The 121,832-nt window shown below is 38.6% G+C and overlaps 2 protein-coding genes and 1 long non-coding RNA gene across 5 annotated transcripts; 2 read left to right on the top strand and 1 right to left on the bottom strand.

Annotated features, from left to right (window-relative positions):
* Positions 1-309: 309 nt before the first annotated feature.
* On the bottom strand, positions 310-32,771 carry ABCD3 (ATP binding cassette subfamily D member 3). Of its 3 annotated transcripts, none has more exons than XM_059822034.1 (23): positions 32,656-32,771; positions 18,500-18,536; positions 16,044-16,142; positions 14,354-14,442; positions 13,489-13,558; positions 11,252-11,349; positions 10,466-10,589; positions 9,451-9,507; positions 8,093-8,235; positions 7,662-7,731; positions 7,138-7,207; positions 6,914-7,011; positions 6,744-6,835; positions 6,103-6,191; positions 5,955-6,027; positions 4,865-4,928; positions 4,383-4,460; positions 4,224-4,289; positions 4,032-4,121; positions 3,699-3,818; positions 3,159-3,263; positions 1,758-1,814; positions 310-1,004 (listed from the first exon to the last, which is right to left on the bottom strand). In XM_059822034.1, exons 1-23 carry the CDS (start codon positions 32,769-32,771, stop codon positions 927-929), a joined length of 1,983 nt encoding a protein of 660 aa, XP_059678017.1. In that variant the 3' UTR covers positions 310-926. The 3 variants fall into 3 exon arrangements, with proteins under 3 accessions (XP_059678017.1, XP_059678018.1, XP_059678015.1); XM_059822035.1 differs by having other exon boundaries at positions 5,955-6,021; positions 6,097-6,191; XM_059822032.1 differs by having other exon boundaries at positions 16,044-16,145.
* A 164-nt stretch (positions 32,772-32,935) lies between these two features.
* Positions 32,936-52,365, top strand: LOC132317634 (uncharacterized). Its single transcript, XR_009484126.1, has 3 exons — positions 32,936-32,961; positions 33,370-33,431; positions 51,098-52,365. It is a non-coding gene; the product is annotated as an uncharacterized LOC132317634 (long non-coding RNA).
* An 11,383-nt stretch (positions 52,366-63,748) lies between these two features.
* On the top strand, positions 63,749-114,231 carry ARHGAP29 (Rho GTPase activating protein 29). Its single transcript, XM_059821790.1, has 23 exons — positions 63,749-64,010; positions 86,159-86,302; positions 95,164-95,260; positions 95,611-95,683; positions 99,570-99,630; positions 100,109-100,246; positions 100,523-100,587; positions 101,086-101,196; positions 101,327-101,407; positions 101,706-101,894; positions 102,134-102,271; positions 103,583-103,773; positions 105,583-105,749; positions 106,296-106,424; positions 106,590-106,688; positions 108,210-108,373; positions 108,619-108,807; positions 108,952-109,089; positions 110,692-110,924; positions 111,631-111,937; positions 112,104-112,212; positions 112,574-112,693; positions 113,214-114,231. The coding sequence occupies exons 1-23, from the start codon at positions 63,749-63,751 to the stop codon at positions 114,113-114,115; spliced, it is 4,107 nt and encodes a 1,368-aa protein (XP_059677773.1). The 3' UTR covers positions 114,116-114,231.
* Positions 114,232-121,832: the final 7,601 nt, after the last annotated feature.

Raw genomic sequence — 121,832 nt, forward strand, 5'->3', positions numbered from 1 at the left:
TAACCCCTACTGATTTCAAGAGATGAATGACTGGACCCACATTCTTTTCTCTGTTTCTACTTGTGGGAGCCATTCGCTTCTTCAGAGCTAGAAACATTCAGAAGATTGTTTGATACAAGGAACATCACTTTTCCCTTTTTTTTTTCTGGTCAGTCCTTTCCTCTCTCAACCTCCTCTCAACTCTTCATTACCATAGTACTTCTCTAACAGAAAAAGGGCAGCTGGGGTGGGGGATAGATGAAGTTCTTGCTAAATTGGGAAAGAATGGGATTGCTGAGCATCAGAGATAATTGTATGAAGAGCCAGCTGTTAAAGAGAATCCAAAATCCAAAGAACAAGTTTAGTTTTTTTAGCAGAAGGAATTAGTTCTGTCTTTTAGGTTCAGTCCATCCTTTATCAGCAAGGTCATATTGGCTACATCACAAGGCTTGGTCAAGGAAAAGGCTCTTTAATTTAACAGGGCACAGATCTGAAGATGGGAGAATGTCCTGCACCGTGTGAGAAAACTCAGATATGCATAGAACAGAGCAAAAATCCAAGACTGCTTTGCAGGAACAAGAGAGGTAGCAACCCTAATTTTAACAGGGCTTTTCACTGAAGGGAAAAAAAGGTCTACAAAAGTCAAATCAGCTGATTTCAAATGGTTTGCATCCCAGGATGAATCAGGTTACACTGATTTAAGCCCAATTTAATTTAGGCAGGTTTTTAAACCACAAGAATAAGGACATTCTTAGTACATATCAATAATTAAACCAACATATACACAATTAGCAATATCCTACATAATAGTAAACGCTTAACAGCTTGTTTTGGGTTATCCTACTTGATTTGTTTAAAAAACAAGCTGAGCAGTTTTATTGTACGATGTCTGCCATTCTACACACTTCCTGTAATCATCAGTCTCTGTAGCAGTTCAGTTCATGACTTTAAGATCCAAATTCAACTGTGTCTTCAGTTATTTTCTTAAATTCATAGTTTCCTCTGCCATCCATATGCAAGTAAAACTGAAATAAAAGAACATATGTCATCAACCATCTAAAAATTACCAGGTCTATAAATGCCTAAATAAATTCTATTTTTAATTAGTTCTAATGCAAAATCTTAAACTCAGCTAGCCAGAGTGTAAGCTTCTCCCACCTCACATTTCATTAAATTCAATTGCCTCTAGAAAAAGAGTTGAACTGGTTTTGTTCGTATCATCCATCAGTCTGCTAATGGTCACACCTAGACTTAACACTGCGATCTTGGGTTTCGTGACAATATACTTAAGGCACACATTCATCCCTATGTATTAATTCAGTATTTCTCCCACACATACAGTCTGTTTGCATGAAAAGTAATAACAATAGTAAAATCTTAGTTTGGAAGAAAAGAAGTCCATGTATTACAGATGAACTTTTTTTATGTGTAGCTATATTAGGCATCTTGAAAGCAAAAACTCCATGCTGTTTACTGGATTCTGGTTCAAGGGTTTTTTTGAGGTTAAGAGAGAAGACTTAAGCATCTAGTGAGCCTTTCATATTTTTGAGGCTATTTTTACAGACAGAATTAAGGATTTTTGGTTACTTTTCCCTTCGTAACTAGAAGCATAAGAATATTTCAAATAGTGCAACTGGATTACAAAAGTAAAACTTTTTAAAAAAACAGAACATGCCCTATGACAACATCTTGAATTGTAAAGTCAATTTATATAAAAGTCAAACAACAAAACCTCTACCACCTACAGATATCCTTAGCAAAAGGCAAAGGCTACATACATCATGGTGTTTCCAGAGTGACTTTCTGTGGGAGACAGTGAAAAGAGTGATGCCAACCTACATGAAGAAAATACACACAATAAAGCAGTTAATTTTTCTCATGGGTTAGGTGCTGCTTATTTTTCAGCCTGATACAGCTAAAGTGCCTAAATTAATAAACACACTTCCAGAGTCTATTTTGCAGTTAAAAAAAAGCAGGAGTGATTTATCTTTTTTAATTGATTTCGCCACTCTTTTGCTCCTAATGATTTGGCCAAACACAGAATGAACTGGGCAAAGGAGGTAAGGTAGGAGGCAGGTAAATCAACAAACCTGGTGATTAAGAAGTAGTCTACTTTAACAGCAAAAAATGCCAAAATCACAAAAGCTATTGATGAATTATAAACTTAAAGTGACAATTTAAAAGGTGAATAATCTACCTCTGTTTCCTTGCAACTCAATTAATTATGCATGCCTAACAGCAGGGCCAATTAAAGGACAAAATGGCTCTGATGATAAAACAGGGTAACATTTTTTCTTTCTGCAAGGACAGTTTAACCAGGAATTCTACTTTTCAGTAACATGCATTAGCCACTTGGCAACAGTAACTCTAAAACAGAAGTACAAATGAACATTCAAATTAACAGAATAACAAGTATATGCAAAACAGACTTAGAAAATTGTCAGGGTATTGATATCAATGTTGTAAAATTAGTTCAAGAAGTAATGTGCATTCCTCTGCAGAATCTTCATCTAGTGTCAGTTTACTACCACAGAAGGCTCCTCAAGTTCCCACTTTATGTTTCAAGCACATATTTCAATGGATGCACAGCTTTGCCCCATTACCATTCTGAGAACGCTGGTACTCAATAACTAATGTTATTTCAAGACCATTCCTTCCCAGGCTAAGGGTGTGAAATTGAATCTTATCGATATTTTACTTGGCACTGTGTAGAATCCAAAAAGGTGAGTATAAAAGGCAAAGGAAAAATAAAATCTGTATGTAATATCATCATGTTTTCCTAGAGTGCTTGGCTTTTCATATCTCAAAATAAAACAAAATGTTAACTTCCAGCCTTTCACTTCTGTTGCCCTGGCCAAAAGAAGCCTCTCGAACAGCAAAAAAGTATAAGACTTTAGATTATTTGATCTTCACTCAACATTCTAAGAATTTATCTGGAAAAGTAAGGTTACGTACCAGTTAGTAAGAGTTCTCTGATATTCAGAGACCACATGTACATCTAAACTATCTTAAGACTATAAAACAATTACTGAATTCTAGTGTGCATAAAGGGTCCTTGTATGCCCTTCTAAGCTTTTATTTTTTGTAATCTGCACTAGGCATAAGGAAGAGTGCATCTTGTATCATTGTAACTTTCCTGTTAACATACAGAGGTATAATTCTAGAAACAAAGAGCTTACCTTTCGGCAGTGGCTGTAAATGTAGCCTTCTACATCAACGCTAACAGCACTGGTGCATTCATCCAGAATTGCAAACTGAGGCTTATGATAAAATAACCTTGCCATCTGCAATGCAAAACAAAAAGCTACTGTGGATACAGAACTAAAACCAATAATGCAGTGTTAGAAGTTAAACTCAGAATTAGTGTCCAAAAATTTATTGTGGCAAGGGAATTTCTTTTAAGTTGGCACCCAATGAAGCCTGAAAATCCAAGAGCTATAATATATTTCCTTTTTTTAAAAAAACAAACCATTATTTTAGAACTTCTGTTTATACAATCAAAGCATAAGGTGTGGTAAAAGGTCAACACTTCCTATTAAATTTTGAGTACAATAGGCACTATTTTAAGTTGCTTTCTCAGTATTCAGGTATTACACATTTTGGGAGTTTCTTCTTTAAGTAAAATATTAATATTTAGTTTAAAAAAATTGCTTACAATTCAGATTACATTTTCAACCTATGTCCTGTATTTGTTAAGTATTTATGCTTTTGAGACATACTGCCATTCTCTGTTTTTCTCCCCCGCTGAGTACATCCATCCAATCCTGAACACTATCCCAGCCTCCTTCACGTTCCAAGATTTGACCCAGCTGGACATTATCCAAGTACTCTTTCAGCACCTTTTATTGAAACAGGAATTACAAACAGAGCTTAAGTGAACTTAAAGAAATTATTGTAAAAGGTTATAGAGGGTTATACTATTATACTGGTATACTATCAACCCTAATAAATATTAAAAACAAACTAAATGCAGTGGTTTTTAACAGCAATTTCAGTATTTTTAAATCTGAAGCATTACTAATCTTAAGTGAGAATGAACTAATTGTCATTACCTGGTCAGAAATGCCTTTCTTTCTCTGATCTTCTAAAGTATCTGGATATATAACTTGATCTCTGAGTGTTCCGAGAGTCATATATGGTCTCTGAGATACAGTTAGAAACAAAAAGGTATGTCAAATCTTTCTAAACATAGTCAAAGCAGGAAGAAAGAAAACACTATTGTCAATTAAAGTACTTTGCCTCACCTGGGGAACATAGAACAACTTTCCTCTTACAGGTTTTGTTAAACGCCCACCAAACAAAGGCCACAACTGCAATAAGAAAAAGGTTTAAACTTGACTAAAAAAGTCCAATTACAATAGTGCTTTGGATTCTCCCCTGCTTACTTGAAAAAGTTCCCTTACCTCACCAAGAACACGAAAAAGTGAGCTCTTCCCACACCCATTTGGCCCACAAATCAGAACATTTGCACCAGATCGAACCTAAAAATGCAAAGCCCACACATAAAAAAGGGTAGTGAGAAAGTACTGTTGAAAGCTTCTACAAACAAGGTGGTATCCTTGTTTGTAGGCTTGTACATAGTACTTTCTGACATTACAAGGGGTAATTTCTACCAATATTTTTTTTTTCCCCAACTAGTTTAGCACCAACTGCAGCTGGAAGAAAACACACTTTTAACAATAAAAACATTTTTTGGGAAAATAGCTTACTGCCTTTTTTAAACTAACATGATGATTAATTTTGTTCAAATTTAAGCGTACCATATAAGCACCTCTCCATTTTTGTTTGCACATTTTTTTTATAAATCAGATTACCTCTGAAATCATAATCTTCACTTTAAAAATTTTATATTAATATAGTTTTATATGATATTAAAAAAACTTACCTCAAAGTTAAGATCTTGAATCAAAACATCTCCATTAGGTGTCACCAACGGAACATGATCAAACCTATTTGTATTGCAACATTAAAAAAATCCACACAAAAATCAGTTGCCTAAAAGCAGCTAATACTGCATGCTTCCTCAGAGATTTAAGGAATAGGGCAAGACTTCACCAGTACTTCATTCAGTACACTGTCCCAGTTTCTACCTATTAACAGCTAAGGAAGTTCTTGAACCAAAAGTGGTACCTTGATGTTTAACAAGCATCTACAGATTTTTTTTCTTCATAAATTTGTTTTCTGAATTCTTCTAAGCCTTTGGTCTCCAAAACTTCTTGTGCATATAAACCTACATTTAAGGATGCACTTAATTCTAAACCTGCTAGTAGAAGTGTATTGCATTACTTCTAGGATACACAAGAAATTACTTCTCTGCTCACCTCTCCCTTGCTTTTTTTTTTTTAAATATTAAAAACAGCATCTCCTTTCCCTCTTCCCTCCCCCTTTTCCCCTCTGCTTTCCACATTGACCAGATTGAGGCTATTTAATCTCTTAACTGGCTTTGCTTTATGCCTTTAAGTAGTACTACTATGTAAGTATTATGTTCCCCAGACTGCAAAGAACTGAGGAATTGACTGCTACTTGAGTACATCAATGAACTGGCCAAGCATACAGAAACACAAGCAAATATTTTGAAACTGAATACAGACTTGCCCCTAATTTTTACAGGTGAATTATATCATGGAATAAAATCTGTAACCAACATACTTCTTACAAGAAACTTGATAAAGTGTTAACAGAATGGTCTGGGAAGTCATATTCCAAAGGACAGCAGGAAATGTTACCAATAAGGGTAAATGAAGACAGACAGCATATTATGTCTTCCGCTAACATGAGAGGACAAGGATTGACTTACAGAATAGAAATGCTGAGTGGGAGTGAGGTAGAATTATTTGTAAATAAACTTTAGTACAACAGGAATTGCATATGTGTACTAATGTGTATTAAAACCTCTACTTATAGTGGTAGAGGGAAAGACTTAAAAGCAAGTCTACATTAAAAATATTGAAATTGTGGAAACTTTGTAAACATACTTGATAAGGTTATCAGTGTTGATAATTTCTCCAGATCCAGGTATCAAAGGCAAAGCTTGCTTTTTATCTGTATCTTAAATTAAGAAAAAAGTATTAGAGACTGGGCACTACACAGAGATGCAAATATTTCATGTCATGTCACAGCTACCTTTTTCTTGCGATACCATAGTACGCTGATATTTGCCACTATTCAAGTCCTTCAGAACCTGCATTAATTCTGTAATTCGAGCTGTGAAACTAAAAAAATAAACAAATGAATAAAAAAACCCTATAAGTAATTAATCTTCAGAAGTTTTACAAATCCATAGAAGCTCTAATGAGTACTCTGTTAAATTGTTGAAATGACAAAGTTACTCAACCCAGCATAGAAACAAAATGTTTACATTTTAGAGCTGCTCTGAGATTGTCCAATATTCATGATACTTACAAGAATTGTAATATAGCCAAATATTTGATAACTTTTCTTCTTAAGATGTAAAAAAAAAGTTTGGTAAATAATCAATACATAATTGATTTACGAGCATTTGACCATGTCTTTTCAATTAAACATTCAAACTGTATGCTGCTACTATTCAGATATGAAATTACTAGTGGACATAATTAGCACATCTTCAAATATGTTTTCAGCATAAAATGTTTTTGATTTCTAGATTTTTAGGGTGCTGCAATGAACAAAGCACACAAGCTCATTTTGGTTTAATTCTACAGTTGGTTTCTTAAAATGACATGAGAAACAGCAACAACATAATTTTAAGAAAGATTATGTTACACAACCGCTATTAAGCTTACCCAGCCAATCTTGTCATTTCACGGCCTGCTAGGACTATTCTGCCCAAAGCTTGAGACATTCTCAGTAACATTCTTCCACTCTGGTAGTAATCCTAGAGTAGAAGAAAGTTTCTTTATGTAGACTAACAAAATTTAAATTCAGGAAATTGTTTTAATTCTGTTCTATTTACCTCCAGAAGTTCTGCATGAGTACTATTCTGATGACGAGGATCAGCCAGGTTCAAAAATGGACGACTAACAACCAGGTAACCAACCACTGTGGCAAGGTCTGCAGTTTAAGAGTAAATATTAAGCTACACATTAATTGAAGCAATAAGAAAAAAGGTAATTCTCATGTAAAAAGTTTAGCACTTTGTTATTTATAGCAGTCCATTAGCACTAGACAAACACTTACATTTGGCAATGATAGTATCAATGAAACCCATAGAAAACCGGAACAGGATAAAATTATGCAAGTGTTCCACCTGGTAAGTTACAGAAGAAAAAAGGTCAAACTATATCAGTACCTGTTTTACTATCTTTTATTATTTTACAGAACTTTGATTCCAAATATAGTTATTTTTCAGTAAGTCACAAACACCTCAACAACATCTGTCACCTAACTGACAAGCACTGCCCAAGTGTGCCTGCTGGCAAAGACTTGCACTCTAAATCAAAACCACCTAAACGTGAAACTAAGCAGTGAGAGAACAGTGATTGTGGTGGGTGAAAAGGAGGTAAGTGGCAAGAGAGAGACCACTCTGTCAGAAACTTGTATTGTGCTTATAGCCTACTAATTTATTTTTACATCTAATGACTGTAGCAGCATAAACACCAAGCCACCATAATTCAATTTATATTAATATATGTCAAGGATCACCATGAAAAAATTAATTGAAGTTTTGCTTAAAATGTTTTAAAAGGTAAAATAAGACTTACCAGTTTACGGAAGGTTTTGTGAATAGTCTGTTTTTCTCTCAAGTTTCCATTATAAAAAGCAATTTCTTCACTAAAAAAAACAACACACCAAACGCACAATGAATGCACCTTCATTTTGTTAAAGGCAGTCTTTGCAAAAGTCAGCCATAAAAACATAGGAATATAGTTCTTTCAGTTACCTTATGAAATAAGAGTCTGTACTTTTTCACAACAGTAGAACATAAGCTTATTATACCCCAGCTACAGTTTGCCTTTTGAATTAGGAATATAATGCACATACAAATTATTTAATAACAATCTGCATAAAGATGCAAACATTTTGCTCAGAATTGATAGCATCTGACTTTCCAAGTATATTTTAACATACAGCTTCCATTTACACCACAGTATTACTTTGTCACGTATATCTTGCCATCCAAGTAAATCTATACCTGTTTGTAATAAGCCGCGAGTTGACATATCTGTACTCCCCTTCATATTTTTGTTCTATAATAGTCATCTTGCCAATTGGTCTCCTTAAACGTGTAAGGAAAAACCCCGAAATAATCAAGTACGCCATCATGCTAGCTGGACCCTGCAAATATCAAAGAAGAATAAAAAGCTTACCATCTAGATGGTCTCAAATTGCAACATCTGTATCCAAAATACCCAGAAAGCACAAATTCCTCGATTCTTACCTCCCATGTGTCTACATTACCAATTCAATTACTCTTGCAATTCCCATCACGTTTCTTTCTTTTGTGCTGCAGATACTGTTTTAATAATTTTACTAATTCTCTGTCCCTAGATGCCCTTCCCATCCCAGCCTTCTACTCAAGTTTTTATCATCACCCAGAGTGATCTCCGTGTTCTACTGTCCTAGCTTACTTCATTAATAATTTCCTGGTCCTTTCTCATTTTTTCTCCTTCATTTCTACCTACTTCTTTTTTTGCTACATTCTCATAGCAGTCAGTATTTCAAACCCATTCCCTTCTTTGATCCATACATCTCCAACACATTTCCTGCTTTTCTCAAGAAGTCCTGGTAGGGATCTCTTATTCTTCTGGATCCTATGCTGCAATAGCACAGGGCTCCCAAACGGCATGCTTACATATTACTGAAGTGTGGCATGGCATAAAACCAAGGCATAAACTGCCTGTTAATAACTAAGTATTACAGAGAGCAATGCAAAGACATCTGAGACAGGAAAAATTACCTAGGTTCAGCTAAGCCTTACTGCAGTCTGTTTCTACAAAGTCTACATCATGTATTCCAGAGCTACTTCTTGTCAAACCCTGAACATTTTTGACAGTGTATCATTTTACTAAGCTGAAAAATTATTTCTGTAATGATACATCTTATGGGGCGGGGGCGGAGGGAGGGAGGGAGGGAGAATACAATGGTCATACACCTCAATGCAAGGAATGGCTCTCCTTTATAGAGGCTGCAAAGAAACAGAAAACTTATGTTCTCCCTTAAATGGAAGTCACACAAGATAAAAGCAGCCAGAAGGGTACTTTACTAAATGGGATTCCCAAGCAACTGCTAGAAGAAAATAAAGAACTTTGTTTCTTAAAATTGTTAATCGAATGCCTGTGCATTCTGGTTTTTATTTTGCTTGCCTCAAGATAGGAGAGCACTAAAACATACAAAACATTAAGTGTAGGGCATATTTTCAGTATATCCCTCCAAATAATGGGCGAATCTATAATTAACATCTAGAGTTTTCCTCAGACTCCAAATAGGCACAAGGCTATAACCAAAGAAAGGCAAATTTGCTTATAATGCTAAAAACACCACTCAATTTACCTGAGCTCCTATTGCACTTGTTAGCTTGAAGATATACAAAACTATATCCAAGAAGGGCTGTAAGAAAAGCATATAAAAAAAATGCATTAGAACACCAACATAACACACATATAAAATGGCCCAGAAACCACCAACCACCCCAAGAACAGTTATACCTCTGCACTAAAATCACAACCCTGTTTAACCTATTATACAAGCAAAATGCTAAAACAAAAGGCATCTCAGCCACATGACATTTTCCTGAAAACATTCACTCAAGAACTGAGCATAAAAGTATCATGATCTTCAGATAAAGTACATACCATATAAAAAAGTACTTCACTATTTTAGGTCTGTAATAACACTGCTCGCTAAGCAAAGTTGGACTAAACCCCATGATTACTTCTTAACTGAAGTAATTGTGAGAGATACTGAGCAGAATAATGCCATATAGTTGGTTATGTACCTGATAGAAGCAATATTCCAACTTGCAAGCATCCTGTTCTATACACACTCTCTCAAAGCTAAAGCAGCTGAACTACAGGTTCTGTAGCCAGAAGTTTTTTAATAAATCGACTGGTACTTTGCTTTATACTTCTGGTTGTATGAACAACATAGCATAAAAAAATTTAGTCTAAAAATTTCAACAACCTAATTTCAAATTACCTAAACCCCCTAAGATTTACACCAGACACAGAGGGAAACTCTTATTCAACCACACCTCCCTACCCAAAATAATATTTGTATATAGCTAGAACCTAGCCATTGGTTTTCTTCTGAAATCTAACTAGCTGAGAAACCATACTTATCGCTGCTCATCTGCAAAAGAATTTAACACCAACTGTAACAATCCACAACAGTGCTTTAGCAGAGGTCACGGAAACCGCACAGTGTGTGAAACAATACCATAAACGATTTTTTTTTAGCACCATACTCCAAGCAATACACATATAAATGCAAGCAATTGTTTTGAGCTCTGACATCACATCCTAAACATCCACAGCTATTACTCAAACTTCTCTCTGAAAAGACTTACCTTGCTAAGGTTTGAGTACAGGTCCACTACACTGTTACAGAATTTTTCCACATCCTGTGTAAGGAGTTGATCTGGATTAGCTATTCTGTTGTCCAGATTTCCCATTTTGTAGTACGTATAAGCTCTGAAACAAAACAATAGCTAAGTGGAAGAAAAAAATTCATTACCTGGGATTTCAAATAACTGGTACCCCTCTGCTTCATAGAACTGAGATAGAAAGTAGTGCAAACATTAAGTGACTGTATGGAGTCAACATAGCTTGTGCTTCTGCCTGATCAGAACCACATCAAATCCTGCAGAACTGTTTAGGCTCCAAGATGTCTTAATTGAACCTCCGGCCCGTGCTGCTCTATGTACTACTGCTGCACTTGGAGTTAGAAAACCCTCACAAACTCTGCATCAGCACACCTGACAACCAAAATTCAGTGCAAAAGGACATAAGCAGCTACTCAAGTTCATGCATCCAATTCAGTCTGCAGGATTATTAGCCCTATATGAAAGCAAGTGAAGTACTTGGGGAGCTGACCCAGGAATGGAAGCAGTACCGTGCATTATTGTTTTTACTAATTGAGCCAACTTTGCTGTCTTTGTATCTGTGCCACATACAACCTGGATAAGCCACTCATCCTTAAGTGCAAGTTAATTGCAAACAAAAGCCTTTTCTAAACAATACACCTAACCTATTAAGCACCTTGCTACCTTCTTACCATGTACTTAAAACGATTCAGTTTGATTTTAATCAATTTAGTTTTTAAAGTCTTTAGACATTAACAAGGTGTTACTTACTTAAGATATTCCTCATAGAGGTATCTGGTAAGCCTTACTCGGAAGCAAAGTTTCAATTCATTTAGACCATACTTCAGGAAGTTATTCACTAAAGAGATCTAAAATAAGAGACAGCATTTCAATATTTAGCTAACAAGATTTAATACACTTAAATGGGTTTGCAGCTTAGATTGTACAAACGCTTTAGAACAGGTGAATTCTCCCCTTGAAGTCAATAATACTATTAACACATCTAGGATCAACCATATACCATCTGCAGGACCACTGATTAGGTTTCTGTCTACATTTTTGAGAAGTCCAGTTCCCAGTGGATCTCACATCAAAAAATTTAATATAAAACTATGTTCATACAGTAGATCTTCAGCTCTTCTGATAAGCTCAGAGAGAAAAGAGAAGATCCACCATTTGACAATCACTACCTTAAACTGATCAATTTGCTTTTAAATCTATTGTAAACCAGGTACATTATCTATTAGTTAGTAACAATCGTTTGTATCTGGTGCAGGTCAGAGATGTTGACAAGCTGAAGGAAAGTTAAAGGGGGGAAAAAACATAACAAATCTCAGAAGAAGCTGTAAGAAATATAAAAATAAAAGACTAAGAAGATATCTTCATCTTCAATGGTGTCAAAAGAATCCCACACCTACAATGCTGAAACATCATCCAATCCATAAGATGTTGTAATGTAGTACTATAGATGGCACATTAAGCTATCAGTCAAAATTGCCATCAACAAAACCAACCTGAAAACCTAAACATATCTGTCAGAAAAACAGCTGCAATCATAGAATCATAGAATGGTTTGGGTTGGAAGGGACCTTAAAGACCTGCCCATGGCAGGGAACACCTTCCACTAGGGTAGGTTGCTCAAAGCCCCATCCAACCTGAAAGCTTCCAGGGTTGGGGCATCCACAACTTCTCTGGCCAACCTGTTCCAGTGCCTCACCACCCTCATGGTGAAGAATTTCCTCCTAATATCTAATCTAAATCTACCATTTTTTCAGCTTAAAGCCATTCCCCGTTGTCCTATCGCTACATACCCTTGTAAAAAGTCTCTCTCCAGCTTTCTTGTAGGCCCCCTTCAGGTACTGAAAGGCTGCTATAAGGTGTCTCCAGAGCCTTCTCTTCTCCATGCTGAACAACCCCAACCCTCTCAGCCTGTCTTCATAGAAGAGGTGCTCTGGACCTCTGATCATCTTTGTGGCCCTCCTCTGGACTTGCTCCAACAGGTCCATGTCCTTCTTATGTTGGGGGTCCCCAGAGCTGAACACAGTACTCCAGGTGGGGTCCCACAAAAGCAGAGTAGAGGGGGAGAATCACCTCCCTCGACCTGCTGGTCACACTTTTGTTGCGGCCCAGGATACACTGCTGGCTCCTGTTGAGCTTCTCGACAGCCCACACCCCCAAGTCCTTCTCCTCAGGGCTGCTCTCAATCCATTCTCCGCCCAGCCTTTATTTGTGCTTGGGATTGCTCCAACCCACGTGCAGGACCTTGCACTTGGCCTTCTTGAACTTCATGAGGTTCAAATGGGCCCACCTCTCAAGCCTGTCAAGGTCCCTCTGGATGACATTCCTTCCCCCCAGCATGTTGACCACACCACACAGCTTGGTGTTGTCAGCAAACTTGCTGAGGGTACACTCAATCCCACAGTCCATGTTGCCGACAAAGACGTTAAACATCACCAGTCCCAATACTGATCCCTGAGGAATGCCACTTGTCACTGGTCGCCACTTGGACATCAAGCTGCTGACCACAACTCTTTGAGTGCAATCATCCAGCCAATTCCTTATCCACTGAGTGGTCCATCCATCAAATCCATGCCTCTCCAACTTAGAGACAAGGATGTGGGACAGTGTCAAATGCTATGCACAAGTCCAGGTAGATGATGTCAGTTGCTCTTCCCATATCCATCAATGCTGTAACCCCATCGTAGAAGGCCACCAAATTTGTCAGGCACGATTTGCCCTTAGCAAAGCCATGTTGGCTGTCACTAATCACCTCCTTGTTTTCCATGTGCTTTAGCATAGTTTCCAGGAGGATCTGCTGCATCATCTTGCCAGGCACAGAGGTGAGACTGACTGTCTGATAAAACGAAATGTGTCTTAATACAGACCTGCATGTAAAGCAACTAATTTCCATGGGTTTTAAGGCACTCATTTGAGATCTTTTCCTCATACTCTTAATTTACATTTAGAACATGTTCCACTAAAAGGCTGGCACAAGAAAAAGCACTTACAGCAGGCATTGCGGCGATGAAGTTGAACAAGTATTTCTTGAAATCTTTCCTGCTGCGGCCAATGATAGCACTGTAAATGACCATCAGCTAAGAGTTAGTTACAAGAGAAACAAGAAAGTATAAACTAGCACGTCTTAAGTGGACAAACTCTCAGTGGACCACAAAGAAAAAAGTCATCGTGGAAACCTGTAGTATCAGCTTTGGATCAAATCAAATATGACAGACTTCTGTAAGTGGTAAGTGACATACTAAGCAATTATCTCCCTTCTGCTCCTGCAGTAGCTGCCTGCATTAAGGGCTCAGAAATTCATGGTCACAGAATACCAGTTCCTTTCCTTTGCTTTCATACATTCTCACAAGAGAAACAAAGCAGCCCTTCCATTCCACAAAGCACTGCAAGTCTCTCCTGAAATACAGTATCATTTTGAATTACACTTCAAGACAAATTCTGACTTGCTTCAATTAGCAACAAGAGCAACAAGAATAATCAGAGGCCTAGAAAAGACTTTCTAAAACATTAAGACTGAAAGCATTGTGTTTATCAATCTAAAGAGCAAACAGCTCAGTAGGAAGAAGTAACAGTCCTAATACCCAAACAACATGTCTGAGTCTATGCCATAGCACCACTGAAAATCTTTTAATATGTAAATTTTGTTTTTAAAAAAAAAAATTGTGTCCAACAACAGAAAAACAGTTGATTAAAATTTTTTTCTTTCTAAAAACATAGGGATCCCCCTCCCCAAAAAATTGCAACTATACCAGTTTTCCAACTGTTTCATATAACTGTCTGAATATGTGTTCTGACAGATTACTTTTCCTGTTAAACACAAGGAAGAATGTTTAAAAACAACAACTTTATAGATACCTTTCAATGACCGTTCCATTCTGAATCATCCAAATATCACAATATGTGCGGACCACCAGCATCACAGCAATGAGCAGCAAATAACCTGTCTAGTACAAAAATAGAAGTGTCAGTTAAACAATGGATAAAATTCACCACTTTTTTCTAGTAAGTGGCTCAACCATATCTAGCAGATAAGTATTACCCTGCTGCCCCCAGCTAATGCAATATTTGCTTACTTTGCAGGAAACACATTAGCATACAATATTTTTAATAGAACACTAATTACATTTTTATGAAAAAAGTTTGTCTTTTAAAAAGGTGTAGTTGATTGATACATATACTGGATATATCTTACAAGACGGAGGATTGCAGGGATAAAGAAATTACTGCTATTCTGAGACACTTTTCTGCCATAAGCATAGGGTCATATAGGTTGCAAGGGACATCTGAAGGTCACCTACTCCAACTCCCCACTCAAAACAGGACCACTAGTAACCAGTCAGACCTTGTACCGTGGATCAAAAACGTTTAAGTCCAACAGTCCAGCCAGTTTTCCATCCACCTCATTGTCCAGTCATCCAGCCAATTCAGTTTGGCTATCAGGGTACTAGGGAAGATCTTAGTCTCAAGGCCTCGCTGAAATCAAAGTATTCAACATCCTCTGTTCTTCCCTTATCCACACGGCCAGCCATCTCATCACTGAAAGCAATCAGGTTAGTAAGGCATGATCTGCCATTCCTAAATCCAGGCTGGCTGTTTGCAATCACCTTTTGTCCTTCATGTGGCCAGAGTTAGCTTCTAGGAGGATTAGCTCACAGCCTTACTAGAAACATGGTGAGGCTGACCAGCCTGTACCTTCCAGTATACTCGTTTTTGAAGGTGGGAGTGATGTTTGGGTTTTTTGGGGATTATCAGGAACCTCTTCTGATGGCCATTACCTTTTGAAGTTGATGGAGGCCAGGTCTGTCAGCTCTCTCAAAGGCATTCCTACCCATACTTCTACCTTCCACATACTTCCTTTTTGTGAATAAGCTGTCAAAGGTCCATGTTCATCCAGGCTAGCTGGCTGCCGTGCTTGCTCTACATTCTGTATGGAATTCATCGCTCTTGTGCCTGATGTATGTTGAAGTTCTAATCTGTTACAGTTCATCACTTAAGTTGTGAGCTCAACTAATGCTCTTTAAAAAAAAACACTTAAGTGTTCTGGAAAGCATGAGAAAGATGCTGAGGCAAGCAATTTTATCTTGCTAAATTCTAGTCTGCATAGCTTTCCTGAAATGATGCTAACAGACTTTTTGACAAATTCCCTCTCTAATAAGCATTGGCCTAGATAAGTTACAAAAGCAAGATTATGGATGAACAGCATATATTTAAAGATAGGAAGCATTTGCACAGTAAAGTGCACTACCTTGCATCAAATCAGACAAAACCTGGATGCCCTTTTAAAAGATATGCTACGGATAGTAGTTATTAGCAGATAGTAAATGGCTTATCTTGTAATTGAAACCAGAATGCAACTTTTTAGTGATCTAACAACTGAACATACATGTAGATTTTTACATTAATATGTTGCTATTTTAAAACATATGGTACAATTTAGTCCTATTCAAGTAAGGTAAATGCTTTTGTTTAAATTCAGATATAATTATGAAAGAAAACTTGACTCCAAAAATGCTCATTCTTATTTGTTACTGCAGGCAACGCTTACCTCTTTACAAAGTGTTCTAGGGACCATTATTTTCAGGATTCGACATATTCTTGCAATAAACACTCTGTCCACCATTGCTCGCTCCTTCTTTCCCTCTTTCTGCTTCACACAGAAAAGGCAAAACAAGAAAAGTGATTTTTTGGTAATGTATTGTTTAAACGTTGATGTGATATTTTCCCTGTCCAAGTTATTTACAGCTACCTTCCCTCTGCAGCATTTGCAATATTTTCCTCCAATTTAAGACTTGCTCACGCAAGTTACATGAAATGTAAGAATTGAGAGCGTATGTCCCCACAGCTAACAGAAATCCTAAGTAAGAGAACTAAGCTATCAAAACAAATTGCAGTAGGAAGCAGCTGCCATGATACGAAATAATATTTCAAATCTGTATTGAAAGTGATACACAAACAATGCAGACCACAACATTAAAACATCCAAATACAAGTTATAATGCAATCTGCCATCTCTTAACATTGCTTGTCTCTAGAAAACACTATCAGCCAGTATCTTCAAAGATGCCTTCCATCATTTGTCTAGACCATCAAAGCTTTAAAGTCCTTGACTGTACAGCCCAAACTTCCTTCAAGTGAAACCAGAATTTGTTATGCCTTTACTTCTAAAAAACAGTGCAAGACACTCTTAGTGAGCTAAATCTACCAGACTTAAAACCCCTCCTATATCCAAACACCTTTTATTTGGGTCAGTTGCATTTGTTTGCTCCATATAACCCTATCTTCTGCCTTGACTAACCTGAATACTTTTAAACAAGCTAACAGTCCAGGGATCTTTTCTTTCTTTCCTTTGTTTTCTTTCTTTCACAGTTGTGACATAAGGATTCAGTCCTGAAAACAGACTAAAAGGGCATACATGTGTACTTAAAACAAGTCCTGTCTAATCAACCTAATCCTGCTATCTTTGCTACCCAAGACTCATGTGAAGCGTAAGTTATCAATGCCTACAGTAATACTACAACATACTCAGATGGAAAACCTGAAAGAAAAAACTAGGGAGACAGGATGGGAAAGACAAAGAAAGTAGCCTGTGAGTCACCATTAATCAACTCAGACAATCCTATCAAGCACTCTATTTTTTTATTTCCAAGGATAATTAAACCACAGAAACTTGCATAAAAAGCTCAACTTAATCTCTTCATTTACTGTTTATATATGCAACACAATGGGCAACAAGTGCAGGCTCTGAGCCCCAAAAACCAGAAATTTACTCCAAATGCACTATGAATAAGCATACATCTGTTTTTCATGGGATGAAGTCAACTATAATACTGTCCTTTTCAAAAAACTATGTGAACACAAGCTACAGATAAAAATTCTAGCCAGATAGGATGCTATATGGTAGATAATAAAAATATTTCAATTAATAATTATTTACACAAAAATTCAAGCAATCCCAACAACTAAAGACTACTGTCCAGGCCTAATGAAGTGTGACCCTATACATGTTGTTGCTTTTCTGTAATAGAAATGACAAACACGATGTCTGCTGTGTGAAATTTCTAGGAGTACCTGACTAAACATATGTGATGTCTGAGCTGAACCTATTCTTCCTTTCTATTAATCTCTTCCCAAATTCTACTTTTGTGTTGTACTTACATTAATTCCACTACTGTCTTTCCCAGAGTTTTTTTTTTTTTCCTTAGACTGTTAATTCCTCATTCAGTATAATTATATCCAAGATGGGTAGGAACAAGAGAAGGCTAGCTAAGACTTTTAGAAGTAAGTATAGCTATGCAAAATACAAGTGTTTACGGCAGACAGTGCAGTCAAGGTCTGGCTAGAAGTTAACACAATGCTTGCATACACCTTTATATTTATCCAGTACAAACCTTTTCTTAAGTTTTCAACAAAGCTGGAAGTATATGGAATAGTTATCTATTCATACCATCACATGAACCAATATTTCTAATCCTGTGCTCTGCCTTTTGGGCTAACTGTTGTATTTTATCTGAACATGAGACAAAAAACTTGACTTGAGGGGATATAATATATCCTTTTCAAATACATGAATTAACAGACACACAAAAGACCAGGGAAATGCCAAACCTCCTACCAGAAGTTTGAAATACTTTGGAGAAATGGTCAGACTCTATATCTTGTTCCATACTTTTTTCTTTTAAATAAAAAGCAAATACAAGTCGCACCAAATCTACAGACAGTTGTTTGTTGCTATGCATACAGCCAAACTTACAACACTAGTCCTTAAACATTCATAAGGCACAGAGATGAAAAAGTACATGGTACACATCAAGCACATATCATTACACAGTCAAACTTCAGCCACATGTCATTAACCTGATTCTTCCATTTGTTTGACTAGCACAAGCCTGAAAGTATCATTGAAACCACATTTGCACCATAGCCATCATTCTGTCCATGGGACTTAAAAGTATCGGTATTATTTAAAATTATTAAATATGTATTAGGTGAAAAAATAATTACCTCATTGTTCTGCAACGCTTGTTTTCCACTTCTTTTACTGTAGAGGAAAAAATAAAGCATTTTACTTGCTATTAACACACATTTCTTCATCTTGATCTCTACACAGAAGAGACCAAAAGGAGAGCTTGGGATTATATCCCTATCTGTATCTTTCAAGGCAGTACAGTGTCTTCAACAAGAGGGCTACCTTTTATGTCAAACTTATGTGCTGTTTATACTATTTCAATGAAATCTTACTCCTTCCAGCATTCAGTTTCATGTACGGAAATTAAGTCTCCCTTTTTCATCTCCAAGTTTTGCTTTACCTTGGCTTCTGTACCATGAATGCCTAGTGTTTCTATGTTTCTAACATATACTTTGCAAGCATGGCTACACAGTTCCACTGACCACAAATGAAAACTACATGAATGCAGATTCAGCAATCCAAGCAACCCAACTTTGATGTTTCGCACTATCTACATAAGCCAAACAGATTTGTTTGGCATTATATTTGACTTTCAAATAACACATTTTACTATATATAAAGATTATTTATTCATAAACATGTGCTGCAAGGGAAAAAAGTCAGATCCTGTGAAACCAAGTTCCTGCAAAGGTGTGCATTAGAAGGGGAGCTAGTTTTTATTCTGTCCTTTTTCCTTCCCCTGCATTTTACAGAACAGTTAGAGGAAAAATATTTATCAACTAGTGCTAAACAGTCAGAAGTGCAATGCTATTATTCTTCCCCTCCCTTTGAGAAAGGCAAGCTGACATATAAGACAGTTATAGTTTGTCTTTCCTCCTTTCTGAACATTCAAGCATCAGATAAGCACATGAAGCTGTTGGGAGAGCTTATGCATTTATGTAGTTTAAAAGTGACAGCTAACTATATTAAATTGCAACCTACCATTTCTCAACGATCATACTAAAACATTGAGAGCAGGCTGCCTTAAAACTACAATATTCATACACTCTCAAGCCAGCACCTAGAAAATTACAGGGAAGCAGAAACTATGAAAGGCACTGCTCCTTCTGCCTACAACATCAAAACAACTGCAGACTGCCACACAACCAGTTATCCTGCAACTTTATCAACAGCATCATTTCACACCTGTGCTTTAAAGCCCTGCAAAGAAATTATCTAGGATGAAATCATGCCTATTTTAATTTATGATGATTAGAAAGATCTATGAATGTCACTGACCAATGAAAAGGAATAACTTAATTATGGAAGGAAGAGGCAAGGTAGCAGAAGAATATGAGAAAAGAAAGGAAGGAGGAAACCATGCAAGTGAGAAGGGAGAGATGCCAGTTCAACAAGAACTTAATTAAAGGTAATGGTGAGACAGAAGCCTGAGAGAAGATAAAAATCTTGTAAGACTACTTGTGCAAAAGACGAAACAAAGAACATCAAGGGTGGCAGAGGGCAGCTTTGGGGAGAAATAACTTAATAAAAGTTCAGAAAATATATAACACTTAATCAGGCCATGATGGAAGTATGTCTGCGGAAATAGTAACAGTGTGCAAACTCTAAGAAACAATTGAGTTAGAGACTACATCCTGGTGACGTGGGAGCAAGGTATTGCTGGTACAAGAAACTTCTCAATACATCTTGTAATTTTTCAAAGAACAAAATACTGACCTATTTTTTTAAAAAGTGTCCTTGAGTATGGATCAGTCCAGTCACATCTGGTTTGGGACTAGGAGAAAAGTAGTATTCTTAAGTATGAATAAGTCGTGATCAAAACTATGTGGGTATTTCTGTAGATGATTCATGACTTGCAGTAATGCAAAATGAAAGTATGCTGCTCTTCCAGATATGCTATAATAAATCCTAGCTTTCTTGCTTCAAGGCCTGCCAATGTTTGAAGTCACAACACTCATAATACACAACTATTTCAGCTTTAAAAGGATCAGAAGTGAATACATTAAAATAGTAATATATTAAGATGATGAGGCCCAGAATTATTCTGGCAGTTGAATACCTTTGATGTATTTATTCATACTTCTTTTTTCCTACAGTAGCTGTTGAGAGAAGTTTAGTAGCTGAAACTACTGAACTGAGCTGAAACTGATTATCCATTAAAGGACTGTTCAGAAACAGTGATCTTATATTTAATTGTGAACTCACATTTAATTAGAATTTATATTTATAAACTTTAAGATAAAAATTAAGTATTTGCAAATTCAAAACCTAATGAAAAAAGAGCTTTAACAGTATTTTGCTCTCTTTTTCTAAAAGAATTCATGCAAGCTCAAAACAAGACTAATACTTCAATAAGAAAGGAAACAATCTTATATATGAAGTATAGTTTATTGTCGTGGTTTAACCCCAGCCGGCGATGAAGCACCACACATCCGCTCACTCACTACCCCCCCACGGTGGGATGGGGAGAGAATTGGAGAAAAAGTAAAACTCATGGTTTGAGATAAAAATAGTTAACAGGACAGGGGAAAAAAAAGAAAATAGTAATTATGATGATAAAAGAATATTCAGAACAAATGATGCACAATGCAATTGCTCACCACCTGCTGATCGATGCCCAGCCCATTCCCGAGCAGTGGCCATGCGCCCTGCCCCCCCCGTTTTTGTTATTTTGTCATATACCATATGACATCATATGGTCTAGAATATCCCTTTGGCCAGTTTGGGTCAGCTGTCCTGGCTGTGTCCCCTCCCAGCTTCTTGTGCACCTGGCAGGGCAGTGTGAGAAGCTGAGAAGTCCTTGACTTAGTGTAAGCACTGCTCAGCAACAACTAAAACATCAGTGTGTTATCAACATTATTCTCACCCTAAGGCCAAAACACAGTACTATACCAGTTACTAGGAAGAAAATTAACCCCATCCCAGCCAAAACCACGTAAATTATCTAGAAGCAGAAAAATGAATGTGGCTACATAGCTCCAAAAACATTGCTCTTGCTATTATAAAAAATAAAATCCATTGTTATTTTAACAAGTAAAACCATTTTACTTGCAACAAAAGACTGTGCCATAGTTCTGCCTACAATAAAACTTCCACAGACCCATTACTACAGAACTTTTCCTTCTCAGGAGGCTCATTTTTTTAGTCCGATACCTATTGGCACTACTCCAGACTCCATTATACTATTGTAGAACTTTTTTGTGAGAATTGTGGTTGCATTCTCATTGAATTTAAAGACTAAATAACACCCTCAATTAGTCAGCAAGAATACAACAAGACTATCTGGTTACAGCAGAGAGCTCTAACATCTGGAATAGATTCAAGCTCTCTATTATTCCAGTCCTCGCATTTACTTAATGCTGGAGCACCACAAGCCTTATTCGTGAAGGAAGGTAAGTGCTACACACTGTCCAAATTCTCTACTGCAGATAACTCCTCTGGTATAGGGGCCATCATTGAGCAGCACAGTGTACGGACTGCTTGGAATAGAAACACAAGGCTGCCTTTTACTGCAATGTTAACTTTAGTGATTACCCTATCCACACATATCACTCTCCAGTTTGAGTTAAACTGTGCTTTTTATTATGATAGTGCTTTGAAGCTCAAGTGCTTCTGATGCTTGACTTGGTAATGCAGTAGGGTAACAGCTATGATACAGATCACATTAGTGCAATTCACCACATATTTACTCAATCAATATTACTGCAACTCAGGCAGCCACTATAAAATTTCAGAAGAGCTCTACTTTTGATCTTCAGTGTAGTTACTCTCCCTTCATCACAAGGTACTCACAATGAAACCCTTCCCTGAGTGTAGGTATTGAGGCTGAAGCTGGACTGGCTAGGACAATGAAAGATCCCAAAGTGAAAACAACTTCCAGACAGTTTGAATGGGAGTAGCACTGCATTCAGCAGTGATGTGAAATGTGTCCCACAGAGAACACACTTCTGTTCCTCTCTACGTGGTAGTCAGAGCTGTTCAGTGACCATTTACCATTAATTTTTCCCCTTTTCCTTCTATATCAGAAAGTCCTGAGATTTTTCACATACCCTTCCCTGGATTTGGATTGCTTTTTTACTTCCAGCCATCAGTTCCCCCGAGGCATTAGAGTCTATCAAAAATAATTCAATAGTTACATTACAGATACTAAGAGAATACAGGACCTTGCTTTAGGTGACAAAAAAAAAAAAAAGTACAGTATTAAAATAAGACCACAAGAACAAATTTTCAAAAGACAACTTTGCGGACAAGAAAAAAAAGTATGGCATACACCATAAAACAATCTAATCCAAGAAAGTAAATTATTACATTTTAACTTATGAATGCCTAACTTTGCAGCTTAAAAATAATAATGTGATTTTAAACTGAACCACGATAGTTTACATATGGAGAGAATATTTTTAAAGCATGAGTCAAGCACAAATTAACACAGTGACATTTACTTAAAACTACACAAAAACCTGTATATTGAACTGCTCTAATTCATTTTTCTGAAATAATAAAACCTGTAGAAATATAAAAGCTAGCTTTCTTCCAAGCTCTTACGATACCAATAGAATACAGAGTTGTGTAGCAGAATTACTTAACTTACTATAACTCATCTCCAACGTCTGCTTGCTTTTCAGTTTTTCCACATGGAAGATGCTTGGCTGAAACTAAGCTTACTGCCAGGGAGTTAGGAAAAAAGACCTGCCAACACAGTAATGAAATAACAGACTTCATTAAGTGGCAAGTAGATAATGGGCAGACTTTTGGTCTTCCTTCATGCCCTCACAGACAAGGAGGAGTGGTGATGGTGAGGTTTTTGAAAAGGGTTAGACAGACAACATATAGAAAAAAGATTTCTAACACAGAGCCAACTCTATTGATTTGGATAGGAATACAGAATAGTCCAAGAAGAAACAACACTTATGAAGTGTTTCTGCATAGTTTCTTTACAATTTTCTATGGAAGCACTAAAAATCTTAATTATATACATTTCTCTGCCTGTATTCAGCAGGTATTACTACTACCCTAGTCAAGTCTTTCTCCAAACTTCCACAGTCTCAGGCTTAAATTTTAAAGCAATCAGTAAGTCAAATTCTTCTTTCAAAGGCTGAACTTCACCCATAGATCACCACGGTTGATGCAGCAACCCCCCTGCAACAATGCAGATCACAAAGCCAAGAACAAGTCAGGTAGAATGAGATAGAAAGTATTTTTGAATCAAATGATCTATCAATGGAATAAACTTCCAGAATACCTAGACTAAGTAATTCTGTAAAAATCTTCCTCTATACTGGGGATGGGGAGAGAAGAAGCTTCTATGAAGATTTAGTCCTATTAAAATAATAATAATTTTTTAGAAAAACAACTTTCATCTGCTTCACATGTTCATCTATATAAAGATCAACATGAATTTAACCTACATCAATTTTCATGGTGTTTCCTCTGACTGCTACCTTCATGCTAAACAAAACAAACCATTCTTTCAAAATGATCCTCCACACACATGTGTTTGAAGTCACTCAAATCAAACTAACACTTCAGTGACTACAACAGGCAAACATGAAAAGCCACTTTTAACTACAACAATGTCTTCGACACTCCTTATCAAGGTTACATTTATGATAGGAAGTATTATGATCAGTTTTGGACCCCAAGTACAAAAAAATATTGATAAACTTGAGCAGGTATAGCAGAGGGCCATCACGATCCTCAGGAGGGTGGCGCACTAGCCCTATAAGGAGAAGCTGAGGGAAGAGGGCTTGATCATGCTGGAGAAAAGGCAGCATTGGGATAACCTAATAGCAGCTTTCCATTACCTAAGCAGCTGCTGAGGAAACAGAGCCAGACCCTTTACACGGGCACACAGCAGAAGGAAGAGAGACAACAGACATGAACTGAATTGGGAAGTTCTAACTGGATGTAAGGTGGGAGGGGGGGAATTAAAAAAAAAAATCGCTATTACAATAACAGAGCATTGTAACAAGTTGTCCAAAGACTGTGGAATCTGTCATTGGATGTTTTAAAGATTTGACTGCACAAAGCCCTCAACAACCCTGTCTGAATTCAGCATGGATCCAGCTTCGAGCAGACACTTGGATTAAACAACCTCTTGAGGTGCCTTCTATCCTAAATCATTCTATGATTTGTTGTTTTTTTTTTAAACAACAAAAAACCACATAAACAGGCTAGAGATATAATGGGACATGTATCACCTGAAGAAGTTTCAGGAAAAGCAGCAACTCAGATGTTGCCTGCTACCCATTATTTAACTGCACAGAGCTTTTACAGCAAACATACACGCAACAAGTGAACAAAGGTATCAGCAGTACTGGGATGACGCAAGTACACCAAACTTTTCTTTCATACATGCATGGTAACTGAATAGCAACTCACTAAAAATAAGTAAATACACAAGTACTTATCCAATAGACAGTAGGCAACAGAAGAAAACACATTTCCCCAACATTGAGAAACATGATCAGCCAAAACCCACAAGATGTTTTAAAGAAACTAATAAAGAGTTTCAGGACTCTCTACAGGCATTTGGCTGCTGATGCTACTATGAGGGCAGCAGCATAGCACAGGGGGGAGGCAGAAAACTTCATGATAATACCATGCAATTTCAGTCTCCAAATAAACATTGGGTCTTTGGGTTTAACTCTATTTCTGTACCAGAGAAGCTCTTCTCTCTAAAAGAAACATGTGACAATGGTGCTTACTCAAAAAGGATCACTCTCAGCGCTACTGAAGAAGAAAGCGATTTGAGAAACTGGGAAAAGCTTTCAAGAGGCCGTTGAGTCTAGTTACTGAAAGGTCTCAGGAATACTTGTTCTGTGGTATTTATTAGCAAAGAGGAAAAAGTTAAAGGATTACCCTCTCTAGAAATACCCGTCTCCTTCCAGAACAAAGTTCAGTGGAAGCAATCTACACCAAGCTAAGCATAACAAGGAACTGCAGATGAAGAGAGACATAAGCAAGACTTCCAGTTTAATGACAGGTGAGGAGGAGAGAAAGGTTTGAAAATGTTATGATGTGCTTAACTGCAAAAAAAAAAAAAGCTACAAATTTCAGGTCATGCTACCTTCCTTCTGTAGAGTAGGATGACCAGCTTCTGCCCAACACAGTGCAAAGGAAGAATATCTGTTTTAGGCATAAGTGGAGATTTTCAAAGGGTTGTTACCTCTAAGCAACCTTTGTATTTTGCAGACCTTACATTCCAGAATGGCACTGGGCAATTTTAATAGCTTTTAAAAAAACCACACAAGATAAACAATTTTGTAATAGCTCACAATTATTTGTGCAGTTTTCAGGTCAGTTTTGCAGTCAAGATACTACTGTGACATGGTAAAACCAGTACAATTCAAATGACTCAAGATGGAATGCAACAGCATACCTTGTTACAGTGTGAAGAAGTAACAGCTATAATGAGAAAAGTATAGTGTCACTCATGGCACACTCATTGGTAGACACAGCTTCATATTGCATACCCCACACAGAAGAACAGAGAGCTACAGTACAGTTATTTCAGGCCAAGGGCAGCAGCCTTACTCAGAAGTCTGGGCACAGTCCAAAAGCATGCCCATTTATGCAGTACACCCTGAGCACACACAGAAACCAAGAGCAGAATTTTCTTGGCTCTAGGTTGGTGGCTAGTTGCAGCATAACCAAAAATAATGTGAGGGGAATGCATTCAGGCAACCAAGAAGGGGACTCTGAGAAGGTCACAGACAGTTATGTCACTGCAAGCGGGGGCTCTGAATTGCTCTGCATTGCTAAAGCTCAAAAAGTTTCCACAAACATTTGAGAAGAAGGCAACAAAGCAGAACTGTTGTAGAGGAAATTCTAAATTTCAGTAGAAGTCTGCATCTCAATAACAAAGTTAACAGGTAAAGAAAAACTTTAGAGCTATTTTTCCATAAGCTTGTGCTCTGGCCTGAGCTGTGGCTGTAGCTTTCCCTCATGGATAACAGTGGAAAAAGACTTCCTGCTAGTTCCCTACAAAGTGAAAAAGAAAATAGTTTCACAATGTTACACACACTTACACTAGATCTTGGCTTAGACAGCGATCATTTTATGCAACTTAATAAGAGAGAAACCACTAATTAACTAACCAGGCTCAAAACAAAAGCAGTCTGAATGCTAGGAGTAGGACTGAGTCATCTGGTTTCTCCTGTCTCCATACCCTCCAGCTGAAGACAGCTTTTCTGACCCCCAGGCAGGTTCTATAAGATTGGATTTTAGATGCACTTTCTAGTAATCCTATCTGTATGTTTTGTCCTTTTTTTTAATGCTAATGCACATACAGCAACTAGTGGACTGGACAGTCACATTCTGGATAAACCTACTTTAATGTAGTAGATTTTTTTTTTGGACCCCTGCCACCTTCTCACAAAGCAGCACAGGTTCCCTTTTAAAGCTTCTACATACATGGAAGCAGTCTATTAATCTGCAGCAATGTAATTTCACCCTTCTTGTCAAACAGTCAGGGCAGACTCAACTAGAACAGATGCCTTCATGCAAAATACACTAGCAAGACTCACCCAAACATCTTCAGAACCTGAAGATTTAAATGAGGTGAACTAACAAAAGAGAGTAACATCCTAAATATACAAAAACAGAATAAAAATGCATGACTTGCTTCAAGTTACAACTGCCACTTGCTATGTTTAAACTTCTGCGTTATATTTGAAAGCTCCTCCAAACATTTAAACATGTGTCTATCACTTCTGATCGTACTTGTATCAATCACTGCCAAACTGTAAGTTCACTGGCAGTCCAGCTGATGACATAAACAGAACACCTACTTCCACCCTGTCAGAAGAAAAAGGCTAAGAAGCCCAATGACAGGCAAGTGCAGAGGTCACGCGTCACCTAAGATGACCTGTGTAAAACCCTATTTGATATACACTGTGTCAACAACTCTGTTGACCTCTCTCAACTCAGATGAGCCTTTCCCCTTGTTGGTTTAGCCATGTCTAACCTCTAAAGCCCCAAGCATACATCGTTTTTCCCTTACATATGTTTTTCTCCACAGGAAGGATACCAAAGACTTGTGTTTCAGAAGTTCAATTTATGCAAAATTAAATGTCCATATCCTAGTGTCCTCTTGGATGCTAATGGACATGGCTGGGTGATAGGAAAGGCCAGTGCACCTAGGAGCAGATTCTAAAATCTTTTACTTTGTCACCTTTCCATATATTACAAATTCCTTCCTATTAACTCCATTCTGTTTCTTCCCTTTCCCTAATCTTGCAGTTCCAAACTCTTTACCCTAATTACCTTCTGTTTCTCCTTTCAGTCCCTTCTTCCAGCAGAAAGCTGTATGAGTTAAAAACCTTCTTTTTGAAGGTAATCCAAGTTCATTCACCACTTGTATAAGTACTTTATTTTAAACTGGATATTCAGGAACAATTCTCACTAGAGTGATAACAGACAATATCCAGCTCCTTTATGCAACACCCCTTAAGCTTTTATTTCTGAAGCAATCAAATCTTAAGCAAATATTCTGCCATTTCTTGTTTAAGGCAGTACTATCTAATATTCAAGACAAAGCTCATAAAACAGACATGGGATTAGATTTTTGTGGATGAAAGGTAACGTACAACTTCATTTTATTTTACATATGTTGTACAAGTTGTTTTTTTTCCTTTGACAATCCTATACTGTATAACCCTATTTCAGCACTTACCATCTTTTTGAGTGTTTATATTTAATATGAGTTTAATGTCTTTGTTTAAAAAACTACAATATTTAGGTGAACCAAACTGGAGAAGCAGAAATGTAAAGGTTGGGGTGCAGGGGGGTGAAAAGGAGCTCAGCATTTCAACAGTTTTGTCTATATATTTTTTTTTTTTTAATATGGCACAAATATAAACTACAATCCCCACTCATGCATTGTCAGTAAGGTTGTGACCATTTGCGTTCAATTAAAATAGTAATTCATAGCAACAAACTGCTACCCCCTAGTAACAGCAGCTGTTAAAAGAGAAATATTTGTTGTTTGTGTTTGCACAGAACCAGACAGTACTTGTATTACAGCACAAAACATAATTTAGAAAAATAGTAAAGATTAGTTCAAAGTTTCATTTCAATACTTTTTATTACTTGAAAAAAAATCCACTCCAAAAATCACTCTTTTCATACCTTGCTCAGTGACAAAGTCTTGGGCATGAAACTTTCTTCTTTATTTTAACTGACAGGGGACAAGTACAAAGAATACTGATCTGACTTCTGCTGGTTTTCCTTCATTCTTCCAATCTATAAATCTTTCTCCAGTATTCAATAGTGGAAAAAACAGGTCTTTAAAACAGATTTTGAGTAATTTCCCCAAATGGAAGCAAAATTTTCAACTGTCAAGACACTGATCATCAGTGTTGGTGTCACTTCTGTTTGCAGAAACAGCTCATGATGGATTAAAGTCATGATTGTATTTTCCTGTATCATATACCAAGGATAATGTAGTCTCTCAAACAAGACAACCTCTTATGATTCTAAAAAACCTAAATACTACAACTGAAATAATAATTGCATTTACATATAACAACTTGCCCCCTCCTAAGAAAAAACAAAGTTTTTCCGAGGAAACAGGCTTTTTGGGGAGAGCAACTCGAATAGAGAAACAGTGCATTTTTCTTTCTGCGCTTTACTCCAACAAAGTGATGTGGACTACTAACAAGTTACTAAAAGCAAACAGTTCTATGTTGTTCTATTTTGGAGGATTTTAGAAAGTTGTAGTTAAAATACATTGTAAACTGCAAGTGATACCACCTCTCAGTTCTGCAAAACTGATGAGCGATGTAATAGCTCTTACAGAAGATCTGTGACTAATCCAGCTGGCACTAATTAAGTGATCTTTGACCTACTAAGGTAGGTTAGCATAACATATACAGCTTAATTATTCATACATTACTACTTGATATGAGTTGTACTGGACCTTGCCCCTATTGTCTGAAAGCAGAAAAGTAGGTGAAAGTTGCCTCTTCTTTCCTTCCTGCTATCATTTCTATAACTGATTATTCTATATCAAAATTAACACACACAATATGAGAAGTCTGTCTAAGAACTTTGTTACACAAACACATTTGATTTGCTAAAAGAAGATTTTTATTTTTTAAAATTTGTATGTTATTTTACTTTCCAACTTTGGCCAGCAGCGATACTGAACTATTGCTGACATTCCAGCAAAACTTTAAAAAAGCACACAAAATAAAGCAGAAAACAGACAGTTATTCCACGAAAACATGATATAATAGCATATCTTATTTTGAACATAAAGTATGTATGACCATAAATACTTAAGTGCGTATTCTTAAATAAACTATGTGAGGAAGAGGAAGTTTTGCAGGTAAAGTTTACAGTTGCACTAGAACACTTCCATGGTTCGCTTGAATGTTAAGGCCAGTGTTTTGCTGTTTATATTCAAGTCTGCAACATTCACCTTTGCCCTTAGGAAGCTCAAAACTAGAATTTCACCTTCCAGAATTCAAGCAGCTGAAACTCATCTCACACTAACATGACACAACATTTTCAGGCATTATATACCAAGACGAACAAAGGAATTCACACACATAGAACTAGATCACCACTGTTCCTCACACACTTTACTCAGTTAACCTCAAGCAGCAGATACACTACCAGTCCTCTTCCAGACTATCTAGATTGCAAGTGAAATTCTTCTCCATAGGGATAAGTAAATAAATTTAGGACAGCCTAAATTTAGGCTAATTTAGGACTCTCAACTTCTTCCTCTTCCTGAAGAGGCAGAAAGAAACACAACACAGAAATTAGAGGCTACACTAGGCCCTGGAGATTTTTATCATTACTGCACAAAGGTTTAGCACTTGTTATTATATGTCAGCATCATATACCACCACAACTATGCTGGAATATGCAAAGATTTGGCACAATGTCAATCCTTTCCAAAAGTATGCTATAATTTACATTAGCAACAAAGCATTAAGAAATGAATGATACATGAACTAATGAGACTAAAGGAGGATGAGGCAATGGTAATAGCTGGATGCTTTTGTCTAGGCTGGTGGTATAGGCAACGTAGCTTACCTACTGCCTAGTCTTGATAGGTTGCATTCTGTAAGGCTCCTGGCAAGGTTTGCCTCACAGGGAACCATGGAGACAAGAATGAAGACCAGTAGGCAAAAACCATCCTCAGAAATAGCATTCAAGCAGCAGCACAGCTATTATTGAAACAACTGAATGTTGGACATTAGCGTTTGGAATCTACGACCACAACACAGTACCACTAGTAAATAAGCCCTAAGCTGTGGCAGGACTCAAAAGCGTAAAGCAACACATACACACAAGTGGAACAATCAAGTTTGCAAGCATGGCACTTATTTTAGTAACTGCTTTTCTAATAGATTTGAGAATGCAAAATGGTTTGAGAGAAGATTACAGCAGCAAAGGATGAGGTATCAGAAAGACTGCAGTACAGATAGAGGAAAAGGGACAGATCGGGTCAGGCTATCTCAACTCCATTCAACTGCTGAATTAAGTGGAACATAATTCATAAATTTCCTCCACTTCCCAATTCTCACTAATCTTGTAATAGTGTTTGGTCCACCTAATACATATGAATCCCTCAAGATTTTTAACACTGTACCTAGCAAAATGGAAGATTCATATGAGAAGGACGCATTCCAAATATAGTCTTCAGCATTAAGGCTAACACTCACTTCTAGTATATTGACTTTCAAGCTAATAGATGCATTGCCATTGTCAAGTCCTGCAGAGCAATATCAGAAGTTTTGCAAGCAAAACAGTTTATGGGGACAACCCAGGACCCACATTATATTTGTTTCAGGGATAGGGAGATTCTCTGGACAAGTTCTAGCCTGCTTCTGTCAACTGAATGCTACTAGCAGTGGGAATAAAATAAATGCACTTCAAAACTACACTGGACTTACATCTACATTTGAAGATGTGTTCCGATCTGAATGTAACCTAGTTTGTGTGCTCCAAGATCACTCCTCAATAAAGACAGAGCAAAGTAAGTGTAGACAACTGGGAGATTTACTTTAAAATAATACTCTTGATCTGAACTAAAACGTAGATGCTCCCAGAACATCTGTGTGGCCTAGTCTTTCTTACAAACACCATTATAATACATTAAGTGTGAAATCTTGCACTACAGTGTCAGTAACTCTCCCAGCACATCATTTTTATGCCTTTTATGCCTTTCTGTATAGCTTTTCTCCTTTTTTTTTTTTTTTTACAACAGTATTTCACTAAATTAAGCAGATATACCTGAAAAATATCATCCCTCCCTACAAGTTAGATAGAAGAGTAACTCTCAGCCATAGTTTGGGATCTTGTTGCTTCTACTCTCATGCACACAATGTAAGGTAGCAAATGTATGAATCGTCAGCAGCATATCAATTCCTTACAAGTTATATGACAAAGTTACCTAACTTCATGAAGCTCTTAAAGATATCATATGTATGAAAGGAATTAGGTAAAATAAAACTGGATCGTTGCTTAATCACAGGTATGTTATTACTTAAGTCTGTTAAGTAAGTCCATTTCACCATCAAGATCTAGCACCAGGATAAGTTTGTAGCAACTACACAATATCTAACTGTACTACTGTAACATACCAGGTCTTCAGCATATGGTCCATAATCTACAGCCACAAATATGCTAAAATCATGAAAGGTTTATTCTTCATCTGCCACACTTTATGGTACCCGAGTGCTTCATAGGAGATTAACAAATACACACCCTAGCACATGTATACCAGTAACGCATCCTCATAGGTGACATAACCAGAAATTACCTCTTTGACATTGTTATCCGTGTACCTTACTGCCACATGGCAGCATTAAAAAAACAGCTGGGGTCCATTATTTGCCCACGCAGATAGGGCATCCTAGGACACCCCTAGAAATCAACTGCTTGTTAATATTAGTTCACAGTCAGGAAAATGGAGAAAAGTAATATAATTTGGGTAACAAGGTGGCGGTGGTTGGATACTCGCAAGGGCGGCATCGACTGCACCTCAGGGGAGGCAGGAGAGGGAAGCAGCCTGGCCCCCCTCCACGGGAGCCACCTGCCCGGCAGGAGGGTGGCGGCAGCAGCGCCCCGCACCAGCAGGGACGCGGGCTGCCCCGCCGCCAGGCCGAGAGCCGATGAGGGCGACCACGGCACCCGCTTGCCTCGGCCTCCCGGCGCTCGCCGCCGGCGTCCCTCCCGCCCCAGGCCTGGCCCCCGGCCCCGCCGCTCGCCTCCCCCGGCCCTCCGCGCTCACCCGTGCTGGGCTGCCGCCCGCCGCTTGTTGAGCAGGCAGAGAAGCGCGCAGGCGGCGGCGGTGGCCCCGGCGATAGCGGAGTGGCGCACGGTGAGGTACTTGCTGTAGGCGGCCATGGCGCGAGTGCAGCCGCGGAGCCCAGCCGAGCCGAGCCGAGCCGAGCCGAGCCGAGCAGGCGCGGGGAATGCCGGGAGGGGGGCGGGGCTCGCCCGGCCTCGCCTCCGCCGGCAGGACGGCCCGCAGCGAGCGGCGCCGAGCTTCGAGGGGGGAGCGGCGGCGCGGGCAAGTTGTGCAACTGGGCCAGCGGTAATTAACGCTCCTTCCCCATCTCCCACGCCAGCGGGCGGGCCCCCGCGCCGGGCGGTGGGGAACGGGTGAAAGGGAAGGGGCGTTTCCCGCTGCTCCAGCGAGGCCGGGCCTGCCGCCAGCTGTCCTCGGCTGGAGGTCGGGCTGAGGAGCCTCACGGCCAGGCCTCCCCTCGCCTCCCGGCCTCAGCCTACCTTTTAATTTTCTCTGTCATCCTCGACTTGCACATCCTGCCGTGTGGGGCTCCGGTCATTCGCTTCCACGGGGGGGGTGGTGTCTTTGTGTGGGTGTACAGTGTGATTTCTGCATGTGAACTACGAATGCCATATGAGTGCGAAGACAATACAAAATAAACCTTTAAGAGAGACTTTGATGTAAGTTTTGCCACACTGTATTTTTTTTTTCTAGGGCCATGAGAACTGCTGCCAAGATTGACTTTCAGACAGAGGATGGAATGAGTTTTCACCTGTGTAAGTCCAGGAAAACAATCCCTATCATGGGCAGAGCCACACCAAGTACAGTGGGAGACACCAGCCAGCCTTCTCCTACAAAACCAGTTATACTCGCATAAGTGCTTTTTCCAGCAGAGTTAATAACAGTTTGCCAAGTCAAGCTATACCAGCAAAAACACCTATGCCAGCATAACTGTATTTACACTGGATCTTCCCCTGTGGTCATATCCCTCAGAAAGATGCCTGATAATGTGTATGAAGTGGCTGTACTTTCTACAGGAACTGGTCAGTTATATATTTAAAGCATGTATTGGTGCAATGGTTAACACTGAAATGACAAAACAATTTCTCTGGTCAAACTTCAATGTAGATCAAAATGTGGTTAGAATTCATGTACCTATTTTTAGTCTAAAAAAGGTTTTCATGCAGGCTTTTAAAAACATTTGAATACCTTTGAATGTTGTGCTTTTGTTATTATAGAATAAGAGTGCGCACACAGATCAGTCCATTTATTGAGTATTCCTATTTCTTTCAAATACGTCTGCCTGGAGTAGCAGGGCTGAAGCTGCAGTTTGATGAGAAATAATCTCTGTTTCTTCATTGTGAACCACTACATATACTTTTCTTTCTCACTCCCTCTCCCTGTCCTTGGTATCATCAGGCATTTTGGGGCAAGTTTACGTTTTGATGTAAAAACTGGAGTCTAAAAACATCAAATTGTTCACATTTTCTAGAGCACTAGAGTTAGGACTACTGAATCTAGTTCTCTGGCACTTGTTCTGTGACCTTGGACAAATCAGTAATATCCCTGCTGTAAAATATCTGCTGTACGTGGGTGTTTTGGGAAAAAAAATCATAAACTGTTTATAGTGTTTCCGATCCTCAGGAAAATATACAGCAGAATCACACAGTATTAATAAATTAATCCTGTTTTATAAGATGAACGTTTGTAAAAATATCTTGGGTTTTAAAATCTTTGTCTCTTTGGCAGTAGGTAAATGTGAGAACCTAAGAAGAGGTAATTTCTTCATCAAAGTAAACTTCTTACATTCAAATCATTACAAAAATGAAAATGTCTACAAGTTTTCAGATTTACTGAACCTTTAAACTGCAGTTTTGCTGCTACTTTTAATCTCAATATCCGTGCAGAGATCACGAGCGCTATGATATTACTACGCATTTCTTTACAAGTCCTCTTCCCTCTTTAAGCTTAGGCTGGTTGTACCCTTCCACAGAACTAGCTATCTAATATAACCAAACTTTGTTTACATACAATGTCCATCCGTTTAGGCCATGCTGACCTTTGGTGTTTGCATGACTGCATGACTTGCATTCTGCTATGTTTGTCTTCTGCAGTGTCCTTATCCCACTTTTTGAGGCTAGCCAACACCATGTCCTATTACATATTTTCTTTCTCTTCTAACTTGTCCTTAAATAATTTCACATATACCTATCATCTTCTAAGAAACTTTTCTCATGCATCCAGTCCTCCACTGTTTCTTCTACTGCTTCCACTCTTGTATGTTGCTTTTTTTCACAATAACTTTGTTGGCATGATTGATAAATGGGCACTTAGTTCAAAACACGAGGTTTTTATTGATCCATTATTTCATCAGTTTCCAACAACACTCACAGCTAAGCATATCCTTGATAAAATCAGCCACACTCATCAAATGCTTTTGTGACAAAAGTTCCGTCTTTGTTCTGCAATTTGAGGTCTGCATTTCAATACTTTATACATTGCAGACGTTTTGTTTTCTTAGTATTCATGGTACAAGTCATCTGTGAGAGTTTTCCAAGGTAGCAAATAACAGCAACATTAATTAAAATGTATCTCAAATGTAAAAGCTAAAGATGGAAAGGTAGCTTGGAAGAAAACAAGCGAAGAGTACCACGCCTGTCACCTGTATTAATAATAGTGTGTGTAGTTTCTCTGAAGAAGCAAGATCAAATTGACAACTGTGCTTTACCATGTGTCTATGGTATGGTTCAAACTTCTTACTAGCTATGTAAGAACATCTGTAGAAAGCAAGCTATTTAAACTAGAAAGTGCACTCTGGAAGACTGAAGCCTGTAGGAAGAAAAATGCATATTTACTATTAAAGCCTTAAAACCCGATAATGGACATCAGGAGACCTCATAACAACAAGTGTTAGGCTATGGTCCCGTGTCTGAAGTGTTAAGCGGAAGTATCTGCCTAAGCAGTTCTTCAATTTCACAATTAAAAAAAAATCTGCTTAATAAAAAGCAGTCATAAAATTGCTAAACAGTTCAGATTCTCAAGTCATGTCCTCAATCAACCTTGATTTTAGTCAGTTGAGTTTTAAGGAGTGAGTCAAAGTCAGGAATATAAAAAACTGTTATGGAGTGAATATTTTGTCCCACTAATAGTTATGTGAATACCTTTTTTTTAAACAGAGTCTAGGTTAACAAATAAGAAGATGCTCTGATTTGGTTTCTCTCAGAACAGGAAGAACCTGTATTATTTGCTGTTGGCATTTGGCATACAACACCCAGCTTTATTCTGAGAACAACGTATCATCTAATAATTAAATGAAAAATCATGTTGTTATTGTAGGTCCAATGTAACATGTATTAATATCAGGGAGAGCAGTTTACAAATGTTGTGAAAGGTGGCAGAAGAATGAGATTAATTTAAGATGCAAACTGTACCATGTATGTTAGTTAAGTTTGAAGGTAATTTGTATAGTGCTGGTCTCCATTCTGTAGACTTGCACTTGCTTAATTTTTAAGTCCATATCCATTCAGTAAGATTGTTCACTTGTTTAATGTTAAGTACTATGATATTTGAAAACTTAATAACTAGTGGAGCAAGAAGGACAGTTCCCAGGGATTGATGTGGTCTCTTTTGTGAAATCTGTGTTATCTTTTAAGTGTATCTCTTAGTTGTAGAATTCAGCATGGTCTGCAGGTAAATTAATGAACTGCTCTATTAATGCAGTCATCAGCATCAAGTGATAAGGTTTTGTCAATCTACTGAAGTGCTATACCAGAGTATTAGTTTGTTGCTTGATTTTTAACAGAAGGAAATTACACATCTGAGTTGAGCTACATTTAATTATGTATCAGTTCATATATGTGTGTATATGAATAACGATACAGACTGTTCTCAATGACAACCTCATCAATACAGCTAATATCAACCAAGTGGAATCATTATATGTTTAGTCACTTCACATAACTTGAAACTCCAGTGTGGATGAAGTAGTGTGGATATGGTATCAGCCACTCAAAACCCGTAAGCCTCCACCTCCATGAAAAATATGCTGATTATAACACAGGTTTGTTCTTTAGAGTGGGGCCTACAGGTTGAAATTGAAATGGACATAAACTTTCTTTGATCTGCAGAACAGAGAGAGAAAACATGCTTGCATTTCTTTGTACCTCCTGTTTTCTTTTCTTGTTCTTGACCTTTTCTTACCCAGCTCCTGCATGCTTCTCAGATGATTGGGATGTTACTGGAACTTAAGATGTGGGAAGGTACTCTTTCTGAGCAGAAAGTAAAATTTGGGAATAATGTGGGGAGAAGAAGATAAGGGGTATATAGGAAAAATAATGCTTAGAGAGCTTAGAATGTACAGAGCATTGGCTTTTAAAAATATTGATGCTTGCAAACTTTCTGTGCCATTACTGCCTTACTTCCCCACCGTATGGGGATAGGAGTACTTGTCCTAATCTTTATTAATTGACACCATAACCCACAAGAGCATAATTGCTACACACAAGTCTACTTTCTGCATTTCCTTGATTTCTGACCACATTTTTTGCTCCATATACCTGCTTTTTTAATGTGACTGTGATCTATCCTCTTTAAAAACAACTCTTACCTCCACTTAATACCTCATGCCTTTCCAAAATACAAGATGACAGATAATTTTTTATAAGCACAGCTCATAAATTTAAAAGTCCAGGTGAAAATGTAGAAGTACATAGGAATTACCAGTATAAGACCGGACTCAGAAATTATTTGGTCTCCTGTCTGTACATGGATAGTACCAGATATTCTAAAAGACAGTATAGACTCCACACATCTGCTTTCATAGTGGATCTTAGTCTTAATTTCAAACATTTACACACTGACTTAGTTCTAAAGTATGGTGTTTGACATCCATTCTAATTTTTGTTGTCATTAAGTATTATAATTACTCATACTCTGCTGGTCCAGAAAATGCACCTAATATTTCAGGTAAGAGCAAACCACTGATTTGTAGTAAGAATTCTGTTTTATTTTACTTACTGTTCTCATTTGCTTTTCCTGTTAGTTCGTTTCTGGTTTTGACTGTTTTACAGAAAGATGTCTTCACTGAGCTGTCCATATTGATGCTTAGAATGCTGATATTCCTTTCATGAGTCAGTATCATTGGACGATCTGTGTGAAATAAATACAGAATTAGATTTTTCCTCCAAAATGCAGTACTCTGCATTTCTTAACAGTGTCAGTTAGCATTTTGTGCTTCACTTGCCTATGTTCTTTGGACTAGGTGAGTGGGTAGAAAAATGGTAACTGAAACTAAATGTTCCTGTTTAGCTTGTTCAGTTTTTTACTGAAGTGAATCACAGCTCAGTTTAGTCTTGACACCTTTTGGTGATCTGAAAGCCAAGGTGTGTCACGGCTCAACATTTATTTCTAGCTTATCTCAAATATTGTATTGTTTTATGTTTTATTAGATACATAAAATAGAAGACAAGAAGTCATTGGTGTTAACTTCCTATCGTACTTAGAATAATGCTTGGTTAAAAAGCTGCTCCCCTTTTCATGAAAAAGTGAGAAACTGAAGGAAGTTTTTAAGGAACATTTTTCCTGAAAAGGCCTTTTTGAACAGTATAATGGATCTTTGCAAAGTCCGGGTGTCAAGTTTGATATCTGAATTCAGTAATTTAAACAAAAGCATTTAAAATAGGTTTAAAACTAATTCCTTTTTCCTAGGTAGAGCTGTAATTCTTTTATTGAGATTGCCCCACAATTCCCTTATATGTAGTGCTTTTCAGCTGTTTGTATCTTTGCTGATTTATAATGATGCAATCTGAAAGTTGGCAGAAATTTTCTGCCTCAGCTTGGGTATTATTTTCTTTAATAAAAGGTGTCATGCCAGTGTGGTCCAATTATTTCTGAGAATGAAGCAATAGAAAAGTAAATTACTTTCAATATATTAAGAAAATGTAACAAGCTTTTAGATCATTGTGCTTTATCACCATGCTTTGCAATGCAGACTCATATTTGTCAGGGACTAGCTTATACGAGAGAGACATAACTTTTGAAAAACTGTGTCATCATCACTGTTTATGCTATGGTTCCTTCTTATTCCAGGTAATGATGCTTGAATTGTTACAAACACTCAAAAAGGAATCGTATCCCTCTCTCATACTCAGTCAAGAGGTATCAGACATTAGGTTTAAATCATAATAACTCATCAGACCCATCTTTCTGTTTTCCAGGAGCTATGGCCACAAATATATATCATGATGATGTGTTCTTTAAACAAAGTATAATTTGTTTTTAACATTGGTAATGTAGAAAGGATGCTAATGTAACAGAACAAGGATTTTAATACATTCTGTGTGCAGATCTATTTGCCTAATTAATCACTGTGAAAGATCAGTAGACTCTGCAGAACTCTTCTCCCTGTTGGCATATTCCTGGAAATTACCGTCTCCTACTTCCTCTCACTACAGGGACTTTTAAACTATTTAGTATTCGGTACTTTTTACACATTAAACTTCTATCCTTGGCAAGTACAGTATTTCTTAATCATTGTTTTGAGTCAATATAGTTCAGATTTTTTTTGAGAATTAAAGTAGAATTTCTCCTCTGTATGCAATACTTTGCATTTATTAACACTCAGCCTCAATTACCATTTTGCTACACACTCACCAGCTGAAGAAAGATAGAAGGTAGAGGAGCAATGTGGTAACTTGAAGTGGGTTTCCAAAATTGAAGTCTTATCTCCACCCATTGTTTCACAAGTTGGTAATTATTATAGCAGCCCTTCTGATTAACCATGTCAGAGACATATTCTAGGAGCCTAATGGTCTGCTCTTACACACTAATAACGTGTCACATATGATATCCATGTAGCATTATTAAATAAGTTTTTCACTTGTTCCTTCACACTGCCAAATTACTGACTTTTGAAAAATAGATTTGTATGCCTTCTGTAACAATTCTTGGCTTTGGTCTACCAACAGGGCTGGAGATTCCATCATTTGGTATGTTCAGGTCCCTCACAGCTTCTGCTGCTGAGCAAACTGCATCACCCTGTAAAGCAACCATGCAATATCGTCTTCCTTACAGATCATATTATCCAAGTCTCTGCAACCTTCCTCTGTACAGACTAAGCAGTCAGCTGTCGAACAAGTACTATGCAAGCTCAAAAGCTTTTCCTGTAACGGCTGTTTTATACCAAAATGCAGCTAGACATGGGGACTGAGCACAGATAATAATTTTTGCCTTTAAGAATGATCCAACTGATGTGAATGCAGGGCGATAAAACCAGATAAGGGATGAAAGGAATGCATTAGGATGATGCAAGATTGAGAGTGGAAGAGAAATAAAGGGCTTTACAAGAAAACAGTGAAGAAGGGCTACAGAAACTGGAGTGGCTTAGCAAGACAGTATTTAGAAAAGGAGGCTGAGCCACCTTGTGTCAGGAAGCCAGTGGAAGAAGGACCTAGAGACGAGTTTGAGCAAGTAGATTAGATGGGCTGAACAATGATTCTGGTATTATGAGGGAATTAAATGATTGGGCAAGAAAAGCAGACTGGATGTGTGTTGCAAAACAGGAAGGTGACACTCGGAGCTAATGAGGAAAACAGAAAGGAGTGATTTAGAGTTAATTGACTGGAGAAGAAAAAGGTTGAAAGAAGGCAACTTAAATCTAATGAGAATGTGTGAGATGGAACTGGCTGGACCAGAGGCCTGTGGTACCTGAACTAGCAATTTATGGTGGAGGAGATGGGGGGAAAGTGGTAGGAGAACCATTTGACAGGGAGTTCAGGTGCAGTTCTTGCATGAACCTGTACTGGATTAGGATTGTATAGGTAAGTAGGCTGTTGCCTACAGGCCTGCTCTGTCGTATATTTCAAAAATTTTGAGACACGGCATATGAGGCAGGTGATGATGGGAAGAAAAATGACAGTTCTATGTCTAAGGCAGATAAATGCTGATGAGATGATCTGAACTACCACTTTAATTCTGCTACAGAATCACTGTAGGATGCTGCCCCAGGATAAGTTATTTAACACATTCAAAGTTGGCCTATAATTGCATTTTTCCCATTTTCAGAATATTTATCATGAGATGTATCAGAGAGGTATTTGCAGAAGTGTTCTGTGCTACTAAGCAGTTGCAGTTAGGTGGAGCTTTCTTTAAACATAATGTTTTTTAAAATACTTAGCATTTAATAATATATTTTTAAATTTTGTATTGTATTTTGATGGTGTTCATTAAAGTCTAGTGCTAGATGCTGATTACAAATTAATTACTAAATAACTGTCTACTCACTGAATGAGGCAGCAATACTGTGGTAAAAACATATGAAGCCATATAATTAAAGGTTGCATCCTGATACAGCCTTAATTCAAGTTTCTTGGGTAGCTTTAGACGACTTTTGTGGCAGACTTATTTGGGACTATTCCAGAAGATACACATGCAGAATGCAGCTGCTTTACTTAGCAACATTTTCTGCAAAAAGGTGTTTTACCAGTGTATGCACTGGCTTCCAGTAGTTGTCATAATTGACATGTTGGTTTAGACCTGTAATCTTTAGATCGAAAAATCTTCCAATAGATAGGATCTAGCTGCCTTCTTCCTCTCTCAAAGCATTTGAGTTTACTCACAGTTTTGAAAGGAAATGCACTGGTAACAGAGTAGGAAGCAACAAGGAAAGGTGCATGTCATGAATGACTGATACTTGTGATAAGAAAACAGAGAATGCACTGGAACTCTACAGAAGGTACAGAAGTGGTGGATCTTTAAATTTGATTGAGGAAACCAAGAGAGACTTTAGATCTCACTGTTGATTAAAGATCATAGAATCATAAAAACCAGGACTGGAGCATACCTTCAGAACCATCCAGATGGTCTTCAGCAAAGATGGTATAGAATGAGAGAAATGAAAAAGGCCAGGGAAACAAGGTTATTAACATAGTAAACCTCTTAGTTGCATGAAACAGGCAGGAAGAGATATGTTCCTAATATATAGTAGAATAGGTAACAAAATGTGTAATTTAATGAGTAAAATTCAGAAACGTGAAACAAGTAGGCTTTTGTTAAATAAGCATAGGATCAGTAACAGCAGAGGAGGATGCAAAAGGTAGACCCCTGAAGAATGTGAAGAAAATACTAAAGTTCTAAACAGGGGATTGAGTGCTCCCTCAGCAAGTTTGCAGATGACACCAAGTTGGGCGGGAGTGTTGATCTGCTTGAGGGTCAGAAGGCTCTGGAGAGGGATCTGGACAGGCTGGATGGATGGGCTGAGGCCAACTGTATGAGGTTCAACAAGGCCAAGTGCCGGGTCCTGCACTTTGGTCACAACAACCCCCTGCAATGCTACAGGCTTGGGGACGAGTGGCTGGAAAGCTCCCCCGCAGAAAAGGACCTGGGGGTGTTGATTGACAGCCGGCTGAATATGAGCCAGCAGTGTGCCCAGGTGGCCAAGAAGGCCAACGACATCCTGGCCTGTATCAGAAACAGTGTGGCCCTCAGTACTAGGGAGGTGATCGTGCCCCTGTACTCGGCGCTGGTGAGGCCGCACCTCGAATACTGTGTTCAGTTTTGGGCCCCTCACTCCAAGAAGGACATTGAGGTGCTGGAGCGTGTCCAGAGAAGGGCAACAAAGCTGGTGAGGGGTCTGGAGCACAAGTCTTATGAGCAGCTGAGGGCACTGGGGTTGTTCAGCCTGGAGAAGAGGAGGCTGAGGGGAGACCACATCGCTCTCCACAATTACCTGAAAGGAGGTTGCAGAGAGGTGGGTGTTGGTCTCTTCTCCCAAGTGACTAGTGATAGAACGAGAGGAAATGGCCTCAAGTTGCACCAGGGGAGGTTTAGACTGGATATTAGGAAAAATTTCTTTACTGAGAGAGTGGTGAGACACTGGAATAAGCTGCCCAGGGAAGTGGTGGAGTCACCATCACTGGAGGTGTTCAAGAAATATGTGGACGAGGCATTGCGGGACATGGTTTAATGGGCATGGTGGTGTTAGCTGATGGTTGGACTTGATGATCTTACAGGTCTTTTACAACCTTAGTGATTCTGTGATTCTGTGAAATATGAAGCTCCTCTCCATGAATATACATAGAAAGAGACTGGTGTTCTTCTACTATTTTTTTTTTTAAGAAAGGATGTTACTACTACATGTTGTTACTACTTACTAATATTACATGTTGCTATTAATATCTGCTACTAATAATTTTTGCTACTAATTTACCAATATTACATCTTGCTACTATTAATAGTTTGTGATACTGCTGATAAATAGTACATTTAAAGCCAGATCACTAGGAGAAGTTATTTAGATTGCTAGTACTCAAGACAGTGCTTGCAGTTAAACATCTTTTAACTTGTTCAGCATGCAAAGATACTGCTTACAGGGCTTTCTAGTATAGCTCATGCCCCCTGGAAATTAAAATTTGAAACTGAATTCATCAGGGAATATAAGGTACATAAGTGTCTAAATGTGATAGCCATCAAGACAGTTGCCCTCATGCTATATAGGCCAGTGTTTTACATGTTTTAGAAAAAAATGGTGAAAGTTTCTGTAGGTATGTGTATACATATGTGTGCATGTGTATATATAAATACACTGATACATATGCACACTTCTTCCTTTTTTGGTACAGAAAAGAAATTACTCTCCCTTTCATAGGAAAAAAATAAATAGCAAAGTTTTATCCCATTCTAGCAGAAGGAAAAAAATAATATTACTCTTCAGCCTTAAGGCATAAAGTTGTGTCTCTAACCAACGTGAGAAAATTCTCTGTTCCTTCCTACATAGAGCTACACCCTAAGCCACAGCTGAAAGCTCATCCTCTCTCCCTGCCAACTAAGGCAGGGTTTATAAGGTAGGGCAGGAGTCTTCGCTCCAGCTCAGCAAGACTGAATCCACACAGTCCATCTTAATGCAGAATATATAAATAGAAGATACACAGTTTAACTATTAATTAAATAATCATCCAAATTACATCATTCCAAGTAAAATGTCAACTGCCAATTGCCTTGTTATCTAAAATAAGATGAGAGTGAATTTTTACCACAAGTAAAGACATGTTTCCATGTTACTATCACAGCTTAGTTAATGCACTGAATGTTCACACGCTGGTTTATCTCAGACTAACTTGATGGGAATAGCATAAACAGGCAGCAGAAGTAACTGAATACTAAGTATGGACCAAACCTTTAATAGTTGTGTATGGTATCTAAGCCAAAAGAAATATAAACTTAATCCTCCTGATTCTTTTCCTAAGCTTACTTGTGCCATATGTTTGCCCTTCAGGAATACCTGTGCCCTAATCTTTAAGCTTATTATATATTTCTTTTTGTAATCTGAAATTGTAAATCATAGGGCTTGACTCATAGGACTACCAGGGTAAATGAGAAGCAGAGCAGTTATGTTGTCCGGATTGTATTGTTGAAATACCTTTCAGTCCAAGAAGACTTGCAGTCCTGCAGAAGAGGAGGATTAATAACATTGCTAAAAGCAGGCAAGAGATCAAGACATGCAAGTACTGAGTAGTTCTTGCAGGCACATTTTGCAGAGTTTACTTCAGGCACCACTGAAATTGCCATTTCTTAGGTGGATGTTCAACAGGCTCATCTTCTGTGCTGTCTCACAGCTTAAAGCGATTGTTCCAATTACAGAGGGACATTCACGTCTTAAGAAACATGTCTATTTTTCCCAAGATCTTCTCAGTAAGGAAGATCTGAAGCTTTTGTTCTTGTTAACAGAAATAAGGCTTGTGTAGCAATGTAGCACAACCATAGCCTGTTCTCTGCTGCTGGAAAAGGGATATCTGTGAGGAAAAGATTACATTCCTGAATAATGTAGGATTTTAGGGAAAGCAGAGCACTGACTCCTACCTTGGATGAAGGAGGGAGCAAAGTAGTAATTGACATCTCTGAAGAAAAGGTTAAAACAAGCAAGAAAAGTCTAGGGAAGGGGGAAAGAGAAAAGGGGGCAGGTTCCTACAAACGTAATTTAAAGTCATAATGGTCATTCCTTAGAAGTTTGAGGTGGATAATGGGACCTCCCATTCACAGTAGCAAGTCTTGGACTCCAAGTTAATTCAGTACAGTTGTGGTCACATAAGCAGTGAACGCTGGTTCAATAAAATTTAACTTATCATCTTCCAAACTTTTGGATAATGATCCAAACTAATTTTAGAGTTCTTCTCCAAAAATTCTATATTCATCATCTTCCTTTTGAATGCAAAATGCAATCCCGCAGTGAACACAGTGCTAACATTTTTAGGGTATTTTCACTTGTGCTCTTGGAATTTGCTGTTTTCAGAATTTTGTCAATGAACTAAAATAAAATAGCAACAAATTACAAGAGAACTAATAGAAAAGTGGAGCAAACATGAGAATAAGGATTAAAGTGCTCTAAGGTTTGCTTTAAAGCTATACAATCTCCTCTAACAGCAAGAAATACTTTGACTAACACCCAACCAAAACACAGTAGCTCTAGTTTTCCTCGCAGATACTAATTAATAAAATCAGCATTCTGAAAAAGAACTCAAAATGACTGTATATGCGGTAGCGAATTCTTGGGTTGGGAAGCCAAACTAGCTCTTTACATACTCAATTTGGTTGGAGGTTTTGTTGCTTTATTTGCTTTTCCACGGCACTATTAACGCAAACAAGAACCTAATATTAACACAAAAGTCTCGATTAACCTATGCCATAAACCCAGAAATTTCACTATGCTTGTGACCATTCACTGTATAGCCATTCCAATACAGATATCTTATTTAACTACATTCTTACCTTTTGAAGGTAGCATTCAGCTTCTTCTTAGCTGGCTTTAATAAATTAACACATCCCACCAGTCTTTAGTTGATAGGATCATCTGGGAAATACCTGTTCCACCACAGGTAAGGCTGGGCTGACAGCTTATGGAAGACTCAACAACATTTCCTGAAGGACAGTTTATTCAAGATTAACACTGGAGAGAGTGGTGCTATGCATGATATGATGCTGTATACGTCTGGGTTTCTCCCCAGAAGTTTTGTGTTCAGCTGGGGGCTAAAACACAAATAGCGTAAAGCTAATAAAGTCACATTCTAGGGTCATATTTGCAAAAAGACACAATTAATTAATCTTCAAAATAACAGTATCAGAAGAATATAGATGTGGAAGAGACGTGGATCAAGTCCAGTTTTTGTTATCTGAGGCACTGTATCACCTTGTTTCTTTTGTTTAGATTCACCATTGAAGATTTTGTTCCCATGTTCCAGTTGGAAATCTGTTTTATAAACTCACTCATCTAGGTTAGGATCTTTCTCCTAAATTCTGATCTTAATTTATAAATTGACAGTTCATACTGGTTTGTTCTTCATCATCATTGCCCTTTTGCTTTAGCAGATCTCACTCCTTGGTGTTTAGCTGGTTACCATATTTATATGCAACAATCACATCTAATCTCACTCAGCCTTTGTTTTTCTTCCCTTGGTCACCTCAGTAGTCATTTCTGTATGTACCAGTGATGTGTGTCTTTTCTGCATACTGATTTACTTGAATATTCCATTTTAAAGTCTTACCAGCATCATTCCTATTTCTGCAGGAAATATCTCAGGTGGTAAGTAAATCCTAATGTTTTTACAACTGTGTAACACTTTTCATCATCCTGTATAAACTAGATCAACCTGTTCTGCTATTTCCAAATGTTGTGTTCTCCTTATAACACATTCTTTGTTATTATTCTTCAGAATATATAATGTCTATATTAAAATCTAATAGTTTTCTTCTAGCTGGATTCACCATTTAAAACTCATTCAGTACCTTACTACTTTTAGCCAGTTCCTTGCCTGTATTATAATCCTTATAAAAATTCTCAAATTTGCCAGCTTCATTAATAAATTTCTGAGTGACACCATAAAATGTGTTTTATTAATATTGACTTGAATAAAGTGTGTGACATTGTCTTCTTCGAACACGTATCTCCCAATTCTGTATTTTATTTGTATTAACCATACTAGCTGTGGGTTGAGGAGTATATTTGAATCAATTTTAGGATAGTAGGGAAAACTCCCTTCCCTTCAAACCACTTTCCCACAGATGAGGTAAAACTTCGCTAGAGTAGCCAATGTGCTACTTAGCCACAGAAAGAGACATGAAACTAAAGCTCTAAACAGTCCTCTGCTCCACCACTGTTAGAGAGTGTGGCCACTCACCATGGAAAAGTCAGAGTCAGTTAAGAGCAGCTGAAAGAGCGGTTGAGAGTCGTGCAATTATCAACTACACCACAGGATGGTGCCATAAGGTTAGATTTGGAGATCATTCAGCTGCCACTTATATTAAAGTTGTAAAAAAAAGCAAATGCTAAAGAAAATAATCCACACAAATATTATACATTTAATGGTGGGCAATATATGTATTGGCTGTAATCTTGACAGATAATTTAAATCATACAGTTAGGCTTGTTATTTTCTTGATCTGTATTCATCTCATCTTCATTCCCAAATCCCATGTATGTATTAGAGGTGACTCAGTCTGTTGACTAACTACAGTCGAAGTGAACATCTGTAGAGTAGGGGCTTATCGCTGGTGAAAAAGCGTAGCCCTCTTTGCCTTCAGAACTTTGATTTTATAGACTATCTGTAAAACACATTGTGCAGAAATAATATTAGTAGTGCAAGTACGGAGCTAATAATCTATAGATCTCTTAATTTTTTGTTAAATTTACCAAAGGTGTATTTAATGAGCATATTCCTTCTGCTGTCGTGGTAGTTAAACCAGTCTAAATCACTGTTGGTCTACTTTGGGTAACATTTCAGTAGTTATGGGAGCAATGAAGAAGCAGTTTGTACAAGACACCTGAGAAACAGGTATTCCGTTCTTTTCCTGTGGTATGTTAAGGTTCTTTACATTAAAAAAAAAAAGGCTCCTAAGAATGCCTACATAAGTGAAATAGTTGATGTGAGTATCCAGAGAGTGATCTGTAAAATAAAATTGAAGTGACTAACATTGTCAGATGCTTTTTGTTGTTTGCCACAGAACTTTATCTTTTGAGCTTAAGAAAATGATACCATTGATTTCACTCTAGTAGGAGCCCTGTACATGTTTAAGACCCCTCTGTCTCTCAGGTTTATTTTGAAATTAATCACAAGCAGCTACAGGACTGGAAGCTGTAGCTTCCAGTATCTCTGAACACAACCCAAAATACAGACTTGTTGATACAGGATATATGCAAGAGCATACAACATATGATAACTATATGCAGTTTTCAAAAAGCAGTATTTGTTTCTTTATCCATGGGAATTCAAAGCTCTGGTTTATATAAGCTTTCAGTCTAGTTTAGATTAGATTAACACATCAGGATAGCATTGGTAAAGCAGATGCCTTTCCTTATTCAAAAATTTTTTTGTCATTCCCCTCTGTACTTGTCTCCCACTTAGGTAATTCTCTCATTTTGTTGTCCGAAGTCTTACATTAAATCATTATTCCACTCAAGAAAATTTATAAATCAGTAAACGTGGTTAAAAATAGAATTGTTAATATTCTCACTCTGTTGCTTGTCATCCTGGTTGCAGTCTTGCACATTTTTACTTCTTTTAGAGTCATGTTTAGCATGATTTTTTAGCCTTAGAGGCTTTCTGGTCTTACTTACCGTATTTTCATTTCTGCAATGGACATATGAATAAAAAGCCATCATCGGTCTATGTTGAAACTTATTCTGGCTACCTATGCAATATTGTGATAAGGTGCTGTCTAGTGGAACTCCCTGATGTCTCACCAAACTGTCAAAATGTTTTCTAGGAAGCAACTGTTTTCAGTGCTATTCCAGAGTCTTTATCTGTAACAACATTAACATTTCACTTCACTTGGAACAGAATCAGGCAACACAAGTGAGGTTTCAAAGCTTATTACAAAATACCTCATAAACGATGGTAGGAATAGAACAAGTACATAACAACGACAAATTACTTTATTTGAGTCCGTATGCTTAAATATTTTTATTTTTCTAGTCTAATTGTCTAGCCACTTATTTGGAAAAAGGAATAAACTTGCTGGTTTACTAGGATTTGAATCTTGGGACTCCTCTTGACATTCTCTGTGAATGGTATCTGCAACTAGAGAAATGGGGAATTATGACCTCAGAGAACTGGCTGATAACATTCTGACAAGAATTATTGTCTGAATAGCTTTGCAAAATTTCAGCTGCCTTATGGAATAACACTGCACACCTGATCATGAATTGTTACAGAAATTTCCCTATTTCACCACCAGTGAAAGCAAAACAGCAGCATTCCCTTCTCCATACAGACCTTTCATTGTAAAGGAAACAATTAAAAATTTCACTCATAACCACAACTTATTACAATAAACAGTTCTTCGTCTTTCATATATCTGTTCTAAGTCTTTAGGGAGGAATTATGTTTGATGACACTTACAGACTCAAACTTTTATAGGCACAGTTAACACCCAGGAAACCCATAAATTGTCATATGCAGATGAACCTATGAAACTGCTCATGACCATGGGACTGGGTGCATAACCTGCTTTCATCAGAAAGAAATCATGGTGCCTCACTCCATAGGTGTTATATTAACTGACAGGAATTCAGGCAGTGGCCTCCAGGTGAAGACAATTAAGCTATCCTACCAGATCTGGAATGTGTTGGGAGCAATTCAGTGACTAGTTATAAAGGAAGGAAGGAATGTGTCCTGCTTTTCCTTGTTAGGGCTTGCTACCACCCTAGGGTCAAGGGAACTGTTTATTTTCCTCCTGGAGAAAAAAAAAAAAAAAAAAAAAAAGGTTTATATTGCATCTGAAGCAGGTGATCTGAACAGCTTAACCCTTCTTACTGCATCTGATACATTCAACAGCATTCCTTTTCACAGCTTTTTTTTATTTTTTTTTTTAATTGTATGGATGCAAAGCAGGAAAAGTCTGATCTACCATACCACCTGCCTGTAAGTCTCTCTGTCCACACTGGAGACTACAGGGTATCAGTGCTTACCATCAGAATTAGGGGGGAAAAAAAAAAAATAAAAAAAGAAATCACTTCTGTTATGCATCCCCAGTGCATAGGTAGTGATACAAGTCCAGAGTGGTAGCAGCTTCTCCCATATTTGGTAACACTGCTACGCACTGAAAATTGAAAACAGAACTTCACAAAAAGGAAAAAAAAAGATCAATGGAATTTGAACTACAGCCCTGTGCAGTCTGGCACCATGGTAAACCACACAGAGCACACACAAGTGTGCTATAATGCATTTTGAAAATGTCCTCACATGGTCATTTTGATGTTCAAGATCATATGCTGCTGCTATTTCCTTCTCCTTTCTGATTTGTTTCATTCATTGCACAATGGCATTGATGGAGGACCTGTTCCTGCAGCTTGTTCCAATAGAGCCTGTCTTCACAGAACAGGTTTCGTGGCAGAAGAAACCCAGTCTGAATCTCAGTACGGTGGCTGTGACTCTCAGATGTCAAAACTAGGGGTGCGGGAAGACTAATTCTTCACAGTGTCTATTTGTAAAGCTGGGAACTCCCTGCTACAGGATGTTGTGTTTGCTAGAAGTTTAGTTTCAGGGGAGGACTATACAAGTTCACAGGAGAGGAATTTACTGAGAATAGATATGCAGAAATCACGTTTGGCTCAGGAAGTTTCTCAGCTGCAAACAGCTGGAAGCTCGGGGAAAGTGTTATATATTCCTGTGCAGTGTTTCATATCTTCCTTAAGCATCCATTCATGACTATTATGAGAAGCAGGATAGTGGTCTTACTAGATTCTTGGTCTTACAGAGCCTGGTCATTCTTACTTTGAAGCATTACCTATTTCCAGTTCCAAAGTTCCTTCTACATAAAATTTATGTCCTCATGTTGGGTTTTTATTGCTGAAAAATCCTTACTTGAGAGATAAAATACCAGAGACTATAAAAAGCCTTATACTATTGAGATAAACTGAGTAAATTTCCTCCATTAATGCTTTCACTTTGAGTCTTTTAGGTCCCACATTAGGCTTCTGGCAGGTTATGTGAAGGACCTCATCTTTAATGATGGTGTCTTTCACTATTACATACTCGCTACACTGTGATAAACTATGTTATAAAAAAATCATATTATACACCACCTTTAGATATGCAAGTAAAAAGAAAAATATGGATTATCAATTATTAGTCTCCTTTTAAGGCATCAACTGTATGTATTTATATTCTGAATGTACTGATACACATGCCCTGAAGACAAGATAGCTGTGGCTTACACAGTACCTGTACACGTGACCATAAAAAGCAGTACATATTTCTCCCTTTTATATCCTTTCCAACTACTCAAATCAGAAAATTCTTGTTTCTTTGTCTGATTTTTGACCAGTGTTGTTGATTTTCTACATATCTCCTACCTTTGAAGTGCCTTAATACTATCTTGGAGGATTTTCTTTTAGGTTTCCAGCTTCCAGCCCTTGCAACAGCATTCTCTGACATACCTTTTGATGTTTTTGTAGGTCACTGACATGCAGCTTTTACCTACCAGCAGACTTCAAAGCCTGTAATGTTTGGCAGCCAAGCCTGTCTCAGATTTTTCTATTGGTTGGAAGAAGTTACTGAAATTAGATGGCAAATGCTCCATCAGCACTGGAGTCACATTCCTACGCTAAAGAAGATTGCTGGTGTTGCTTTCTTGATTATATGTTGCTTCATGGCTAAATCTTGAATTGGAGGCTGGCTGTCTGAAGAGGATGGTCACCAAAACTGTCCACAAAACACTATCAGGGTGGCAAGGAAGGAACCAGCCAGGTTTGTGGCCTGCCCTCAATGAAGACCTCCAGTTCTAGGAGAATGGAATTTGCCTCTCCGTAGGCTTGTACCTACTCAGACTCCTCTTTCCAGAGAAGCTACCAGCAGCGTCTGCCAAAACAAAAAGACCATCTGCAGTCGTCTTGACCTGACATGGTCTAAGTCTCCTCACAGATGCATCCTATCATAGTGGGGACCACCATCTTTCTGAATCATGGGGCAAGCTGGGGTACTCACAGGGAATCCTCACGTGTTCCTACCAAGACAAGTTAATTCACAGGAGGAAGCTGAGGAGTGTCTCCAGTCAGAATGCATTCTGCCATAGCTCAGGCAGCATCAGTGGCCTTTCCATTCACTAGATTTGCAAACCTGTCAACTGTGATTTCTCATTCATGCTGTTATCAAACACAGTTCCATACTGCTAAGGTACCAATGAACCAGCAATAACTTGGACATAAACAAGTAGGGGTTGAGTTATTAATTTTTATTTAATACTGCAATTTTCTATTTATAGATAATTGAGATATCTCATTAGGGCTATAGATAAATAAAATAATACTTGCTGAAACTAAACTCCTTTTTAATAGCTATCACTAAGAGCAAGCTGCTTACAGCTTTTGTCAAAGTTGTTAAAGTACTGTTGTTTTCAATGTAATGAATGGTACTCTGTATTTTTATATCATATACATAACCAAGAGTAACAGAGCTTTACACATTTCCTTTGCTGACCTTTAACCAGAAGTATCATGTTGGGATTATTTTACCTAGGTGAGATGGCAGAAATAGTTCAGTTCTGTTAGCTTGTCACTTAACCCTTCTGTGATCAGTATCATATTTCAAAATATATACTGCTCTTTTAGATACAGCAATTTTATTTTCCTCAGATTATATATATATATATATGCATAAAAGAATAACAGTCCTGATTTTTTACATATTCAGTAAGGAATTTCTTAAAGAGCAGAAAACCTGGCTTCCATTGCACAAGAAAATGTTAAATAATAATAAATAACACATGTCATTTAAACCAAGGCCAGAGTCTGTTCTCACATCTGCTATTCGAATCTTGTATTACAATAGCATCTGCTGTCTTGCAGCTAATCAGATTCATCATTACTATTTAAAGCAAAAACAGGAAACAAAACAAAATGAACGAACCACTGTAGTGTTGGATTAGCAACTTTTGGGCCAAGTCCAGTGAGAGACTGATGGGCTATATATAACCCTTGGTGTCCCAGCCCATGGCCTGCAGGGAATCCTGTGTTAGGCACCTACACTCCCTCTATTGTGAATAGGAAGATTTAGGAGCCTCATTATAGGACAGCTGAACAACCTGTGCCCTGAGCAAAGAGCCATTAAGGTCAGTAGGAAATCCCCTTCAGGAATTTAGGTGCTGCACCTAGGCTTCGGGAAGGCTCACAGCTGAGAGCAGCTCAGGAGTTGTCACTTGGGACCAGGCATCTACAACTCTTTCATCAGAAACTGAATAGCGTTCACTATTTTTACTGATGCTTTTGTACAGTAGTTCAGGGATTAGCGTACTCAAAGATATTTAAGAGGCATTTAGTAACTTTCTTGCCCTTAAAGGGCCCACACCTGTATCTTTTCTACTTGCATTTATTTATGCCAGATCTGTAGACGTGGACAAGTCTCACAACTGCATGACCAATGTTTCTTTCCTCTGTTTGTAATTACATCACTTGAGTGAAGATCCAATACTTTGAAAGAAAGGAAATACTGATGGGTGGAAAAGCTCAATCCCTGGCCCAGTATAGAATGTTGCTAATTTAAAATAAAAATGTTAGAGTAGCAAGTCCTCTCCCAGAAGCTGTGTCTGAAGCTCATATTCATGATCAGCATTCATAATTATCATTGGCAGAAGGAAGCAGATTTTTTTTTTAAATTATGTAAACTGTTACGCAGGACTAGGAGCAGAGCTCTCTCGAGGCTCACCTTTGTTGCTAATCTAGTTATATGCTACAGAATCCTCATGACAATATTGCCTCAGGCTATTGATCTGAATTCACTGACAGCAAAAGAGACAGGCAATAAATAGCACTGTACTTTCAAAACCTATAAATGCATTGTAATCACTTTAGCAACTTCATTAATATTATACCCTCTAGCATATATACTCACTAGTGTTCAATAAAGTGGGTTGTCATTTTAAAGACCTAAATTAATACAGATGATTAAAACTACTGTATCACAAAGCAGAGCGTAACACTTCATTTGGTAAGAAGATGTTAGAAAGAACTTTGCTGAGATGTTCATGTTACAAAGTCCGGGATGAAAACCACTGAATGAGCTCCTTATACTTCCTCGGGTAATGTGACCAGCATATAAAATTCAGTAAAACTTCAGATCAGCCATACACTATAGCTGGATTATGTTTTCCTAGCCTTGGCAATATTATGGTCAGATGCTGCCTGTGTAGTTGGAAAGCAAAATAATCAGCTAGATCTACTTTAGCTTAGAGCTTAATTACCTATGAGCTATAGTAAGGGTAAAGTATACCTTGTTCTGTAACGATGAGAATAACCTGTATTTTCCAGTCCTTTCTGGCCCTGAAGTACTAAATACTGGCCATTAGTCATGCACAGGAGAACGCAGTTCATCTCACCTTCCCCTCCTCTGTATCTGAGCCATCCCCTAGCCGCAGTTCAGATGTTCTATGCTACAAAGCAAACGTAGTCACTATGCTTCAGATTCCCCAGGATTAGCTCAATTGTCCTTACTAGCTGATACCAGCCATCTTTATTCTTTAACTACACCCATTAAACAAGATTCACTTACACTCTTACGAGGATACCCATACTGAGAATAACATATCTTCTTATGAGTGCAGTATAAGGCAGTTTTTTGCCTATATAATTGCAAGCAGCTAAGAATAGTTTTGGTTTAACTTTTGTTTTTCTCCCGAGCTGAGAAAAAAAAACCCAGAAAACATACATCATGGTACATGAAATGGATACATTGGCATAAAAACTGAATATGACAGTTTCTTCCTGCACAAACTGTACAACAGCTAAGCTATCAATGGCACTCATCTTCAGCTGAGTCTCTCTTTTATTTGAATAGGCTCCAACATAAAAATATGATCCCTGGCAACAAAACTACATATGGAAACCAAATAAAGTCTGTGAGACTAGCACAGAAAACTCTAAGCCACAACGAGAAAAATTATTCCAGCTTCACCTAAAGCAGGTTGCAGCTCCCTACCCCATCACAAACTATTACACTTAGGTTTGCCAGCATTGCGGCAAGCCATGCTCACTCTCCTGGCAAAATGATCCCAGTGAACTGCAAAACCTTTAACCATTGGGGTTCTTTTAACTTGGATCATTTTGCCAGGACTGGATTTGAGCAATCATACCACAACATCACAGGTAGGAGAAGGAAGGAAGAGACAAAAGCATAGGTTTGGAGGTAGAAACCACTTAATCACAAGTGGTACATTTGATTGCTACTTAAGGACCTTACCTGCTCTCCCGACCTGAAATGCAAAGACATATTTTTAACTTGCACTCCATTTTTCCTCTAATAATAGTTATCAAACTATGGAGGATTAGGGGTTTTATTTGCTACATTTGAATTGACTTACTGTTGTGTTAGTAATTATGCAAATGGGGGGGAAGGAAAAGTTTCTAGCCCACTTTTTTTTTGTTTTTCATTTGATTTATCAAACACTTAAGCTACTAAGAACTGTCAAGAACATATAAAGAAATTTTTGCTTTACAGCTGAGAGCAGCAATGGTCAGCACTTTCAGAAGGATTTTGGCAGGCTCCAGGGCAGCGAGAAAGAAACCCAGCGACAGCGGTAGCCCCCACAGCACGCCCCAGGCCTGGCATCCTGAGGACTTTCAGAAACTGGGTAATGCTGTCTCTGTATCTTATAGTCTACTTCCAAGCCTTAAGTCATAACACAAAGCCAACAGAAGCTACATGTCAACCCCCTTCTCCCACAAGGCAAATCCAGCACCGAGAGCTTTGCTCACCACCTCTCCCTCAGCTGGCAGGCAGTAACCCTGCCGCCCAGAGCACATCAAACCCACAGCCTGGCTGACAGCCTTTGGCAAGATACCACCTACAAGCAGTTCCCAGCCAAACCTCCTGTTCCCTATAGAAACAGCCTTAATTGCCGGCCCTTCTCCCTTCAATCCAGCTGGTACCGGTACAGCAGGTGGGGCTAACTGAGCCGGGGCGTTAGCTTCGGGCCTCCTGGCTCCCACAGCAGCAGGTCGCTCTGCCATAATTACTGCTGGTTAATAGCGTGTTTGGCAAGCTAAGAAGGTTCTGGAAGTTGTTTCTTTCATGCAGGCTTCCCTCTCATTCCTCACCACCCACTATCCTCCTTGGCAATTGCTAGTTAAGGTGGAAGTTTTTAAAGAAACTGCTTGTTAAAAGTTAGGAAATGGGGTGCTGCCCATGCCAGGGGCAATCCTTTTCCCTGGAGGATTAGCACATGGAGCTGTTCTGTGTCCAGTCGCATTTCTCACATCACACTTCCAGCCTTGCATCACTTTTGAGGAATAGTTTATGATAGTATGTAGCTCATCCTGAGCAGGGCCAGATGTTATATAAAAGGAGGAAAGACCAGGGAAAGAGGTTTAAATTAGATCAGTTGATATAACTGAAAAGAAAAAGCAGAGTTTTGGGGCATCAGGTTTGAGAATAACTGCTGTGCATTCAGTTAAATATCAGCTAGATCATCTGAGAGAAAAAACAGTCAATAATTGTGAAATAGAGGAGAGATTAGTGGACGACTATTAGCAGGGGGAGAGGTGATTAAGTGATTATCTCCTATAGAAAAGAGAGAGGCCTTGTTCATCATGTTAAAAAGCACAGAGGGATTATCTTGGCAGTAAGCCATTAAACAAAAAATATGGTTTTTAATACCTGCTAAAGCTATGAATTTCATTTCCCTTGCTCATCTTTTGAAGTGTTTTGTGGTCTGCCTTGAAGATCAGGACTGAGAAGAGAGAGATGGTTGATGCCTGGGCGAGAAGCATGTCTGCAGGAGATGGGGTGTTTCTGTTCTCTATCAGTTGGCTCTGCAGGTTCATTCCAGTGCATAGTGGCTGCTGCAGTTTCACCCACGTAGCTCCCCTACGGGCATTCGGTGCGCTGGCTGAAATGTAGGGTGTTCTATGAAGTGCGTATGAATCTGGGTATCTTGATGGGTTCTCAGGTAGGTGGGTGGTATTTATTACAGCCAAAATGGAGATCTCACAAGAGGAAAAATAAATTCTTCTATAAACCAGCAGTAGATGCAATGGGGCTGGGAGAACAATTTTCTTGAGTTTTCTCAGACTTTATACAAATAACTTTCAGGTTTGAGTTCCAGCTGTTCTTCATTGACTGTTCATTAAAACTTAAAATGTAGCTGTGGGCAAGGTTTTGTTTTACCAAAAATGTCATTATTTGCATTAACAGGAGCTGAGTGTTGAACTGTTTTCCGGTACATACGAATGATGTTGGCCTTTTGCAGGAGCGTGTATATAAGATTCTTGGAAAGAAATGGTTTATGGAAATGCTTCTTGAGAACAGAAATCTGCTCGCTGGAATCTAAGCAGAAGGTGGAAACTTCTACCAAGTTACCTCTCCAAGTGATTTGTTTAATTGTATTTATAGTGATGCTCAGTGTGTGGCTAGAATCGGGTTCCCTTCTCAGCTGTTGCTTCCCTTGCTGACATGGCAGTTAACGATAGTAACAAATATCTAGCTCTGTACTGAACTCTTAGTGCTCGTGGTAAGTTACATACTCATAATTCATGTCTTCCAACTAGTCTAGAATATTTGGCATTTCTGCAGATACATAGAATAGAGAGAGTATTTTGAAACTGATTTCTTAACAAACCTCACTTTCCCAGTTTTAGTTGCATTAATGCTACCTAGAAATGTTCCTTCTCTTGACAGTGATTGAAAGCTGCAGTGTAGAGCAGCTTTCATCAGGCAGGCTTTTCCTTGGATTTCAAAGGGACTTTTGTGTGAGTAAAGTACTGTTCAACACTGAGAAAGGGAGAAGCAGGCATTTGGAGTTTACTCCATAGAATTTTTTTTTGGGGGGGGGGGGGGGGGGTTGGTTTTTTTTTTTGTAAGAGAGATGTGCCATAGCTTTTATTTCACTGTTCATATATGCTCTATCAGGAAAAAAAAACTGTTAAAAGAATCACACAAGTGGCTCTTAATGAGTTAGAGATTTTAGTGGCTGCTCACAGGAAATTTCAGCATTTTTAATGAGAACAAATTTGATTTTGGTGTCTCTTCTTGGAGAATACATTGTTGAGACACTGTACTATCTTTATTGCCCCGATTGTCACTATTTGCCTGTTCATTGAACGAACCGATTGTTTGTTCCAAGCAAACTATGACAGTTGAATGAAGTGCAGAAAAAAGGTGACTTTAAACAACTTCTCACCTGCTCAACTTCTGTTGCTTCCCCGAAGCCTACATTAGTGATGCTGTAGGTTATACTTGGCTAAAAAGGGGTATTAGCCCTGTAGAGTAGCAAAGGATGGCCAAAATACAACAGCTGTCAGACCTTTAATCCTCCTTCCAGTTTATCTACTGCAGCAAAAGTTGCAAGCTTAATGTAGACCTGGTCTTTAATGCAAGCTGTATTTTCTCGAATGTAGATCTGTTATTTCCATTTCTCTTTCATGTAATATTTTACAAAGCAATTTAGGAGGTAATCAACACTGCACTGTCTGGGACATGGTTGCAGCTGTTTTGTGCTAGTCTTGATTCAGAGGGAATGCAGAGGACTCTGTATTCAATTTGGCAGCCAAACTGAAAATGGGGAGGAAAAAAGCTCTGAACAACCAAAATCAAAAAGGACAATTGTTTGTTGTTTTACTTTGAGGAAAACCCAAACATTCACATAATGTGGCAGATGAGGGCTCAAATCCTTTTTTCAAAAGATGTTTGAAGCTAGGCCTCCCACAATGTAGAACACTTTTATGTTTTAAATCAAAAGTGCCTGAAACAAAATATTTCAGAAGCATAAAAACATGTAATCCTAGTGTTTCTACGTTTTGCCACTTTCATTTTGACCTCTGGAACTGATTTTTTTTTTTTTTTTTGCAAATAAATGATTCACCAAAAAAAATTTGCTGAATTCTTGTAGAGGGGCAGGTTAGCCTATGTGGGAGCTGAGATGAGAGAGAGGAGACTAACGCGTGGAAGGGCTGAAGCGTAACGAAACATATGCCTACTGCAGAAACAGTGAAAGGACTAGAGCTGGGTATGTACTTGAAACAGCTGAGTTATTCTTCCTTGCATTTTCTAAAATGTGCCTGGAAATGGTGTAATTATGGCAAGATAAAGCTGCTTCTGTTTTCAGAAAGAGTGTCTGTAAGGGAGGGTCTGCTGTAGTTATATGCTTTTCTTTCTAACAAAGGTCTGGCAGACATAGTATCCATTGCTTTGTATTCTATCTATTGATACGTATAGGTGGAATTTCTTGTTTATCTCTTTTATTGCTATTGGACACTCATCTAATGGTTTCAATGGCTTTTCCCACAATAAACCTTTAATACTTTTTTCTGATGATGTGATTGTCGATTGTACTATTTAACTTGCATTCCCTACCGTAGTTCCTTGCTTTCACGTTAAATTAGTTTACAATTGTTTACTCTGGCCTGATTTTGACATCTGTTGAATCAACTACCTGAATGATCAAAATCTTTTTGAAGCTCAGGGCATTGTTTTCTTTGTTTGCTTTTCTCCATACTTAGAAAACTTAAAGAATTTATAACCATTTACTGGCTTTCCAAATTTACATCACATTTTATTTAGGAATTTTTAAGGTAAAGAAAAGTTATTGAACAGTGCTTAACACTGACACTAGAGATAAGTAATGTCACAACTTGTTTTAGTTTGGTTGCTTAGTTTCAGGCTTTATAAATTCCAAAAGAAATGGAATAGAATTCTTCCAATAGAAGAAATTATGGCATATATGGAGAGGAAGAATGGACCAAGGAGAAGGCTGGTGCTCTGACACAAAATCCTGAATGGGTAGTGTGCTGGAGTGGCTGGGGAAGGAGACTGGAGCAAGGATGGGGAATTTCAAGATGTAAAGCCTGAAACCGCTAGGGTTGAGGGACTGGGCTAAGAATTAGATGCTGAGGGCTTTGATACATTATCAAAAGTATGTCCCATTCCAGAGCTTGGGCATCGGATCTAAGATTGCTGAATTTACATGGCCTTTTATTAGTGAGGAGTGAAGTGTGGGTTTGTAGTCCCTGCCTCTAGAAGATGGAAGAACTGCTGCTGCCATCAGTCACTGTGAGCTGACATAACAAAAGTCTGTACAGAGGTCTACAGGTCCTGATGCTGCTGGGAACTGCTTCAGGTTCTGTATGATGCTGCAAATTTCTGCTTTTCCAACTTCTTTTTCTTCTTAACCAGAAAAATGTGCATATATGTGCACATGCAGCTAAATTCAGAAGCCAAATTATGCCAAAATCCACTCCCATGCTGGGGGTATAGTCTGATGTCGTTACATTTTGATGTTACTGCTTTTATTATCCCTAAGTAGCTCACAGAGCTCGTACAGAAATAAAAGCAAACTGAGTGTAGCAGAAAGGAAAGTATGCATGTGTGCATGCATGCATCTTACTCGTAACAATACTGGAAACTGTACGATGAATGACATGCTAGATTCAGGAGCAGAAAACATGGGAGGTTGAGTATGAGAAATATATTCTCCCCTTTGCCACGCTGTTTTTGTTTCTTGTTGGGCAAATCACTTAAAAGTAAATCCTCTTTGCTAAACACCACGTAGTCTGAACTTGGACTTTTCCTCCCTTCTGAAGCTTCTTTTGTGTACACCAGCTATTTCTGCGCAGCTCCTTCCCCTGAGCTTTGCACGCACACACGCTAAGCCCGTCAGCTGCGAGCTCCTTCCAGGAGGAGGTACGGGCTGTCCCTCGCACGGAGGCGGCGGCGCCGCCGCGCAGCACCGGGGCTGAGCGGGTGTTGTTCGGCCGGCTGGCTGCCGGCGCAGCGAGGGCGATGCGGCGGGAGCGGGAGGGCGAGTCCTCCCTTCCCGTGTCCCACCGGCCATTGTTCGGCTTATCGGCCCGATCGCGCCTCTCCGCTCCCCAGCGCCGGGTCGCGCTGCACGCCCCGCGCGCCGCCCCGCTCGCCCCGGCCACGCACCGGGCGAGCCGCCGCCCTCCCCCGGTGGAGGGGGCCGGGCCCCCGGGCACCGCCCCCGGGCGGGGCACGCGCAGAGCCCCGCCCCGCAGCGCGCGGCCGGCCAACGGGCGTGAGGGGGCGGCGCCGGGAGCGGCGGCGACCCCGGGGGCGGCGGCGGCGGTGGCGGCCGCGCTGTGGGGAGGGCGCTCCATGGGCAGCGGGGCGGGAGTGCGCAGGGCCCGCGGCGGCCCGGCTGCTGCCTGCGCTTGGCCGCCGCTCTCCGGTAAGGGCTGCCGCTGGGGGAGGTGGGACGCGCCGCGGCGGGAGGGTGGGGGGCGTCGCCTGTCGCCGCCGGGAGGAGCCGCGGGTGAGCGCGGGGCAGGGCGGCGGTGAGTGGCCGGGAGAGCGGGGTGGCTGGAGGGGCCCGGCGCCCCTCTTCCGCTCCCGTCGGGTCCCCGGTGCGGGTGTCGGCCCTCCGAGCCCGCCTTCCCGCCCGGCGGTCCCCCGGAGCAGTCCTGGGCGGGGGCCGAGGGCCCACCTCCGCCATGCCGCGCACCTCACGCGGTCTCCCGGCGGCGTCCCCGCGGCCTCTGCCCGCTACCTGCCCTCGCGGCCGGGCGGCTGCGGGGAGATCCCTGGCCGCGGAGGACGTGCGGTCTGGCGGCGGCGGGCCGCCAGGAATGCGCGGCGGGGGCAGGGCGGAGCGCGGAGCGCCGACCCCCGCCCGGGGCGCGGGGAGCGGCCCTGCCCTCGGCCAGGGGGCTGGCAGCGGCCGAGCGACGTGGCCCCTTCGGGAGCGTCCCTTTTTTTTTTTTTTCCTTTTTCCTTCTTTTTTTTTTCTTTCTCCTCCCTACCAGGGAAATTGTGCTGGGAGAGCAAATTTCTGAAATATCTGGCGCTTTTTTTTCCTTTTTTCCGTCGGGACTGGCAGTGGCTCGCTCTTAACCAGAGGAGTCTGGAGGCGTTTGTAGAAAAGCTGGTGGACGCTTTTCGATTTCAAAGCCAGAGTCTCCAGAAGAAATATGAAACACTTCTCAATAATGAAAGGCATGTGTTCTGTGAGGGAAACTTTTCCCCATCTGCCTTGTAACGCAGGAGGGGCAGACGTGAGGGCTAGTATTTATGAGGAAAAGGTGACTTGTACCAAGCTGTTCCGTTTTGGTTCTGCTGCTACTTTACAGCGAGTTTCTCTCAAGTTTTTCCCATTCAGAAACATTTTGTCATCACTTCTATAATTTTCAAAGTGGTGGCATTATTGTACTACTCGTTGCTTGTCTGAATAAAAAGAAATGCAACATCCCTCTGAAATAACACAGCTTTAAAAGCGTGGACTTGCTACAGGAACAGGTCTAACAATATCACATCATGCTACTTAAAGTTGACTGTGAAGCTGGCCAGACTTAAAAGAGGCATGTCTTTTAAATAATATGAAAATCTCTGTCTCGATATAAATAGATATCACACTTGTTAAAAGGAGAGAAGGTTATGTGGCTTTTTTTTTCTGTAATTGCAAGGTGGGATTGCAAAGTAGCTTTGTAGCCATGAGAGTTATATGTGGGAACAGAAGAAAGTTGCTTAAACATTAATGTTTAATGTAAACCTCACTTCAATCTGCTTGAGGTGTTTGGAATTGCTTAATTATCTGCATTATTTGTAGAGTCTCATGTGTGCTCTTATAGGTAGTGACTTGAACCAGTAAACAGAAATTAGAGCAGTTAATTTGTGTTAAATTCTGAAGTCTTCTTCCCCCTCCCCCCAGCACGCACTCCCTGGAAGGCCTGCCAGATTAATTACAACAACAACTGCTCTGACCACGTTTCCTCTGATATTTTTAAATTGCAAAGAGAAATAAAGCAGAAATAATGGAAAAAATAATAGAAGTGCATTAGAATAATGCCTGTTGAAATACATAGTGGGAGTGTTCCAAATGTGAAAGGTGCTACTTCTTCAGTTGGTCTAACCAAATACAAACATATGCAGGAGAGCCTATTTCAACCAGCATTTTTAGATTGTAATAACTTTTATTTTCAGCTAAAAATAGTTGAATTTGAGATTTTGCTGCAGACATGTCTGCAACCCATGTTAACTTTTTAGCTGTCATGTTCCAATTTGGTTTTTTTTTTCCCCTGTAGTGTTTACCATATAGTGTAAACATTGAGAATTTCTCCTGATGTTGAGGGAATAATAGGAGGCATTGTGCGAGCTGCTGGAACCATACCTGACTTCGCCACCTGGAGCTTGCTGCTTTGAAATGAATCACTTAACCTGACATGGGGAAATTTGCAGTAGCATTCTGTTTTTCCAAACCAAAAGGAATGGAGGTAGTTGCTTAGTTATACCAATATAGTCTCCCCCAATTTGTACATTTTTTATGGTGGAACTTCTAAGGTGTGTACTAAAGCAGAGCAACACCCTTCAAGATAACTGCACTGAGATTTGCAGATAAACTTTGATACTAAAATTATTTTAAATCTCTTCGCTTTTCTATGTCTTTCCTTTGATTGCCTTTCATATTAAAAGATAGCAGGTTGAAAAGCCCGCATAACTTCTTTCAGGATGTTTGCCTTTCTGAGATGAACTGTGATAGGCCACAGTTTCTTGCTTGGCACAGTCTACGCAGAGGAAATTCATCCTATCAGATCAAGGCTGTCTATTATCTTAAGAGACAGGATGCTGAATACAACTTGGTGGTTGATGCGAGCGGGGATGGTGGTCATGGTCTATATCACATCAAGTGTTTTTGCAATTGTATTCAGTTGTAGTAACATTTCATGGTAAAGAACAGGTCTCAGGGTGAATGTAAATAACTTGATTTTTAAGGTTTCCAGAATAAATATTCAGGGAAGAAACTTTTCTGATGAAATAAGCATGCATCATAATTAGCTTTTGAAATAATTTCTGCATACCATTGATTTTTATGCAACACTGTATATCTGCTGTACAAATTAAAATAACATCAAACAGTCAAAAACCTTTATAAAACTTCAGTTAAGCATTGTAATGTAAAGCAGTATCATCTTGAAAGAAATTTTGGAACTTGTCAGTAAAAATATATTACTTCACATATATTTCTATACTTACTAATCAGCATTTTTCCTTCTCTTCCACCTCCTTCCCCCGCAATTTTTAAGGGTTTCATCTTTGGCTTGTCAAATGGACATTAAGCGACACTGAGTGTTAACTGCAAGAGCTCTATAAGCACAGCCACTGCTGGGATGTTGCGACAGAACGGTGGAAGTAACAAGCGTGGTTTGGGATTAGTCCGGCTGTCTACCTCCAACTTCTTCACCATCTCTAATTCAGGAAATTGGGGAATGGGGCGCAGCACCAAGAGCAGCTCTCTGAGCAGCATTAGCTCCAACTCTGACTGCTATGATAATCCTGTTGTGGATCCAGAATATATCATGCAACTGGTGAATGATGTCAGAAAATTTGCAGATGTGCTACTCTATTTGAAGGAAGCCATTCTTTCAGAAGGTGTGTCAGTTGTTCTTTATTCTTAACTCTTAGGTTTTTCTGAAACTTGCACAACTCTATTCATATGTTTTTAACTAGTTTTTACTGTGGTTATTCCCCTTGCTCTTTAGCTTCCCCCTTTATCCTCTCTTCTTCCTCCCTCCCTTCCCCCAGCATGATGATAACGGGAAATGGTGGTTGCTAGTTTGGGTTTTGTATTTCCTCATCAGAACACTGTGCAATCTGTTTCATAATCATAACAAGGGAAAATAGGCTTTTAGCAGGCTGTCCAGGCTGATGTTAAAAGTTAGGGAGACCATCAACTGACTAGTTTTTAACCACCTGAATGTTTTTTATAATTCCAAAGAATTCTGTTTAATATATTGGTGATGTTTCAGTTTTCTAGGCTGTTTTGGTTTGGTTTGTGAAAGTCTAACATGTTAGTAGTTTGATTTTTATAGTAAAATGTAACCCTTTGCACTTTCTTCCTCTACAAGAGAAGTATGTACCATCTTCCGCCAGCAGGTGGAAACTGCAAATTTTCTTGCTTAGGAGGAGTATGTATTATTGTGTGTTCCTGCTCCTTTAGGGAAACGGCATTAGTCCATTCTTGGTCATCAGCAGGAAAGCTTTTATCTAACTTATACAGAAATGTTATGATGTTGATAGCTGAAACGACATCCAGAGCAGTTTTGTTTAAGATATCCTGAGTGCTGAGCATTTGCAGTCACCTCTGTGTTTCAAGTGGCTCTGCACACAGCTGAAATAGCTCTACCAAAAGGTGTGAACGAATCTTAACAGAGCAATAACTTGAGACTAGTGATCACTTCATGTCAACGGTGTTTTTGCTGAGCACACAGGATGAGCAGAGTTATTTGTGAGATGGGGTGTCTGGTGCCTACTGACACTGAAATGAGCATCCTGTAGGAAAGGACTATCAAAATACTGAACTGTTCCAGTTGCCATGCAGCAGTTGTTAATTAATGTTTGGTTTAAAATTTTGGACTCAGAGGATGCAAAAAACTAACATGGAAGACAGGAGTTGTTGTCTTGTTTTATACTACGTTGTGGAATTAATTTGTGAAACAGTGTTGTCCATTTAACAGATTGTTAATTTATAAAGGAGAGATGTTTTCTTTTCCATAGTCGGGAGTGTTCTTTCTGACCTCTGTCCCCAAAATCTCGCTATATTGTGAGTTCTGTAATATTGAGCTTGTTTACTGCTGGCTGGATACAACCTCCTGGAAGCTGCATAGTTTGAATTGCATTTCTCAGTCTTACTTATCTTTGGAAATGTTTACAGTTGTCTGTCCAAAAATTGACAAAAACTTACTAAGGTGATTGGACAGACTTCTTAAACATAAAATTCTGGCTCTTAATGCTTGCAGGTTACCACCATCCTGAAATTAGTTATGTCATTTTGTCCAAGGTGGAATCAATTGCAAGGATAGGAAATTAATTTCTTCTTTTTTGGAAAGCATTTATCTATTGACTTGATGTAGATTTTATTGAATAGTAAAACTTTGCCCTAAAGTTTATAAAATAAGAATTAAATTCTGCTACTAGCTACAGGGAAAAAAAAATATTTTGATGTGTATATGTTGCATGCATCTTCAAGCAGTTCAGAACTGGCAAAAGTAAGTAGTGCAACGTGGTTGCATCAGTGAGCGCTTCTATTTGCCTGGCAAGCGTTCCTAGAGTCTACTGTAGGTCTTCCAACCTCTAACTACTACTCCCTCAGCTTCTACATCTACTGTTAGTCACAGTATTGCCGCTTTGGCAGATTTGTCTAAAAACTCTTTCCCAACGCACAGTAACCTCCCTCTTGACCATGTGGCTCCCTGTTCACCAGAGCCATCCGTTCCGCTGCTGGCATCTGCGTCAGTAGGTAGGCTGATTCCAGTGAGCGCATGCCCTGAATTTTGTACCAACTGATGGTTGTATTCCCTGCTTGTGTTACCTGAGCTGCCTTGGAAGAGCCTAGCAGTTATTCACCCATGATTCACTTAACATTCTCCTGAGATAGTGATGCTATCTCGAGTGAAAAATCTAAGCTATTTTGGATTATAACATGTATTCATGTCTGAACTAGGTCATAAGTGCCTTTGGATTATAGACGTGTACTGTGTTTTGTACGGCACCAATGCAAATCAATATATAATGTGAAGAATAAGTTGAGATCTCTTTTAAGAGGAGAGTGTTATATAACTGAAGTTTTCTGTAGATTTCAAGGCTATTTCTCTTTGTGTTACTTATGCTAATATAATTTAATCCCTTACAGTAGTCTCATTATCATAATGCTGAATAAATTTTGGATATTACTTTTCAACAAAGGTAAACCCAGCATTGTAACTTACTTTGGTTATTTTCAGACTCTCACCTAACAATGTTTGTTGCATAAACTGAAATCTAAAAAAAACTTGGAACCTCCTTGCTGGCACCAAGTAGGAAACTTGTTTCTTAATGATACTTCACATAAAAAACTAAAACACCTTCCTCTGCTGCCCACCCCCCCCCCCCCCCCCAAAAAAAAAACAAACCCGCAAACAAAATCCCTCTGAATATAACTGTAGAGTTGAAAAGTTTGTCAGCTGTTTGGACATGAGGGAGCTGCAGTTGCCTCTTGTGTTGAGTGGAACACCATGTGTTCCATACACTTGAGTTCATGCTGTTGTGTTTTAAATTCCCTTTTGAATCTAGGCATTGTACTCACTGGATGTAATGATCTGTTATTAGCAATCCAACTTGAGGCATAGGATCAAGATACTTTACCAACGTCCTTATTAAAGAAGAGGACTGGGCATTTTTTGAACCTAGGTCAATGAATCCAGTGCTGTTTCACAATAAATTTTTTTTATTTAATTCTACTTGATGACAGGCTGAACCTGTAGTGGTTGAACTGCACAAACAGTGCATCAGTCTTTTGGTCCGGTCTTCAGTTAAATTTGCAGATGAGCGAGATTGTGTCATATGGCTGATATTAGTAAGGATAGTTATATTGTCATTATGTCTTAGTGTTTGAACTGAAAGACCTTATTCATTTGTAGCATTAGTACTTTATGAGGTCAGAGATAATAGAAATATATTGAGGAGACTCAAAATAAGTCAGTCTTCTTTCCATTCTGATAAGAAGAAAATGAAAACAGTTCCTCAGAAATCCCTGCCTAGAAGGCCAAACTGGAGAGTTTGTTTAATTAATACCTAGAAGACTCGGATCATTACCTGCAATCTGTGCTACTCTTAAGACTGTTCATTTGAATTATCACTTTTATTGATGGCGTTCTGTATTCTTGACCTACCCCAGGTTTAGTTCTTGTTTCAGTTTTAATGTACATCCTAAGTACAAACTGTTAAGATATACTGGCTTGAAAGCTGGTGAGTTTTCTCTTTGTGTTTTGAGTTCCAATAGTAATTTTTCAGCTATCAGTTCAAAGTGTGAGAACCTAATTGATGCCTTCAACTTGCATCTCTCTTTGAAAAGGTAGGACATACAGTGAAGTACAATCTAAATGCTGGAGCTACCCATGATCTTCAGAGGTAGTGGCACACAAGAAGAGAAGTAACTTTCTGTGGAAGAGAATGTTTTAGGAGCTCAGAAGTTGTTTGCCTCCCACAGAGACCTGCTGAGGGCTTAACAACCTGACCACAGTATTGAAAATACTTCAGAATTTCAAGTGCATGAGGTATACTTAAGCTAAATCCTGTAACTTGGAGAGGGTTAATTCTTGTCCCAAAGCATGGGTTTAATGTGTCTGCAAGTAAACACAGTTGAATTTTGAGGCTGGTTGACTTCTGCATGCATAATGTGTCCTTTTGGAGAATGGGAGATATGGGGTAACTGCTATATACTCTCCAGTCTTTCCAAAATATAAGGGTGCCTATACCTCATAGAAGTTGTGTAGAAAGCGTGTAAGCCACTTTTTGGGAAAAAAATGTGCAGGACCTACCTCTTACAAACTTCTGTTGGAGAATATATTGGTTCAAAAATAGTATCGCTTATTGCATAGATATGCAAAGTTTAGAATCTGTTTAAGAATAGGTATCTGTGTATGAGATTGGTGACAGTACAGTCTGTGCTGTTACTGCATATAATAAATTCCACTGTCGCTTTAAGCAAATGATGCCACTGTGTGGTCTTCACTCAAATGAGATTCGTTTACTTAGGCTTTAAAGGACAACACAAAAGAATATTTAGGACCCAGTCTGAGTTCCTAATCAGAAGATATTTTACTAAGTACTTCACTTTTAAACAGTAAATAGTAGCTTCTACTTGTTTCACATCAGACACGGAGGAAACATTCCTGTTTCCCCAGTACTAGTTTTGTGGCATCTGCTTTTTTTTTTTCAAAGGAATGTAATGTAAGCTTCATACTGTAAGGTCTGCCCATGGGACTGTGGGAAATACTGTGTTTTCATTATGAATAGCTGTAAGGGTAAAATTTGCATGTGGTTTAAAAGTGCAGGAGTAATTATAGTTTAAACATTAATATATAAACTTCTTGACTGTACTTCAGAATATATTTAGAAATTATTGCTTGCTTTATCACAAACTTTGAAGTAATCTTCAAAGTGTGATATTGTGTGCTTCATGTGGGTAATTTTGCATCCTTTTCATGAGCAAAAATGTTTTTCCTCAAGTTCATCCTATCTTCAACTAATGTAAATTGTAGCTTATTCCAAAGTGTTAATATACCCTTTTTTCCAGGTATCTTAGAAAACAGAATAGCAAGATAGAGCTCTTGCCTTTCATTGCAGGTTTCTCTTTGAGAATCAGATTGTGCTGTCTAGTTTCTTAGAGTTTGAGATGATTATTATTATTATTTATTATTATTATTATTGTAGCACCACTACTTTCAAAAGGATCAGTAATGCTACCTAGCTTGGGACCTATCAGGTCCTTATTTTTGAAGGATAATATATTCGGCATAGTGGAACAATTTTAAAGGTGTGTCAAGTTAAATAGTTTCCTCAAAATAAGGAATTTGTAATCTCTAGTGACTTCAAAACCTTGTTTTAGCACCACAGAGGTTGGTATTAATTGCATGCTACACTAAAAGCCAGAAGCTGTCTACTGAATATAGTGCCTGAGGGGCAAAGATGAGTGATTTCTCTTTAGCCCGTTCAGGCTTGATAATGTGTGGTTTTTTAGTACAGTTCATATTTTTAGTACGATTAAGGCACTGTAGTATTTTTAGCATTTGATTTTTATTTCTTCATTTTCTTACAGTGTAAAACATTAATGTCCTTTTTCTGAGGCAGTATGTTCAAAAGTCATTTTGTCCTGTTTTGCTAGGGAAATCTGAAGTTCATTAGCTATTGCAGTGAAGACTACAGATTGAAATTATGATGATTTATAATACTAGGTGTAATTTTGCTGTTTGTTCTTTATTTCAATTTTGATGTTTCTCAATGAAAGATATGCTGTCTTTGATATACCTTAAACTGGATGTATTTACCTGTCTAATGACACCTCATAGTATGAATGCTTGGTAAACTGCCCTAAACAAGGATCTGAAAGTGTTTACCTTTCTTTGCAACAGTCTCTGGAAGGAATGTTTGGGGTTTTCTTGTTTTGAGGAAAACTGGACTGATTTCTTGAAATTTTTGTGGAAGAGAGTGCTGGTTTTCTGTTTTGATAGTATTTTGTGTCCTAAATGGAAAAACCTTTATGGAAGAAGGGAAAGTAAAATGCTGTCAGGGCAGCTAACTTTTGCGGACTGTGAGAACATAGTGATTATCAAATACGTGAACAATCTGCTTGTGAATTGATTAAATGACATCTAAGAATCCTTGGGAAAAGGTGGAGGAATTAATGTAAAGCATAGCACATTGTTTCTCTTATTTTATGTAGCACAAAAAAAAGGGGAGAACAAATTCTCTAGTAGATAATAAATCCTGTTGCAGAAATTACAACATAGTCTGAAGTGGAATTTAATGTTAATCGCTCCTAGGATCTACTGAAGTGTTATATACTTGTAATAGCTGAGAATAATTCTGTAACTTATTATTAAAATGACCTTTTTTTGTACTTTGTAGCTCTACTCAAACTTGGTCCACAAGGAACTAACTGCGTGTTTTAAATGTATTAGTCTGTAATAGCATTGTTCATCATCTTGCTGAACCAAATAAGGTATTAAGAGGTGATTCTGACAATTTGTGTTTGGTGCTTTGGATGTTACTGTTCCCATAGCAGAGTTGGCAGAAGTGACCTTGTGAGCCACAGTAGCAGGGGAGCCAGGACTAAACCAGACCAGGGCAGGTGTAAGGCAGCTGGAAGGAGTAACTTCTGAAGATGTTCCTGCAGAAATTACAGGTTTTTCTTCCCTACCAACAGCTGAATTGATGGTACAGTTCTGTAACTGTTGAAAATCTACAAGATGCATCTAAAATTGTGGTTTTCTTATTATAAAGCTTGTTAAGTTTAGGACTCTGTTTTAAACCATGCTAATAATGTATTTCCACAGCAGCTTAGAGAAGAAACTTAAGTGTGAGCAACTGTGATCTTGCCACTTCTTCCGGGCAGTAGTTCTCTGGTGACTACATAGCAAGCCAGTTTTGGGGGCAGATCTGCATGAAAACTAGTCCTAGGAAGAAAGGTACTAGTTTTCTTCCAAATCAGTTCCATGAACTGTCTGACTGTAAGGTTGTACTGAGTACCAGCAAAAGAGGCAGAAGGTGGCTTGCAAAGGAACGAGCAGCCAGAGGTTAAAATGGAATGAGACTATGAGGATGTAGGCAGAGTTGGCATGGTGCTCCACCCTGGCATTACAGCATAAACTGCTAAACCCTATTGCAACTCTTTTGACTCCTCTGTTGAACGCTAAGTTTGACAGAGGTATATGAAAGGTGTGGGGGGAGGGGGGGGGCGTAGAGAACAGCAAGCAGAAAATGCCCTTTGTAGATGGCAAATGAATCAGCCTTCTTAGCTCTGAGCTTTTGGCATATTTGAATTTGACAGTCATCTTCTAAACTTCCTAAAACCTGCTTCTTATATGCAAAGACATATGTGCTTCCAATCTTTCTGACCTGGAAGTTCCTTAGTACACCCTTTCACATATCTCCAAGTAGTAGTCACTTCTAAATATTAGTTCTGTCAATCTGAAGTTGAAACTGTTCTTTGACAGATGTGAATTAGTCTTTCAAGCTAAGAGATGTAAAGGATGTAAACAAGGATAAGTAAATACTTCCTTCAATTTTTTTAACAAGTAAAATTATTGCTAATGACCCAAAGCCAATAGTAGTGATTTTTTTTTTTAACAGCTTCTGAGGCTTTTTATGGCAAGACTCAGAGGAAAGAAAAATACAGGCATGTAAACTACTTCTCTTAGCAGAGCTCTAGGACCACAGCAAGCCAGAGACCTCCTGGTCATTTTTCCATGCTTCCCTTACTTTCATACTGTCCTTTCTTCCTGGTCTCTCTCACAAGCAGATGGTACCGAGATCCCTGGCTGTGAGTCGTGTTCCTGTCCAGTGCCAGATTCCTCAAACCTGAGGAGTTCCGCAAAGAAAGCAGAAGTTCGATGTACTCCAGAGAACTCTGTTCATGAAAGAACTAGTGAAACCTGAATGAAGGCAAGCCCACAACAATCCAACAAAAAGTAGTTTACAGTCAAAGTTTATGCGAGACACCCCTAGCTACAGACCATGCTTTTCCCCAGGAGTGTTACATTTAAGCCAGGAGAGAGAACTTTCCACCTTTCTTTCCATTTCACTCCAGATCATTCCACAACCTGTTTTGCTCAAGCTTCTTGTTTTCTACGAGTCTGCCATCTTGCAGGCTTTTGTTAGGGAATCTTGGACTTTCAGACACTGTGACCAGAGCCAGTGGAGCGGGGCATTTCCTTTTGCCTCGCAGGTTTGCAATATTAGAGCACTGCTTAATTAAGCTGCAGTCATGGAACAATTCTGCTGTTTTCAGTACTCTGAACAAGTGGAGGGAAATAAACCAACCTCCTCTTGAAGTTCAGTTCAAGCAAAGCTGTGTTCTTCATAGTCAAAGTGTAAGCTGCCTGTTAAACGCAGTTTGCTGATGTTGAAGAGTAACTGCTGTTTCTTCAGTTTCAGGGATGATTGAAGTTAAATAATAACTTAGTGGACCAGCAGATAAGTTTGTGGCGGATAGTGCTACCCCTCCCCCAGTTGCATACTCTGCATTCCTTCAGAACAAATGTTCACTTGTTGCTATAGTGTCTAAGATCAGCAGTCAGGAGGGGGGTGTGTGTGTCTTGAAGGCCTGTGAGTGTTCAAAATGTAAAATCAACTCTTATGTGCAGTCCGGATATTTTTGTTGACTTAAATAATTAGCATATCTGTCTTTAGGAAAACTGAACTATTTGTAAGAAAACACATGCGTTTTCCATTTTAATGTTGCTTTTGAAGTGCAAAAAGTGTAATACAAGGCAAAACTTGATTCTTCCTCTTTATGCATTTCTGATGTACAAAAGAATCTCAAAGCGCTTAAAGAGCCTTAGCTAGTTTGTTAATTAGAATTATCTTCCCTTTCTGTCACAGCAACTAGACTAATGAAACTGAAATTACAAGATTAACAAGATCAAAGGTGAGTAGTGAGGAAGAGGATGAGTAGTCACATTTTCTTTTTTGAATCTAAATGTAAAGTTAGGCCTTTGAAAAACAAAAATTCTTCTAATATAGTTTGCAGCTGAAGAAACAGGGGAACACTTGGACGCAAAAACTTGTATCTCTCAAAGAACTCTTCCCCAAGAAGAGAAACAAGAGAGAATCTGAGAAACAAGATTTGATCCACATCCAGTGTGAAGTCTTGTGTTCTTAACAGCAATTCCTGTGTACATGTAGGAGCTTTTGTGTTTAAAAACAAAACAAAAACCCCTTGCCCTAAATTAGTTTCCAACTCTTGGCAAAATGTAATATAGTGTATCTACAAAAATATTCTATTTAGTCATTTCTCTGATGCATCAGTTTATCAAAGTTGCAACATAAAACGAGAGCATCAATACAAGTAATTTTTGTATGCCTAACAGCATGGAGTTATGAGTTGTGACTGTCTGTCATTTTAATGATCTTGACTTCATGAAGATTTCATAGACTAAATAATTTCTTTTCCACCAGTTTCACTGGGAGTGTTTGTTCCTCCTATATGTAGTTAGGTCACAGAACTGAAGCTGACTTGTTTCGTAATTCCAAGCAAGTGTTCATCTAATCTGGCAGTTGCAGTGGTTTGGTTATGTTGGATCTAATGTCTCATTAATGGATTGGAGTTAGAACTCCATGGCAGGATAGGAGATTTGATACAGTGCCTGGGCCTTGATCTTTGTAAGTAGCTTTTTCCCTTTTTTAAGGAAAATAGGGATTTAATGGGGGCTCATTCCTTCATCTCCCTAAAATGCCCCTTTGTATAGAAGACAGAGGTGACTCATGTAAGGCTGTAGAAAATAGTTATGTTTGGGTTGAACTTTTATCTTAATGACATTCATTACAGAACAGTGTAACTGAAAAACATAGGACTTGAAATTATTTTTGTAGAGGCTGTGATTTAGCTGAACAAAGGAATTTTTCCTTTTTACCTTTTTTCCTTGCATCTTCTTTGAAGGTATTTTCTTGGGCTAATTTTAAAAGTATGTAGGAATTCTTATTTGCCAGTTTTGGTTATCTTTATTTTGGAGACTCTGTCAACTTAAGATGAAGGTTGGTTTATCAAACTTACATCTTCAGAGTTGTGTTCTGTGTCATGACTAAACTGCTTCAGATATTTGAGCAAGTCCAGTTATTACTTAAATCTGAAGTGGCAATGAAAGCCCCATTATTGTTTAAATTTCAGATGGCAATGAAAATATATCTAATGCAAGGAGCAGTGAAAAGCTTTTAAAGGAACTTACAAGAGTTTCTGGAGTTAGGGCACTCAGTTACATAGTCCTTCTGCTTGTGAAGCAGCATTTAAAATGGCTCCAGTTGCCTTGGTCTAGAATGATGATCAGGGAGTGAATGCTGAGACTTTGGTCTCTTACCTTCTTGCATGTCTGTATGTAAAATAACACATAGACTTTTTTATTTTTTAATGTAAATGGGCATTGGACAATGTATGGGTGAAATAAGAAAGCTTAAGGTTCAAATTCTGATGACTTAAGCAGTTCCAAAGAGCTATTGTAATAATATAGCATGTTCCCTTTTTCAAATGTGTTGATTCTCCGTGCTGTTTAACTTGGGTTCAGGGCCCACAGGTGGGTGTCGCAGCAGTTCATTACATTTTTTAAAGTTCTGTTAGTACTACTTATCTATGAGACTAGAATGACTGTGGTATTATGTATGTGGCTACGCATACTGTGAATGCTAAAAGGAAAGGGAGGCTCTTAGTTTGGAAAGAATAAAGTGTTTCTTCTAACTCCTGTAATGTCTTAATCCTTTTCTAGTTTTAGGAGCCTGCAAGATGTGGAAGGTCTGGTGAGGAAGTTTCAGCTAAGATGCATTGAAAATAATGTTGTGTGTGATTAAAATGAATTGCAGGATTGTAGATCAGTAATTTGCAGGAATTACGTTTGTACGGTGGAGTTAGAGCACAAGTGTGTCGTGTCTCTCTCCCCATGCCTTTTCAACAAGAGGTTTTGACGTCTTTAGGATTTTGGGCCAAATTTCAGTTTTGTAGCACAGGATTTCCAAAGGGTGCTCTTCTCTGAGGATTATCTTGAAATTTTTCCAGTTCATGCAGGTGTGATTGGTTTAGGGTTCTGTGTTGTGAGCAAATTTAACATCTCAGTTGATGTTCTGCTTTTGGACTACAGCATATTCTTAACTCTATTTGTAAGATCAGATGTTGCTGAAATAGTTATGGACAGGGAATTCTGGAAGCATTAGCGTAAAGACTGCTCAAAGTTCACAAATTCCTATTGCTGTTTCAGTGTTGATAGTGACATGAATGCATTCTTTAGTAGGATGCTTAATTTATTTTGTGTTTTGGGGGTTTTTTTCTTGGGAATTTTTTCCTTCATTGATTGTATATAGGGTACTTGGTTCTAGATGTTACCACAACTATGGAACTAAACAGACTGCCCAGAAGTTCTTCAATGCTGACAGTGGAAAAAAATGTTTACTGGGATCACTAAAGTGAAGGTGTGGAGAAACAGAATAGTACTGGTCAACAAAACGGGTTGTGGTTGCAGCACACAAGTAGGTTAACCCCTACCAGCAGAAGAGCAGTTGAAGGAGGCAGCTTTTTGGAGGGGTAGTCCTATATGTTTTCTGCTTGCATTTGGCAAGGTATAAATTGTTTAACTGAAAACTTAGTAGCATACACGAATTGTGATAGTTGAGTGAAGACAGCTTGTGAAGGGCCTTGAGAAAGTGACCATGATAAATAGCTTACGCCAGTGTCGAAGAAGGGGAAACGATAACAGTAGAATCAAGATTGCAGTATGGTCAAATTAAATGCTATCTGGTATTCATGTTTAAGCCCCTGTGTTAAGAACAAGCAAACAAATTCAGCAAGGAATGGAGAACTCTTTCTAACCGTAGCTGGCTTCAGCTGATGGAAAGAAAGCAATAGGTCTGGAGCGTATAAATAAATCAGGTTCTTAATAACGAGAGAAGCTTGTTATACAACATCAAATGCTACATGCCATTGGATGAAAAATTAAATGCATGGGGCTACTGTTCAAATATGTAGTTGACCAAGTTCTGCCTGTTTCTCTTATAATTTTCACATTCTGTAGCTTTTACTGGCCTGCACATCCTTTGGTTGTTTTCTTTTAATTTAGCATTGACTAGCTGGAATGACAACTTCAGTGGTACTAGGGGGAAACAGCTGTGTAAATCCAGAACCATAAAGCAAACAGATTCTGTGGTTTCTCTTTTTCACCTTTATTGCAAGGTATTTGTGAAGAAATGCTACTCAATTAAAAATACATAGTGAGCTGTGCAGTGGGTTACTGTTGTCTTTTGGGGCATGCAAGTGCCAGTGTGACATCAGTTACTGCTATAATGGCAGTGTTATAGTGTTTTCTCTTCATAGAAAATTATCAAAGATGTTTTGGTGTGAAATATCTGATACAGAAACATTATATTGCAGAAGGGTTTGACTATTCCTGAATCTAGGAAGTGGGAAGGTTTTTGAAAGTATTTCCTCTTGAGCATTCAAATGTCTCATCACTCTGTCTCATCTGTGCGAATTATATAGTCAGGCTTTACTCTCTTGGGTGGTTGTTTCAGGAGAACTTCAATGCTGGGCTTTCAAATAATTAATCCTTTATGTTCACCAGTTTTCTAGACAACTAATGGTATTGGCTGCTACTTCAGTGATTTGAATCCCACTTAAAATTTAAGTTGAATTTGTGTAAACTTGATTAAGTTTTTTCTTTTGATAAGCAAAACAGGAATGGAATACTACCACATTCTATAGCAGTCCATAATTGTGTTTAAAAGAACCTTTAAAAGAAAGGCACAAAGTAATGCACCTCTTGTTTAACACCATATAATCTCATAATCCTGGCTTTGTGTGGTCTTTTGAAAGCTAGGTGGGCTGGCAGCAATAAAATAGCTTCTTAGCTCAGTCAGTGACTTAGGCTAAAAGTGGAAAGAGCAGCCATGTAGAACAAACAGTATTTTGGACTAAAAGTAAAATGAGTTAAAGGTTAAGTATTTTTTTTTATAATCTCTTGATGTGGATTAGGAAGGGTTAAATTTATTTTCTTTTGAATGAATAAAACAAAGCTTTCATACTACCCCTTCTGTGTGCCAATTTGATATAGTAAGATCAACTTTCTGGGGATAGTCTTTCCTTTTCCTACTTTTTTTCAGAAATTGGTGCTGTGAAAGTTCGGTATTACTTCATATGTATTCAGAACTTGAACCAATATGTAAAGAACATAGTAGCGTAAAGCATGAAAGTTTTCTCATGTTACTTTAACAGTGCTTTCAGTTGGCAACTGTTCAGTCCAGGGACTATTTTACGAAGTTCTAGTGAAATGTCCTTGAATAAGAAAAAAGTAGTGTACTACTGAAAGTATAATTGCTAATCTTGATGGGTGTGACTTTCTGGTGAAATGTGACTGATCAGGCTTATTGCAAATGTATTCATCATAAAGAATGTAGTCTTACGTCCACTTGACAATTTACAATTCCAACTTAATACGTGTTCTGAAAGTGCTGAAGCATTATCCTCGCCTAGTTTTATTCTTAAACTCCTGGCAGACTCAGGGAAATGATATGAACAGCGGCTAAAATGGCCATGTAGTGTGTTCACATTTCATTTGTCGGAAACAGGTAAATAAGGAAACCCCAGCAATTTTCATTACTGGTTTCTGGTGTTTAAATTTTGGGTTAATAAAAGATTAATGTATTCCAAAGATTAAACTGCATGGCTGAACACATCTAGGTTAGTTGACTTGGAATCTCAAGGCTAGTAGAATACAAAAGTTGAAGGAATGTGGTGTACAGCTTATTGAAATAGATTAATGAAAAGCTGCATTGTGGTAGGGTTTTTTCCAAAAGGCTTCCCCACATACACAAATGGGGAGTTCATCTATGAATTTAAATGTGAAATGAATGTGAAATAACTGTTCTGCTGATGTCATTTGGCAGATCAACATAATGAAAATATTTGACTGCTTTCTATGTAGGCAGACTTACAAGATTTTGATTGTTCTCCTGTATTTTTGCATGTACGCCATCTATTTTCTTGACTTTTTGAAAAGTTTAATACATCTTGATTTTTACAACTTTAGTTTAATGTCTGAAAATTAATCTAGTCTTGGTTTGCCCTTTTTACATAGTCAAGAAGGTCTTCTTACATAAGCTTTGACTTTCCAGAAGTATGGAATTGGTCCATAATTAAAATAGGGTAGGAATGCTAGCCCAGTTTAAAAACAAACAAACAAAAACCACGGCAGCTTAAGGTCACATCACAGAGGCTAGTCAGCATGGTTAATGGCTGAATCTAAATGGATAGACTGATTGTATTTTGGACAATCCTTGATAGCAAATGACAAATCTCAAAGGGCCAGTTGGGTATTTGTGGTACATAACAAAAGTTCATCGTGCTAGAAATCTTATCTGGAAGGCTGGACTAACGGGGAATAGTTTTGTTGAATCCAAGAGCAATTTTTCTGCAAAAATTGCAAGCCTGCGCTTTCTCCCTGTTTATTTCAAAAAGTCAAGAGAAAACTTCCACCCTTAAAATATCAAAAAACTGTAAATACTAGGTGCTTTTTAATTTTAACCTAATTTGTACAAGCTAATTTTAAGATAAAATTTAGTAGTTTTGCAGTAAATAGGCAATGGACTTGCTAAATGTTAAATCCTTTCTTGTATTATAAAAACATTATTTGCATATAATAAATGAAATCAAACATTGCTACTTTCAATATACTGTATTTAATAAGCTATTTGCAGGAAATTTTCATGCGTTCTTGCTGAATTGGATCTGTATATTATTCTTCTCAAAAAAACCTCCAAACTTTAATGCTTTTATGTCAAATGTAGGGGTTTGGGTCACTATTTTTATGCTTTTCTTTTCCTCATTCCTAATTGAACTCCACATGTCCTTAGATTTTCTTAATTTAAATACTTGCTTAACTGTTTATTTTCCATAAATTGTCACTTTTGCTGCAATATAATGTGATTAAAACATTGGTTGCAGTGGATTCTGGAGCACGTGTTGCCAAAGACTGTATGAATTTGGTGTAGTGTCTTTTAATGATGCCATGACAACAAGGGTTGCCATGATACTGATTAACAAAAAAGCTAGGACTAGCTAGATTGCTATTTTGAAAGCTTCAAGTATGATGTTTCTTGACATAGGGATGGGTAGGTAGCTTCTAATTCTGTGTCATAACACAGGGTTGAAATGTGATGACTTCACTAGTGCCTTTGGCAGCTTTCAGCCTTGTTACAGATTTTACAAGGATAAATTTTTCTAGAAATTATTTGAGTTTGTTTTTCAGTGAATTAAAATGTTTCATTCCTTACATCTGCAGCATGTTATACAGCCAAATAAAGGAAGAAATATGATAGCTAGGACTGCTGTTTTCTCATCACTCCTGAACTGTGGCCATCAACAAATAAAATACCTACACTACCATTAAAGGAGAAAAGTTTTGTTCATTTCATATCTGTACAATCAATGAAAATCATGTCTAGCCCGTATGTTTATTGCCTTACAAAAGCTTCCTGGAGACTAGACTAGACAGCGGTGACATAGGTCAACTTTATGTATGGTCAAACCAAAGTGTAAAACATGCTTTCACTGTGTGTTTGATTAGTTCTTGTTGTGTTTTGAGTGTTATAGTGACCTCTGTCAAATCAGACAAATATGGCAGGCTGTTAGGGGGAAGAAGGCAAAAATAAAATGATGGGTTAATCTGGGACTGTTTCCCAAACTGCAGATGTAGGAATTAGGTGATTTCCACACAGTTCATGGTTATATGATTGATTTGCCTGCTCAGTGATGCTCGCTGGGAAGTCTCATAGTCTGGATCAGGTTCAGAACTGAGTGCTGACAGTTTCCTAGTACACAATATGGACATTGATGAAGATGATAGTAATGTGATTTTAGTGTAAAGTTGTTTTATTTTGGATTAGCTTCATTCCAATGCTGACCTTCCTCCACCCCTGACCTAAGTGGCATAACTACTGATACCATGTAATCCTTCTGTGTAACATAATGGCAACAGGATGTAATTTACCTTAATGCCAAAAATGAGGTTATTAGTAAATAAGAGTTGACAGTCTTTTAGCCAAGCTGTTGGTCTTCCAGATTGAAATGTTGGTTATTCAAACTTATTTCCCCTGAATCCTTCCAAGATTGAAAGTGATGAGGAGCTGACTGTTCGCATTGCATAAGGTGAAACTTTAATAACCAGTTCTGTATTCAGATACTGGGGAAATTGCTTCCCAGTTTGTGTGCTTGTTCTCGCCACCACCCTGCAAGACTACTCTGTCTGGCTTCTCCCTTTCTCCTGAAGGCGATTGGGATTTACACAGGAGATGTGAAGTGGTACTTAAAACCAGAACTGAGGCTCCTGTATTTCAGTGGAAGTAAAAAGGAAGCTGAAATACACACTCCTCAGCTAATCCCAGGAAAGTTGCAATTTACAAAGGGACTTCTCCAAATGGGGGCTAGACCTAGGGAGGGTGATGGTTAGTTTCTGCTGCTGGCTATGACCCAGTGGCTTTCTACACAACTGACATTTAAGTGTTCTCATCCAGTTGCATTTATTCATCTTAAACTAGCAGTAGCATCCATAGAGTGAGTTAGTTCATGGTAGACACTTATCAAAGACAAGGCATTTAATAGTGTTTGTGAGAGTAGATGGAGAAACTGTGTAAAAATACAAGTTACCTTGTTTATAGTAAGATTTTCACAACAAGTGAGATGAGTTTATATATATTCTCCCCCACCCCATAGTTGAAAGACTGGTCTAGGTATGTAAACTTGTGGCTGTAGAGAGTATGCATGGCAGGTTGTTCCATGCTGTATATTTTTCACTGTGTGTAACATTCTTGAAAGCGGTTGAATGCATGAAGTAAATAATCACGTCTTTCTACTTGTAAAAAGCTTCTGATGGAAAGCAGGACCTTATTAGATGGTGTGAATTAAAATATTTGCTTTGAAAGTCTCATATGTAATCTGACTTAAAGAATTTTTCAGCGATGTGTTACTTTTCAGTTAGTTAATCTAAATCAATACCCTATCTTTTCATCGGTGTGAAGAACTTTAGTTCTAAACAAACTTTTAGCCATGGTGAAACAATAGTTCTATTAGTAGTTCCCTTTCTCTTATGACTGGTGGAAATTGGGTAGTAGAGGGAGAGACTGCTGCTGTTAGAAAGCGTTAATGTTCTAGGTGGACAAGTGGTAAGCAGAATGGTGCATGCATCTTCTGTATGGGTCTGAACAGCGTTGTAGGATATGCAGTGGCCCTGGAGGGGAAAAATTGTATATTAGCCTGTATTTAAATTTGTCCTGGCAAACATTTGAAATAAACAGCTTCAGAAATAAATCAGGTCAGACAAAAGAATACCAGCCAACTGACACAGCAGTGCCTTTCCTGACTGCATGTATTGTGACCAGCTCTGACTTGGCAGGGAGGGTGACTGGTGCTAACAAGCTTGATGAGCACATTTTGTTTTGTTTTGCATGAACAGAATCCATCGCTGTAAGGCCATGCTAATTTTAGCATGGCCTTACATGCAAATATTTTTAAAATATTTGCTAATATTTACTAAACAAAGGCTTCCTGTTGAAAAATACCGAAAATTATAAAATAGGTAGCTTATGCTGGTTTTACATTAAATATGGATGAGTGGTTATAAAATGTGGTGACCAAAACCATTCAGGAATGGGATGCTAATGACAACAGTGTGCTTCTGAGATGGCTTGGCTAAACACTGACAGGCTTCCCAGCTGCTTTGTTATATGGTTCTTGTGCATTAGGTTTGTCAGCTTTGAATACATGCTTTTTCACCCTATTCTTTCTCCGCTTCTCCTACAGAGTATACTTTAGTGTGGTTGACTTTACGTTTTGGAAGAGCTTGTTTTCAGCTGATGTAAATGACTGTTTAAACCCCAATGAAAAGATTCACAGATATGCTACTAAGCTCTCTCCAAGCCTTCCCCCCCTCCCTCCCCCCCCCCAGCTTTAAGAGCTCTGGATTTTTTTTCTTTTGGGAGATACAGGGCTGACTGATTCTTCTAGGAGATTCCAGGATACTGTAGTTACCTAAGCAAACAGCTGGACTCATGTGCCCTGAGAGGTCCTCTGTGCTGCAGAATCACTGGCAGTTGCAGTCCTCTCTGGTCCTGAGTACTAACTAGTCTTCTACAGTATTGCAATTCACATTACTAAGCTTGAGAGATTTTTAAACCCGATATAGCATCCATTGGTGGAGGAATTTCCCGCTTGAATTCACGTAGATAAATGTATACAGTGAGACAACGGACAGAAAAAACCTGAAAGTAAGTATTAATTTTTATGACTGCTTAGGTCAGATTGAGTTGCTGCAGGAACTTGTTGGGGACACATTTCCTCTTGCATTCTGTTCACTGTAAATAGCATTACCTCTACCGTTGTTTTTGTCTCTTAGCCATTTTCAGACTCCGCAGTATTAAAACTGTGTTCCTATGAATCTGGCGTTTTTAGTTTGGTTTACTACCTGAGGTTTATAAATCTGTCCTGAACAGGAAATCTCTGTTTTAGTGTCTGTTTGGTGAGTATCAGTTGCTGAATGCTGTGTATGCCATATAGTTGTGGTTCCTGATGGCTTGTGCCCCCACTCCTCCCCAAGCACCACTTGTGTCACAGACCTTTTGTCTTCTGGAGGCACAGAAACAATGTTTCAGATATTTTGTAAACAAATAATACAGCAATGGAATACAAAGAAATCTCAGTTGGGTGTAGCCAGACATTTGCTTTTGAGAATACAAATAACTAATCTCATGCTTCAATGCATTAGTGATAGTGTTCTCTTGGATGATATGATAAACATCTAATTCAACTCAGCAGTTGTTTTCAACTTGCATTTCCCTTTGAAGCTTACTGCTTGAAGACTTGAAGAGGCTTGTGTCCCTTAAGGTTTTTTTTCTCTCTCTTCTTCCCTCCCACTTATTTTGCTTTTTTCCCCAACTCTGTTAGTCTGGTAAGATATTATCAAATCATAATACTAAGAAACTGCATTTTGGGATCAGATATGCTTTAATTAGCCTTCTGTATGATTTTTTTTTTTTGCCTTGACCTAACCTGTAAGGAACCTCAAGAGGCTGTTTTATCCTGTAACAACAAGCCTGTAGTTGTGGGTCACACTGAACTCCACAGAATAATTCATGCAGTTTGTCATATGCCTGTGATGCACTCTCTTCCTGAGGACTCTCAGATAGGGAGTAACCTTTAGATTGGTTTGGCTGCTTTCCTGTCTTGTTTCCCCTCCCCATTAGGGGTCCAAAAGTCAACCCACCATGTTGCCAGAAGGACCTGGTGTGGGTATGTGCATGGGTATTCCTGATCGCACGATTAGGAGCTCTTTTCTCTCCAGCCACAAGTGGACATCAGTGCTTCAGGAGACAGGAACACCTTTACCTTGGCTAGGCAAGAGATGCACTTCTGGTCAAATGGTGCACTTGTGCAGACCATCTCTGGTCAGTTGACCATAATATTAATGCCCTTCATGTGAGGACTGCATATATTCTGGTTAGACAGAGGCAGCTGATGGGGAAGGTTTGTGGCGTATAGCCTGCAAATGACTCTAATAAAAGCCCATCTGTCCCAGTCCTGCTAATAGGATTGTGGAATACTTGTCTGCCTCTGGAGGTTTGTAAGAAGACCTGAGACGCTACCTCCATAGACTACCTCCTCCTTAAGTATTTCAAAACTTAAGTCCACACACTAGACATGTTTCTTAATGAACTAATTGGAATTACCTTTAACTGCCTAATATCCTATTTCCTGAAAATAACATGTTACTGTAATTTTCAGATACATTTCCTTTGTCTAATCCACTTTGGGTTTGTGGGCATCACTACAACTCTGCTGTCTTTCCTTTTCCCTATTGCCTTTGCCTGCAGCTGCCCAGGAGTCCTGAAAGCATTTATTCTTGCATTGCTGGAGTACAATGGAGGCTTTGATGGATTAAAGTCTGAAGGGACCATTAAAATTATCTGTTTTCATTTTGACAGCTATAGAATTTCTCCAGGTGTTAGAAGGTGGCAATGGCCATGCTGCCTCAGACTAAGCTTTGTCTAACTCAGTGTCTGCCAAAAGTGAATAGCTAGAGAAAAGTAAAAATTGTTAAGTTGGATGTATGTGATACCTCTCCCATCCTCTGAACTCCTTCTGCTTAGGGGAGGTCTTGAGCTGTTGCAGGTTACATTGTTTGTTCTAGTACAATGCTTAGTAGTTCAGTAGATTAAAGAGTGGAGTAGTTGAGTGAAAAGAAGTTGTGGAGGCCGGTTGAAAGGAATTAAATGAATGCCAAGACAGCAGGTCTGTAAGCAGTTACTGAAGTGCATGGGAACAACTGTGGTGCTGCAGCTGTGGGTGCTGGGGGACTGGACTGCAGAAAGCGGCCAGAAATGCTTGTCCCCTAAGCATCATTGCCCACTGCTGTGTAAGGTATAGGCCAGCCAGACCCATGGCCTGACTTGGTTAAGGTATTTATTGTCTCATTAGTAACCCACAGGGAAACTTAGAAGAGCTTGTCCAGTCTCTCCTTGTTTCCATGTGAACTTCTTGTGTCAATGCTGTGTTTTGGCAAGAAACTTCACAGGTCTATTGCATGAAGAATCACCCTTTTCTGTTTTGAATCTGGTTCCTGCTTGCTCTATTTAATCATCTGAGGTGTGTCATATTTAACTGAAAGACACTGGTAAGCGATTGATTCTACCCACTATTTTCATGCCTTTCATGATTTTCTAATGTTCTTTCATATTCCTTATAAATCATTTCTTATCCAAGGTCCCAGCTTCTGCTGTTGTTGCTTGCATGGAAACTGCTTCGAGCCTGGATTGCTTTCCCCGTTAAGTTCCAAACTCTGAGCTATAGTATGCCTTTAGATAAATGTGTGTTTGCTACTTCTGCTACTAATGTGTATGAACTGAATCATAGCCATACTTATTACCAGCTTCTTGACATATTTTTTTTTTGCCTTTGTGGTGTTTGAGTCCTCGGTTAAAAACCATTACGTATACATGTAAATGAAGATAAAGCCACAACTATGTTTCTTTAATAAATTACATAGAGCTTTCTTAATTTGCTGCTGTGTAAGATGGGTTTTCCTAGACTTCTGTGTGTCCTGTTACGGATAGAGCTTCCTACTCCCCTCCAGCAGGAAAAAACACCCAAAGTGCCAGTGAATGGTAGATAAACTTTTTGCCTTAGTCCGCTTCCTGAATCAAGGTTTTTCCTTTGACCATGTATAAGCTAGTCTGAGTTGGAAAAAAAATCTCCTGATATTTGACATCTAGGGAGATAAAGCCTGAAGCACAGTGGTCCTTAGGCTTGCTTTTGCACTTGATACAATTGAGTGTAATTTGTATGTAGTTCCCCCACCTACCCACCTGACGGTAGTGATATACTGTACTGATGTGTCACGTTGTACTTTGTTGATTCCTTAGAAAAATTTAGGTGCCTCTAGCCTAAATATAATGTTTTACAGCCAGAATAAAATGGCTGAGCTTTGAAACTGTTCTCTGAGTAACTCTGGATCAATTTGCACTGTACTGTAATTGTCTATATTGACCTGTTTGTTATCATGGCCATAGACAACACAGAACTGCCTTTCCTTTTTGCTCAGTGGGGAAGTGAGTCAGCTTGTATTAGATCCTCTTTTTCTTTTTCATAAGCTAGACTTTCCTGAATTTGAAAGCTTTTTACCACAACTTGCAACGCAGCACTCTAGTGCATGTGAAACTTTAATTCCGTGCACCAGCACCTCTTCTGTAACAGAACGGAAGAGCTTGTGGTTTAACCTGTGCCATGTATGCAACAAGAACTATTTTTTTAAAAAATAGAGGCGGGGGGGTGGGATTTAGGAGTGCATAGCAAGAGGCATGTGCGGTAAAAACCATCACCCCATATGTGTGCTTGTCTGAGAATTCTTAATTCTTCTGATTAGGCCTAATTCCACAAAATAATTTAGGTGTTCAACTTTATCAGGACTGACATGCTTAAAGACAGACCTTTGTAGATCTAGGCTTGTATACTAAAGATGCTTAAGACTTGACTGACACTTGGGTTAAAAGCTAGCCAACATTTGCCAAAAATTTTTAATTCTATGAATATACAGAAATGGTGTTGAAGTTGTATCAGGTGAAGAAATACCTAATGAGCAATCCAAATCTGCTTTTGTTGATACTCTTTTCTTTGATATATATAACTATCAAAATGGTGGTTGATGAAATTACATGAGAAAAAGAAGATGGTTTAATTCAGAAACTTCAGGGTATTGGTATAGAGTCCTTTTGTCCTTTTTTAAGTATACTTGCTTACCTTTGGCAGAGAAATGAGTTTGTATGTAAATGGCATACAACATGGCATTTGCCAACAGTTTACTTGCAAGCATAACTCTTTTTTTAACAATTTCTTTGTTCTAAGCAGGCCCGGCTTCCATATGGCTTAGACTTCAGTGCAGCTGAATACCATCAAAGTGGTTTGTAATGTGATTGGGCATTAATTCAGTGTTTTACTGTAGTTTCTCATTTACTTTTTTCAGAAAATCAAGATGGCCTGCATCAGATAGTACACGAACGCCTGGGGGAGTTGCTACGTGTTTTAAAAGCAGTGATAAATAAACATCAGACTCTGAACTCGGTTGATATTCTTAGTGCTGCAGGAACAGTTATTGCAAAAGTAAAAGGTAAGGAATTACTTACTACCTTTCATATTATTGGAAGTTTGTAATTAGTTAGTTGATTGACTCTGGCTTGGAGTTATAGGATTCTATATATGCAGAAGAAACAGTGGGTTTTTTTAAGAGTAATACCTTAACACTTGTTCAAAAATACCTTTTCTAAGTGAAAAGTAATATTGAATAGTTTGTGCTCCTGTTGATATAATAAAATTCTGCTTGTAGGAAGCTAGCTGCAAACCTACACCGAATTCCAAAAGCATAAGCTTTTGATCTTGAGCTTTTCTTTACCTGTGTATCGCATAATAATACCACAGAATAATAAACCTTGCATTTATCCACTTATTAGAGATTTGACAAAAATCTTTGCTTAATTGTGTGAATTTGTAGGGGTGGTGTTGTATTTGCATCAAGTGAAGAAACGTCTAAATGAACATTCCAAATCTGAATGGCCTAACACTTAGTTATAAATTCCACTAACAGATCATAAGCATGGTGAAGGTGTTAAAAACAACAAAAAAAGCCTTGCAGACATATGTGTTAATACTTTCTATTGCTGGCTTTTGCTGCCGCAGTTCTCTGCGTGTTGGACGAATGCAAATGGTGAAGCACACAATTGCTTCAGCCCCATAAACCAGAGCTCTTTATTCTCTGTGTAGCCTTTGACTGTAGCTCTCCCTACTCTGGATTAAGTCCAGTGTATTACTGTGGATTACAGTTTCTTCATGTGGCATGGAGAATGGTTTGAGTAGGGTTAGATGTCCACCTCTTGCCTGTGTTAAATCACGTGGAACATCTTCCTTCAGAGATGCATAATTTAGTTTTTCTCCTTGTTCTAGGGTTTTTCCCCTTGTTTCCTAATTATCTTAGTATGTCTGAAGATACACTGCTGATTCATAAAGTAGGAATATCAGTTAAAATGTTAATGTGTTTAGCTGCCTGATTCCTATATCCTGGATTCTTCCTGTTGATATATAGTTTTGCCAGTTTGTTTGATCTTGGCAAGTACTAGCAGCCCACTTTGCATTTTCTTCCTGCTACGTGTAGAGTTTCCTATAGATCTGTCCCTGGTGTTTGAAATGATCACAGGATTATAACTCTGCGACTTCTGAAGTTGCTTTAGAGAATTGTACAAAACAGTAGAAATGCAGAGGGTCTCCCTGAGAGGTTGCAGTTTGTCTTGTTGATCTCTAAGAGTTAAGTACACATGTACAATGGTAATCAGATATTTACACATGAGAACAGGTTAAATGTTTAGTGAATGTAATTCTACATCCACCTTAGCCAAGCTGTTTCCATGCTTAAGTGCTATGGTAAAATTACTGTGTGTCTTCCACTTTCCCCTAATTTCAGTGGACACGGGACAATGTTCAACTGCTCTGTCTTTAATTTAAGAAAAGTTGGGGAGAACTGACTTAAGGTATGCAAGTAAATCAAATTACATTAACCTCTGCTAAATCATGTTTCCAAAAACTATTGCAATAATCTCTATCCTCTCTGGACTACGTAGTTTATCAAGGTTGTTCTTGATATGCAACGCCCCAAATTGATCATTGTCTATACTGTCCAAGTTTACCGTTACAGAGTTAAAGCAGTAGAATTACTTTCCTTGTCTCACATGGTAGCATTGTTGATTGATTTCATAATTATGTTGGCCATTTTGTCAATTCTTGTGTTCGATTTAAAGTTCAATTTGAAGTCCATGATAAGTCCAAGGTCACTTTCTGTAGTTCTAGTGCTGAACCAGTTTTCCAGATCTAGATTTATGTATTCTCCCTCCTATCTTTGTACCTCTGAAGTGGAGAATTAAGCACTTTGTTGAATTACATAATTCATTCCTCCAGAGCACTTGCAGCCTTCTGAATTTGATGCCATATGTATTTGTTTTCTCTTCTTGGTGCACACTGTTCCATCATACAGTTTCAATAGCACTGAACCCTGGGCAGATGCATTGGTGTTTCATACATTTTCTTATATGCATCTGTTTCTGCCTGGTTTGAGTATCTGTTCTTTGAATAGTTATTTTAGGATTCGTTCAATTCTCTTGATAGTGAGCAGAAGAAATAACTGTAGTACTAACCCTTTGTCACAATAGTCACAAATACTTTTTAGTGTGCCCTGTCCTGTCCCCCCCCCCCCCAATTTTAGTTCATATAATTAATATGTTTGCACTTGAAATAAACTAACTACTAACATTTGCGTTGTAGAGTTCACTCACTGTTAATATATTGAGTTTATGAGGAGCTACAGTCATGGAGGGATTGCATTATTTTCTGTATGGAAAGAAAAACTACTGTTAGGAAAGCACTGTGCATATTGTAGAATTACAGACTTTTGGAAGTAACTCCACTATTTACTGTTGTAAGAATGCCACTTGAAACAAAAGCAGTACAGTCATGTCTTCCAGTTTTCTGTCAAATGTGTTCAAGTGGGTCAAGTTGTAAGACAATATTTTAGGTACATCTGAAAACAGCCATAGCTCACTTGAACTACCTTGAATATGATGTTGTATGATGAGAAACCTCTCAAAGAAAAAAAGGCATGAAAGGAGTTGATTTTGTTATGGTAACAGTCTTTGTCCTGGAGCTGGAACTGAGCTCAAGTTTTGACTTTTTTTCCCCTCTTGGTTACATTAGCCTGTGAATAATTTTCTCATTGGCAATGGTTTGACAGTACTGAAAATCTAGCTTTAGGACTCCTGCTACAGGACCCAAAGTACAGTGATGACATGGTGCACAGGGCTGATCTGATATAAATGTGTTCTTCCAGCTTGAATAAATAGGTAAAAAGTGTTTTCTGATGGAATAAAAGAGTATGGCATGCAACTGCTGTTCATAGCATTCTCTCTAATTTCTCATTGAGTTATTCATCTGCCTCATAAGCAGCATATGTTCTGGACCTAGAACAGAGAGGCTGGTGTAAACTGTCTGGCTGTTCTTTGGCTAAACCAAACACAAACTTGCTCTGTGGTGGATCATAGTTCCTGTGATCCAGTGCTGTGTGACCTGGCCTCACAGAGTTCCCAAGTTAATTGCAAGGAAAGGGAGCTCCAGATCACACTAAAGAAGGTGGTCTGCGTCAGTCCTGCCTCAATATTTGTAGCCTTTGATACAAACAAGTACTTTCATATGAAGACTTTGGTAATGCCTATCGGTGTTTGCTCAGCCATGTATCATATTCCTCATGTGTCCGGAGATGGAAATGGGGAGTTACAGGGCTTCAGCTCTTTCTGACTGGTACTTCAGTCCTACTTCTCTGAGAACAGCAAAACCTTTGCTGTATGAAAGTGGCCTACCTCCCCCCGGCATAACCTCTAGTAAATGTGAAGGCAGTTTGTCTTTAGCACTTATTTGGTTTTTACAGCTGGTTTTTGTGTGAGGATCTTACTGCTCCATGTTTGTATTCAAACTGAAGTGTATGACTGCTGGAACTGAGGAAGCTGAAGTAAAAATACAGCATGTTACGGTGAATTGTAAGCATATCAGACCTCAGGTTTGCTTACAGTGGCCTGTCAGTAACACATGCGGTCACAGGTTTTCAGCCGTGGTTATTTTACTAGAAGTAATGTAACTTCTGAATAAACAGGAAGCTACAAGAGTGTGAGGAGCTGGTAGGACAGAACCCGTATCCTTTTTTCTCTGTCTTCCCAGGCTGTGTTAATGTGACATTATGAAAGAAGGTCATCTGACTCATCTGTTTCTTGTCATTGGAGGACAGAACTATAAAAAGACGTGGAAGCACTCTGTATCTGTAGTCAGATTTATGACTAGGAAGAAGATTAACCTGGTATGGAAAATTTCTGATGTTTATTTAGGAGAGGATGAAATAGAAACAAGCTGGGATTTACACGTGATTTCCCTGCCCCCCTTCAGAAATAGAAGCGTAACTGGTTTAGGTTCTAGAAAGACCTTTTTGAATCTTTGCGTAATGCCAGGGTTTCAAATCTAGTTTGTACTTGGAACTTCATATAGGGGCAAATGGTTATTTTAACAAATGACTGCCTTTGCTCTTAATGAAATCAACTATAGGAACTTCGGAACCAGTGACTGTCAGTGACTCTGGCTTGTGAAGTGTTCTCGAAAGTATGACAGGTTGCACTGTGATTTAACTGTAGTATTCAGTGCAGACAGATCACCCACTTTAATTCACTGCAAGTGGGAATATTTTGAATGCTAGCAAAAATTAGAGTCTTTCACTGAATCACAGTGGTTGGAAGAGACCTGTAAGATCATCAAGTCCAACCATCAACGAACACCACCATGCCCATTAAACCATGACCCACAATGCCTTGTCCACACATTCCTTGAACACCTCCAGTGATGGTGACTCCACCGCTTCCCTGGGCAGCTTGTTCCAGTGTTTCACCAATGCTTGTACCCTTCCTTCAAGCCTCTCGGTTGTTTCTCAGGTCTTTCAGTGGGAATGATATGAATGTGCTTGTAGTTCTGCTTTGGATGTGTAATGCTTTTCCTTTTAGACAGATTGAAGGAAAAACTAGCTATAGCATGTTATCTTAATCTTGCTACAGAGAATGATGTTTGGCAGAACAGATAATGTCAGACTTCTACCATTTTTAGACTAAGGTTGCAGGAAAATGTAGGGGAAAACTTGATTTCTCTGGTTAATTTTGGACATGACATGGTTCACCATGCCTCTTTGCTCTTCTACTTACATATGCTTACTCAAGTGATTTGTGAAGAGTGTCTTTTAAATGACACCTCACTTGACCTGGAATCACTGAGACTTACTGAAGCATCTTGCCCGGAACCTGTTTAGACTCCTATTTTTGGAAGCCACTTCCCAGTCTGGCATGCCATCGTACTGAGTGGGAAAATAACAACTATGAGCATCTTTAAATAGTTGATGGTCCCAGCGTATATGGTGCTCCTGATCCTATGCTGAATTCAAGTTGTACTGTTCTTTTGCTCTAAATTGCACCTTTTGACTTAACTGAATCACTAGAATGAACGCAGATTCCTGGTAAAGTTGAAAATTGCACTTGTCTTACACAAATTCCCTTTTAGGTGTGTTTGGTTTTTTCTAATAGTTCTGCATCAAAGTTAAATACCTCTAGCAAGATGAAGTAATTTCAATTTTGTTGGCGTATGTGTGATGTAAATTCAAAGCAAAATTTATTATGGAGGGAGTAGGAAACAGTTCCTCAAACCTGTCTTGCTGGCATCCAGCTAAAGTTGGTGAGGCTGCTGAACTTGGTAGTAGGTACAGGCTGGTAAAATTATATGGCACGGGGAACTAAAAGTAGAACAGTGGGGCCTCTCTGGCTGTAAGATCCCAAGAATACTCTTCTGCCTCTTTCCAGTCTGCATATTACTGCTCTTTACTCAGGTTCCTCTCCCTATTTTTTTTACATGTGTTTAAAGATGAGAGGTAATAACAAGCAGTATTACAAGTCTTCGTTTTGGGAGAGGAAGTGGTTTATTGGTCTTGGTTGCTTTTTTGTTTGCTTGGGTAGTGGTTTTGTTTTTGAAATAGTTCTGAAAGGTTCTTGAAAGTATTGTTGGGAGTTTCAGGACAGAAAATTCATTGCAAAGGTATTCAGTTCCAACAAGTCAACCGGTTGCTTACTGCTTAAAAGTCAGCTAATAAAGTATGGATTGAAGATGCATTCCTGTCTAAGGAAATAGATGGTGGTGTTTACTGTATCTGTCTATCAGGTATGAGAAAATTGACCTGCAAAGAGTAAATTCTGCAAGCTGGTGTAGTTAGACTTGTCCAGGCTCTGCAGACAGTTGGCAAGGTAGCTTTGCTGCGGCCAGTCCTGCACGTGTCTATGGGGAGAGGGAAGGAGGAAGCAAGCGAACTCCTGCAGACTCCGGCATGGCTATGTCCCCTGGGTTTCCTGGGCTGTGCTGTCTTGATTTGACTAGAAGGGGACAAGAGAGCATCACAGAAGCTTGTGTGCTGTGCTGTGGTTGCTGTGAGCTGTCTAACCATCATCTTTTAAAGGCCTTAGTTGCATTTTGGTCTTGACAGCTGACAGCCTGTTCTTCATGGTTTCAGAAGCATTGCTCAAATGTCCTCAGGTGCTGCTTCAGGTCCTGCGATTATGGCTTCCAAAACTTCCATGGCTGTTGCTGATTCCCCAGCCTGTTCTGTGCTTGATTCAGAAAGCTTTTGATGGCATGACCCATGAGTTGAAACTGCAGTGTCTTGCAGCATTTTGATGAGGTTGCCAGACCCACCTCAGTTTGAAGACAGCTTTGCTACCTTTGGAAATATAGATCACTTTAATGCAAGCTAAGCTTGCATTTCAGGTACCGGATTCCAGATTTTAATGTATTGTTATCATAGGATTTTTTTTTAAGGTTTGTTATGTGCTGTCTTACTTAAAAGTGTTGTTAAGTTGTACACTTGCTTTGAAATCTGTAGAACTATAGATAGATAGCTGTCATTTCCAGACATGGAAAGATTACTATAGTTCATTGTTGTCAGTAGCTATTGTGTGCAGTCAGGATGTCCTGGGGAAAGAGCTTGCATGGTTTAAAGTTGATGTTAAGTACATCAGCATTCCAGTGGTAGAAAGCTAGAAGAAAGCTGCTTGTATTGCACTGAATTACTAAGAGCTTGGACTAACCTTTTTTGAGATAAGTGGTAATTTTGAAAAATTTGAGATTGGTTATTCCGTTTGTGATGGATCCTGAGAAGAAAGGATTTCTCTGGTATATAAAGTGTAAAGCTTAACAAAACTCTTCCTGGAACAGGAAGGCAGAAACAGACGGCGTTTCTTTAGGGAGAGGCTATCTATATTAATGTCTCATTAGCAAAGTGAAGAAAGTGCCCTTTCTCTGAAGACACTGCAGCTAATGGATATACAAATGTTTCAGTGGTAAGTGCTTTGAATGTATAGACAGTTTTTGTTGGTTCCTTTTAATTTTGAAACAGTTTGCATTTCATGCTGGAACTCAAATGATTTTTCCAGTCATTAGTGGCTGGTAATCAATAGATCTCATAGTAACTCTTGTTACTTAATGATTTGGAATGCCAAGTTTGGATTTATAAGCAGCGTTATCTCTGGAAAATGAATGTTTTCAACTAACCTGAATTGAAAAGAAATAAAGAAATCCACTGCTATTTACAAAGTTGTTAAAAAAAGTTATCATCTGTGGAGCTTTATTGAGTCTCATTTCAAACAAAGGTGCCAGAGGCTTTTTTTTATGTAATTACGAAGTGTAGAAGAATGAAGAGGTAAGAGAAGCCCTAATTTAGCAGTGAACTGTGGCAATAGAGACTGTTAATATATCTGTAATATGTGGCAGGTTTTTTTGCTCTAGGCTTATTACAACACCTTCTTCCAGATCTGCAAGTAATTGTGAAAATAGCCCATGAGAAGAATACATATTTTCCATAATAGTTTTGTATAGAAATAGTTGTTATAAAAATGTTGATCAGGTCTGTTGGCATGCTGTGTGAAAAAAGGAATGGATTCAACTGTGTTAATTTACTAGTTAAAAACTTTTCCTTTCACAAAGGAAGTCTAGTGGGGGAGCAGATTACTGTACTTTCTTTGTTTGTTACCCATTAGTGTTTAGGCACCTGGCAGGAAGTTTGAATACTTTTTAAGATTAAAGTCTGTTACTTTAATTTGCTAAGAAAAAGTGTGTAGAATGGGCAACACTTTAATGTGATTTAATTTTTCTTACTTTTGAAGTCATTGTGGTCCATTATTTCCATATTTGTACTTGAAATGTAAGGAGAATACATAAATGAATATTGTCACAGGTCTTGCAAAAAGTGATGAATGGGGGAGAATAGCTGTATGTGTGTCATTGCAGTATCTCTGAAACAGATGAGCGTAAGTGTAACTTAGGCATCTAGGTAATTAAGAATATTGCAATGCTTAAAAAAATTAAACTTTTAAAAAATAAATACTAATGTGAAATTGTCACTTCTCACAATGTAAAATTAGGAAAACTTCCATCCAGAGGTCTCAGCTTTGGCTCAAAGGAGTGTACGCGACTACAAAAAAAATTTCCCAGTCACCAATGATTAAGGAGTTAAGTTGGAAACAGACAAAAATGGTTGTGCTTTTTGTCTTCTCCTTTCTCCCTCCTTCCCTTTGTCCAGTAGTTGCTAATAGAAACTCTGGATGAATCATTCTTCTTGTGTCATTATTCCAGTTTGTCATGGAAGCATTTTAAAGGCTCAGTGTTGAGTGGCTAAATACTTGTCTTGATCACCAGTTGAAACCATCTAGTTTGTCCAGAAATGTTCCTTTTCCTATTTTGGAACAACAGTTATGCTGAGTTTCTTCCTCACTTTTAACAGGCAAAACTTGAGGGGCTTTTGCCAGGCTATGGAGCTAATAATTAAAGGGGGTTGCAGTGCAATGGACACTACCTTTTGATAGCTTTCTGTTTGTTTTCAAGCCAGAAACCCTGTCTTCTGGATACATACACAGGATCGCATACAGTTGGTGGGGGGGCACCCCCATAAACTACTGCTCCTGTTCTGAATTCTGAAATTTCTACCAAGGAACAGAAACAGTTTTTCAAATACTTGACTACATTTGTGAGCTGCTTTGTGGTGTTGACTCTTGCTGGTAAATGATTGTTTTTCTCTTCCCTTCACATTACCATCATGTTCCCACACAAAGCTGCTTCTTAAGTGGGAAGATATAGGAAGTGAAAGAGTAATCTGATTTAATTGTGGGAAGTGTCTGGATTGTGTTAATTTCTTTCCTTTAGTGTTTGCTTTCTTACTAATCTTCTTTAAAAATGCGCTTTTTCAATTGTTCAGAAAAGTGTAATGTTTCTATAGGAGACTTTATGTATAAAATTTGTCTTTAGGCCTAGTAAATTTGGTTGACCCCACTTCTTACCCTTTGGTTTTCTTCTTTTTTTTTTCCGAAGCGGTGAACTTCAAAGAAGTTAACGAAGAAAACAAGAGAGAACTCTTCTGTGAAATATTTTCTTCCATTGAAACATTGGCATTCACCTTTGGAAACGTGTAAGTTGGAATCCAGAAAGAGTTTTTAAAAGAGCTCAGTGGACCTGAATCAAATTAAGACTAAAAAACAACAACAAAAACTTTAGGGTTTTTTGGGACAAATACTAACTGGTAAACTGATGTAAATTAACCACATCCAGAACAATTTTACTGCTTTTTTTGGTGGTTTTTTCTCTTAACAAGGAAAACAATGATGGTATAGAAATTGCAGGGAATATAAGGCTACTTCTAAAAATTGTTGCAGAACTTAAAGGAATTAGAAACAATATCTGAATTTTTGTTCTCAGTGATCTGCAATTGCTCGGTGAGGTAAAGTAATGAAGTAACACAATTCTTTGTTTTTCTGGCAGTGTTTCAGACTTCCTTATGGGAGATGTAGACAATGGCTCGTCATTGGGACTTCCTGTATCTCGGAGAAGTCGGGTAGGCTAAACACATTCTCTTTGAGTGTGGAATGATATCTTTTAAAGCAGATTTTCATTTCCACTGAAACTCTGTGCTTCATGGGGCTGGGACACTTGGAGTCTTCTGAGTGTTAAAACAAGATTAAACCCATGAAAAAAATGCATTCAAGGTTTCAGATATTTGGATGTGTTGTCTGTTCTAAATGCCAGTGATGACTCAGCAGGGCTAGCTCTCAAATATGTAAATGATAACCTGCTGTATTTGAGTTTTTTCTAAATTTGTTAAGTGCAAAGAACAAAATACTTTAAGATAGTTGAATGATTTGCGTGCTGGAGCAGTTAGAGTAGACTTGTTAGACCTAGAAGCTAAATGTTTAATTACCTCTTTTTGGCTTTTAAAGACTAATGTTCATTACAAAATAACCTTTTCTTCTTCCAGAGCCCAGTTTGTGCTATGGCTGTTTCAACAACGATTCGCTAAGAGAACTGAAATAGTACTGTCAACTTATAGGTAGTCAAAGAAAAACATTAGCATTTTAAACTCCCCTTTAAACACTTTGAAGGTGAGATTAAAAATGCTTAGTACCAAATTCTGTTCTGAATTTTTGTGTATCTAGAAGCAGACTTTCAAGTGAATCAAGTCAAATTAGGTTACATGCAAGGAGAGTAGAGTTGATGGTTGGTGCGTATGACAAGCTAAGTTGTAGCAAAGTTAATTTTAAATTGTGGGTTTTTTCTAAACGCTTAGTTGAAACGTACTTAAGGCTTAGCATTCCTTCACGCAGGCTTGATCTTAGCCATGCTGTGCAGCTACAGCTGAGAAGTAGTCTTTTTGAATTTTCACTATGTTTTGATAACACACATGTGAAGAGAGATGGATGATCACAGAAGTTCTTCTGTAGCTGCTACAAAACTCATCTTCACAAACAACATGGAGGGGGAGGAGGCTACTTGGAAAATGGTTCCAGCAGACTTAGAATCAGAGGATTAGGTTGCTGATAAAAAGTATGAAATAAAATAGTGTAGAAGTCAGCATCTCATGTAACTTAAATGAGATGATTTGAACACGTACTATTTCAGCTAATCCATTCATTCACCAGCAGAAGGAAGCTGCTGAATTTGCCAACATCTTAATCTTGTAATGGCTTTGCAATGCAAAAAACGTGTTCCTGTGGAATGAGATGGTCTCATCTATTGTATTGTGAAGTGAATGCTTGGCTAAAAGATCACTCTTCTGAACATGGCGGTGGGAGAAGACCAAGGGGAAATTAGAATATCTTGAAATGAAGAAGGAATTCTGTTCTAGGTACTCCAGAAATCACCAGCTTATATTTAAAAGCCCTTTTTTGTAGTGTCATTTGCTTTTTCCTAATGTGGAAGGGAACAGGTTTAAATTTTGGAGCAGGTAGGATAATATGGTTCAGTTTCTTGGAAATCTGTCTTAAGTGCATTTTCATTCAGGCAAACAAATACACATTTAACAGATGAAGCATTTCACTTTGATTTGCAATTCAGACAGCAATTTGGAGGCCAACCAGGAGCTGAGTGTTAAGAGGAGTTAAATGCAAAAGCTGTATTAACTTTTCATTCCTGTAGATGTGTACATTCAGTGGTTGAACATAGCAGCTGGCTGTATTTTAAAGATTAGAGCATAACATTTTGGTAGAATTTAACATGTGAATGCTTTGAGGGTTAATTAAGGAGAGAGATTTTAATTGCCTGTTAAGTTAGGGACCTCCCTAACTAAGCTGTTGAGGACTGCTGGGGGGAAGCAGGGCTGATCTTGCTTCTCTTGACTGCAGGGGAGTCTACATTCTTTATTTCAGGCATTCCACTTGGAAGCTTATGCTAAATGATATGTATACCCCCTCTTAGCAAATTTAATTATTCTCGTTTTAGCCCTTGTAGTACAACCAGAAGTACAAGGTGGAAGCAAAGATACTTCTTAATTAAAAACAGAAGAGCTTTAGAATACATTGGAAGAGATGAGACAGGCATGTCCGACCTTTCATTACTCAGCAAGCTATTCGAATGCTGTCCGATGCTATGTAGATCTGAGAGCATAATAAAGGAGAAGGAGAAAATTTTCAGAATGTGTGCAGAGATTTGCCTCTGTCAGGGTGAGAGTTCTTAGGTAATGGGGGGAAAAAAGGTAGAAGCGACTGGTTAAAGTTGAGAAGTGAAATCTGTCTAGAAGTCAAGCACTTCTTTATTTATTTTTTGCTAGGCTTACTGGGATTGGATGCTTGAGGGGGCAAGCTGTGTGGGTCAAGTTCTGATAAGTTGTAGGCCATAAGTAAAAGTGGTTGTCCATGTGCTTGCTTTTAAAATATGGTATTACATGTTTGCAGTGGGGTGAATGTGGATGGATGAATGAGCATTGGTTAGCTGCACTAACTAGACTGTGTGTCTGAATTACTGGAAAGGAGTGAACAGTTCTCAGGACTGAAATTATTTAGGTCTTGAAGAATGGAAAATAATTTTTAGGACCAGGACTTATAAGTGCCTCCTGAGTTAATATAAAGTATGGGTGTTTTTCCTAGTCTTATTTGTTCTTCCCTAACAGCTGTATGCCACTTTAAAATCTACTTGAAGATAGTAATACTTTTATACCCAAATCGGAACTAAATCTAGGAATGTTCAGGCTTTCTGTGCAACTGAATATTGATCCATCTCTAAATTTAGGTTGTGGGGTTTTTTTACCGTTTGGCTGATAGACAGCTTTGGATGGATTTCCCACCTGTTCTGGAAAGGCCCTTCCATTTTACTGAAACTCTCTTTTATTAGACAGCAATTGTACTAGTATTTCACTTTTTTACGAATGGAGCTGTTCTTTAGACTGTAGTTTGATTCTCTTCAGTGTAATTGATGATTAATACCTTGGATGTTTTGGTACATGGAAAAGCTGCTTTTGTTGTGCAGTAAACAATGATAGAGGGATTTTTGTGTGATTTATGACCAGTTTCCATTAAAAAAAAAAAAAGAACTACTTGCATCTGTTAAAGCTAAAACAGAGCACAGTAACATTAAGTCTGAAAATAAAACAGCACCAAAGTCTTGTAAAGTTTAAGGCTAATTTGTAGCTATTTCTTAGCCTTTGTCTTCTGCCTGCTCTCTGCTTCTAAGTTTTGAAGAGTAGTTTATTCATCTAAAATTATGTAAGGTTGTGTTGGTTTTGTTTTGGTGGTTTTTATTTTTTTTTTTAAAGGGGGTGGTGGTTACGAGGTAAACTTCTTATTCATTTAAATTTGTTCAGTGGCCTGGTTTACAGCACAGTCCTACAAATAGTTGAACTTGCACTATTAAGGGGGTATCAAAATGCAGCATGAGGACAAAGGTAGGGATGAAATCTTGTGCTAAATTCCTTTTATTATTGGATTAAATTCTGTCAGGTTGTACTGATTGTGAGGGCTTCATTAGCAAGTGTTACTAGTCAGCTGTTGTGACTACAGTATACACCTGCCAAGTAATTTAGGAGAAATAGTAACTTTATTCCCCTGAGGAAGAAATACAGGATTCTAATGGCTTATAGAAGAGTGTCTGCTATATGTATATGACATTAGGTCTGCATGAAATGCTTTTTAAAAGCTATGTGGGGATCTAAGAGAAGCTGGAGGTCACTTAAATATCAACCTGATTTGTTAAACAATTAACTCTTTCATCACAGCCTTTCAAGATTGTTGTTTTAAAAGTACATAATGATTCCTTGCTATTTATTATGTCTCAATTGACAGCTATGGGAGCTTAGAAGGTATTGTGCCTTAGATGAAAGGGAGTTACAGTACAGTTTGTTGCTTTATCTGCAAAAAAAGAAAGGGGCAGATGATGCCATTTATTTTGTTAGCCTGTCAGTTCCAATGGGAGCTCTTCTTCGCTAACTTAATGTTTTGTTTCTTGTACACCAGTCTTTTGAGAATCTTTCTGTGGAGTCTGGGGGTTCACTGCATGAAAGGGATGATATTCAAGGTAGGTCATTATTTTGATATTAATAAACACCATTCTGTGTTTTCGTCTTCTAAAAATATTGTAAATAAGTTGCTTGGTCACTTTTTTACACCTCTGCTGCCATTAGAACTTCACTGTAAAAAAAATTTGCTATCGCAGAGGGTTTATGCTTTTGTGAATAACCAACCCTGGCTTGCTTTCCAGGGGAAAAGAGAACCAAGGCCTGAAGTACTTCCGTATGTCATCATATGATTTGGTGTTTTGTTAGGTCACTTTCTTAAAGAAAGTTATGCTGACCATATGACTACTCCAGATAAAATACTATGACCCTTTAAGTTGTTCTAAAACCTCTGTCAGTCCTGTTTAGAGTCAACTAGCATTAAAGATGAACTCAAGATCAGAGCTGCTTAAGCATTCACAGTTGGCTAATACTGGCTTTGCTCTCAGTGTGTGGTCATGTCTAAAATTCACTTCTTAGTGTTTGGTGCTTTATTTTCAGGACATCTTCGAGCAGAGGAGGTTGACAGCATGCTCCTAAGAAATGACAGTGGAATTGAATCGGCTCTGTCCTATGCTAAAGCATGGTCAAAATATACCAAGGATGTAGTAGCATGGGTAGAAAAAAAGCTTAGCTTGGGTGAGTGGCTCTTTCTGGCATTTAATCAGCTTTGTCATGATGAAATTAAATCTGTTGTCAGGCCTCTGTGCTGCAGACTGTCAATAATGTGATTTCTAAATTATTAGCTGTTCCGCTGAAGTAGACAGAATTATCGCGCGTTTCCTATAATTAAAAGCCTGTAACAAAGTGAAGGTGGTCCCCTCTATAGCCTATCTGTTAGAGGAAGAATGTAAAAACCATTTAGCATGTGGTACAACTGTTAGTGTAAACAGTAACTGTGAATTTTTTTAACAGAAGCAGAGTGTGCTAAGAACTTAGCAAAAATGGCTGAAACTGCTAAAGCTGTTGTTGGACACCAGGTGGGTACATCTTAGGGGCTTTATTTTAAAGTCTTAAATATGTATTGGATGCCTTGCTCAAAAGTGAAACTTTGGGGACGTTGAGGAATGGATTTTTAAGTTGATACAGAATTGATTTATACTGTAAATCGCTGGTTAAAAGATCTGTTGTATTTTATGTCTTCCCATCTCCTATGGAAATTTGGATATATACATTTATTTTTGTTGAAAATGCAGAATAGCCTTATAGTTTTCACAGTATGCTTTTTTCTGTCTAATATCTTGTATGCTTTGTGATTTGGACATGAAAACACTCTGAAAGAGAAGTCTACCTAGTAAAATGAAATGTAGCTGAGAAATTAGTCATTTTCTACATTCATACCTAACTCTGGCTTCCATGCACATACAAATACCTTACTAAATTTAATTGAAAATCTAGTTCAATTATACAGACATTTAGAATGTCAGCATACCTCTGCCTTACCTAGAACATTAATGTTTTGTTGTGTGTCACTTTAGGATTATATGCCATTCCAATCAATATTCATTAATGCTTTTCAAAATGATATTGAGAACAATCAACTTTGGCAACAAACAGCTGCTGCTCTCCAGTCTAACAAATTTGTGCAGGTAAGCTTAAAGAAAAAGACCAAGATATTGCTTAGGTATTTAAAAAGTTTTGTAACAGCATAGATTATTCAAAAGAACAAATGTGCAGCCTATAATCCTTTTATGTACTCTATTAATGTTTTCTATCTAGCCTCTTCTCGGAAGGAAAAATGAGTTGGATAGACAAAGGAAAGATATCAAGGAGCTTTGGCAGCGAGAACAGAAAAAAATGGTTGGTATTTCTTTCATATCTAACAGTGTTCAATCTAAAATTCTTCAAAAGGACAAAACTTTCAAACTAGGCTGTTATGCTCTTAAATTCTCATGTGGAATCTACAGGGCTTATTGGATGTAGTATGTAACTGCCAATTTCATGACATACTTGTATTTGTAAGAGGTTCTCTTTCTATGACTACTTTGAACTGCAGCGTACAGACCTGTGCATAACAGCCTCTTTAAACATCACATTAAATAACTGGAAAATTAAAATCATTAATTCTTTTAGCTTTTTCTTTTGTTGCATTCTGCAGCAAGAACTGGAAGCCGCTCTAAGAAAAGCCAAGTTGCTATATACACAGCGTCAAGATGAGTATGAAAAGGCAAAATCCTGCACTGCTCGTGCCGAGGAGGAACATCTTAGCTCAAGTGGAAGCTTTGTGAAAGATTTCAGCAAGCTACTAGAAAAAAAACGAAGGCTAGAAGAGGAAGCTCTTCAAAAAGTAAGAGTTTTTGTTCCTTGTTTTTAAAGTTAAGCCTACACTGGTTTTAATCATGCTTTCACAATGGGAGCATTTGAGCAAGTGTTCTGTTCATAATTCTTAATTTTAATCATGCTATGCTCTTTTGGGCTTTTATCCTAAATGGGAATCTCCAATTACAAGCATCTTGTGTGGCTTTTTTCCTTGCTTCTAGTATGAAGGCCTGTAGTCCCTCAACCCTTTATACTTGTTTCCTCTAGGCTGAAGAGGCCAATGAACACTACAAAGCAAGCATGGCAGAGGTTGAAGAAAAAAGAAATGATTTGGAAAGCTTTAAAAGTGATGTCTTAACACAGCTTCGGGAGCTTATTTACCAGTGTGATCTTACTCTTAAAGCTGTAAGTGTGCTTTTTAAAATATGTTTGGCACAGATATATAAATATTGTTAAGATTAAGAGAAAGCCCCATCTATAGTGTTAACTGCTTAAAATAGAAAGTTTTCAAAGGCTAGAAGTCAAGCCAATAGAAAAAAAAAAAGGAAAACTTTTAACATGTTTTCTGTTAGGACTTTAAAAAAAAAGGGGGGGGGGAGGGTGTTATACATGTCTTGAATGTTTTGGGGTTTTTTATGACCTGTTGCCTTGCAAGAACTCTGGCTCCACAATTCTTGTAAAATCTCTCCAAGAATGTTGATGGCAGTAGTGTTACTCTGTTGCTTAAGACTATAGCTCCCATTCCCATTATTTTCATTAGTGCATTAGCAAAGATGTCTGGCTTAAACACAGAATGGACATTAACATGCTGCAGCATGGAGCCTGCTAATCTTGATGACAGTCTCAATTACTACAGGATCCGTTGCGACAAATTTAATGTACTAATTTAATGTGGGTAAATAAGCAAAGGATTGTCAAAACAGTATATGTACATACACAGTTTTTAAAAAAGCTTTAAGAGCTCATTGGCCAATAGATGTGTACTTTTTTTAGATGAGACGAAGACAATTTAATGCTGGGGCAGGGAGGGAAAACAAAAAAAAACCAAACACACACACCACCCTCCTCAAGCAAACCAAAAACCAACCCATAAAACTAGTAGAAAGCTTAAACTTGTCAGTTCAAGTATATCTAAACTGCAAACTACTTTGCCAGCCCCAAAGCTGAAGAAGCAGCCATGCAGTGTCTCCTTCCCTGGTCTCTGCCTTGTGATAAAATATTTTCAAAGGTGTATGTAATCTAACAAAGAAAGTGTTCACTTAATCTGTTCTGTTGGGACAAGGAGTTTTGTCCATTTATTGTCTTAAGGTGATACGGAGCTCATCTGGGTTTGGAACTCCAATTACTTCATCATTGTAGTGGTGACTAAAATTCCCTCCAGAGCATGTAAAATGCCTTTTTGGTAGCAAAAAACCTTGCTGTTTATCTTGATCACACAAAGTGGGAAGCCATTGGAATTGCCTTTGCTACCTGGAGGATTCAATAACCCAGATACAAGAGGAATACTAGTACCTATACTACAGATTAATTTTTTGCAGTTGACTTTCAGGAATCTTGCACAAAGCCCATCCTTACAAATGTTACTGTTTTCTAGAATTTTTCTAGTCTTACTGTTTAGGTAATTTTCTGTTGGGATATTAATTTGTGTTGAGGAAAGTACAAGTAAAATATCTAGTAAATGATCTACAAATATTGAAATTTTTTTTCTCCCAACAGGCAACAGTTAACCTGTTCCAGCTGCAGCATGCTCAGGTTGTATCTCTTCCAGTTAACTGCCAGTCCCTCTGTGAGAGTGCCAAACTCTATGACCCTGGTCAGAAGTATTCAGAGTTTGTGAAAAGTTTGCCAAAGGAAGGTGTTCCAATTGAATCAGGTTCTTTTGAAACCCAGAGTTCCCAGGTTGATGGGTGAGTCTCAAACAACAGGTGGCATTTGCTTGGTTTAGAACTACATGTTAGGCACGTGTTCAACAGTAAAAACATTTTTGGAGGAATTACGTGAATCCTAGTGTTTAACCACGCTTTACCATTCCCTATTTCTTTGACTCACCTTTTAGTAGATTATATGCAATGTTGACATATAAACCTGACTTTAAATTCTGAAACAGAATGTGATTTTGTGTAATAAGACTTGCTAAAACATTGACAATTGTGTTGCAAGAATTGACTTGTTACTATTTTCATGCAGATACTGGTTAATATGAAAAATGTAGATTTTGAACTCTGTAGTGTGGTGTGGCAGTAGTATTTGGTAATCAGTTTAGAAACTCTGAGGAGGTAGTTTTCCTCTTCTGCAGGCCTTGCTGCTACAGTACCTTCTTTCATACTCCTTACGTTTGGCAACTTTTAGGCAGGAAGTGTTGCTCAATTTCTGTCTCATGCTATGTGACTAAAAAAAGTTTCGAGTCCACATGTCTCTGTGTTATAACTTAATTATTTTCTTCCAACCTGTGTGAAATGGCAGTTTTTGCTGTTAATCTGTTAAAGATAGAGTTAATGTGGAAGTAAAGACTACAAGACAAAAAGATAACTCCTTGTGTCAATATGCCAAATGCTTTTCCACCTCTAACTCGTTATAAAATAATCATCTTAGCACTAAAGCACCAGAATATCCATTCCAATTTTGTGTGTTTCACAGTTCTACAGGAAAGTGTCGTCATAGTCTTCCAAAAGGAAACTAAATACAAAAAACCTGAAGCTTGAGTCAGACTTCTACCAACAAAAGCCAGGAAATTCAAAGTTAAAGCTGAGATTCCTAGTTCTTGTCTGTAAATTTCCTGCCTTTTAAGACTGATTTAGGCTATACTCAAACTATGACTTAGGGGGATTTAACTATGCAGCTCCCTGAGAAACTGATAAGCATGAAATTTCAAACTCTTTGTGTGCTCTCCTAGCTCTTTACTGCTTACGATTTATAGGAGTGTGGTTTTTCTCCTCTTCTCTTACCACCTTTTGTTTTCTTTGACATGGTCTTGTGATACTTCATGTACTTGAAGTGATAATTTTTATTGTTTAGGTCTGCATTTATTTAAGGGACAGTAGCTTGGACAAATGCAAATTTTAATGTTTTTAAGTCTTTATTTCCTTCAGCTGGATAGGGTAGAACTGATTAAGGAACAGCTTCCTAGCTGCTAAACTTGACTAGCAGGCCATTTTGTCCACAGGGTGCTTCAGCATTTTACATTAATTACTGTTAACAGTTTTCTGTCCGTAAGAGCAGATTTTCACAATGGGCTGACTATAAGCTCTGTGGCAGCATCAATGTATTTTCTGTGCTTTTAAAAAAGCACAGCATTTTAACGCCTATATATTTATAGGTGAATGGTCCTGATGGCTGGGCAGAGAATCTTATGGAGGAAAGTATAGAAGTAGGATGCAATAGCCTCTGAATTATTCTGATATTTAGATGAACGGATTTGCTTTTTTTTCAAAGTCTGCAAAATAACGGTCATAATACCTTGTAGAGATGTGGAAAAGCTTATTTACGGGGTGGGAGGGAGGAAACGCTGGGAAATGGCACATATTTAATTAAATAAATTGCAACCCTTATTTTTGTTTTTTTTTTTTTAATTTGGGTTTTAATAGCTACATGTCAAATATGTATGTTCATGAACAGCAATTAAATGAAGCCTTTTTAGTGTCTAAGGATAAAAAAAACATTGCTTTTCACTTAATTCTGTCTTATTCACTCTTCAAATTACTTTCTTCTTTCTGAAGGGTTTTTAATAAGCAATCTCCCAACAATGTCCATACGTCACATGGTAACTTATCTCAGTGTTCAGGAGATTTTCCTGCTCAGACATTAGATGATGTGGGAAGCCCAATTTACCATCGTTCGCAAAAGATTGGAGAGAAGAGATCTTCGAGCAGCACAGATATACAAGGTAGTTCTTCTGTGTTTCATCTGGAGTTCAGTCTCGAAATAAAAATTCCAGAAAAAAAGCAGGTGCTTGATGTCTCACTGTCAGAAATGTGGCAGTGGAAGGGTTGAAAAAAAGTATTTTAAAGTTCAAAGCCTATAAAAAGTTATGTACTTGAGCATAAGGACAAATGGAAAACTGTCTGTATGTATACCTAGATTCTTTGACAAGAAAGGTGAGATGCAATTCAAACAGCAAGTACTATCAAGCTCAGTGTACTAAACTATTTAAAATAACTTTAGCAATTTAAAATCTATTGCTTTTGTAAATACTAAGTTGATTTCAGGCCTTTTGCAAAAGCACAAGTGTCAGGTTTCTGAAATTCATTTTCTTATATCCTGAAGCTTTTACAGGAATATATGCTGTGGTTTTTTTCACTATATTGCATGTTCATATAACTTTTGCAATATTTTCCTATTTTGAATATAATCATAGTTAGTCTTTAAATAAAAAGGAAAGAATGTAGTTTTGTCCTTGACATTTGGAATTTGCGGATTTTCTTTTGAAAAGCAGTGCGAGGGCCACCACCATTCAGATCCTGGTCAGTTGGCAACCAGAGTGGAGGAATGTGCAGTGATTCTGAAAGTGCAGGGGGAAGCAGCGAGTCACGATCCATGGATTCTCCATCTGCTAGCCCAGGTACATTTATGCTCACTGCTATGCTAATTTGTTTCTTTGGACTGTTTTACATTAATGAAGACATCGTTGTTAGTTTAGCAAGTGTTGGACAGAGCCTATAATGAAAATGAGCAGTTGGGTGGAACTGATAATTACAGCTTCCTGAAAATTTTTCTCATCTGCTAGGGGATTTTAAAAGACGACTTCCACGAACTCCTTCCACTGGTACTATGTCATCTGCAGATGATCTTGACGAAAGAGAGCCACCATCTCCTTCAGACTGTGGTAATGTTGTTTCCATACCTGAAGTCCTCAGAAGATGCTTTTTGTTGTAGAGTATGGCTTTTCTTTTTAATGTGCTTAAGAAAAGTATGTTATCAAGGCTGTGATTACCAGCAGCATTGTTTTTCAATACAGTATGCATCAACTTGAGGTTAAGAGCTTAAGAGTAATGTTCAGGTCATTTTAATGAAGCAGTGCAGAATTGTCTTCGTATGTTTAGATTAACTATATAGGCAGCCTTTGAACATTTCTAGTGTCTTCACCCTTCTCAGGTAAACATAAATGATCCACTAACCCTTCCCTCCAGACACTTGCATTTAAAATTAACTGTGTAGCACTGAGGTATGTAAGATCTCTAAACTTTGAAGTGAAATGCTTAGATACAGAGAGCTAGTAATTAGCAAACTGGAAAAAAGTGGATCCAAATGTTTAGGATAACAACTGAGATTTTACCCTTTTCAACTTAGATAAGCAAGCCTGGTAATGTCTGTCCCAGATTTGACCAGACCGTTTCTAAGTTTCAAATGAATTTTGACTGTATAAAGACAATGTTGCCACAGGTACTGAAACCTGAATAAGTGGGTTATCAGCAATAGTTCTATGGGATGTCTGCAGTACTTAGAAACTAGTTCTGAAATATTTGTGGCACTTGCTCAGTAAAGACTTTAGGAAATTCTTCAGTTAGTCCTTATTTCCTAAATGTATACTTAGCCGTCTAGGAATGAGCCTGTGGTTAACAATACTAATTTAGATCCAGATTTAAAGCATGGCAATGTGTTAATGAATGCAAACTTTCACTTGGAGTGGTATTGTGTGACCAATACTTGAGCTTTTAAGAAGCTTTCTGGGTAACTAACTGTGTGTGTTAATTTTAAGTTTTTATCTGTAAAACAAAGGATTTTGGTTCACAGAGTTGTTGATAGCATTTTAAGTAAATCGCTTGAAAAAGATTGGTCACAAAAAGCACCAGCTGCTATTCTGTTTTAGAATCCTCTAGAAAATATTTTGATGTTATCATAGGAGACTGAGAATCAGTGATTCTTTTTTATTTTATATGGGTTCGTCTGTGATTGTGTGTGTTAATTCTTCCCTGCTGCAAAGTATTCTTTTTTTAAGTATTTCAGGAACCCTACAGGCCAAACCATAATGTCATCTTTCATCCTTTAGTACAGGATTTTGAAATACATAGAGTGAAACTTTCATGAATAGTTGCCTGGACTGCAGGGCAGTTGGAATTAAATGCCCTATATTTTCATATGCAATTAATAAGGGAGAAAACTGAAATGCTTAAAAATGCAAAACTGATCGTTTGATTCCACTTCTATGTAAGATAATTTGACAGTTAATGTGTCCATTATGTAAACTGTAACATCATTTTGCTTTCTTGTGATTGAAATGTTTTCTATTACTTTGATAGTTGCTGTTACAGAATTGTGTGTTCTGCAGCACAGTTCTAAAAAATCAGAATAAATACCCTATCCCAATAGTAGATATTAGAATGACTGTAACAGAAATTCTCTCCAGGTTTAAATGATCTGACATCTGAAACTGCAAATTCTCCAGGACCTTTTAGAAATGCTAATATGTCCAAAGCAGCACAAACACACAAACTACGGAAGCTGAGAGCTCCATCTAAATGCAGAGAATGTGACAGCTTAGTGGTATTTCACGGAGCTGAATGTGAGGAGGTAAGTTGAAAAGTAGTTTAAATTGCTGCTTGGGATTTATGTGAAGTTGGGAGTTTTGGAAACTTGCATTATTTTTCTCTATAAAAAGTACAGACTTTGTGGCTCATAGAATCATCATGAACTGAAAGCAAAAGCACAACAGACTAAAAGCTTCCCTTTTGCTCACATATGGGGTGACAAACAGCAGAGATACTTCTTATGGTGTCAGATTGTATCAAACCATGTGCTTTTTTCCTCCCCTGTAGTGTTCACTTGCATGCCATAAAAAATGTTTAGAGACTTTAGCTATTCAATGTGGGCACAAAAAACTTCATGGAAGGCTTCACTTGTTTGGAGTGGAATTTGCCCAAGCTGCGAAAAATGTTCCCGATGGCATTCCTTTCATCATCAAAAAGTGTACATCAGAAATTGAAAGCAGAGCGCTGAATGTCAAGGTATGCTTAAGTATGAACAACCTTAAAAAAAAAAAAACACACCAAAACAACTTCTAAGATGTTAATGCTGTACTGTTGCTATTATCTGTGTTTTACACTTGCCTTACAAATTAAAATAGAGTTGTGCTGGTCTTTTAATTTCAGGGCATCTATCGTGTGAATGGAGCCAAATCAAGAGTTGAAAAGCTTTGTCAAGCTTTTGAAAATGGAAAGGATTTGGTCGAGCTCTCAGAACTCTATGCACATGATATTAGCAATGTTCTCAAGCTGTATCTCCGCCAGGTATGTACTTTAGAGGTCAGATGGAAAACCAAAGTAGTGTGGTATATTTCTTCACTACAAGAGGGGGAAAAATCCTTTTCAGCAGTCCTGCAGCAGCAGATTAAATGAGTGCCTTGTATATTTGCAACAGGCTTCTTTATTTTAACGTGGAGCCTGTGACACGGGCAGGGAAAGCTGTGAGATTACTGACTGCTGGTATTACAATCTATGTTCCACATAGGCATAATGTCTCTTAAATATTAGTACCATATGCAGAACAAGCTTTTGTTTATCCACTTGTAGTGAAGCTTAAATTTCTAAAACCTTTCTTGTTACTGAATTTGCCTGTCTTATGCGAAGTTTAAAACTTTCCCATATTCTTGCCTCCTCATGCGGACAGATGCTAATATATTGCTGTTAATATATGCCGACAAAAATTTCATGAAACACTTATAATGGTCATGATGATATGTTCATTATGGAGGGATTATCCACCTTTTTCTTTCAAAATGGAGCTTTAAAGCTTCATGATTGAGTTTTCCAAAACAGTTCCAGTATGTATCTGAAAAAATGAGGCTGGGATGTTGCCCAGTGAAATTACTGAGGCACTCTGGAAGCTTGTTAACCCTGAAAGGAATAATAGCTGCATGGTCCTGTCCTCTTCCTTACACTGTCTGTCAGAGACGAGCATTCCAATCCTATGATCATGACTAAGTTAAGTGCTTTTGAAAAGTTAAAGACGTACTCTGCCTATTTATTCAAGTAAAAAGGTAGCATGTTATATACATCATGCTGGGGTACCAGTTTGAGGCACTGTGCTGTATTTTTAATAGGGCTCATAATTTAAAAAAGTCAAATAACATGGTTTCTTCTGGTCTTATTACTTCCTTTGTAGCTGATCTGTTGGTGTGGTTTTTAGGTAAACGTGCTCATTTTAAATGCAGGAACAGTGCTAGAAACATGCAGTTAAAACATTTTTAGACAGAAACCTGAGTTAAACTCTATTTGAGACTAATTAAAACTAATTATTTTGAGTTTTATTTAGTCTTCCTACTTTTTGCTTTTATCTAAGCTGGGGCAATGCAAATAGCCAGGTCAAGTTTAAGGGTTTTGTCTTTTTTTGTAATTTTTTTTATTATTAACATTCATTTTCATACTGAGAGAATACTTAAATCACAATTAAAAACAATTTTACATGGCCTAAAACCTAATTTAAAAAAATTGAATGTGGACCAAACTTGATACCACATGTAATATATAATATCCAAGAGTGGAAAAATAAGTAACTGCTCTATCATGGTATTTGTGCATATGCAGTGTAAGACCCTCCCTCATAGCAATCACTTTCTTGAAATCTGTACCTGTATTGATAAATGCTCAGTCTTGAAGCTATTGCAGGAGAGGGCTAGGAAAAGATTTCTGGAGAAAGGTGTAGGGAGGAGTGTTTTCGTTGCCTGAGATTGGATTTGACAAATTGTGGTTTGAGCTACTGAACAAGGATTAAACAGTGTCGTCATCTAAGATAAGATGCTAGACCAGACAAAGTTGAAGAAAAAAAGGAAGGAAACAAAGAAGTTAAAATTCAGGCTTGAGTATGTTTCTGAAATGTTCTTATTTCTTCAGCTTCCGGAACCCTTGATTCTGTTTCGGCTTTACAATGAGTTCATTGGACTTGCAAAAGAAAGCCAGAATGTTAATGAGGAATTGGATGCTAAACAAGCTAGCCCCAAGTCAAAGAAAAGACAGTCAATCTGCATTGAACTGAATAGGATCATCATTAAAATTAAAGATCTTCTGAAACAACTGCCTGTACCAAACTATAACACTCTTCAGTACCTTATTGGACACCTTCACAGGTGAGAAAAGACTTTTAAATGCAAACTGATGTTGGAAATATAAACTTCTACATGCTGCATACTAGGAAACTCTTGTACCCTTTTGATGACTGTAGAGGAAGAAGTCATATATGCCTTAGAAGATGTGGTTCTCTTGCTGTGTTTTTCTCAGGTGAGAGAAGAATACGAAATGGAAAGAAAGGAGGGAAAGAGCTGAGCTCCATTATTCTTTATTCTCTGCTAGCATTGGGGTCAGCAAGTAGTAACTAGTGGTAGCTGTAGGGACCTAGGTGTGATTTAAATCAGGATATGACCCAGATAGGGCAGTGATTTGGTGGTTATGAACAGAAAACTGAAACTTTTGTCATGTCTGTTTAATAACCGTTCTCCAGTTAAATTTCACTTCCTTGTCCTCCAAATGCTGGATTGTATGATGATGTGTGATGAGGATGTACCAAGCTGATGACTACCAATAAAAATGGGTAATATTGGGCCACAGCTATAATATTACTTGGAGTGAGGGAGATGTTCTTTTCCCTAACCCCATAAATGCCAAAAAGCCACAAATATTAGTAACGATTCTGCCTGTTGACCAAACCACCTTCAGTTTTTTCTTGTCTTTTAGCCTTTTTAGACATAAGACAATATTTTAATATCTAAAATATTTCTGAAGTAGTAAAACTCTCTAACTCTTGGGGTTTGGCGTTTTTTTCCCCTCTTCATGCAGGGTTACAGAACAGTCTGATGAAAATAAAATGTCAGCCAGCAACCTTGGCATAATATTTGGCCCAACTCTGATCAGGCCACGTCAAACAGATGCTACAGTTTCTTTGTCGTCACTTGTGGATTACCCTTATCAGGCCCGGGTAGTAGAGCTGCTCATAACGTACTATGAAAAGATATTTGACGTTTCATTGAAACCACTTCTGAGCATGTCTCAGTCTGAAGAAACTGTCATTACTGGGGGAGTTGCTTTATCAGCAGAAGAGAGGGAGCCACAGCAGCAGAGGAAGTTGTTTGTTGCTGTAAAGGAAGTGAGTGACTTTTCTTGTGCTGTCACAACGTTACCTGTGCCATCTTCTATGTCAAATGCTGCAGTGTTCCAGAGCACATTTCTATTAAATCTTTGTGGGGTTTCTTGTTAAGGAGTGCCTTTCCTCTTGTTCTCATTTACCTTTTGCTCTGACTTTTTGTTAACAGGGTATTCTGATAGCTCCAAGTGTAAGCAGAGCTTCCGAAACAGCTGCATTGTTTTTGGAATCAAACAATAGCAAGAATACAAAAGAAGAAGTAGCTACATCTGTAACTGGTTAGTGCGCTTTCATTAAGTCTTGGGGTGGGTGAATAAGCAGTCATGGATGCATTAGATTATAGTGCATGCAGCTCTTCAATTTAGACAGAAGAAAGTGATAAAACCTGCTTATCACTGCTTGATATACTGTTTATCTTTGTAAGAGGAACAGAGAATTAAATCTTTCTAAAGGCTTTCAAGAAACCTGTGTTTATGGAATCGGAGCTTAAAGTATTTGGTAAGAGAATACAACAGTGTTTTGGTTTCTCCCTTTTTAAAAAAAGATAATTATGCTGTGACTGTGGATTTCTGAAATCCACTATGATGCCACAAACCAAGATCCAGCAATTAACATGTTTTGACCATTGTTTTCCCCCAGAATGTGTATCATTGCCACTCACAGGAACTAAATTAGAAGGCTCTGGGAAGAGTAATTCTCTGACAGAATCATCAGCTATCAGCATTTTGGATACTAATATTTCTGCCCCAAAAGAGCCAGGTTTGCTAACTTAACTATAAATCTTTTTGTTTTTTTCTGTTGATCTACCTGTGCTATTACAGTGGTTTGTTTTAATGTAGGTATGATTTCATCTACTTCATTTACGAGTAACTATACATGATCCCTTTTAATTCTACTGATTTTCAGCTGGTGTTACTAGTTTGATCATGCCCTGTACATTAACAGTGCAACGTTCTGAAACATAGTAAAACTGAAAATATTTAGGGATGGGGAAGTACCAGCCAAAAAAATAAGTGCAGTGTCTCTTTGCCTGTTTTCTCCTTAGTATCTTCCTTGGTTACATGTGTAGAGTATGTGTTTTGCTGCTGTTGAAATGCAGCAAAAGTTAGAGTAGGATGCTCCTAGTATGTCTACAAGGTATACCTAAAAACTGTTATCCCATTAAAATACCAACTGTCAAGGGATCATTAATAAAGTTCATATTCTGTGCCAAAAGTCTTGCTGACTTATCTTTATATTTGGTGCAAAGATCCAGTCACATCTATTTGTGTGTTTCTAGGTGATGCTGTGAGTCCAGCTTCAGAGAGAGACAATGATTCATTTGTTTCTCTAGGTGAAGACAGCTGTAAAATTAACTTATTTCCTGCAAAACCTAACCGTCAGATTACCAAAGTTCCATTGCGGGTTCCAAGAACAAAACCAGCTACTCGCCCTGTGAGCCTACCTGTAGACCGAATACTTCCTCCATGTGTTTTGAATGAAAGAAATTCACGAAATGCAGGAGCAGTAAGTCCAGAGAAGCTTGGCAGGAGCCCTACTATTGAAGAAGTTTCAGAGGTGAAGGCACTCCCTGCTGTTAATACCTGCTGCAGACTTCCTTGTTACGACACCCAGATGCTGCGAAAAACTTGGGACAAGCAATATAAACAGTATGATATCACAGCAAGGACAGCAATGATTGTAACTAATGTGCCCCAGGAGAACCGAGCACTTGAGAGTGGAGCTGCAGGTGCCTTATCTTCATCATGCAGCATTGGTAACAATTCAGCTAATGCCATTCTTCCTAGTAAGCCATATTCTGTTTCTGTCAGGTCAGGAAGGACAGCAACAGAAGGGAATGGTCCTGATACCAATCCTCTTGCTGCCTTCAGGGCACCAAGAACATTGCAGCCACCCCCAGGGACATTTTATAAACCACCCTCCAACAAATCAAAACAAAATGAAGAGGGTTCTTTTGCTAAAGCTTGTGCACCAACCAGTGCTAGCGCAGTGCTTCACCAGGATAATACTGTGAAACTGGCTAGGAGCTCTGCACTTCCATCAGGTGATCCTGAACAAAACACAAATGAACAAAAAAATAGCTCAGAGGATATTCACCCCGCAGATCTGAAGCCTACTTACCAGAGACTGAGACCAAAAAGGATCCAAGAACTGGAACACAGGGAAGCTCATTTTGTATAGGGTGCAAATTCCTCTTGGACTGTATGCAATTTGTTGATGTTGTCAGTGGAGGCTTCCCTTTGCCCCTGTATCCTTTGCCTTCCTTTGAGAATCCCACTTTTGTGCCATATTGGAGTTATTTTTATATATGCAGCATTTTAAAAATGGGGGGGAGGGCTGGGGAATTGTGAAGGAAATAAGTCAAACTTTTTGTAATTCAGTAGCTTTTCATAAAGACTTGATGCATTTCCAGTCTAGATACAGCTAATGGGTTCCTTGAATAAGACACTGAGCTTCATTTCATTGTATGGAATGGAGAGCTTATTCATAGAGAAACAACTATTGCATGTAGCAGTAAAAGGAGCCATTTTTCATAAAGACATTGTAATAAAAATGGAAGGTTTAATGTTCACTGTCTAAGCATAAACCAAAGCTTGTGCTTTGCTCTGTAAAAGCATTTGTTCAGTTTTGTAATCTGTGCAATTAAAGCTTTGCTCCTGAACAGACTTATGTACTGGCCAGCATGGCCTATAATTATGTATCATATGTGTATATTTTAGACAGACATGGCTATCTGTTGCCAGTTTTCTATGTTGTCACTTTAATATTTTTTTTTTGTACAGCAAGGATGCACTTACTGAGCTTTGCTATTCAGAAGCAGCAATCAGTCCACATCTGGTTTCTTGTATAGCTTAGTGAGTGGGGCAAATGTGCACAGCCTGTTTCATTTAGATGCCCTTCTGGAGAGACTGTCAGTTGCAGTGGTGCTGTCTTTCCCAGGTGGAGGAAAAGGCAGTGATTTGCTTGCTATAGATCAGTTTCACCACTTAACCTGGTGTAACTGAAATGAAGAGCATTGTTTCTAAGTTTCAGTGAAAGAGCTGAAAATAACCAAAAATCTGCATTAGTAGGTGCATCTAATGGTTTTCACTTTGTATTAAATGGTTTTTATGTGTACACCGTGTTATATTTGCTTTAAAATATATTAACTTGTTAACATTTCAGTGACTCTATGGCTTCTATATCTGGATTTCTTCTAACTTATTAAAATACAGACATTTGGCCTTTGCAATAGTATAGTACTCTGCTGCATCTGTCTTCTGGGGATGGGGGGGTGGCATGCTTTTCTTGATGAGATTATAATTAGCTTTACCCTTTCTCACAACTATAGAGTACGGTTATTTTAGCACGGTACTTTCTACTGATGTAAGAACAAAGGCGACTGTCAGAGGACACGAAAAGCGAAGAATAGCTCTTTTTCTGTCTTTACAACATAAAATATACTAGACTTTCCTTTTCCATTCCCCTTGCCCTTCTTACCAAAGTACCCCAAATAAAATCCCACACTGCATTCAGTGGACATAATCTGATTTTAGTTTCCAGAACAAAAGATACTAAACTAGCAATGCTGAACTTGTGATTCCTTGTCACATTTCCACGGGAGCATGGCTTGCGCCCTTGGCAAAGGCCATGCTACCACTGGATGGTTCTGGCCATGCTAGGAGCTGTTTCTTTGGGGAGCTGCATCATACTACAGCAAAGCTGAAGATGCCAGATGCTGCTGTCTGCCCAGACTGGGGTTGTGAGTTGCATAATAAAATAAGAGGAGGGATAAAGGCTTCTTGACATAGATGGGAGTTTGTTCCACTTTGAGAATGGGGGCGGGGTGGAACCCCACACAACTGGTTAATGAGCAGAAATAGCATTAATGAACCATTACAGGCATCGTAGCAGAACCTCATAGCACAGCTGTGGAAGGATGGTGCCGATAGTATAGATTAGAGCCACAAGATGGCAAATTAATTTGTGAACTACCATTAAATCTATTGTCTCACTATATTTTTAAGTGTTTTAGCATATGTCTAGCGCCAAATATGCTAATGGCTTAAGAAATAGTAATAAAACCTGTTTGTCTAGTTGGATGGAGGGTCTCCCATACTCCCCAGGGCAAGCTGCTGAGATAGTGAATTGCGATAGCATATAGTAATCTGTGAGAAGCAGATGAACGTTTCTTAACCAGGTCATAACGCCGGTTACTACTGGTTGTAACCATATTGCTTTTTATGTACCATCTGCTTGCATGTTTTGCTAGTGTGAAAGGTTTCTGCTGTTCTCAATGTGCTTCAGGTCTTGGTTCAATGTTTCGCATAGCCAGGCAGCTACCGGCAAGCTCGGCCGGGAGCGGGAGAGCGCAGCGCCCTTCTGCACACCTGTGTATGTGGATGAGTAAGTGTCCCATAAAACCCACATTATTTCATGAAAAAATCATTACTTTCAAAAGATGAATTATGCATGTCCCTGCTTTGCAATGTCTTTGACTCTTCTTATGCGATACAAGTGAAGGGGCAAGCGCGCTTCTTTTTTGAAAGGAAAACCTTTGACGCTTATTAAGAGTTGTGACCCTGCTACCCCGCGTGGTGACACCCGAGGAGGGGCCAGAGGGTTCTTCCAGAACCTTCCTGCCAGACCGGGGACGTGGCAGCCTGCGGGGGGCTGGGAGGCAGTGGTTTAAGGGCCAGTGTGTGACTTCTCAATTTGTCAATGTTTGCCCCTTGACGCTAAGGCTGTATTTTGTTCGGGATGGTACACTGAGGCCGCCTCCCCCGTGTGAGGAAGCGCCTCAGCAGGCCCCGGGGAGCGGCTGCCGCTCCCGCCAGCGCGGGGCAGAAGCGTGAGGCACCTGCGGAGGCGGGACGTGACCGGCCGCGGCAGCGGAGCCTTAAGGCTGGTGGAAAAGACGTCGGATTTCTTTTCGGCTGAAAACGTTCCTAATGGTCCCTATTGTTTCTTTCGGTTCTGATGCAGATTTCCCGAGGTCTTGTGTTTGAAATTGCCTCACCCCAAGTGAATTGCAGTAATCCCACCCACCTGCCCCAGGTGATGGGCCTCTGGGTCCTGCGAAGTGCCAGCACACTGCGGCTTGCCCTCTGGGGAGGAAACCTTTCCGTGTCAGATTTGCTCGGTAATTGCGTTTTCTGAAGTCGTAATGCACTCCTTCATCCCTCTTAAGGCTTTGGCAGAGTACCGACTTCCATAAGTCCCTGACCTAATTAGTCATGACAGCTGTTTGTTTAGCAGGGCCCCTAGTGCTACCAGAACTACCCTTCTGAGACCATCTTTTCAAACACAGGGGTTGTTCAGATCTGAAGAAATACCTTCAGAAATACCAGCCTCAGTACAGAATTTATCGTGCTTGTGCTGGTCATATTGGGTATTTGGGAGGACTTCTACTCAGGAGTCCTTAAACTCACAGATTGAGCTGTTCTGTATCAAGCAGGGGATTAAAACAATCCCCTTACAACAGAGCAGTGTTATTCTGCAACTGCAAACTGCATCCAAGATATGTTTCTTTGCTGCCAAGCTGAACATTCCTTCAGAAACCTTTCTCTTTCCCATAGCACAGCAGCGCTCACACATGAGGTAAGCTTTTGAGGTAAGTTTTCCAGGTTTTCTTATTGCTTCTATTTAAGAAATTCTTGTTTTGCTTGCAAATCCATGAATTCTTTAGCTTCTGTAGTGTAGCAGAGGCCTGAGTTCACCTAAAAGCTGACACGAAACGCTCTGCGAAGGCAGTTAGTGTGCATATGCAAACATTGGTAACTTTGTTCAGAGCACGTTTGTACTTTTTAAGTGACTCCCCTACATACCGCTGTGGTTCACAGTACAGAGTGATCTCAGAGCACACAAACTTGATTCTTTTTGGATGAGACTAAACTGGAACATGTGCTTCAGCAGCGTACCTGATGTGCTGCAGCTGCTAATGCATGTTCAGCCCATGGGGCCAGACTGGAGCTCATCTGAAGTAACACCCAGACATCTAGTGTGTGGGTGCTGAGTCCTAAGCACTCACTGTTTCACTCTATAAATCTGCTCATACTGGGCTGTCCCACTAGTCAATGTACACATAGACTTAATATGTTGGGGAAAAGGGACAAACCTTCAACTTTCCACTAGCAAAGCTCTGCAGGGGGATGTCTGCTATTTACAAACAATGCTATTCTATATAAATGTATCAACATGGAAATACCTTTCACAGGAGCATGCTTTGGAGACAAACCTTTGTGAATAAAATGTTCTATCTGCATGCCTATTTATCTTTGTAGAGAGAGGGGAGTTCGGTGCCTAATTCAGAGGTGTGGAGGATCCTTGAAAAGTGTTTTCACTCACAGATAGAAGAAAAAGCCATCCTAAATCTTCCAAAATATAAAAAGTTTGAGGAAGGTGAATGCTAGGAAAATCCTTGCTCCTCAGCCCCTATGCTGCTGGATGACAGAAGAGTGTCTACGTGAAGTAAACTGGATTACGCCAGAGGTAGAAAACATGCCTTCTGAGTTTGCACTTGGTGTGCTTTATGCTTGTTTAACCATGGATTGGGGCAATTAGCCCACCGCTGGGTTTGCACGTGGACAGGATCTGTTTAAGATGCCACATTTCCCTGCGTTTGTGTGGAGAAGTCTGATTGTCTTTGATTCTTAGAAATATGCCTTTCAAACAGAAGTTTCACTGGCCTTTTCTTACTCTCGCTGATTTCTTGTCAGTGCTCCCCTTGAGCCATACCTTGTGAATAATACAGCTTCCACCAATTTCTGTAAACTCATTTCTTTGTAGATTGTTCTTTGCCATCTGTTCAAGTAGTGCAACTCATTTCCTTGCTTTCCATGTCCTTTCTTTAATTTTTTTTACTAGCAGCCATATCCAAGAAATATCATCTGACCCCAGTTTGCCACAACTTCCCATTCTTGTCCTTCACGTCACTCCTTATCTATTTCATAGAGGGAGGCCTCTGAAACACATTGGGAAAAAATTTAAAACTCTCAGCTTGGATTTTCCCCAGCAGTTTAAGATAGCTGGGTGCAAAACTTATCTTAACTCTGAAAACCCCAGCCTGTGTACCTATAGGTTTTTTTACACACACATAGGTGTTCTGTTTATACAAGATACATTTATACACACACGCTCCTACAGTTTGCCTGGGCAAAATTTTGTTAGCATTAATTGTGTTAGCTTTCTAGCAAGGCTGTGTCTGGGGACATGCTCTTCTATGTGTGTAAGAAAGAACATCTCACCAGTTAATAAATTGTCTGGATGCTGGAAAGAATTATACCTGAAAATTAGAAGTGTTGGCCCATGAGCACACCCAGTACACGAGTGTGCATATTTTCAAAGCTATCTTTTCAGGTAACTTTTAAATTCTATTAATTTTAGAGAAATACTTTCTTGTGTTGCTGGAGAGTTTACTAGGGATGGTTTTTATAATTTGATGGACAAGCAGCATTTAACCAGATTTGACTTTATAGTCAAAAGTCAGGAACAAGCCTGGAAATAAGAAAACTAATAAAATGCTGGTATTTAAAATACCTGTTAAAACTATGGCATATGTAGGTGAGGGAATAACAGAACACACATACCATATGACCCTATGCATTGCATGTAGGTGTTCATGAACGTACATCACAAGGAACTTTTATCAGATATCTGTTGTAGGCATAATGCAAGAACTATCACCAAATCTCTATTTCCACACATTGCTTTCATTATGTTCTGATACATAATTGGAATGCCTCCTTTTTTGCTGCTGCTGGCAACAAACTACAGATCATTAGGAAATCCCTACGTGATAGTGACAACTGTGGATAGAGCTACCGGAGAAATTGTGCAGTGCGTTCCATAAGCTGAACTGTATTTTCCTCTCCCATGTGAACCGATAGGCCCCACATAAGCTTTCTCTGCTTACTTTCAAAGATCCTACTCTTTACAAAGCAAAAATGGGTCACAGGCACAGCTGATGTAGTTGAACCTAGAAAACAAATATACCCTACCATCATCCAATTGTGATGTAAAAAATCTAATTAGGAGAGATTAGTTTAATCTTAGAGCTGTCTCTGTGTACATGCAGGCAGCAAAAAAAGGATCCATTTTCTTAAAATAACTTGACTTAGAATCTCAGGGTTAAAATGTTTGCTGAATAAAAGTATTAAATTGTCTGATATTCTTGGACATATCTGTAGTGCTCAAACACAGTCTGCAGCCAAACAGCAGCAGCACTCGTTTCTCTGCTTTGCACTGCCATTAATTAATTAGAGTGAGCTTCCCTCTGTGGCTTTATAAAGCCCTTTTTCTCTGTCAAGATTGCAGCAGGGTGAATCTCAGCTGTGATATGAACATCCGTCCAACAGAAATTAGATCAAAGCCACTTGTAAAAGAGGACGTTGCCGTTGTCATCCTTTGTGAAGGAAGCCAGATTAAAGTCAGTGATTTAGATGGCAAATCTGTGCAGAGGCTTGAAGGTCCTGAGATGGCGCTGGGAAGGAAGCAGTCTGCTGAGTGCAGTGCTTTGCTGTCAGTGCTGTAGTGTGGTCTGGTGTAAACTTATTGATTGTTAAATTCAGTGAAACAAAGTTTTGTGGAGGATTCTCAAAGGTCTCCCCAAAACCCTGTGAAAGAGAAAGAAACAGGCAAACACTGCCACATTCTTTTTTAATTTTTTAAATAATGAAGGCTGGATTGGTGCTCAACTTCTACTTGGAAGAACAGTCACAGCATGGCAGTGAGGGAAGCTGCAATAATGCTTATACAGAGCCATTGCCCGCTGTGTGCACTGGTGGAAGGTTTTTGCTGCATTGCTGTCTCTTTCAACCAAATGAAAATCTATAAAGAATTAAGTGTTCACTCAGTGGTTTTATGCTTCTGGATCTAACCGTACTACTTGGGGGTAATTTATGTCGGAGCTGTGAAATAAGCCATTTAATACTAATATGTAACATGATTTAGTAAATATTAGTTGAAGTAGGACAGAGCTTGTTGAAAAGGTCTCTGAATGCATCTCTGGAGGTCTGAGTCTGAACACACATAAGGTCATGTTGTATTTAGCTTAATGTATTTCTATGTGAGCTTGCTGCTTGCTGACATTTTAGAAGTTCTAGAAAACACAAAAACAAATATCAGATGAGAAGAATGCACACATTTTTCCTCCTGTAGTGGTGTTGTGAAACAGTTACTTTTGTGTCTCACTGTCTCTGTTCTTAGAAAGTGATGGTCCACGAAGAAATATACTGAACTACCTGTATTTCTGCACAAGCAGATGTTACAAGAACAAACTTCCCAGGCCTTTCACAAGGGAAGTATAGCAACAGTGAGATATTAATTTTGTCAGAATAACTTGTGAAAAGGAATGGGGTGAAAAAAAAAAAAAATCGCCTTCTCCAGTTACTGTGGTTCTGATTTGTCTAGAAAGCCTAGAAGAAATTCTGGGTCTCCAAAACATTGTATCCAATAGAAAAAAACACTTGTGCCACCTTCATGAAACAAGTGGAGCTTCGAGAAAGTATTGAAAATCCCATGAACTAAGTTCTGAAGTTGTGGGAAAGACTTCTGTCTTCTCTAAGGCCATATCAGCAGACATACAGTTGAAAGAATCTGCTAATAAAATGTTACTGAGGGTGATACTTGCTTGTCATGATAATATTAAAGAATTTGAGAATTAATGAACACCTTTCCACTGTTCTTAACCTGATGGTGATGAGGAAGGCTATGATATGTCAGTACTTCTGGAGCTCAGGCTCCTCAGAAAAAGCAGGAACATACTGTAGGTAAAGATTAAAGTCAGAAGACAATGGCTTAAAGAAATACTCAGTTGAGAAAAATTCTTGATAGCTTTTGATAATAAGGTGTATCTGACGTAGTATAAGCAGGGTAAGAGGACCCTTAGCTAACTGCTGTTGACAATCTGGAGGCTGGG

This window comes from Gavia stellata, chromosome 10 (genome assembly GCF_030936135.1).
Source record: "Gavia stellata isolate bGavSte3 chromosome 10, bGavSte3.hap2, whole genome shotgun sequence".
Classification (NCBI taxonomy): domain Eukaryota; kingdom Metazoa; phylum Chordata; class Aves; order Gaviiformes; family Gaviidae; genus Gavia; species Gavia stellata.

What these genes read in the sequence shown, in the direction of transcription:
- ABCD3 (XM_059822032.1), bottom strand. Translation starts at nt 32,771, where the DNA reads ATGGCCGCCTACAGCAAGTACCTCACCGTGCGCCACTCCGCTATCGCC. An exon ending in TGTACTCAAACCTTAGCAAG is followed by an intron (nt 9,508 to 10,465) that starts GTAAGTCTTTTC and finishes CTTTTCTTACAG; the next exon opens with CCCTTCTTGGATATAGTTTT. An exon ending in TGATACTATCATTGCCAAAT is followed by an intron (nt 7,012 to 7,137) that starts GTAAGTGTTTGT and finishes CTTAAACTGCAG; the next exon opens with ACCTTGCCACAGTGGTTGGT.
- ARHGAP29 (XM_059821790.1), top strand. Translation starts at nt 63,749, where the DNA reads ATGTTGCGACAGAACGGTGGAAGTAACAAGCGTGGTTTGGGATTAGTC. An exon ending in AGCGAGAACAGAAAAAAATG is followed by an intron (nt 101,408 to 101,705) that starts GTTGGTATTTCT and finishes TGCATTCTGCAG; the next exon opens with CAAGAACTGGAAGCCGCTCT. An exon ending in TTCTGCCCCAAAAGAGCCAG is followed by an intron (nt 112,694 to 113,213) that starts GTTTGCTAACTT and finishes GTGTGTTTCTAG; the next exon opens with GTGATGCTGTGAGTCCAGCT.